At 53.0% G+C, this 132,053-nt stretch overlaps 18 protein-coding genes across 18 annotated transcripts; 9 read left to right on the top strand and 9 right to left on the bottom strand.

Moving 5' to 3' along the window:
• The first annotated feature begins 12,523 nt into the window (after window positions 1-12,523).
• On the top strand, window positions 12,524-14,134 carry LOC34620637 (polyadenylate-binding protein 4). The gene has a single exon (XM_022733880.2). The coding sequence runs from the start codon at window positions 12,524-12,526 to the stop codon at window positions 14,132-14,134; it is 1,611 nt and encodes a 536-aa protein (XP_022591648.2).
• Window positions 14,135-18,918: 4,784 nt separating this feature from the next.
• LOC34620639 (ubiquitin-conjugating enzyme E2 4) lies at window positions 18,919-20,147 on the top strand. The gene is made up of 5 exons (XM_022733882.1): window positions 18,919-18,942; window positions 19,133-19,236; window positions 19,435-19,504; window positions 19,691-19,838; window positions 20,050-20,147. Exons 1-5 carry the CDS (start codon window positions 18,919-18,921, stop codon window positions 20,145-20,147), a joined length of 444 nt encoding a protein of 147 aa, XP_022591650.1.
• Window positions 20,148-25,091: 4,944 nt separating this feature from the next.
• Window positions 25,092-27,415, top strand: LOC113146654. The gene is made up of 2 exons (XM_026334664.1): window positions 25,092-25,200; window positions 26,991-27,415. Exons 1-2 carry the CDS (start codon window positions 25,092-25,094, stop codon window positions 27,413-27,415), a joined length of 534 nt encoding a protein of 177 aa, XP_026190449.1.
• Window positions 27,416-40,292: 12,877 nt separating this feature from the next.
• On the top strand, window positions 40,293-46,648 carry LOC34621472 (eukaryotic translation initiation factor 2-alpha kinase 1; the record flags this gene model as incomplete). Its single annotated transcript, XM_026334663.1, has 10 exons — window positions 40,293-40,298; window positions 40,559-40,650; window positions 40,682-40,781; window positions 41,048-41,200; window positions 41,418-41,493; window positions 41,651-42,009; window positions 42,391-42,599; window positions 42,896-43,064; window positions 46,017-46,094; window positions 46,619-46,648. Coding segments are annotated over exons 1-10 (1,272 nt in total), but the record flags the coding sequence as incomplete, so codon positions are not given.
• A 1,826-nt stretch (window positions 46,649-48,474) lies between these two features.
• LOC34623949 lies at window positions 48,475-52,281 on the bottom strand. Its single transcript, XM_026334662.1, has 8 exons — window positions 52,180-52,281; window positions 51,350-51,956; window positions 51,095-51,197; window positions 50,590-51,061; window positions 50,059-50,371; window positions 49,126-49,825; window positions 48,757-48,993; window positions 48,475-48,571 (listed from the first exon to the last, which is right to left on the bottom strand). Exons 1-8 carry the CDS (start codon window positions 52,279-52,281, stop codon window positions 48,475-48,477), a joined length of 2,631 nt encoding a protein of 876 aa, XP_026190447.1.
• Window positions 52,282-52,634: 353 nt separating this feature from the next.
• On the top strand, window positions 52,635-54,870 carry LOC34623950. The gene is made up of 6 exons (XM_022737052.2): window positions 52,635-52,760; window positions 53,009-53,151; window positions 53,364-53,550; window positions 53,815-53,925; window positions 54,083-54,162; window positions 54,267-54,870. The coding sequence occupies exons 1-6, from the start codon at window positions 52,635-52,637 to the stop codon at window positions 54,868-54,870; spliced, it is 1,251 nt and encodes a 416-aa protein (XP_022589771.2).
• Window positions 54,871-55,626: 756 nt separating this feature from the next.
• On the top strand, window positions 55,627-56,794 carry LOC34623951. The gene is made up of 3 exons (XM_026334661.1): window positions 55,627-55,747; window positions 56,011-56,149; window positions 56,467-56,794. Exons 1-3 carry the CDS (start codon window positions 55,627-55,629, stop codon window positions 56,792-56,794), a joined length of 588 nt encoding a protein of 195 aa, XP_026190446.1.
• Window positions 56,795-65,210: 8,416 nt separating this feature from the next.
• On the top strand, window positions 65,211-67,538 carry LOC113146653 (NAD(P)H-hydrate epimerase-like). The gene is made up of 8 exons (XM_026334660.1): window positions 65,211-65,316; window positions 65,492-65,598; window positions 65,750-65,807; window positions 66,056-66,235; window positions 66,632-66,722; window positions 66,964-67,007; window positions 67,071-67,172; window positions 67,354-67,538. The coding sequence occupies exons 1-8, from the start codon at window positions 65,211-65,213 to the stop codon at window positions 67,536-67,538; spliced, it is 873 nt and encodes a 290-aa protein (XP_026190445.1).
• Window positions 67,539-68,421: 883 nt separating this feature from the next.
• Window positions 68,422-72,599, bottom strand: LOC34623878. The gene is made up of 6 exons (XM_026334658.1): window positions 72,466-72,599; window positions 72,153-72,260; window positions 69,622-70,537; window positions 69,401-69,496; window positions 68,799-69,089; window positions 68,422-68,481 (listed from the first exon to the last, which is right to left on the bottom strand). The coding sequence occupies exons 1-6, from the start codon at window positions 72,597-72,599 to the stop codon at window positions 68,422-68,424; spliced, it is 1,605 nt and encodes a 534-aa protein (XP_026190443.1).
• A 414-nt stretch (window positions 72,600-73,013) lies between these two features.
• LOC34623877 lies at window positions 73,014-80,120 on the top strand. Its single transcript, XM_026334657.1, has 7 exons — window positions 73,014-73,339; window positions 73,704-73,978; window positions 74,424-74,656; window positions 75,070-75,443; window positions 75,570-75,661; window positions 75,726-79,126; window positions 79,410-80,120. The coding sequence occupies exons 1-7, from the start codon at window positions 73,014-73,016 to the stop codon at window positions 80,118-80,120; spliced, it is 5,412 nt and encodes a 1,803-aa protein (XP_026190442.1).
• Window positions 80,121-82,558: 2,438 nt separating this feature from the next.
• LOC34623876 (acidic leucine-rich nuclear phosphoprotein 32-related protein) lies at window positions 82,559-83,633 on the top strand. The gene is made up of 3 exons (XM_026334642.1): window positions 82,559-83,009; window positions 83,062-83,247; window positions 83,491-83,633. The coding sequence occupies exons 1-3, from the start codon at window positions 82,559-82,561 to the stop codon at window positions 83,631-83,633; spliced, it is 780 nt and encodes a 259-aa protein (XP_026190427.1).
• Window positions 83,634-84,166: 533 nt separating this feature from the next.
• LOC34620743 (ADP-ribosylation factor-like protein 13B) lies at window positions 84,167-85,842 on the bottom strand. Its single transcript, XM_026334656.1, has 3 exons — window positions 84,830-85,842; window positions 84,393-84,423; window positions 84,167-84,340 (listed from the first exon to the last, which is right to left on the bottom strand). Exons 1-3 carry the CDS (start codon window positions 85,840-85,842, stop codon window positions 84,167-84,169), a joined length of 1,218 nt encoding a protein of 405 aa, XP_026190441.1.
• Window positions 85,843-88,778: 2,936 nt separating this feature from the next.
• Window positions 88,779-93,726, bottom strand: LOC34620741 (pantothenate synthetase; the record flags this gene model as incomplete). Its single annotated transcript, XM_026334655.1, has 5 exons — window positions 88,779-89,454; window positions 89,979-90,007; window positions 90,423-90,523; window positions 91,335-91,896; window positions 93,694-93,726. Coding segments are annotated over 5 exons (1,401 nt in total), but the record flags the coding sequence as incomplete, so codon positions are not given.
• Window positions 93,727-93,812: 86 nt separating this feature from the next.
• On the bottom strand, window positions 93,813-96,999 carry LOC34620740. The gene is made up of 6 exons (XM_026334654.1): window positions 96,680-96,999; window positions 96,241-96,539; window positions 95,519-95,964; window positions 94,543-95,369; window positions 94,095-94,422; window positions 93,813-93,863 (listed from the first exon to the last, which is right to left on the bottom strand). Exons 1-6 carry the CDS (start codon window positions 96,997-96,999, stop codon window positions 93,813-93,815), a joined length of 2,271 nt encoding a protein of 756 aa, XP_026190439.1.
• A 5,207-nt stretch (window positions 97,000-102,206) lies between these two features.
• Window positions 102,207-108,125, bottom strand: LOC34620739. Its single transcript, XM_026334653.1, has 12 exons — window positions 107,936-108,125; window positions 107,546-107,764; window positions 107,045-107,236; window positions 106,409-106,634; window positions 106,084-106,208; window positions 105,466-105,822; window positions 104,887-105,122; window positions 103,329-104,766; window positions 103,035-103,166; window positions 102,774-102,944; window positions 102,531-102,656; window positions 102,207-102,355 (listed from the first exon to the last, which is right to left on the bottom strand). The coding sequence occupies exons 1-12, from the start codon at window positions 108,123-108,125 to the stop codon at window positions 102,207-102,209; spliced, it is 3,561 nt and encodes a 1,186-aa protein (XP_026190438.1).
• A 1,760-nt stretch (window positions 108,126-109,885) lies between these two features.
• LOC34620738 lies at window positions 109,886-115,287 on the bottom strand. The gene is made up of 6 exons (XM_026334652.1): window positions 115,177-115,287; window positions 114,872-115,070; window positions 114,617-114,733; window positions 114,246-114,418; window positions 113,909-114,038; window positions 109,886-113,769 (listed from the first exon to the last, which is right to left on the bottom strand). The coding sequence occupies exons 1-6, from the start codon at window positions 115,285-115,287 to the stop codon at window positions 109,886-109,888; spliced, it is 4,614 nt and encodes a 1,537-aa protein (XP_026190437.1).
• Window positions 115,288-118,768: 3,481 nt separating this feature from the next.
• On the bottom strand, window positions 118,769-122,670 carry LOC34620737 (cingulin). The gene is made up of 9 exons (XM_026334651.1): window positions 122,428-122,670; window positions 122,023-122,208; window positions 121,786-121,893; window positions 121,196-121,315; window positions 120,665-121,039; window positions 120,035-120,242; window positions 119,551-119,666; window positions 119,255-119,401; window positions 118,769-118,885 (listed from the first exon to the last, which is right to left on the bottom strand). The coding sequence occupies exons 1-9, from the start codon at window positions 122,668-122,670 to the stop codon at window positions 118,769-118,771; spliced, it is 1,620 nt and encodes a 539-aa protein (XP_026190436.1).
• Window positions 122,671-125,712: 3,042 nt separating this feature from the next.
• Window positions 125,713-127,846, bottom strand: LOC34620736 (SF-assemblin). Its single transcript, XM_026334650.1, has 7 exons — window positions 127,762-127,846; window positions 127,508-127,638; window positions 127,144-127,216; window positions 126,758-126,846; window positions 126,294-126,499; window positions 125,938-126,055; window positions 125,713-125,793 (listed from the first exon to the last, which is right to left on the bottom strand). Exons 1-7 carry the CDS (start codon window positions 127,844-127,846, stop codon window positions 125,713-125,715), a joined length of 783 nt encoding a protein of 260 aa, XP_026190435.1.
• Window positions 127,847-132,053: the final 4,207 nt, after the last annotated feature.

Here is a 132,053-nt window from a genome sequence, read left to right as displayed (position 1 = left end):
TTCTAGTAACCCCCTTTCCGAAGTCAGTTGTTCTGTTCGACCCGCCGGCTGTCTCCGCATGGACTACAAGGACTCTGCAGTGCCCAAGAGAAGGGCCTCAAATATGGCCAGCCCTACCGCCGATGAAGGCAGAGTCTTCGCTCAGTGACACACCCCTGCAGACAACGGGAGAAAAAATCTGAGGGCTCCCTCTCCTCCTATCCATGGGCTCGTGCTGGTGTACGTGGCTTGTGTGCGTGCTTCTGTATGGTACTGATGATGCGACGCATGAGCAAAACAATGAAGTAAATCACAGAAAAAGGCAAAGATGTCGATGTGCCTGCCCTTTCGGAACTCGCTGCACATTGCCATGCTGCGGTCGTGCCTGCTCGCTCCGTCGGCTGCACTAGGGGGCCCCACGGAGAGGGCCTCCGTAGGTCTGCGTTCCTGGGCTCAGCTTTCGTTTAGTGTAGTTAACTTATGTATGAAACGGGTGCTAGTGTGCATAAGGCCTCAAAAGACGAGTAAACTCCCGATTTGAGTCAGTTCAACGACCACAGATCTTTTGGTAGGGCGCTGCCGCACACTATTGCTAAGATAACACGAGCACGTCGCTGTCTAGCCTAGCTCTAAGGGCTCTCGGCCTCTCTTCTGCAAATGTGACACCCCTGAAAACAAGTGGCTCGAGGAGATGTGCACGATATTGTAGACGCAATTTTTCTTTCTTGGTGCATTTCTCAATAGTTGCCTGAAACTTGGCGGTTTCCGGATGTGGCCTATTATCTTAGCTCGTATGATGACTGGGGGGAGCTAGAGTGAGGTGAAATTCTGATCCTTGCATAACGTGTTACACAATACCACGAAATGCCCACGGTGAGGCAGGGTACACGGGGCTAAGCTATACATGAACACTTTCTACTGGATTAGTTGTTATAGACAATGAATTAATGAAGAATTAGCTGATTGATTTGTACGTCCTCTATCCAGCGTACTACCAGCTCGATGTAAGAGAAGGCAGTGTTGTGTGTGTTGGCGCTAGGTGCTCCGTGCACCTTGCTAAGAGTGCTCGGAGTATTAAAAAACTGCAGCACTGCACACACTAGCTGTCCCTCTCCCTCATGTTGACTGTAAAGGGCATGTGGAAGATGATGCAAAAACTCCTTTGGGAAGCACTTGATAGTTTTCTTTGTAGTTTGTATGAAGTGAGGACTACAGTGTGTGTCACCCTGAGAAGACCATGTACAATGCATTATACAGGTCCTGCGAAGGAGTTCAATAAACATGGACTAGCACTGAAGGTACCACACCGTGCCTATTTTCTGCGTCCACTTGGCTAGGGAATAGTTTAAGGCAGATTGTTTGGCGCGTGTGTTGCCGAGCTGAAAAATATCATGTTTTGTAGGGGTGCCAATACGCTGCTTTAGCCAATGAACAATACATGAGACGATCTTCCAAGAGCCATTCTAAAGGTTCGGCACCTGTGTGCAGTGCTTCACAAAGGTGTCCAAATGGAAACTCAGCCAACAACAGAAAATCACAGCGGGAGCTTTGTTGCGCTGCACGCCGAGTCTTATCTTGTCATTTCCCGCCATACACAGCGTTGGGCAGACAGCGGTAACATTGCGGCAACTGGACATCTATTATGCTGCACAGCTCTTCGGTGGCAGCCTGAGGTGCACCGGCTCTGCTGATGCTGTTGCACGACAGTGTAAATCACACGGAGGTAGGTTCGTGCATACTTACAACAGCGCACTTAGCGTGCCGTTGCGTGCTGGTGGCCACCGTGAACGAGGTCCAGTTCCTGTAAAGCCTCACTGAGTGGCGTCGGCTAGCCACAGATTCGCCAAAACGGGGCCATATATGCTTCACCACTCCCTGTAGAACCCCTGAAGGGTTCTCACCTCACAGAAGCGCCATCATCCCGAACCCCTCTCAACACAATGACGGAATGATAATATCCTTTTTTTAGCTGTAGTCTGCTGCATTTTACCATCTCAAGATGGACTTCGAACACGTGTAGCAATAGCCATATCTGCATACGGCAATTCACCGACTTTAAAAGGCAGCTTCCTTAATAACACGCATCGTAAGTTGCAAGGATATTATAAAAAGACGGATTGCATATCTCATTCGTTTAGCAGGGCTTTTGCTCAGTGATGGTTATCGGCTTGCCTATAGACTTTGGAGAATCCATTGGCATTGGTGCTGCGGTTCCTTCAGCTAGTGGAGTAGCTCCTCCTGTCGCTCTCTTCTTTGCCATTCTCTGAAAGATTTCTGCGAGTACTACAAGGGGCTTAAAGCTTCCCGAGGCTATTTCCCGCTCGTCCTGTATGCAAGATACCTCGACACGGATAGTATTTTACATGCGTAAGTCTTAGTTGGTCATGCGTGGTATTTCATTCATAAAGACAGATCCGCGTCAATCAGAAAACGCGCGAGTATACACAGGGATATCTGTTCACACATTTCCTTCAACTTGTATTTTGATGCTTGTCTAGGCAAGTAAGTGTATACATGCCTGTAATTTACCTTAACCATTGCGCCACAGCTTCAGATAGCATATCACAGCTGCACTGTCGCCCGTGGCAGCATGTTTGCACGTACATATAGCTTTATGCAGCAATCTACATAAATGCCTCGCCATAAACCCTTCTACTTGTGCATCTTTACGAGAATAGTATTTTTCTGTTTACGCTGTCAGTCCTACCTGGATGCTTCTGGAGAGCGTCTGAGATGCTCTGTTCCGCAAAGTTGGGTGAATCTGCTCTGGATCTTCCGGCGAGAAGCCATTTCCCTCTAGAGCATTCGTGCGGGCCCTGTGGAGATCCCTCAATGACTGCTGCAGTGAGCCTTCCTCATAAGCTATAATCAATAGCTAAGCACAGAGAAACAGCAGAATAACGCCTCCACACGCACTTATGTATATATCCATCAATACCTACGTACATATCTACCGATGCATTATTGAGAGGGATAGCCACCTGTATGGCCATCTAATTGTTCTTACCCTAGTTTATGAAGACTTTTTCTACAGTTATGCTATGCCTAGAGGTGAGCATGTAGGTAGTAGCTTTTATTCATGCCCCAACCAAGCTGCTCCGCTGTAAAGGCGGTCTGTACCAGCGACGCGCTTTTTGCTTCAGCAACAGCTGAATAACTAGCAATTTACGTGCCATCATTTCATACTTTTGTGATAAATGAACCATACAGTGGTTACCCTAGCTCTAGAGCGCCACGTTTGGGTAAAGCTTCATGCACAAAACCAACCCCCTCCCATAACTCAGCACGTGCACTCTTTTTGCCATTATTACCTCGAGTAGAGCCTGAGGACAAGTCAGTCAGCAGGAAATCTGACAATTTAGTACTCAATGAATGCTCGGCCTCCCTACTGTATCATCCTATCAATAGATGGAAGGGTGCATGTGCCTATTCTGCCCCGAGTATGGTGTGGTTGATCCTGCCTGGTGCAGTGTGGGAAGGAGCGAGGCCTTCACGTATTCGATGGCCGGTGACTCTGTAGGAGGTGACTCTCTACTGCACAGTTCATTAGGGAGATCTGAAAATGTAGCCCCATTTTCCATCTCTTGGAAAAAAGGAATGCCCCATGCTGTGGTGCCATATGTGTATGCTGTCTTCTCGTCTTCTTTCACATCCTTCTTTTTCTGGGTTTCTAGTAAGCAGCCACTTCCTTCCTGTGGAGGAGGGCTTATGGTGTGGCCAATGTGGCTGGACACTACGAAAAGCAACCGCATGCAAATGTGCACCTGCACGAGGCCTTCCACTGGCATTCTCTGCCAGAGTTTCTAGCACTCTTTGCCAATTCTTGCGCACATGATCGTTTTATCACAATTGTCTGATGTGCTCTCTTTTTGCCTTTCTTGTTATTGACCCTTTGCTCCACTGCTCGGCATGCAACACTGTCTGTTCAGCCCTTCGAATATGTGCATGCCTGCGCCCGCCACTATTTAGCACTCCTACCTTTCCGGGTATTTGCATCTATCTTTCCGGGTTTTTGCATCAGGAGGTTAGTGTATAGCCCACGCTCACTTTGGGTGAGCATATTGTACTGAGACGGGACTTCAATATGTGGTGTCCAACACTCGTGTGCACTTGACCGACTTACTGATGTTCAAAATGCCGCTAGCTCTCCGGCTCCCTGCGCCTAGTCATGAATATCTCTTTACTCGTGGTAGCCTTAAAGCATGAATCAAGGGACTGCGAAATAGTTTTAGGCTGACCCTGTTGCGGTGGAGGGAATGAAATGGATAGACTCTTGTATTCGAAGAGCCTTTTAAAACACATGCACAATATTCATTTGGGCCTTACTCGACCTTGAGAATCCGATTAAACATAGTTTCTGGAAAGTTCGGTCTTACTTGCAGCAGTTCGAGGTTCAGGTTCCTCCATGGTGACCTTCCAACCCACATCGCATGCATGCGGTCACTTTGCAGCTCTCATTACTCCTCATAAACCCCACAGCCATCCTCGCCAGAGGCAATCGGAAAGCAGCTCCATTTAGCATTGGCAAATGAGTAGATTCTTATTGCCCGCAATAGAGAACGGGAGCAAGACGAATAGGCAATCGACCTCCAACAGTGCCTGGCACGCATGTTGCTACTCCCCTTGCTCATTAAAATTTTTTTGGTTCCACCTTAATTTAGGGTTTGCTGAGGTATACTAGTCTATTATATGGCACCTTTTGACACTGCATGCAGTCTTAAAATTATATTTTAGATCATAGAGTTATGACTTTCAATGGTACGGGTATCTCACCAGAACCTGTGGGACAGTGTGTAGAACACCTCTTAGGAGCTCCATGAAGTGACCTCAACCCGAGGACTAGTCAGCTACTTAAGGGGTTTTCTAGTCTGTTAACGAGAAGAACCTGTTTCCTCGCATACGCATAGGCCGTAGGGTCTTGGACATAGGCAACGACAGCAGATATGCATCTAGCTGAAGTTTCACACCAGCCCGAACAGTGTCACAAGCAAATAATCAACGTACAGCAATGTTCCATAGATCAGTGTTGAAATCAAGCAACCCTACCCCATAAAGAATGAAACGTACCTTGGGCCAAAGCAGGCTGTCGCCTACAAACATATAGTAATTACATGCAAGTGGGCCTAAAAGTAAGGGTGTGGGGGATGGTTTGATCCATTAAGAAAGCAATGTCTCAATGACACAGGAAATGCATAAGAACTAGAGCTGTGCTCGTGTTCCGGCAGGGGTAACAGTTTGAAGCAAAGACGATAAATGCACTTTTGTGTACACGAACTTACTGAAAAGCGTATTGCAAGATATGTAATGAGTGCTCTAGGAGACTAACTTTTTGAAGGGTAACCCTACTTTAGGACATTACTTTCGGCCCTACATGTGATGGTAAACGGCCGGTAACTTATTACCCTTTGGAAATGGAGATGGAACGGAGAATCCTTCGTGTAATGCTCCACATATGTAAGATCCCTGTAGAGGGACACTCAACTGCACACTCAGTACGAACTAAAAAGAATCTGTTAAATGTTTCTCAAAGAACTCTCGCCTTCCCTCCACGCGCCTCAGAGGCCCGAGGATGAAAGGAAAGGTACAGCTAGGGTGCGCACAGCCGCACCCCCTAGGCCGAGCATTTTGAAGTAGATCTACGTAGCACTGAGCCCGAACGCGCACAGCTCTGTATCATTTTGCATCGAGCCTACAGTACTCTGCAACAAATAAGATTTCAGAGCGGACAAACCAACTAATCAATTCTTCACTGGCTCTTATTGAAATATGAGTAGGGTGGTTAAAAGTGCATGGGTTTAGCGTAGCTCCCCACAGCGAGCCTCACCGCGGAAGTTTTGTGGTTTCGTGGAACACACTTATCAAGAGTCAAGTTGTCAGGTTTCCCTTCAGTGGTTCTCCGGTTTCTAGCCAGCCATCTAGTAATTCAATAACCTGCGTTTTACTTGGCGCTGTTAGATAGAAAAGAACTGTCGGCGATGGGAGTAAGCGGCAGCACAACGCCTCCTAGGGAGAGGCCTGCCTGGAGCTGAGGTGAATCCAGTATATCCACAGCTCGCCCAGAAGCATGATAACTTAGCGCATAAAATATCCATAGATCCGTCGATACGGCAGATTTGCAAAGTATGCAGGCCACAAGGCTATGCGAATGCTCGAAGCTTTCATAGCGGGTTGGAGATGTAGCTTGCTTTGTTACTCCAGAAGAACAAAGACGAATGTCCCTTACGGCATGTTAAGTGAAGGAAGAAGCAGTTTAAAAGTGTTTTATCATGAAAAAGTCCTTTGTGAATTCATATTACAACAGTTCAAGCCGCTAAACACGCCCTGACACATCGGTCTACGTCGAAATCAGCTAAACACCAAGCTTTGGGATAACTGGGAAAAACCCAAGAGGAGAGTTATATTGATAGCCTGATATGGCAAGAAATTAGTGAATCCAGCTCAGCCACATCTAGCCAACAAGCTGCTTTACAGTTATTGTTTTTCATGTTGACCCGAAATGCCACTTCGTCTGGTCGCAGGGTAAGCAGTAATCTAGTTATTAACAACCGCGGCCAGTAAGGCTTTCATAAATGGCGGAAGACTAGAGGTTCGAGAAGCAAGTAAGCCAAACGCCAGCGTTTTATCGCTTAAAAGGACGCGTAAATCTGGAGCAGAAAACTTTTACATTGGAGCTGTATCAACCATTTCTATCCGAAGTCTGAGGTCGAGCAGGATGAAAAGCCAGAGGAAGTCAAAGCCCCCAAGCATCCCCAGACAATCCCCCAACAACGCATTTGCTTTAACTATAGGTGATTGGACGATATAATACTGAACTGCAAGCACATGCAAAAAGACAGAGACTAAGAGGAACTGGACTATGCTTAGCGGAAACAGGCGACTTGGCCAGCGAAGAACGCACGTCAGGGTTACGGTAGCCCCCTCACACAGGCTGCAGCCCAGTGAAGGAGGCCACAGAGGATAGAGCAGCAGCTGAGGACCCACCACGGGTCAATGCTGCGCTGATGCATGCTCATATTGACAGCATGAAACTGATTGCGTTGGTTGACACTGAGTTCCGAAATGATCTGTTACCCGAGGAGCCTACATAGAAGTGCATATGGCCCCTTCACTCATTAGCGCAGCTCCTAAGATTCAGGCTTGCTGAGTGGCAGCAGAATGCAAGAATTGGCAATGCTACGGTAGGTGAATGTCGCTGCAGGGAAAGACTATGGTTGTATTAGTAAGGCTCCACGAGTTGTATGATGATCCCCAGCATCACGACGTAATGCTAGGTCTTTCATGGGTAACCCAATGAAAGGCGCCCATGCGCCACAGCTGCGCTGTACTGAGGTTAGTGCCTTAAGAAGCGCTAGGAAGAAGTAGCTTCTGGTATCCTCAAGAACGCTGGTCATTTATGGTAAGAGAGGCAGAGGCGGTGTCTCGACAAGGAGCGGCAGACTCTTCACGAAGACGGCCAGGCAGAGAATGGAGAGAAGGCAGTTTTGACCCTGCACTCCGTCTTGCAGTCTCCGCACCTAGCTCTCTTTATCGAAAAGTGAGACCGAGCTGTCAGCCTAAGAACAGCAGGAAGGAGCAACTACTGAGAAGGAACTCATTTATGTGCTAAAAATTGAATAACTGCGAACAGGCCGGCCACCTGCTTGTCGTCCAGCGCACCGCAATGAGCTAGTTTGAGTTTGGTTCTAAGCTGTCCCTCGAGATCAGAAGCTTTCCAAGCTTGAACAGGAGGCTGAGCAGCAGGCGAGTAGCTTTGTGAAAAAAAAGGCAACTGCAAGAAATGATCCCCGATTCGGGGCATAACTAGGTGTTCGTGCCGACAAAGAAGGCAACGTGGCGCATACAAGTTCACTTCAAGCCCCTAAAGGTCATTGTGAAGGAGTAATCCTCAGCCTCATGCAGCCTACATACTCGATGAACAGCATGGATCAGCAGTTTTATCGGAATGAGGCTTCACAGACGCCTGGTCACAAATCTCCATTCACAGTTACGACTGGCACAAGAATGCCCTCCACACGCGCCCTCGCAAACTCGAGTATACCTGTATGACGTGTGGACCTTTCAATGTTCCCGGTGAGCAGCATCGGCAAAGTAAGTAAGGATTTAAAAGGCTTGTCATCGGCTAAATACAAATACATAAACGATTACGCTTCAGCTGTTGCGGGACAAGCACTGCCACGTGAAGAGGCGCATGTGTTCATTTTCAAGAGATTTCTGAGATTCCGTGTGTGCACCTACAACAATGGAGCCAGATCCGGCAAAAATTGATGCAATCATTTTTCACCTTTACATACCTTAAGGAAATTGCGACGTTCTACCGGAATGCATCTTACTACCTAGATTTGACTCCTGGGTTTGCTCGAATTGTTGCACTTTGACTGACCTGCCTCAGAAAGCACGGTCTGTGACCTGGACAGAGGAGTCTGGTAAAGCAGCAAAGAGGGTCCTTGGGTGCATCCTAACTTTTCTGGTACTCGCACACCCAAATAATGTGTGCCATTGCTTCCCCCCAACCGATGATAGTAGTGTGGCGGACGACGTTACTTACTTACCAACAGGTCGCAGATCCTCCTGAACACCAGAACTCGCCTGTTATTTCCAAGGCTTTGCTGAAACAGAGCAGCGACATCCATTGCGGAAAAAGAAATTTAATGCCGGGCGACAGGGCGCGGAGTGGCGCCGGCATTATTATTATGGCATGTAGGTATTGTTCAGATCAACCACTAGTCTCTCCTGTACCTTGGACTGGTTTGGGCACCTCCCGTAGAGTGACTTAACACTACTGAATGTCAAGAGCATCAGCAGCATGGTCGCCGACGGTCTCTCTAGACACCCAACGGCTTACCTTTGTACAGTGCATACGGTCTTGTGTGTGATACCTCACAATTTTTATCAAGATAGCGTGAGTTTTCTGCTTTTGCACTCACGCATCCGCCAGTATTGCAAGAACCCAAAATGGCAAAAGGTAAAGCACTTTCATCTCGAAGAAGACCTGCGGCGCTTCGAACAATTCGGGGGCACAGTCATTAATATCTCGACTTTGTTCTGCAGTGCTGTTCAGCTCAAAGCAAACAATTATAACCTGGCTGGATCCACACTGCAGTGTAACGCCTCTTACGTTCCCTCTGGTATCTTGGAAAACGTTTCGCGGAAGTTAAGTATGACCTGTTATTCCCGCGTTGCCAGCAGCTGAGGTCGCGTAGCTAACCTAAATGCGGTTTTGGCAAAACGTACCGTATCCTCAACGGACTTGGACTGCTTTGATTGTGGATTCTATTGTTGGACTGCTGGAACTCAAGGGTCAGGAATACATGTAGGTCTCGGTCGACGGACTCTGCAAGCATGTCCGTACAACTCCTTGCTCCAGCTCTGTCTCGGATCAGGAAGTGCCTCAATCGTTCTCACGCGTGTCTGGAAGCTCCATGGACTGCCGAGGTGTGTCACTACGCGCATGAAAATCAAGTTTGCAGTGACTTCTGACGTGCCTTTAACGCTAACCTACACATCCACCGCAACATGACTACTTTGGATCACCCTTTGGCACATTAACAAACAGAGCTCACCACCAGCACTCTTCCGCAGTATATGCGACTTTACGTCTGTAAAGAGCCAATAGCTTTGGCTGATTTCTTTCTTGTGCTGATTGGAGCTACACTGATGAATCCTGTTTCAAATTAAGCTTCCAAATCAAGCCTGAACCTGGTGGTCCGGTGTAGGCTGACACCATTAATAAAGGAGGCATTCAGAAAGCAGCGAGCTAAAGCATGCGAATGTATGCACAAAACTTCACTGACACAAAAACGCAGAATTATGATGACCGAATTTATTATGAACCTTGGATTTGGTCCTGAAGGTTCGGCAAGCTTGAAGAATGCAGCAGAAGATGATTACTTGAAGACGTGTGTGGTGAAGCTGCTGGGACCACTTACGATACTCTCACAAATCAATAATCTTTTGTAATCAAATCCCCCAAAAGTTGGAGATGTCAATCAGTTATTAATATTGGCTTTCTGAATTGCTCGGCCGCTTTGTAGTGCAGGCAAGGGAAGTGTAGAGGCGGATGGCTTCGCAGAAAACCATAGAAATTCCAAATCCATGACCCTTTACAGCGGCGGACAAACTGAATGGGAGTTCCTCGTGAGAGAGGGCAGGGAACACCAGCTTTAGTAGCTGACGCAGGAGCAGTTGAGGGCTTTGCTACCTTCGGAAAAATTTCAGGCTCCAGTCCGTTAACAATGCTAGCCGCCACGGGCGCTATACCTCGCATTCCTTGTCATTGTGCTTTCCCGGCGCAGTCGCTGTGAGAAATAGCGAAATCCATTTATTGATACCATTTGAAACGTTGCCATTAACTCTTGATAACGAAATCTCCACAGTCAAATTCATGCTCAAGCACCCTCACGTATGTTGTGTCTTGATTCTTCTTTTTTTATACCTTTTGGGCCTTTGAAATCAGTAGTGCTGCATGCTATGGCTGTAGCGGCATACTGGCATTGCTTGAGGTGACGAAACACTGCTGAATTGGTGTCTGTCTGAATGCCGTTAAATGTTTTGCTCGTATTTTGTTTTATGATATCAGAAAGCTCAAACCTTTCAGCAGTTGGAGAGCAGCGGGCCATCGCGCCACCACACTTGTGTTTGTTTGGTCCCTCGTTCATTATCAGCTACTATCTTGGCGTTGCCTTAACTTTGACTGTCGGGGAATGCTTTGCTTTTTTTCTTTGCAGTGTTTTCGCGCTTCCGGCTGCCTCTGGAGTGGCGACAGTGTGGGAACTCTTCCGCTGTTGTGCATGCACTTGGCCTCGACGAAGAGGTACGAAAAAGGACACTGCGTGTCCTGGACTCTGTGAGGGAAGCTGTATCAGCCTAAACTACACTCAAACGCTTTCTGCTACGGCACTTCCTATTACATCAGTTATACTAAGTTGTAGTTGGCTAGTTGTTTGTCGGCTCGTATAATTTACTGAGTGCACAATGTTATCTCGATACTAGAAGACTCAGTTTGTGTGCGTATGCGCTGGCTCCGGTGTCCAACCAGCTGTGAGGGCTCCAAGTTTGCTGAGGGTGCATCTAGGCGTACCCTTGCTGTAGCTCTCCCCTCATATCTGGACCTCTGAGGGACATGTGCGAGGAAGGCGGGAACTCTTCTGAGAGCCGCTTAAGAGCTTTATAATAATTATGTTTTGGAGTCGGAAGTTAAGTCTGTCCCTGCGTAGACCCTAGATGAAACGCCAAAAGCAGTACGCCCGAACCAATCCGTATACGGACTAGAAAGCCGTTTCTCTCGCCTTCGAATGTGTATTGCGCCACCTATGAAATAATTTGTTGAAAATGACACATGGCTTTAGTGTCTACCTCAGAAGTCCTAGGCGTAGCTCTCGCATATCTGCCCTCTAAGCATGTATCTTCGAGTCTCCCGCAGCGACAGGTCCTGTAGAAGGGGTAGGACCTGCATCTAACTGCTTGCGTAGGGCTTTCTAAGCGTATTCAAGAGGAAAATTAGTCCTCTATCGCATAGTTCATCAATAGAATGGGAAGCAGGGGTTCCCAACCCAAAAGCGTCACAGTTACAACACACCCCGTGTACGACTGCGAGACGCCTGCAAGCTGTCGATCATGAGCCCACAGCATCGTGCTTTGGTTAATATTTGTGCTACTTTCGAGAAACCAATAGTGTGTCTTTTAAGGATATAGAGAAAACAGATCATTAGTGGGCATACAGATTCTAATCAGGGGGGGTGGTTGTGCACGGCTCACCCACTGCTGTACTTCAATTTGGTGTACTCCTGCTTGTGCTGCCGCTTGGTAGCCCAACATTATAGCTCGTTTAGAAGCTTTCGCATCATAATAGGAGCTTTAGAAGTAGAAATATTGAAATATTGATAATCTGTCGTGCAGATTTGTTGCAAAAGCATAAGGCACCCGCAGTGCGCGGTGACGCCCTCGATCATGGCACGCATCAGGCCTGAAAAGTCGCTACAGAAAGAGCTGGTAGTGCCCGTTCCTGGGCTTTTAGTTTCGGCGCCCTAATGTCTAGCGATTAAATGCCTACTTTTCTTTTCCTCTTCTGGCAGCAACTTGCAACCGTAGCCCAGGGCCAGCGCCCCTTGACCAATTGCTGCCGTGGTAGGTGGTCGACGACAGCAGCACAGCCCTGCGCTGCTGCAACCGCCTTCTGTCTGATTGGGCCGAGTTTTGTGCACTTTTGGCCAATCATCACAGTGGGCGAATGGGCCCATCTTTTCTTCAGCCCCGCTTGCTCCGGTGACCAGCAGAGGAAGGGCCCTGGCGGCCCTAGCAGCATCCCCACCCGAAGTGTCAGAGCGAGACCTAGTCTTCCCCTTTCGGGCGCTTTTTTGCACGAAGCACCCTTTTTTTGAAGTTTGAAACGAGGGCAGTTTTCGGGGGGTTGCTGCCTTCAAGAGTTCGTCTCCAGAACAACCCCTCCCCCCAACTGGTTTGGGCACGTGCAGGGAAGGCCACGCCCTCTGCGGCGACATATCGTATACTGCAGCTCCACCCTTTTATTGCTTTCCCCGCTGCCCCAATGGAGAAGTCGGAGCTGCCTCTATCATCTTTGTCTGGCTTTCCCTCATTGGGAGAGTCTAGTAAGGCCCCGCTTCACCCGCCGGTACCAGGGGGGGCCTGGGGTCTAAGGGCAGCAGCTGCAAAGATGGCCGAGGCCACAGAGGCGCACAAGCCCTCAGAGAGCCCAAAGCCATTAAAAGAGGAGGAACGGCAGAACCCCGTCGCAGGATCTGGAGGGGAGCCCGCAGGAAGTAGTGCCACGCAGCGGGCCGCTTCTCCTCGCAGCCCTAAAACTATTTCAACTTGTGCAGAGGCACCAGCGCATGACGCTAATGATGAAGGAACGGATGAAGAGAATCACGAATCTGCGAGCGGCTCTCATGGCGATGTTAGCGGAGAGGAAGATGCCTCTGGAGGTGCCCCGGAAGAGCCAGGAGGAGAGTGGGCTCAGCAAGGATCCCCCAATTGGAACAAGGTGGATTCGCCAGAGAGCAGTGAGGCATCTTTGCGGCATTTTCTTGCTCCGCTATCTCGTGAGCAGCTGCTAGACTTGCTTTCTTGGGCGGCTTTGCGGGACAGAGCGGTGTATCAGCACTGCGCGGATCGCGTGCATGCTTCCCCATCATCAAGGCGTCTGATGGTTCGCAACGTTCATTTTAATACCAGCGATGAGAGGTTTACTTCCTTCTTTGAGACATTTGGCTGCGTCGATGATGCTTTAATTGTGCGGGAAAGAGACGGGCACAGCCGAGGCTACGGGTTCGTGACCTTCGCCTTCCCAGAAGGCGTTAATCGCTGCTTCGTGGCATGCCCACTCACTCTGGATGGTCGCCAGTTGCATATAAAGCTGGCTGCAGACCTCTTCACGTCGAGGGAGCAGACGAAGCTCTTTGTCCGGAACCTGCATGATCAAACAACAGCCGAGACTTTGCGCGAAATCTTCAGCCCCTTTGGTACCCTTGAGGAATGCGTGGTCGTTCGGGACGCTGAAGGCCGCAGCAAGGGATACGGCTTCTTGAACTTCTCCACGCCAATGGAAGCCTTTAAGGCAGTGCAGATGAGCGAGAGAATCATTGATGGGCGGATGGTTTTCATCCACTTCGCTTCCTCCTCGGCTAAGGGAGGCTCCAAAGCGGGGGCGCATGCGGCCCGCAGCAACATACAGCCTACGCACAGCGGCAGCAAGCAGAACAGCATGCCCAGTCAGAGGCGGACGGCAGCTCCAGGCGGAGCAGCAGGAGGCTTTTCCCTGAGGGTCCCGCCTATGCACCCTGGCGCTGCATGCCACAACTGGGAATACGCAGAGGGGCCGCACGAGCCACGCCAGAGGCATCGAAAGACCGGAGCTGATCACCAGCGAGGGAGCTACATCAGCCCGCATCGCGTCCCCATCGGACGATGCATGGGGGGCTCAGCAGGCGACCCTCTTGTCTATCCTGATGGAGCTTTCGGTGACTTGTATGGCTTCTCGCTGCCCCCATTCCCCTTCCTCACGCCATCGCAAGCTCCAGACGTGAAGAGCCCGCTATCGGCAGCTTACGCACAATTCTACTCGTATCCGGTGGGGCCCTACTATCCCTTGGCCCCCGACGGTCAACCACCCTATGGGGCCCACACTGTCACGAAGTAGCGCAGCAGATCGCTGCAGAGGGCTCCCGCAAAGCGCCTTCAGCTCGTCTAGGGGCACAAGTAAACGGTGGATGGTGGGGCGTCGCTGGTGTATCACAGGTTGTGTGACCCGCTGTAAGTACACCCAGCTTGTAACTGCGCGAGGTTGGGGTTTGCGGGGCCACCACAGGTGGTGTGACCCGCTGTAAGTACACCCAGCTTGTAGCTGCACTTTCTGCCAAGGGGCAGGCACAGCAGCTTGCAGTGTTATTATTGAGCCATATTGGGGGCAGGGCGAAAGGGGGTGAGGAAGGCAGTAACCAGGTGTCTGCGTGCTTTCGTCAGAGGGCCTCGCAGGCCCGGGCTACTCTAGCGCTGATGTTTGAGTCTTACTCAGTTCACTTGCAAGGGAAGTCCAAAAATCTGCAAGAGCGGCCGGTTTTTCTAACCAGTGCCTGAAGCTTTTCGGGTTCCCCTGAAGCCACCTGCGGTTTACGGACGTAGGGCCCCCCTGCAGACGCTTGATGGCGGAAGCAAAGGGGAATAAGGGGGCTTCCCTGAACAAAAGCGACGTGATACTGTGATTCTAGTCTAGTCCCTGCCATTAGGGCGCAGCACCTTGTTTTTAGTGACTGTGCGAAGCTATCAGTGTAAAGCTCGGCGTTCCTTTTGTTGAGCGCCAAGCCATTTGGTACCGAATACCAGTTTTTGCATGGCACAGGGCGAATAGGCTTACTGCGAGTGTCTGCTGGGAGCTTGGCAGGACTTTAGGCGTTTGGAGTCTGTTTATTATTTTCGAATGGGGTTTGGAAAGCTAAGGCGCTAATGTAGGCGACTAGAGTGTAGCTGCTGGAGATTGAACACCGTTGAATTAGCTGCTAAGTGTCTATTTCGTAGTGGCCATGGCTTGCGGAAGGCTTGTGGGCCTCAGTTGGGGGATTGCGGGATGGAGCCCCTCGAACTCGCATGAATACCTCTGAGAGTTAGTTTATGGGAGTAACTGAGGAATTCCGTTTGTGAGGGGAGGTCAGATCCATTGGCATGACCCATCACAAATGAATTCAGGCAGGAATTCACAGGAAAAAGCGTACGTATTCTGACAGGGGCGTGAAAAGGACATTATGGGAAAGAGCTCGCTGCAGCTACTACCCGGTGCGCAACAGCGAAGGGAGTGCATACCTTGAATAAAATTTATGGCTCCCTAGCGACAATTTCCTCATGAAGCGTCTCCTATACTGATATACATGACTTTACTAAAGGAGGCAGGCACCGAATCTAAAGCGCCTACCAAGAATCCCCGCACGTGTACGCTATAAAGCTGTAGAAAAAGCTGGATTGTATATCTTGGCAATAGCGTCACCCCTCTTTCTTACTCGCATGATTTAACGGGTTCCAGCTCGAGAAGAGCGAGGAGCGGGGCTGCGATGTAAGCTCCTTCGCCTTTTTAGCAGTACGAACATTGCGATACGATTGCGCACTGCAGCACGGTACACTGGTACACAACGTTTAGCTGTGTAGCATGGAGCTGGCTTCTCGTTTTATGCAACGAATGCAGTGCATGAATAGCTGAACTGATCCACCAGCATGAAGCAAATTCTTCGATGAAACAAAATGATACAGTATAAAAACCTGATTGGCGCGTGGTCTCCTACAACAAATTTACTCTTTTTGCTGCGGACTGTTGGTTAGTCTTTTATCGTGCCCAAAGGAGCCATCTGATGAGTGTAGTCGGTAGCGGCACCAAGAATCAACTCCTTGTACTCCCATTCGATATGGCCACCATAATTCTCGCATGCTCCACCATCCAGAGTCATTTCGTGGCTCTACGATGGCCTAAAACCTCCGCGCTTGTTGCTACACTGCTCGAAGTAAAGCTCCTCCGTGATCTCAAAGAAGAAACCTGCGGCAGGAATTTCATGTTCGACGCTGAAGGAGCTGCCTTGTGGGTGCTAAAGATGGGTCTTACCTCTTTGCTTTGAGGCCGTGGTATTTGGAGTCTAGGAGTGAGAGAAAGCACAAGATGCAGCTAGCCGTATTCTTCGATTATTCATTCCAGTCGCCCGCATACAAAAAGCTTGGCGAACTAGTATTTCTTGCAGCACCCTACACAGAACAGCTATCCACAAGCAACACGACACGATGTGTAAAATTTCCAAACCCTTTGAAATCTCCGCAGGAAGACTCTTTTAGCCCCCCGCGCACCACAAATTCGACAGACAGTTGATGAAAGTTTTTCCACAATAGTTCCCACTCTCTCCCTGCCATCACCCCACAAAGCCCCTGCACGAAGAGAGAGGGACAGCTAGGGTGTGCGTTGTTGTACCCTCTGAACACTCTTATTCACAGTAGGCTGGTTGCATGCAGTTATTAGCGCGTAGGCACACAACATTGCTCCCTAGTGTAAAGAGCTGCCTATGCTCTACAAACAAGAAGATACACGAAGAGCCACACCCAGCAGTCGATTTCTTTAAAAAAAGCATTTCTTAATTAACATAATCAGTAACAGAAGGTGCCAAGTGAGGTGTAGTCTGCTATACGGCAAAGTAGGTAGGCCACCCAAAAAGCACTGAGCCCGAAAGAGTAGATCTTAATCAAGAAACAACTGTGCAAAGGGGGCAGATTAATGATAACTGCGGAGCATTCTGGCCCTTAAGAGCAAGGATCTACAGGTCCCTAGCCAAATACTTTGACTTCGGCCTTTAGGGTGTTGATTGGCTGCCCTCTGTCTTCTTTTCCTGGCAGTCTCTCTGTGTGCTGAAACGTGAACGTCAGCTGTCACTGCGACAAGGCTTTGAAGGGTGCGAAGTCTGAACTGACTGTGTAGTGTGCTGTACTACATATAGAAACTTTTCAACGTACTAGATCTTCCGTGATTAATATTAGTAAAGAATCGACTGTTTCGTGTGGCTCTTCGTATACACTGCTTGTAGAGTACAGTCTGTTCGTTACCGTGTGAATGAATATCGTTTTGCAGAGCATCATCAACTCTTCACCGTAGGATGCAATGCTAAGTGCGTTTACCCTAGATGCTAGTTGCAACTGGTTGTTCCTGCTCATGGTGTTTTGAGGGTGCAGCAGCGTGCGCTCTAGTTGTTTCTCTTCCCTCAACACTGGACCCTCGGCGCCAACGGCGCGGAGAGAGGAGGCCCCTTTCGAAGAAGAAGCAACAACTTTCTATTAAGTTTTATGTTTAATTTTGTGGCTAAAAGAATCCTTCTACGGAGATTTCTAGCTGAAGCGTTGTACACTTCCGCTATATAGTTCAGTATTCTTGAAAATAAGGCCTACTGCATGCTCCGGGAAATGGCTGCAGATTTTGGCCCTCGTCTCCAAATATTAGGGTCCCCGAGCTCTCTCTTTAGAGAGGGTTAATCACGTGCCACTACTCGTAACTCTCGTAAGCACCTGAGGAGCCCCCACTACAGCACGTTTGTGTAAAGGGCAACCCATACGGGATTATGCGAGCGGCTGCCACTAAGCTGCGCCGTCTGTTCGTACCTTCTACCTAGTCCTTCCGACAGCTGCGCTGCGTTCAATTCTGTATTGGCTAAGTGGAGACAGAGCAGTCGGATGGCGGTTAGCCAGGTACGGTAGGCATGCGCGTGGCGGGTGGGGGTCTAAGAGAAAAGTCCCCCAAACCGGGGGCCTGAGGCCCTTTTGAAGGCTGAAAAAAGAGCCCATTAGGCCACCCCTTGGGCTCCAATGCAGCAATAGGGCTAAGTGCTAACGTAAGCGCTGAAACTTAGGGCAGTCCCGGTTGCTGCAGCAGCGGCCCCGGTGCGGCAAGCAGGCATGACGCCGCTGCTGCGGCGCCTGAAGCCGCGCTGCTGGAGGTTCATCTCAAGGGTCTAGGTTATCGGCTTTGTGGTTTAGCCGCACGAAAGAAAACGCTCTCTTTGGGACTCGAAGGCTCGTTTATGTAGGTTAGGGGTGCTGGTGGCGCTTTGGGGTGTAGGGCGTATCGCGCGGAGAGCGGTTTGTGGTTGCCCCCCAACCGCCGCAGTTGGGGGCAGCAGCAGACTCATCGTGTATTACGCACTCCCTCGGATAATGCTCTTCTCTTCCATTTACGTCTTCACGGTGATCCGAGGCCTGGGGGACGGGGGCGGAGGGCGCTCTGCCACCCTTCGCTCCCTCGCCGTGGCCGCTGCTGCTGTTTGACTCCGTTGTGGTGCTGCTGTCCGTGCGCCGCCCCTGCCCCTTGCTCTTTTCTCCGATGTCTTTAGCAGAATTGCTTGAAGTTCGTGCTGGTGGGGAACTCCTGCCCCTTCCGTGCGTCGGACTTGACTGCCAGCAGCGACAGAGCCGTTGGGGCCTTCGCCGCAGATACTGAGTGCTTCTGTCAATCGTGTGTGCCTCTGACCCGTTTCCTGCATCTCTTGCCTCTCTGTGGACTACCAACGGCTCGTAAAGGCAGAGATTCGAGCCGTGATCATGCGCAGTGCTCCTGCCAGGTGCCGTGCGTGCGTTCTCTAGGGGCATGTGGCGCATAACGCCTCTTTTATGGGGAAACTCACGCATGACGAGGGGCTTCTCGCTCAGCAAGGGCCTTCTTGGGAATGCACAGCTGCGGTCCCGAGACACGTGGCGGGTGTGCTTGGCATTGCCTGCGCGTTTTGATGCAGGGGGAACAAGAGTTTGCGATCTGACGTAACGCGGGTGCTCTTCGTCAGTATTTTTTTGGCTGCTGGACTCTCTGGGCCGTGTACAGACACTGCAGCTGTATTGCCGCGGCCTCGGGCCCCTCCCTAGGGCTGCCGCCAGTCTTTCTCTTTAATCCCTACACAATTCTGCAAACCGGTGAAAATGGCGCTCAAGCGCATTAACAAGGTAAGAAGGTTAGTGGTGTCGAGTCTTGAGACTTCGACTTTCCAGCAGAAGGGTGCCGCGTTTTTCAAGCTGCTTCTGTTAATCGCCCTCAGTCCCGCGGCGGGGTAGGGGGGGGCGTGGCGGGGATTGGGGAATCTACGTCTTTCAAGCCTCTTATTTGGTGTTTTGAAGCATGCGCGTGTGCCTGTAGGAGCTCAATGATCTGAGCAAAGATCCCCCAACAAACTGCTCCGCTGGTCCAGTAGGTGATGATCTTTTCCACTGGCAAGCCACTATTATGGGTCCCGAAGACAGGTACGTCCAGCATATATTCCCTACCTACCCGTATTGTACCTCTCCCGGCGTGCTATTGCCCGTCATTTTCTTTTCAGAGAGTCGTTTCCTGCGGACAGGCCGTCTATTCCTCTGCGCATGCTGAAACATGAACGCAGCTGCCGGCGTTTCTCGAGACACTTCTGTGCGTGTGTGTTCCCCCTCTTCTCCGTGTCTCAGCCCGTACAGCGGGGGCGTCTTCTTTCTGAACATTCACTTCCCGTCAGATTACCCATTCAAGCCTCCAAAGGTATGGTTCTCGAAGTCTTGTGAAGACTTCCCCATGGATCATGTGCTTCTCCAGGGAGTTTGGGGTAGGGGTTGGGCTGTGATGGGCGCTTTCCCCGGCTTCTGAGTAACCTTGTGTGCCGGCATGTCTGTGTGGCAGCTGTCATTTTTTTGTTTCCCGAGATATGACCTGCGCCTTGCGATGTAGGTGAACTTTACAACGAAGATATACCACCCCAACATCAACGGCCAGGGTGCTATTTGCCTTGACATCTTAAAGGATCAGTGGTCTCCTGCCTTGACGATTAGCAAGGTCCTCCTCTCTATATCCTCCCTGCTAACGGATCCTAATCCAGGTATCTCTGTCTTTTGGGGGGCCTTTTCTCGACATCTCCGTGCTGCAGCGTTCGCCGCTTGAAGGCCCTTCTTTTAGTGTGTTTGGGCTGTTTTTGCACGGCGAAATGGAGTCCGCTTGTCTTGCCTTGTGTAGGCGAAGCAAGCGGCGGCAGTCGGGCTACCAGTTGCGTGGGTGATGACGTGTTGTTCTTTTTGTCTGTGTGTGTGCAGATGATCCTCTCGTTCCTGAGATTGCACATATATACAAAACGGATCGTCTTCGATACGATCAGCTGGCCCGTGAGTGGTCTCAGAAGTATGCGCAGTAGAGGGTGAAAAAGCCGCCACCCCTCCCGACCCGCTTACAGGGGCCCTCCTCGGTCGGAGGTTCGGCGCTGCCTAGGCAGGCGGGCACACCGAGCAGTGAACTCGCTTACGGCAGTAGTGCGCATGCTGGAAGGCTCTTGGGGTGTATATGGGCCCTGACCTGCACTGCTCAGGGGCCAAACCGAGGTTCTTCCTGTGTGCGTTCTGCGGGGTCGTCGGATCCCGACAAAGGCCGAGGGGAGAACTGAGATGGCATTCTGTTAGAGCACTTTATTGGAGCCCGTGGGGTCGGCGCCTCCCGTTCTCATTGGCTCCCAAGCACAATTAGTTTGGCTGTTGCGCGTAGAGGGGGAGGGAAGGACGCCCCCTAGGGCACGGGCAGCCTTATCCCGCGCGTGGCGGGCCTCTCGCTTGAGGGCGTCTTGGGGCTGTGCGAGCCGCTTTCCTTGGGGGGTTCATGGACGTGAAGAAACTGTAGACGGCGGTTTTGGGGTCAGCAACTAGGTTTAGAAGGGACTAGCCTTTTTCTCGGTTCGCGGTGTCGTGGCGGTTGGTTGGCCTGTACACCTGGGGGCGAGGCCCTCTGCTTGGCAGCGACGCTTGCTGCTGCTTCACGGGGCCCACGCGTCGTCTACACAGGGAGCTATAGATGTGCCAGCAGAGACGGGAGGAGGGCGCGGGAGGCGGCTGGGGAACGAGCGGAGGGTTGCGCACTCCGCGGAAGCTAAGCCTAGGGGGTAAAGGGAGGAGGTGCGGGGCGGGGAGAAAGGGCGACTAGGTGGGGAGGGAAGGCTAGCAGCAGGAGCCACACTGCATTTCAAGGCGTCTCCGCCGTTCGCCGTGTAGAAGCGAGGCGATCCGGAGGAGGGGATAGGGGCGTTCTTCCAAAAAAACGCTCAAGGGTGCTTATATAGTCTACGTATAAAGGGCGAGGTGCGTCTCAAAGAGGTCTTAGTGCTGCCCTTGTCCCTTCATATTTCAAGAGTCGCGAGCGATTCTTGAAATATGAAGCTATAGACGCACGAAGGCTGGCGGGGAGGCGGGATGGGGGAGGGGGGAAGGGGGCCTCATGATCATCAAGGCACAGGGTTGAGGGGTGGGGGGGGATTCAAGCCCCGGGCCCTAAGCCTGCTCGGTTCGAGTGGTTGCCACTGACCGCTACCAGCCTTCCGCTAACTGCATGCAGCTTCATCATGTCGCAGTACTTGCTGCTCCGACTGCTGCTGCTGCTACTCGGTTTGACTTGCTGTGGGAGGCCCCATTTGGTGAGCGTTTTAGGCCTTCTGTATTTGAGACTCGAGTAAGGAAGTGCCGTCACAAGAAAGCGCGGCAGACTCCAGCGGGGGCCTCCCCGGTACTTTTGCAGCCTGCAGCACACGGGCAGACATGTTTTTCGAAATCGAGCCATAGGTGCTGCAGTGCTAAGCCACCTGATTTATAGGCAGAGGCTGCCTGCACGCGCTCTCTAGCGAGCAGGTCTGCGGTCAAGGAGGTTTTTCTGGAGGGCTGACTTGTATGTCCAACTGGATTTACAGCGATCTAAAAGCGGACAGGAGAGCCGCATCGCTCTCCTCGTCCCTATCCCGGAATGTGCCTCCCGCTAAGACCTTAGATAACTGGAGCGCAGAAGCGTGAAACCCCATGAGTTGCAGGGCTCATAGAGAGTTTCCCAAAAACTGGCAAGGGCCTCCCAAACAGGTCCGAGCCGCCGCTGCGGGCACCGTCTTCCGTAAGCAGGGCGAACGCGGCAGCTACTCTACTTGCAGGCTTTATGCTTCTACAGAAGCGGTGGGCGCAGCAGTAACAGCGGCGGCAACAGCAACAGCAGCTGCTACTCCTGGTGGGAGCGTGCCGCTGTCCGGGTTGCACTTCTATGCCCGCTTTAGTGTCTGTACGGCCCTCTCTGCCGAATGCTCGCACCTTCTCCCGCAGCTGAAGCTACATTCGACAACAATGCGCACAGAGATGCGAAAGCCTTGAAGCGTCGACGCATGCACCTTGTCGCGCCTCCTGGGGCTTGGGCTGGCCGCTAGACGAGAGGTGCCGCTGGCTTTCTCCCAAAACCTTTCAGGCGTACTTAAAAAGTCTGAAATATACGGTTTGATCACGCTGAAACGAACAGGAAATGGGCACTTTGGCTTGCGCTTCCCCACACAGCGTGAAGCCTACGCCGCAAGCTTCCAACCCCTTTTGCCCTCGATCAACGCTTTTCGTCGGCGTGGTCTTATCAGAGACCCACGCATGGTGTTGAGGGCTTCCTGGAGGTGAGTTTGAGCGAACTTTTGGAGGGGTCGCGGCCAGCGTGTCTGTACAGCCCGCCGCTACCTGAGGAGGAAGATTGCCAGCCTGGGAGTGCACACGCGGCAGCCAGTGCAAGTTCCTCAGCGAGATCGCGTATGCATGCACCCCGCCGAGACTCTAGGGGCAGCCGGAGAAGAAGTGCAGCAGCAGCAGCAGCCAAAACACCTTCCGCACAAGACCTCGGACCGGCAGGGAGGATGGCTGCCTGCGGGGAGCCGCCGTTCTTCCGAATCACGACCACCCCGCAGCACTGATTCTCCGAGAGACACCGCAGCAAAGGGCCATGTGTCCTGCCCTAGTACATTCGCAGTCCCCTCCCCTTCGCGAGCTGCGTGCTGAGAGCACCAAAAGTGCCGGATGTCATTCCAGTCTCATGCTTCTGCATCCAATGCCACGCGATGCCTGCAGGCCGACACTGGGCCTTGCACTTGCAGGCTCGGAGGAGGCGCCCCCCGGAAGGCGATGCGTCACTCGTCCAGCAACGGCTGACCCCCCCTTGCCTCCCGTGGAAGGCCTCTGCTGGGATAAGATGCTGTCGTTCATTTCCCAAGTTGCCGCTAGACAAGGTTTGTCGCCGGTAGACGCAGCGCCAGCGGCGGGAGGCACATCTAGACTTCCAACGAACCAGGCTTCAGAGGGACTGCCGTTCCTCGAGCAACTGCCACTGGATCACTCGCAGCAGCCTCAGAACGCTCCCCAAAGAGCTTTCTCCAGATCTCCCGGTTTGTCGCAAGGGCGACGACCTCGAGCTCGAGTTGCAGCGAAGTCTGCATTCGCCTTGGCTGCAGAATCTCGGATGTGTGCAGGTGCTCCTGCTGGTGGGGAGGGTGCCCCTGCTGTTGGGGAGACTGCCGCTGCATCCCCTGCCAACACCCCGCAGTGCTCGCTGCCAGCTGCAGTAGGCGTGGGAAGCAGGAAGCGTCGCAGTGCGCAGGAGACACCGGCGCAGCAGCAGAAACAGCAGGAGAACCAGATATTCCTGCAAGGAGCTGGGCCTTGCCAGAATCCGCCCAAGAGGCGGAGAGGACGACTTCCCCAGAAGGAGGCACAGCAGCAGCCTCAGCAGCCTCAGCCTCAGCAGCAGCAGCAGCCTCAGCCTCAGCCTCAGCAGCAGCAGCAGCAGCGGCAGCAGACTATTCGGCCTTCTTCTTCTTCAGGGAGGAACTCGTTTCGTGTGAAGAGTTCTTCCCCGACACCCTGCGAGCCGCCTCCCGTGGTTCGCTCTGAGCTGCTGGTGTCTGAGGGTTTCTCTTTGGACGTCTCGAAGGCTTTTTCGCCCTTCTTGAGCACTGCTGCAGAGCCTCCAGGGCAGAATGCGCTAGTGGTGGCGTCTACCCACGCTGCCTCTGGATCCGACAGGGGGGCCCCTCTTTTGTGTGACGATTCGGAGCAGGACCAGCCTGCGGACGGCGAGATTCTGCAGGAGTTGGAAGATTCTCTGTGTTCGCTCTTTGAATCAGGCGAACCTCAAGAGGAAGCTCCCTCTGCGGGGGCCCCTCGGGGCGTATCGTCACCTCGGCGTCTCGAGGGGCCCCCCTGCAAACAAGAAGCAGGGGAAGGGGGAACTTTGCAGGAAGGCCTCGCAGAGAAGCATGCCCTTCTGCCCGAAACGCTGCCACAGGCTTCTTCCCCCGAACTGGTGGCTAAGGAAGGCTCCCGTTCCGCATTGGCTGCTTCACGGAAACTAGAGAAGGGTGGGGGATGCCAACGATCTTTGTGTAGCGAAGCTCTAAAGAAGGCCAGGGATGCTTGCAGCCGCCTGGGGGCCCCTACTGCTGTCCCTGCCGTTCCTTCAGAAGGGGCCCCGAAGGGCCCCTGTGCGTCCGCGCTCTCCAACAGCAGCAGCAGCAGCAGCAGCAGCGAAAGGAGCAGCACGTGCAGCAGTAGGAGCGCGTGCAAGGGCTGCGACGAGCTGCGGCAGCAAATGCTGCGCATGCAGCTGCACGGGTACGAAGAGTGGGGGGAGAAGAACAGCCGCCTCGTTGCTGCGTTGGACAGCAAGCAGCAGGCGCTGCAGCAGCAGGAGCAGCAGATGCACGGCTTGCAGCAGCAGATCGAGCAGCTGCAAGTCCAGCTGAAGCAGGCAGCGGAGGAGATTAGGCGCAGAGACAGCTTGCTGCTGCAGGCAAAGGAACAGAAACAGCTTCTAGAAGAGGCCCTGGAGCATGCAGCGGCAGCAGAAGCCGAGCAACAACAAGTGCTGCAGGCTACCCTGTTGCAACTTCAGCGGGAAAGAGAGGACGTGAAAAGGCTGCAGAGACTCGCCGCTGCAGATGCCAGATGCATCCGAGATTTGATGACGACACAGCAGCCACAGCAGCAAATGCCGCCTGCTAGCGCCTCTGGAGCTCCCGCGAGAAGCTTCAAAGCGCCTGTTGCGTTGGGATGTGCAGCGCCACCCCCCTCTCCGCAATACGGCGAACTCACCAACGGGAGCAACACCTCGCAGCACAGTTGCAACAAGGTGCAAGAAGCGTCAGCGGCAGCATCAGCGGACCCTACATCCCCTCCGTTGCCTGTGGAGAGCCTGGATGACGAGATTTTCGGGGCAGGCGAAGTGCCTGCAGAGCAGCAGCAGCATCAGCATCAACAAAAAGAACAAGAGCAACAGTTGCCTCCTAGTGCTGAAGCAGCCTGGCGATTGGATGCTGTCGTGGCTTCGGGCTGCGAAGCACCACCACCTTCGCCGCAGTACTGCAGAACTGGAAGCAGCAGCAGCAGCAGCAGCAGCAGCAGCAGCAGCAGCAGCAGCAGCAGCAGCAGTCGCAGTAGCGGCGGCAGCATCCCTCGAGCAAGAGCAGCAGCAGACTCCTCTTCCCCGCGTGCGTCTGGGGAGGGCCTTGACGTGCAGACTTGGGGGGTGGGGGAGGCGCGTGAAGAGCAGCAGCAGCAACGAGGGGTCCTTGTGGAAGAAGGAGGGCTGATGCAGCCTCCGCAGCAGCTGGCAGAAGACCAGTCGTTTTCACGGCTAGGGGAGAATCTTCGGTCAGAGACAAGCCTGCGGGATAAGCAGCAACAAGGTCAGCAGCAAGAGTCAAGCTTCGAGAACAAGTCCTCGTCGCCTCCAAGCCAGGATAGTCAGCAGCACCTTCAGGTGGCTGTTGTACAGCAGCCGGCGCATGCGCGGAAGCAGCAGCACCAGCACCTCGACAAGCAGCAAAGACTGCAACAAGAACAACAGGAGGAACAGATCAAAGCCGGAGCCCTTTTGCCACTGCAAGAGGGCCAGCAGCAGCACGCATTGCAGGGGGAGCAGCGTTTGATGCAAGAAGAGCCGATACAACAGCGACTCGAGGATGAACTGTTGCTTCCGTTGGAAAGGGAAAGGCAGCAGGAGGAAGAACAGCATCAACAGGAGCTTGAGGATGAACTGTTGCTCCCAATGGAACGGGAGAAGCAGCAGGAGGAAGAGCAGCATCAACAGGAGCTTGAGAACGAACTGTTGCTTCCAATGGAACGGGAGAAGCAGCGGGAGGAAGAGCAGATCCAACAGGAGCTTGAGAATGAACTGTTGCTTCCGTTGGAAAGGGAAAGGCAGCAGGAGGAAGAGCAGCATCAACAGGAGGTTGAGAATGAAGTGCTGCTTCCAATGGAACGGGAGAAGCAGCAGGAGGAAGAGCAGCATCAACAGGAGCTTGAGAATGAAGTGCTGCTTCCACTGGAAAGGAAAGAGCAGCATCAACAGGAGCTTGAGGATGAACTGTTGCTTCCGTTGGAAAGGGAAAAGCAGCAGGAGGAAGAGCAGCATCAACAGGAGCTTGAGGATGAGCTGTTGCTACCACTGGAACTGGAGAAGCAGCAGGAGGAAGAGCAGCGTCAACAGGAGGTTGAGAATGAAGTGCTGCTGCCACTGGAACTGAAAGAGCAGCAGGAGGAAGAGCAACATCAGCAGGAGGAAGAGGATGAATTGTTGCTGCCCCTGCACTTGAAGGATCAAACGGCAGAGGACGAGCGGCGGCAGGCGCAGGGTTTGGAGGATAGTACATTGCTGCAATCATCTAGTTTGCAGCAACATCACGAGGTGCCGTCGGCAGGTAACTCCTCGTTGGAGTCTCGACGGCCTCATCAGGGAGAGGATTGGCAAGTTCTCGAGGAGGAGTTTCTGCGGCCGCTGTCGCAGGGAGCACAAAAAGAGCAGCATGCGGCACAAAATACGCGAGAGAAGTGCCATTTGCAGCAGCCCTACAGGCAGCAGCAGCAGACCGTCGAAGCTGGAGGTGCAGGAGGGCCAAAGAGGAGGCGGCACGAAGCGGATTCCTTCCCACAAGCATCAGCTGTAACACTGCCAGTCGCTGCAGAAGCACCAGCTGCAGCAGTTGCAGCACCGGGAGCGACAAGTGTTGTTAGAGAAAAGCTCAAGCTGCTCGTCGAGCATTGCCTTACGGCAGCTTCATCATCGGTCCCGATATATTGTTGCTGTTACGCGTGGGCTGCCAAGAAAGCTGCATCGACGATCAACTGGCTGCTCGTGCAATCTCAGCAGCAGCAGCAGCAGCAGGTGCTGTCGCCGCAGCTGGACAGCTGCAGCGCCAGTGGTTCCTTTAATTTGTTGCTTCTGCTGTGGCAGCCCCTGCTGAAGCACGCAGCTTCTCTCCAAGCGGCGTACACTGCGCAGTGTCTAGAAACAGCCGTTAGGGCGGCCCCTTTGCTGCGACTGCGGCTGCTGTTGGCACATCTGCTCCAGCAGCTTCTTTCTGCGCAAAGTCGAATCGCTGCACGCATGCAGCAGCAGCAGCACCACCACCACCAACAAGAGCAGGCGCAGCAGCACGAGGAGCGGCGAGTCCTCTGCCTGTCGCTGGCCTTGGTGGAGGTGTGGCAGCGAGAGCAGCAACTGCAGCCGTCCTGCCCGTGTTGCAGAGGCGTCCAGGAGCACAGCTGGCTGTTAGCTTCCCTGCGGGGTGCCTTGCTGGGGCGGTTGCATCCTCTCGCGAATTCCAGGGTCAATGGGGGCCTCAATTTTTGTTGACAGCCGGAGTGGCAGGAGCAACAGTTGTATGCACTTCACTGACACCTCGAATCCCGCTTTCTGCAATGTTCGCAGGCGGTGGGAACGCATGTAAATGATTTCTAGTCATCTTTCTGTCGTGCCTTGTTGCTTGTGCCGGTGCTGGAGCAGCAACGCCGAGAGCAAGTGCCGCAGCGAGAGAGGCAGCAGGGCCTGATGCAAGTTGCAGCAGAACATGCTGCAGACAAGCTCCTCGTGCACTTCCAGAAAGCATGAAGTGCGTGGGCGGGTTAAAGCTCCTGCAATGTTTTTCCGTATAGCTCATCATCCCTTTCCCATCGCCAGCACAGCTAGCTCTAGCGGCTTGCTTCAACTGGGCCTGCACAGAAGGGAGATATTGAGCGCAGCTAGGCAGCGTGGCGGGCTTTACGGCTCCCAAGGCGGCTGGAGCACACCGCTTAGCTCTGCAATTTGCTTCGTAGCCCCCCTGCTGCACCTATTCACAGGGGGCCCTTTGTGTGAGGGGGCCGCACGGCCTTCCTCCTTATTTGTTACGTCAACGACAGCGGATCGCCGCTGCGCGGGGACTTTGCACAACGGTGCACCCCAATTTCTGTATGGTAGTTCAAGTGTTGAGAGTCTGAGGTGAGGCTGGTCTTGGTCCACATGATCGTGCTTAGAACAAGGGGAAAATAAAACGTCAACCCCGTGTAGAGGCGGCGCTTCCAGGGTGGACAAAAGCGCAAGACCCATCATGGCTTCGCATGCAGTGGCAGAAAGCAGCGCATGCACTTGACGCTGGCGAAATGTAGCTTGCCAGCTGCACAGTTCCGCGCATGACATGGCCAAACCCGCTGCCTTCGCAGCGGCGATCTGCCGCCGGAGAGGTACAAAGCTCAGGAGAGCCGAAGGTGTAGTCCACACAGACAGAAGCACTGCAGTCAAGAGGTCTAGAAAAAGGCGAGTCTCAGCAGCCCACGTACGGTGGTACCCACATACACCGCGGCGTCAGGACGCCGTGCGCGGAAAAGATGCTCTTTATAGGTCAAAGGAGCCAGTGTAGGCTTTGTCTCGTGAACACCAGTAGGTACTCTCTCTAGAAGGCTCACACTCTGTGTGCTCGTGCAACTGTAGACACGACCAACTACGCTTTTACACAGCCAAAAGAGACTTCAAATAGAGCATTTCTTGAAAGGAAAAGTCTGCGTTTTCGAACTATACGCATAACCACGCTCTTTTACAGCCAAAGATGACTTGAAATGAAGCGTGTCATGGAAGGAAAGAGTCTGCGGTTTTACGATGCACCATTCGAGCAAGCAGTTCTAAAAGATACACAAGCTTTCTGCGGTGCAAACAAAGCACCAGGCGGCTTAAATACGGCAGGCGCTGGGCTTGCCACACTGCTTAGGGGACCTCTTTCCTCTAGGATATCTAAAGTGCATGCACTGCCTGGCAGGGTGCAACCTGGTACACACACATGCATCCGTGAGATCTAGGCGACAAACAAGGCTTTTTCGGACCCTTGCGGCAATTACATGGATTTCCAAAAAACACTTTGTTGCATCACACCTTCGATCGACAGCGCATAGCTCGTTCGAAGAGGTCTGACACTGCCATTCGAATATGCATTCCGAACTCGCCGCTACCCATCGTTGGTCTGCGGTTCGCTCCCCGTATATCCCTCTCGTGATTTTTCTCAAAGTCGATGTCTGTACCTCCACTGGGTGCTTCAGTTAGTTAGCCTGGCCCTTCATGACATCTTCTCCCGAGGTGTCTTCAGCCAACGCGTCTAGAGGCTAACCGAGGTACCGTTTCCTCCAAGTTCGCCAGTACCTTCGACCACAGCTTAGTTAAATCGAAGCCTTCTGGCAGTTTCTCAGCTGGAATTACACCCTTGATCAGCAAAATCGTGAACACGACTAGGAGAAACAATGCCAAATTCTGGTGCGTTTTTGCCCACTCCCTGAGGCGCTGTCTTGCCGGTCCAATGGGTTGCTTTCCCTCTTGCTGCTCGTCCTTCGAAATAGACTGAACGGCTCCGGGAGGAAGATACTCAACCTCCATTTTCTGTCGAAGGTCTTCCTCCTTGTCTGAGAAGTCTTGCGGAGGAGGCAATGCATGTGCATCATCTCCCTGGGAAGCCAACAGACCGTCATCGTCCACAGCTCCAGTGAGAGGTTGCCCGTCTTCGCCTTCCTGTGGATGCGTGTGTGGATTGACGTCATCTGTAAGATTGCCAGTATCACTCGGTTCTACAGACCCTTCGCCAACTGGGATAGCCATGTCTGACGTTTGCGCAGTTGTGCCCGGCGGTGACACCACCGCTAGTAGGAGCACCAGGAGGCATCCCCAGTGAGGCTTCACTCTCAACATTGTGACACAAAGAGGGGCTCTCTTAATACGGAACACGAGGTCTACACAGTGGACTACGGCGAAAAAGAGGAGTACACGTACTGCCTAACAAACTATGGTCTGAGCCCTCCTGTGACGCCTACCCTCAAACCTGTATGCGCTCCTTTTTGTGAGGTTGCTAAAACGTGCTTTTCTCTGGTCCTTGAGCTTTAAAATTACATCCAAATACACCAATAGAAATGCATCACCATGCAGATCAGGTTGTCAGATCCTGGCCAATCAACGCCACGGTTTCCAGAAGAAACCGGTGTACTGATCAGCTGGAGGTCGAGGGAAGGACTACAGAAAAGAAACTGCGCACATACAAGCCTTAAAAATATAGACAATACAAAAGCAAGATGTGTGCTGACAGAATTGCACACTTCGAGAGGGACACAGGCAAGTTCCGGCGCCGGCCTGCGTGCAGCCCAGCAGCGCCCCGACAGATGAATAGCTTGTCGCGATCCCCTTTCACGCCTTTTTTTGAAAAAGTAAATATAGTGAAACTTCCTCAAAGTGTCACTAGTTATATATTTTTGCCTGTCTCTTGATATTGTTCTTAGCATATGTACCTCATTTTTTGGCCGGGAAGTAGCGCTCGTTCCCACCGCGCCTCCCACTGGACACGTGAACCGCTCCCCAAGTGGCATCGAAATCAACATTTTTTTCCAGAGCATCGCCTCAGAAATATTTCTAGATCCATGAACCTACAGAATGGCTTTTGTACGGCATTGGGCACCGCTACCCCAGGAATGGGCACATGGGGGAGGTCTTTTCTTGCGAGTGTCCCGTTGCCGCAAGACGCTTACACCAGCCTGTCAGCGAAGATTCGGGGGTAACCAATCCTAGAGTTGATTCATATAGGTTCTCCTATAAAATAGATCATGAGATCCGAGACCTATACTCCCCCGAGATAGCTCTGGGTGAAACCCTGAACTCATTGTCGCAAGCGTCTGCCGACTTGTATGCTGACTACACTGCGTATAATCACTTCTGAGTGCGCATGCTACCTGGGGCCAATCAAAGAAGTAGGACGGTTTGACCAGTCTGTATTTCGCGTTGGCACAGGTGCTATTAGCCTTTTCTACATGAGAAGGCCTTCTATCTAGCGTGAAGTGACGTAAAGTACGAAACTGGGGATCGACCAAGGCAACATAGCCCTTGCAACCGTGAAAGGACAAAGGGAGGATAGTGCTGAAAGATCTGGTCGCCTCAGGATGAGAAAGTTTTTATGTCTTATTCCCTTAAGAGGCAATGTGTGTAGCGAGCTAGGCTAGACATGGGCCCTTGCTACTACACTGGTTACAATTGACTAAGAATACTTGAGGCGCCAACTAACTCTTTTATCTCTTCGCAGTTTTAAGAGCACTACTAGACGTATATAAGATGACGCAATATATTGCGCCCCTGCGCTGGATACTATGTGCAGCTAGCTGTAAGTGCCCGAACTGCTTGGAGGGTGCAGCAGCGCCCATCGTAGCTGTCACTCTCGATTCACGTCAGAACTCTATGGGTCACCGCCAAGTAAAAGAGAATTCTTTCGAAAGAACGTTTTAAAATGTATAAGTAGGGTGCATTGAGTTTGGAGTCTGCTGAAAAGCGTTCGATTGAGCGGTACAACATGACACAAAACAGCAAATTCGTCAAGCAATCTGCATAATCAAATAGAATAGGGTGAAGCATGAGCGCAGCAGCCCTAGTAAACAGCCTGAACAAAGGGGCTGACCGATAAGAGGACTGCAGGTCTGGAGAAGGCCATACGCGCTAGAACTCCCCACAGTACCTTCCAACATCGAAGAACGTCGGAGTGCAAAATCCACAAGTTTTCTGCAAAGATAAAGACAAAATTGTAGTGCTGAAGGCTTCAATGAGTTGCAAGTGGGCGACTTTGCAGCTTCTCCTTTGAAACTGGCAAAAATTTCTGACACAACAGAGGAACAAACAGCAGTGCAAAACAGACAACAGTGCGAAAAGGTCGTGGCAAGCTGGAGGGAAATCTGTGTGGTACTCTGTCGTCTGTGAAGTGACCTACCACACTGATCGAGATACAAAGTAAACTGCGAGACTAGAGAGAGGAAGACTCCAGTGTATCCGTAGGCATGCGTCAAGCAAAGAGGACTATGAATTTCCTAATTCGGCTCCAGAAGCACATGATTTTGTCATACCGTAGGTTCACACTTGACACGCGCCTTGAGCAAAGTAGGGCGCGTAATTATGAGGGGTTTCGGAGGCCTCGCACCGCATTGCGCACAAAATTCACAGACTCGCAAAGGCTTTGTTGTTCCTTTTCTAACTGGTCGGATTCAGAGCGGGAGCGGCTGTACGGTCACTCTCCTTGTTCCAGGTCCAGCTAGCTCTTCACACCTAACGACGCAACCAGCCACGTGTTGCACAGGCAAATACATGGCTTCGCTTGCCTTTTTCAGGGAAATACCATCCCCCGCCACCTTCCCTTCGCCCTTCTTCGTCCAATTCCATTAGCCCCTGTCGACTTCGATGCGCTCGGTGCCTACACGAGTTTAGATGACTAGAATAGTCCAGTTGTCCACATTACTTTCCCTGCTCCTAGTGCAAAGCCAGCTCGAAGTCAGGAGTTACGGGAAACGTTTTTCCAATCGTGAGCTCAAAGCTGGCCTACAAGAATGGGAGAAAGCTTACGCCTTGGGGAGCTGAGGCCTATTAATTTGTTGTTTGCTGCTTGGCGTGTCGAGCCCCTAGAAAGCATTCTGTCTAGGGTTCCTTAGCCAAGTGTCGGCGGATGCCTAGGATGCCCCTTAGTTCCTACAGTAAGCTGCGGCTTACCCTAGGGGACCCCCTGGATGAAAGCGGCGGTACACCGTGTAACACGAATTCCGGAGGCCATCAGCCTAATGAAGCCGCTTTAGTACGGTTCGCCGCCCGCAACGACTGTTGCTGCTCTTTCTTCTGATCTTGCGCTTTCTGGTGTTGCGGAAACTGCTTAAAGGGTTTTTCAGGGGCGAAGCCGGTTTCTCCGCCAGGCTTTGTTTTAAGCAGAGCAGAGGTTCTTTGCTGTTGTGATGAACACATATGACAAACATACAAAGTTACGCGCTCTAATGGACAAGCCGTTTTTACTTAATGCATTTGGTAGGTAACGCGAGAGGCGGGGCCTTGTCCCGCATCACCATCGCTTACCCCAAGGTGCCCTTGGGGATGACGTCTAAGCCTCTAAAGGCGGTTTCAGCGTTCTTGGATATTCACATTCAGGGTTTGGGGTCTTAGGCCCTGCGTTTCGGGCTTTCGGTCTAGGAGACCATGTCTTGGATCCGCGTAAAACGTCCATAGACCTGGGGCTGGCAGATCTGTTTGCAGTTTCTCATCTGCTCTTGTGCTACGCGTGTTGCTATGGCTTAAATATGAGGTCTTGGGAAAACACATTTAAGAGGGTCTGCAGCTTCCTGGGAGCAGGGGCTCTGCTCTGCTTGCCCTGCACTCCCGAGTGAGCTGCTTCGCCTCGAGACCCCTTTCCCTTCCGTTTCGTTGCCTCTCCCCCCCTCGATCGCCTTGTTTTTTATGGCTACTCGGCTAAGGATTAAACATTTAGCCAGCTAGCGGCCCCTTTCTAAAGCCCTATCTTACCCGTTTCCCCCAATGCCCGACATGGCGTCGCCTGGGGGGCGCAGCTCCCAGCTGTGTTTCCCTCCTTCCTTGTCAGTCCCTATTTTGAGTGAATGCAGTCCTGAGTACTTCCTCTCCTCGATCGTTCCCCGGGGCCTTCCATGCGTAATTCGGGGGGCCGCCGTGGGCCCCTGTGTGTCTCTGTGGGGTGACCCTGGCTACCTGAAAAGCAAAATAGAGGACCGGCTTGTGACTGTTCATGTGGCCCCTCAGCCCGAGCGTCTAGACTTCAGAAAAAAGAATTTCAAATACCTCTCTATGCCGTTCCACGAGCTGCTAGAGAGGGTCCAACCAGGGCAAGCAGGGCAGGAACCTGCCCCTCTACTGCAGCAGGGAGAAGGCTATTACTTCAGAGATGCTGAGGCTGCCGACTCCGGAGGAAAAACTAGCTCCAGCAGCAGAAGGGCGGCGCGCGCCTGCTTCTTTAGCAGCTACCCAGAGCTCGCAAAAGACGTGGCCTTAGAGGATTGGTACTGCAAGGCAAGGTACTTTTCTTCTGTCCTGCGACTTAGCTCTGCCGGCCTCCGGCTCTTCATGCACTACGACGTGCCAGACAATATCTATCTGCAGGTCGTGGGACGAAAGCGGATACTTCTATGGGCTCCTGAGGAAGCGCTCAACCTGTACTTGCACGGGGACAAGAGCCTCATAGTAAACCCGGACGATGCAGATCCCTCTGTCTTTCCCCTTTTCGCTACGGCCAAAAGGCATGAGTGTTTGCTTTTTCCAGGGGATCTGTTGTATATCCCCGCTCTCTGGCTGCACAGCACCTTCAGTGTCGACTGCAGTGTAGCAGTCAACATATTTTGGACCCCCCTTGAGGCTACACTCTATGACCCTAAGGACTGGTACGGCAATAGAGATCCCCTGCCCGTGCAAAGGGCAAGGCAGGGTATCGAGAAAGCCATTCAGCAGCTGCAGCAGCTGCCAGAGAAATACAGGGACTTCTATGGAAGGCTCCTTGCCAGGCAGATTGAGAGCAAATGCCTTTGCAAACCTCTCTTCACCCATGCACAATCGACACGCACAGACACAGGAGCAGAAGGAGGGGCGGAGGCAGATGCAATTGAAGAAGAGGCACAGACACGACAGCCGAATGGGGCTGAGTAGGAGACGGGCCGTGAAGCAGCCAAGGAGGCTATGGCAAGTCCGGGACAGCTCTTACTTTGCATACGAGTTTCAGCTTCGGGCTTCCAACTGTATCATCGGTCCTTCAAAAATTCGAGTCTGTACACCGGGATATGTCCCTCACATAAACTCCCGTATCAATCCTGAAACACGGACTCTGTTCTTTCGGTGGCTGACAGCAGATTCAAATTTGTCAGGGGCATGAGTGCGAATTGAAGCTCTTTCTGGCTCTCAACTGTATCTCCGTGTTTTCCTCAATCCGCTTCGCTACACCGGTATATGCTTCTAACATGTGCGGACATCACTACGAGCATATGCCTATGCATGCATTGATGAACGTGCACACGCATATCTATTCTTCAGGTGATGCCCTACTGAGCATGTGTGCTCCTCGTGGTTGCGGCTTGCACTGCCTGAGCATCGTGCTAGAGGCTGACTGTGCAGGGTTCGACTCGAGAGATCTATTTCTAGGTTCTACAGAGCAGTGGTGGTTCTTCCTCTTTGCTAAGTGGGGTTACAGTCATGATAGGGCCCATGGCTGCCTTTAAGGCCCCCTGGCGACGTCGCCTGAGGAGCCCAAGAGACTTCTCTTCAGGGTAGCGGAGCGGTTCTGCACCAGTTGGACGGCCTTGAAGGGGTTCCATCGAAGGGCATCGCAGGCACAACTCCGCCTTTCCTTTCCTCTTGGTTGTGCAGTTACGTCGACCTGTGGCCTGTGAGGCTTTTTGTTACGCTTTATTTTAAGGTCTACGCAGGGAGACACTCCATTCAAAACTCGATGCAAACTTCAAATAAACGTACTCAGTATACCTTGGAGGAAATACCGCCATCCCCTACCCACGTCCTTCACAGTTCTGGGCATGAGGAGAGGGACAGTAAGGGTGCGTGTTGTTGCATTCTTCAAGCACTCTGAGCACCCAGAGCTAGTTGCACAGTGTGTTCGGTACACAACCCTGCGCCTCTCTGGATGAAGGTAACAGTACTCTACGGTAGATAACATGCGCACAGACAAGCCAAATGGTCAATTTTTTTTCAATTTTTGATTGAATACAACTGGTGTAACAGAACGCGTTGAAGTTTAGCTCAGCCCGAAACACTTTCCGAGCTGCTGTTCGTGCCTTTGTTGAATTATTGGTATATGACCGACGTAGGCAAATATTTGTGCATGTGAATGCGTGAGTCCTTTGCAATTCTTAGATTTGTTGCGTGCTTGCCAAGGGGAATTTTATCTGCATTTATGCATGTGAAGCGAGGTGCAAAAAATGCCAATCTACACCGATACGGAAACGCACAAATATGTACATATATATAAACAGACCAAACGCGTGCATAGCTGTATACGTGAACATATATAGGCAGCTAAGCCTGCTCGTACCGAAGCCTGCATGCACACATATTAAAGCATACACCTATGAGGAATGCCACAATATTGTGGGCGTAGCTTTACAGCTCTGCTGTAGAGGTGAGCATGACATCTCCAACAAGGCTCGTCTGCGCCATACTTGCTGTGGCGTAGGATTGAAAGCGGCCTATTTAAACAGCCAGAGGCTAAGCAGAGGGGTGGCTTCAGCATGAAGGTTATGGCTGTAGATACTGAAACCCCACGCCTTCTGGTTGAAGGGCTACGAAGTGGAGACGCCGAGGACGTTGCTTATGGCTATTGGAGAAGGTGCCGTGGGAGAACTAGGCTGATTGGGGAATAGTGTCTTCGCAAGACATGCACTTATGGGTTGTTGTAGGTGAAAACGAAAGAAGAAGGCTGTTTTGTGCGTACATGAAGTCGTAAAAAGCCTCATATGCCTTGCTTGCACACGTGCGGCAAGAAGACCCCCTTACTCTGGACCTAGAGTCTTTCCTCCTCGCATCTAGCGCGCGGTTGAAGCTAAGCTTTGCTGTATGGACTGGTTCATCTAGTGCGTGGTCTGCGTCCAACGTCCTGCGTAAAGTAATAGGTCCGGAGAGACTTGCTTTTCGATCTGCCCAAACGTATGCTCCTGGATGCATCCCTCTGACTGCGGACCTATATGCTCCCTTTCTAAAAGCGCCTCTTTGAATAAAATTCTGTTTCTGCGCCTCTGTTTTTTGAGGAGGAGCTGTAGGAAGTTCTTGCAGCCCAGATTAATTTCCTACAGTCCCACTTTTTCGCTCCGCACCTCGAAAGAGTCCTGGCTTCCCCTGTTCCCTTGGGGGCTGGTCTAATGGCATGGTTTTTGTGGCCTTAGGATTACACGTGAATGAGAGTGCTCGGCGCTAGACACAGCCATGTACTACAGCCTGCATTGTAGTGAGATGCGGCTGTGCTTGCTTCTTGAGTGTAGGTTAGGGAGATGCACGCATTCAGCACGTCTGGTTAGTGCGTCGGTGACAAGATGTTGCTCGCAGACTCTACTTGGTGCCGCAGGAGGTGAGTTTGCCCCTTGCCACTTCCTCGTTCCAGCAGCAGCACCTGGCCAAAGCGGCTCCCCTACCGGAGAATTCGGGGCTCCGGTACAGAGAAACAGGCACTGCAAAGCTCTTCCTGTATCTGCGAAATGACTGCTCCTTCCTCTATTGTACCCCTCGAGGATTTAGTCTAATACATAGCGTAAAGCTTTAATCAAAGCCTTCATAGGCAGAGACATAGATCTCCAGCTGACATACAAAACTAAATAGAGGCAAAAAATCCACTTGCACCAGAATTTTCCCCCTTCCCTGAACTCAGCCCCCGTGTTCCGGAGCGCGGGGAGAAGTTCAGCTAGAGTGCGCGTTCCTGATCCTAAAAGTACTTTGAGCATTCACGACTTGTTCCACATAGCATCTAGCGCATAAGCGTACACCATTGATTCTTATTCTATTAAACGACCGCAACTTTATACACGCTAAGGTATAGGTGCAGCCAAGCTACGTATTCATTTCCTTCTCATTTGGTATCAACGACAAGCGTGTGTTGACAGGTGCTCAAGTGCAGGGTAGCCTGCTACCCATCCAGGGCCCAAACCGCCAAAAGGCACGCTTCCCGCCTTTATGCGGCGACGAACCTGCACCAAGGGAAAACCTTCTTGCTGCATTCGCGCACTCTGCGAGTTCCGTATTTCGGCGTGGCTTCTAAGGCACGATTGAGCGTTCAGGGCGTGGAGCTCACGGTTAGGACACAGAGCCCTTAGCTCTGACTGCATGCTCACTTAGATCATCAAGCGATATGCAAGCGGAAAAAAGCATAATCCCCGTAGCGAACGCGTCAGGTCATGAACCCTGAGCATCTTCGTTGCTGGCCGAGTGCAGCAATTTTGGAGAGCGCTCTGGAGCGCTCTCTAAAATTGCGGAACCAGCACACAAAAGAGTAAGCGGCCAGAAGTCCAGAGATAGTGGCATTAAGTCATAGCATTTAGATCTATATGGGAGTATCGATAAACAAATACATGCGGATTTCTGTTTTCGTCATTGTGCAGCTGCATGCACAGAGAGCGGACTCTACTGACTCCTACGCCTTTAGCTGTTGACCCTAAATCCTAGATCCTAGACACTAAATTCTCGACCTAAGACTCTTATGGATTGCACAGGAACGGTTTTTAATGTGTATTTGCGAGCCCTTCCGCCACTCATGCTGTCCAGTTGGCCTATATCGTATTTTCTGAAGCCGAAGTTCCTCAGTGAGACCCCCCACCACTTTGTGTACTTACTCCTAACCACATGCCTCTTACTTCAGATCCTGAACGCGAATCTGATTTTTAAGCCTCAAACGCTCGACTGCGAGAGCTGCCACGGCCGTTAACAACGACTAGAAGACACCCACGGCGCTAGTAGCGCTGCAGCAGCGGACTCCACATGGTTTTAATGAGTCTTTCGTGCTCTGGCGCCTGCTAGCCCTGGACTTCCTTCGGGGGTCCTTCTGGCTAGCTGGCGCCTGGAACCAGCTAGCTGGCTGTTTACGAGGTCAGAATGCGAGAGGAAGGCAACTCGGGGGATGCCCACTTTGCGGACGCCTCTGGCGGCCCTTTGGGGGCACCCCTGGCCCTCCTAAAAAACATTCCCCTTATTCGGGAACTCGAGGGGATCGAATCAGAAACAAGCACGAGCCGTTGGCGTGTGTGTCTTACTGTTTCGGATCTGGGATTTCTTGCTGCCGCAGCAGCTGCCGCAGCAGCAGGAGCAGCAGCATCCGGAGAGGCGGGCTACAAAGCTCAGCTCGCTCTGCTCGAGAGCACCCTTGCGGAGCTCTCGGTTGGCTCTTTTGACTCTTGGCCTCCCTCCGGCAGCTCTGACGAGGACAGTCTCTTTCGAATGGGCAACAGCCAGAGCGGCAGCAGCACTTGCAAAAGCGCCACTACCACCAAGAAGAACGACAAGAGCCGCAAGCTTTGGCGTCGACCTTGCGTCGTCTTTATCCACATATTCAAGCGCCCTGCAGAAGACAACCATAGGGAGAGAGGAGAAGGCAGGGGGGCTGAAAAGGGGCAAGGAGGAGAGAGAAACCGCGGAGAAGAGCGACTGGTAGTAGAGATCGCTGCTTATTTGTCCCATGAGTGAGTTTCCCAGAATACAACCCGCTTCCTTCTCTCGCGCTGCTTGCATGCGTTGTTCATCAGAGGCTTTAAATGTCGTCTTTCTTCGTGCATCTTTCGCTGTCCGCCGGTAGTGTCTGCGCGGGAGCCTTCGCCACACGCGCCGTGTTAGCCCCCTTCTCCCCCTTTCTGCCCGTGTTTTCACGCTCTGATCGCCCCATTGCCTAGGCAACCTGCTACTCATAACCTCTGAACATCCCCTCTGAACGTCACCTCTGCATACGGAGAAATCTGTGTGTAGACGCTGCTGTGCCTACTGGTGGTATTCTTGTGATGCCCTCTCCAGGAGTGCCTCTACTGCTCAAAACAAAAAACACCGCCTTCCTCCTGTCTCTCTCTCTCTCTCTCTATCTTCCTCTATGTGTCTTTCTCTCTCTTTCTCCCCTTCCCCTTTCTTTCCTTCCCCTTTCTCTGCGTGGGTGCCCTGGTTCGTTAGAATTTTCTCGTGCTTGCTTGCTCTCCTTCTTCAGTTGGAGTCCACCCTCGTTTGCGCTTCTGTCGGCGCTGGGCATTCCACCAAAGGCAGTTCAGAGCCTCCTCACATCTGTCACTTTGGATTCACGCAACAAATGTGTTTGCGCTCGCGGTGCCTCAAGGCGCTTTACTGAGGGGGGCCCCGATGGAGCGCTTGTTCAGCAGGGGCCCCCCCCCGCTGAGACCCGCGCGAAGCCGCTCCCTCCGGAGGCCGCTCAGGGGCCCCCAGGCTTCTCGTGGCATCACCAGTATCACGCAGCGATTTCAGCGGCAACAGCAGCAGCTACTGCAGCGCATGCTGCATCGCCAGCAGCAAGGCCGACTGCCACTGAGGATTGCGGATGCTCGAGCTGCTGCTTCTTGTGCTGGCAGCTGGAAGGCGTCCGAGCTGCCATCCTAAGGGTCCGAGACCTCCTCGACAAAGCCAAACCGCCCAAGGGGGCCCCTAGGCCCCCCTCCCTTCTGAGGCATATTGGAGGAGGAGGAGCAACACCACAACCCGAAGCGCTAAGGGTTAGCCGTTACAGCTGCTGACGTTGGTGCTGTTGCAACTGCAACTGCTGATGTTGGTGCTGCTGTTGCAACTGCAACTGCTGATGTTGGTGCTGTTGCTGTTGCAACTGCTGATGTTGGTGCTGCTGTTGCAACTGCAACTGCTGATGTTGGTGCTGCTGTTGCAACTGCAACTGCTGATGTTGGTGCTGCTGTTGCAACTGCAACTGCTGATGTTGGTGCTGCTGTTGCTGTGGGTGTGAGCGCAGTCGCGAGGTGGAAGCATCGAAAAACGCTGGCAGCAGCAGCAGGCATCTGGGCGCTCTAAGAGCGCCACCCCTCACGGGCTGAATAGAGGAACCCACGCTGCTCGACGGCGGCCTTCTGAGCCCTCTTCCACTTCGAGCGCCGCCCTTGGTGGAAAGTCGTCTTTGCAGCCGCAGTCACAGCACATCCAAGAGCAGCAAGACACCCCGGGTGCGGATAAGAGGTCTTTCAGGCCTCACAAAAAGCAGGGGCTGCTGCTCGTTCAAAGGCAGGTACTACTCAAGCAGCCAGAGAAGCAGCAGCAGAAGCGCCGTCTCGCGCCAGGTGTCTTCACCTTTTCGAGCAGCTGCGGCAGGGCAGGAAGGGGTTCCCTTATTACTGTAGACGGCCGCAGCAAAAGCGAATTCGAGGAGCTGCACGTTATTGGATGCGGGGGCTTTGGCAGCGTGGTCAAGGTGAGCTCTAGATCGCCAAAGCCTGCCTTCAAAAGAAAGTGCCAGACGCCACGCGGTTACAGCCCAATGGCTGCAGGGTTCAAAGGAGGCCGTGTATTATCATACGCCTGTATAGAGAGCGCTGTGGTACATGTGCGCGCATGCTCGGTTTCCGTGTTGTGGCACGAAGTCGTCCTTGCATTATATAAACAAATATATGTATACATATGTGTATGTACATGTGCATATATTTTATTTATATTTACGTGTGTGGGTTCATGCTATAGGTCAGGATGAAGCAGGGGGGCGGCATATTCGCGCTAAAGAAGATATCTCTGTCTCTTGCAAAGACACCAGACGACGACGTTTCTGGGGCAGCTCTGTGCCTCCCTGCCAATGTAGCTGCCGAGGCAGCGACTCTAGCGGCTCTAACGCATCCGGTGAGAAAGCCCCTTGCCCCTCTTTCTGTGCGCATGCTTTCTAGCTTCGTCGCAGCTATCTTGCATCCCTCCCTCTGCTCCATCCAGTAGGAGCGCGCGATCGGCGTGGGCAGGGCACTGCCTCCTAGAAGAGAGACACTTCCTTGAGCCTCCGCCAAACGCTGTTTGAGCTGCATGCGCATTATTGTTAAACCCCACGCTGTGTGCTGCTTCGCAGCACATAGTCCGCTACTATGACGCCTGGCTTGAGACTGCCAAGGGTGACGCCGCCGCACGGCCTTCCCCCGACGGAGGTAAGACGCTGCTGCTCTTCCCTAGGCTTGGCGTGCTTGCCTCAAAGCCAACTTACCGGCGCGTGAGCCTTGCACGCAGTGGGGGGGAGAGAGGCTGCGGTCAGCTATAGGGCCCTTAGGGCCGTGCTGTGCGTTTGGGTGCTGCCCTTCCCTGCAGTGGCAGCCTATTTGTACATTTTGATGGAGTTTTGCCCGGGGAGAACTCTCAGAGAAGCCATCGACTCGGGGCTGCTCATTGGCAGGGTGCAGCAGCAGCAGCAGCGCCGTCAAGACACCGAGCAAGAACGGAAAGAAGAGCAGGATGAGGAGCAGCATCAGCAGGAGCGCCTCCGGCTTAGTGCCGAAGAGGCCTTATCCGACGCTTCTGTGGGGGACCTCCTCGTGTGGAAGTGGGCCTTAACAAAGCAGCTGGTCCAGGCTGTGGTGCATGTACACCACAATGGGGTCATTCACCGCGACCTCAAACCCTCGAATATTTTTCTCAAAGTGACAGACGGAGGCGGCCTGACCATCAAGGTAGAGTCTGCTCTCCACACTGCAGCTCTTAGACCGCCGACGAGACGCAGTCTTCTCGCGGGCTTTCTTCTTCAGGAGGGATTACATACCCCTCTCCTACCGAAGGACGGCATTTAGCCAGCTCCCCTCTAGTGCTTGCAGCCCCCTTTCGTTGAGTAGTCTTCTGCCTTGGGCATTAGAAAAGCCTAATCATATTTCTTCTTGCTCGCGCACCGATGGCCAGCGAGGAGGCGCCTCTCCCTTTCCGACTTCGTCTCACACAAAGCCTGGAGCCTCCAGGGTGTGTGTGTGTGTGTATGAGTGCTAGACAAGCAGCGCGCTCAGACAGCAAATGGTGTACTTTCCAGAACCTCTGCCTCCAGGTTTGCGCTGCCGCTGCAGGTAGGAGACTTTGGACTCACGCGTTCCGTGCGAGCGCTACAAAGTGCCCCGCAGGCGGGAGGCCTTCTGGGAACCCTCCCGGAGAGCCCCTCGGGGGGCCCCTTGGAGGGGCCCCCTCCGAGACTAGGGAACCCTCTCTTGCATTGCTCTTTGAGCAAAGGCGTGGGAACCGTCCACTACATGGCGCCGGAGCAAGCCAACAGCACCCAGTAATTCAGACGCCCCCAACCCTCACGCGCGCAAAGCCTGCCTTGACACAGATCGAACCCCTGTCTTGCACCCAGACACAGACAGACAGACGCACAGCCGCAGACAGACAGACACAGACAGACAAACACACACACACACACTCACACTCACACACACCTCGGAGCGTGCAAGGGTGTAGCCTGGCCTGGCGATGCCGATTGCGCGCGGCTCCCCCTTTCTGGGCGGGGGTGTTTATCACTAGCGCTTTAGTTCTCATTTTTGCTGGCAAATTCTTGGGGCCTGCTGGAATCCGCAGATACGGCCAAAGCGCCGACATATTTTCTCTGGGAGTCTGCCTCTTCGAAATATGGGCAGTGCCCTTCGCCACCAACATGGAACGTTCGCTGGTACTGGGGGCGCTCTCGGCGCAGAGCAACGCGTGGCTGCAACAGCAGCAGCTGCTGCTGCAGCAGGAGACGCAGCAGCTGCACGAACCAGCAGAAAAGGAACAGCTGAAGCACGAGATGCGGCAAAAACTGAAGCAGAAGAAGGCACAGGAAAAGCAGCAGCGTGCAGCGGCTCGAGCCGCCGCTGCAGGAGCAGGAGGAGCAGCAACACCAGGAGCAGCAGCATTGGAAGAGGATGACTTTGATCTGTTGGGGTTTGTCTGCCGATATGTTCCGCCGATTATTGGGCGTGTGCTGGCGCCTCTGCTGCAGCGCGATCCCAGCAAGCGCCCCTTGGCGAAGGATATCCTGTCTCTCGACTTCTTCTTATCCCCTCCTCCTAGAGAGACGATTCTTCCGTTTTATTGCGACGCCGCTAGGGGTGGGAGGGGCCCCCAAAGCCCTATAAAGCCTGAGGAAGAGCCGGCACTGATCTCTCCGTTCACTCCCGTAAGCTGGAATCTTCGCAGAGCGCCTTGCAGCGCCTGCGCCCTTTCCTGAAGACCCTCCTCGCATGCGTGTCTCTCTTGAGGCTCCTTTTGCGGTGGCGAGCGGTGCCTCACTTTGCAGGTTTTCCATCTGCTGCGGGAGTCGCCCTTCGGGCCAGAGGCAGTGCAGACGGTTGCACTGCTGTTGCGGCAGTCAGTCACCCCGCATCGTGCACTGGAATTCTTCTCTGCCAACGCCCAAAAACTGGCGATCGTAAGCTCGCAAGCGAGACGCAGCAGCCTATCGATGACGCAGCTTCTTCCACTCTCCAATTTAGAACAGTAATAAGGAGCAGCACTGGAGTAGTCATCCACGCCTCCCCACCAAGCCTCCCTTTGGGGGGGAGGGGTGCCTCGACGGCGATTGCAGAAGCCGCTGTTCGCTGCACCTGCAGACCCCCACAGAGCGGTCTCCGCACAGATTGTTTGCTGCGCTGCAGCCGGGGGGAGGCTTGACGGAGCAGCTGAGGCAGTGCCTGCTGGACTTGCTTTGCCAGCAGGCGCAACTGCTGCTGCAGCAGCGGGGAGCTCCCCTCAGAACGCTTCCTGCACTTCTGCCACTTGACCTGCAACTGCCCAAGGCTCTTGCGCATCTCCAGAGCTGCTTGAGGCTGCAGCAGCAGCTGCTCATCCTTCACAACCACCGAACGAGCACCGCTGGTCCGCAAACGCTAAACCCTCAGGATGCATCACGCCACGCATGCAAGGGCGCCTGCACGTGATGCTCTATCTCACTTCCATGCCTTTCTTTTTCCTTGCTACATCGAGTCGCTCAGTGACGCTGGACGCATGCTCGGAGGACTGCCCATACGAGATTCGCGTGTGTGTGATTTTGCGCATGTGGATGGTTGCTGTTCTTCAGGAGGCTCACTGGAGAACTCCCTCTCCCCTTCTGCTGCAGCCTCTCTGTCTCTGGCGCCCCTTCCTCGTTTGTCTCCTGCGTCTCTGGCCGCTCTCAAACAATCTGTGGGCATTTTTCGCCCGATGGAGTTCCCTTTGCTGCGTCCTGCTGCTGCTGCTGCTGCTGGTGGGCAGACACGAAGCAGCACTAGCAGCTCTAGCAGCTTTAGCAGCAGCAGCTCTAGCAGCAGCGTTTCTAGCAGCATCACTAGCTCTAGCAGCAGCGTTTCTAGCAGCAGCACTAGCTCTAGCAGCAGCACTAGCTCTAGCAGCAGCACTGGCTCTAGCTTCAGCAGCTCTAGCAGCAGCACTAGCTCTAGCAGCAGCACTAGCTCTAGCAGCAGCACTAGCACTAGCAGCACTAGCACTAGCACTAGCAGCAGCTCCAGCAGCAAGGGGGGAAAGACGACCCTGCAGAACGGCTTGCCAGAATTGTGTATCCCCTTCAATTGTCTCTCCTTCCACGCTGCACTGGCCATTAGTGACCTGCACGCGGCAGCAACTGCAGCAGCCGTAGCCGCTGCAGATGCAGCGACGGCAGCAGCTTGTTCAGCAAATCTGCCTCTCTCCCCTGTCTCAAGCGAGCCGGTGCCGTCGGTAACAGAGTCTGGACTTGCTTCTGCAGCAGTGGAAGCGGCAGCTGAAACGGCTGAGCCTCAGCAGCAGCTCCCGCAGACGCAGACACAGCGTCCGAGTACCAGTGGCAGCAGCGCCTCGTGTGCTTCTTCGACTCCTCCCCTCCTGCCTGCAGGTCCTTCAGTGGGGGCAGTGGCGGCAGCAGCAACAGCAGCAGCAACAAACATGAGGGAGCGAGGCATGTGTCTTCCTGGCTCCTTGTACCGCGTGCTAGGGGCAGCCGCTACTCCCATGTACTTGCCGTTCTCTCTGCTGCCTGCGGCAGCGGCTGCCGCAGCAGCGGCAGAGTCTCCTCACAGCAGGTTCCCAGTGCGCAAGGCCTTTTACATCGGGGATACTTATCGCTGCTCGCGTGTGCTCCCCTTGCTGCTGCAGCCCGAGCGGACTGCGTCGTGTTGCTATTACTTGCAGCTGCATCGCCACACCGTCGAGTCGTGGGGGGGTGCCCTGGAGCTGCCTCCTCCTGTTGTCGCTGCCTTCTTTGAGGCCGATGTGGTTGCTGCAGCAGCAGATATCCTTGCGCCTGCAGCTGCCGCAGCAGCAGCGGTAGCAGAGGAGTCTCACCAACACCTGGCACTCGTATGGACCTGTGCGTCGTTCTTACCGGTCATCCTGGAATTCGCTTTTGATGTAAGCCACCGAAAAGCTCTCCGCCTCACCCCTTCTCCCCCGCTCACTCCGCTCAGCTTCTCCTACCCCCGACAACCTCTTCGCCCGTCGGGGTTCCTACTCTTTTCCTGCACGCTGCGTTTCGACTGCAATCTCTGCGTGGGTGGATGTGCTTTCTCGAGAATGCTAGAGCTTACGGCCTCGATTGCCTGCTCAGGTGCCGCCAGAGTCTGTGCTGTCGTTCGACTGTTGGCTACGCGCAACAGCTGCCGGTGGACTCCTCACGGCAGAGCTTCTGCTGCAGCAGCTGCAGGCCGTTGATGCCCTCGGCTTTGGAGGCATCGACTTCGATTCGCCTTCCCTAGAGCCCCAGCAGCAGCAGCAGCAGCAACAACAGCAGCAGCAGCAGCAGCAACAGCAGCAGCCGCAGGACGAGGTGATGCGGGGTTTCCTGACGCAAGAGCCGTCTCCTGGCCTGAAGGAGAGAAGCGAAAGACTGTGGAAGCTTCTAACGCTGCCGTTGTGAGGCACTGGGAGCTCAATCGCTAAGCGGTCGTGCGCAAATGTGGGTAGAGCGCTCAGGATTCACAGTAAAAGGCCCTTCGTTTCTGCAGGGGATAAGACCGTGATTTGGGGTGTGTGTGTCGCAGCGATAATGCGGCGGAGTTTACGGCTCACGCGAGACCTCTGCTGCACCCCAGTGAGGAGACTGCAAGTCCTCGTCATTCGGTTCCTGCCGCGACTTCGCCGGAGGAGGATGGTGTGTCTGTCGAGCTGCCTCTGGTGCTTCATCGCAGCATTGAGGAGCAGCTGCAGCGTCTGCTGCTGTTGCAGCATTTGCTGCAGGAGCTCGAGGGTTTTCAGCAGCAGCAGCAACTCCAGTTCTCCTTGTTGCTGCCCTTGGACCGCAGCAGCTTCGATTCAGGCCTCTTCTTCTGCATTGTCGGTTCCTCGCTGCAGCAGCAGCAGCTACACAAGCAGCAGCAGCAGCAGCAGCAGCACAAGCAAGCGAAGCAACAGCAGCTGCCGCTGCAGCCTAAGCTTCGCGAGGTGTTTGCAATTGGAGGCAGGTGCAGTGCTTTCGAACGACAGGGGCAGGGCAGAGAAGCGGCTGACACTGCCGAGTTCTCCTTCTTCGTTGAGTTAGATCTCGACTGCCTCTGCTCGAGGCTTCTGTACATTCAGCAGCAGCAACCAGAATCCGCAAGCGCAGCGGCAGCAGCAGCTGCTGCTGCCGCTGCGCTTACGCCTGTATGGAGCGAGTCGAACTGCAGTAGCACCAACAACCCGAAGAACGGCAACAAGGCCGGTACGGGGAGCAGCAGCGGCAGCGGCAGCGGCAACGCCACGACGACCAGCAGCAGCAGCAGCGCAAGCAGCAGCTCCCACCGGAGCTGCTGCTGCAGCACAAACAATTGCAGCACCAGCAATAGCCTTCAGGATGCAGCAGCAGGGTGGACGTTGCCGCATGTGCTGCTTTGCTACCCCCCCCAGCAGCCGCAGTTGCTGCACGCGGCCTTCCACCTTAGAGCTCTCCTGCTCAAGCAAGGCCTTAAGGTACGAGCTAAATAAAGCGTCAAAAGTCTGCATGCGTGTGCGCCCTGTCTTTAGCGTGTGTAAGGCATGGGGATATTCCATTTATGGCCATGCATTCTTTCCCGCGAGCAGATCCTGCGCTTCAAATGTTCGCGTGCAGTGCGAAACTCGCCAAATGCCTCTCGGGGAGGCCAGGCGGCTCAGAAAGGCCCTTAAAAGGGGGGGAGGCGGCAGCCGGGGGGCCTCCAAGGGTTTGCAGTGGCTGGTGTCTCTCACTGCAGCAGCAGCAGCCACTGACACGGAGCCCTCTCGGGGAGTCTTCTTTCAAGTTGAGAGTCTCCATGTGGATCAGTGGACTCGCGTAAAACAGCCCCCCAAACCCTTTGAGCAGCCAATCCAATCCTCTTCCTCTCTATTTAGTGATCAAGGAGTAACTTGCGGCACCGGAGCATCACAGGATGCAGTCGTCACAAAGCCTTCAGGTTTGCAAATACTCTGTATGTGTATGTGTGTATATGCGTCTGTGTGTGTGCGTTTCTGTATGCATGTGCTCAGGAGTTCTCGACTAGGGAGGACGTCGCAGCCTTCCTGCTCTCAAAGCCCGCATCCAATTGACCACAGAATCTGCCTTGTGGAGAGGCTCACCCTTTACGGGGTAAGCAAGCTACTCAGGATACTTTTGCGCGCGCCTTTACCGGGGGGCCTCCTGCTCCAGGCCAGTGTGGCTTTCTGGGGGTGTCTCTGGGGACTTGTTAAAGCGTAGGCGTGTATTTGGATAGGAGACTCTTCTGAGACTCACGCGGCAATGTACGTACTTGAAACTAAAGGGCGGCACCCACTCGTAGAGGCCCCCTGCTCCACGAGAGGGAGGCCCTCTGCCTGGGGGGCCCCAAGTTGGGACCTTAAAGGGGACCGCTGTGGCATTTGGCGGTTTGCTGTATTTGCCTTTCAAGTAAAGTGCATACACACGCACACACAAACACTTCGATCCACTGAAGCTTTTTTTTGTTCAAAAAATTAGTCTTTTAAGTTCCACAGGAGGTCTTCAAGGCCTACATGTGTGTGCCCTCCCACCCCCGACTGGGTGCTCTCTACAAAAAACCTGTTTCTTAGAGATCGGCATCTCGATGCCGTGAAATATCTTGTTGAAAGATTTACGTGTAGAGGCTTTGGACGGTAGGGGGCTCTATCCTTCGAGACCTGCTGACTCGTGTTTGCAAGATACAGCAGGCATAAATCCTAAAGCATACACTGGTGTTCAGCGAGAGGTGTAACCGCGGCTACTTGCCAAGACAGAAGTTGTTTTGAATAACCTCGACGGCCTCCTCAGGCCGCCACTCTATGCCCGTGAGTTCCCCGAGCAGCCGCATGGCGAAACTGCAGGCACACGCGCGTTTAACCTGGTTACTACTGCGCACTGCGCGAACAAGGGGGGTGAGGGGGAGGGAAAGGGTCACTTTGGGGTTGTCGAGAGGCGGGAGCAGCAAGTGTGGACGGAGAAGCTCTAGCTAGCTATACGAAACCACCACGCTCAAGTAGGGCTGAGGGAGTTAGGCACCCACCTGAGATCTTGTATCTTTTCTTCCAATGCATCAATCCCAAAGAAGTGTTCCAGAACCTCCACCAACTCACTGAGTAGGGCGCGCTGCCTTTCTAGACAAAACAAAGCCTCATCGCCGCTGTCGCTAAGGCTGTTACTGATGATGGTGTTGTTGCGGCCGCTATCCCCAGTGGTGGCATTGTTGTTGCTGGTGCTGCTTCTGTGTATCCACTGCATCAGTCGCTGGATATTAAAGCCCGTAAGACACGAGACAGGTAATATCCTCGGGTGAAGCCGGCTGTCGTGAGAATTCCTTTCGGAGGGGCTACTCGTGCATTGATGAAACCCTTGACGGACCTCATCTGCCCTCGCGTCCAGAGCAGTTTTCCTTAGAGGCACCAGAAGAGGCAGCACCTCGGCAGGGAGCAGGCGCTCCAGACTCTCGTCCAGTTGTGCCAGCAAAGCCGGTGCTGCTCCCAGTTGCTCTCCCGCCTCTTGCTGCGAGGGGTGGGGTGTTGTTGCAGGGATGGACCTGTTGCAGCTTCCCCTGCTGTCGGTGCTGTTGTTCTTTTTGCCGTCCCCGCCGCCCCCACTAATTTGCAGCTCCTGGAGCAAGTCCATTTTATTCACGACAAGAAATACGCGAGGCTTCTTTGCGCCTTCTGGTCTGCTGCCTAGAATGTCTCTCAGAGCCTCCCCCAACTGCAGCAGCTGCTGCCGCAGGTGCATCAGCAGCGCGTCCTGATGCTGCTGCGACTGCTGCTGCGACTGCTGCTGCCGTCTAGGGGCTTCCAAAACTAGCAGAAGGAAGTCGCTGTCTCTCGCTGCGGCAACGGTGCGGCGCATCCCCTCGGCCTCAATAGTGCAGATCCTGTCATCAGCAGCACCACTAGGAGGCGACTTCGCATGCGCATGTGTAGCACGGCCAGCACGTCTCAGTCCTGCGCAGTCGGAGAGCACCAGGCGGACCGTTTCCCTTCCGCCTCGGCTGCAGCACAGCGTACTGCTGAGAACATCTCGTGTCGTCCCCGCAGCGCAAGAGACGATTGCGGCATCGGAGCCCACCAGCCGGTTGTACAGGCTGCTTTTGCCTGACAAACGCACAGAAGAAGGCGAGTTTCCTGCTTCAGGCGCTGTGACTCCCCCCTTCCCCTCACCCCACGCTTCAGGCGGCTTTGCGTGCGTTCTGCATGCTCCAAATAGGAGGCGTCGGGCTAGGTCTCTAAAGAAGGCGCTAGGCCACACAAGGCCAAAAAATCGGATCCCAGGTGCTTGCTTGCACGATAATATACCGCTAGGGGAGTTCAGAGCTTATTTCAAGTACCAGCATTGGGGGCCCCAAGAAGAAGCAGTCGATGCCCCTCTTCCACTTCTCGACGCGCCTCCAATTTGTGCAGTTCCTTGCGCAGCTCGCTCAGCACTTGAAACACGGCAGGCTCTGCTGCTGCGGCTGCTTCTGTAGCCGCAGCTGCCGCAGTTTGCTGCTGGTCATCTCCTATGGCCAAGGCGGCCTCGAGCGCCCCCAGAGCATCTACGAGCGACGCACGCCACGTTCTTAGACAACGCGCCCTCTCTCCTGCTGCATCTCTACCCCGAAGCCGTCGGAACGCGCTTTCCAGCTGCCGAGGACCCCGAGCCTGTACATACACGCACCATGCGAGCCATAACAGAACCCCTTGTAGGGGAAACTTCTCTCTACAAGAAAGCACTGCTCCAAAGTAGCAGGGTTGCTGGGTAGCAACAATGCGGGGGTTACGGCCGGTCGGGCTTAGAAAGGAAGGGGTGAAGTCGAGAGCATCAGAGTGTCTGCGCTCCCTACGGGAGCCTAGGCTGTACGGGGGAGCCTCGGCCTTACATTAAGCAAGGCCCCTAGAGCGTGCAGCTGATGCAGCGTCTTCTTTCCGTTTAAGAAAGACCGCAAAGCGAATTCTCCTGGATACGCCAACCGAAAAAAGGAGGCCCCGTGGGAACCTCCCAGACCCCCTGCTGTGCTCCTGCACACGCAGGTACCTGTGGATGCCGCAGCAGTTTTCGACGCTGCGCACTGCTGCTGTTGTTGCTGCTGCTGTTGTTGCTGCTGCAATTGTTGCTGCTGTTGCTGCTGCTGCTGCTGCAATTGTTGCTGCGCAAGGAATCTCCTCAAGAGAAGCTGGAAAAGCCGTTCTTCGCAACAGCACACCTCCGGCCGCGTTTGCAGCGTCTCTTGCTGCTGCAGGAGCAGTTCTTCTGATTCTAGGGGAAGGCGACTGTCGTCTGCCGATAGGAGGTCCTTGTAAAGATCTTTTAGTGAACAAAGCCCCTCGCTGGGGGCCCCGGGGCCCCCTGCCCTTGGTGCCTGGGGAATCGGGAGGGCAGGAGGCCCTCTAAGGCCCCCCGCGCGTCGCTGCGACTCAGCAAAGAAGTCGTAGAGAGCCTCGATCGTTCCCCGTCCGCCGTGTGAGTGAACCTCCGCCACATCTTCGCCTGAACACACAAGCCTGAAACGCTCAGTCTGAGCTGTCACAAGCCTTGAGGACTCCCCCTTTCAAACCACAGCGAGGAGGGCACTCTAATGCGCTCACGCCCAAGTCTGTGATCCGCCGCAAGTGCTGCGACAGTTAAGACTTCTGGATTACCAGTTGCTGACTTGGGGCCTCTGAAAAAGAGCAGAAGAGCCTCATCGAAGAGGACTCCCCCTCTGAAGAAGTCTGAGATAGCGGCAACTCGCACCTGCCCAGGCGGCGGAATAGACGGCAGCTGCAGCGAAGCACAGCAGCAATTGCTGCTCTTCCCACTGCCGTTGCCGCTGCTCGCAACGGCTGGAAAATGCACGGGGCATGGATCCCTGTACGCGCCGCAACGCATGCAATGTCTCATGTGCTGGAGCATCTCCTGCAGCTGCCGCGGACGAACCTGTAGCAGCTGCAGCATGAAGGCTGAAAGCGGTCCGCTGAGCCTCCAGACAGCGACAGCAGATGCTCCCTGAGCGGCAGCAGCAGCCGCAGAAGGGCAGTTTCCTCTGCTGCTTAACGCATAAATCGTCGAGTCATCTAGAGTCAAGGAAAGCCTGGGCTGCTGCTGCTGGGCAAGCACGCCACTGAAAGGCCCTTTGTTCACAGCCGCATCCACATCCGCGCAGGCAAACCCCTCCTCCGCTGTTGCTGGTGCACTGCCTGCGGCAGACGCTCGAGGGAACGTAAGACATAAAGAAGCTGCAGAAGGGGCCCCCAAAGCAGAGGAGGCCTTCCAGAGAAAGCGACATTGCAGCGAGGTGCGGACAGCACTTCGCCCCGGGGATTTTGCTTGGAATGCGATACATGGGAGTAAATTGTTGCTGCTGCTGGGAGTTTCAAAGCAGCGCCTGAAAAAACCCCCGCCTCTTTCGGAAGTATGGCTGCTCGGCGTGCCTGCCACCGTATGCTGCAGGCTGGTGTTGCTGCAGATAACAGGGGAGATGCAAAGGAGCAGGAGCAGGAGAAGGAGCGGCAGCAGCACCGTCACTAACAACCGCTCTAGCACCCGCAGGCGTTGTGTACCCCCCAGACATATGAACTTCCGCATCTGTCATGAGGGTGTGTGTGAATGCGTCTCATGGAGGTCAGCACTTGTTTTAAAGGAGTGAAGGAGCACAACTGACTGGGTATTGGAAGCGTTCCGCCCGCGTGCCGTTGCAGGCAGGTGCTGAACGTTCCATTGTCGAGATGTCTATGGTTGCACGGAAACAGATACCTTCGCTCTGCGCAGATTGTTGCGTGTTCAGCTCATGATGCCATTTCAGCTGTCGCGGGGATGGCAGTGCTGCCTACGCTGCCACTGCAGCAGATCTTGTAGGTGTGTCTTTTATGCATATGTCTGTGTAGCAGGGTAAGGGCCGCGTGTGTGAAGGCGAATCCCCTGCAAAAGCGTCTCTCGCTGTAGGCTATGTTCGAGAATATCTTTCAGAAGAAGGTAGCGCCTTGTAGAAGCACGCCAGCGGCTGCAGCCGCCGCATACAGTGCTGTGCACACCTCTCGATTGCCAGGGGGTCAAGATGCGCCTTCCCTAATGGTGCCCCGCGTCTGCTTCCATAAAAACCCGCTGTCATTATGCAATTTACTTAAAAGCACCCAGATAGCAGCGTTAAGCACAGCCCGAGGCGCCGGAGGACTCATCTACCCCCACAAAGGGGGCAGCAAGGGCAGCTGGCAGCTGCTCACACAGCCATGTACCCGTGCCCAGAGCGAGGCCGATTGCCTCCTGTTTATGCGAAGTTTGTTCTTGGCACTTTTCTCTATTTTTAAGACATAACCGCATAGCCCCAAGACTCGTTAACGGGGCAGATACGGTGGGGGTCGCCGCCTCCCCCAAGAGAAGCGGCTCACGGCGCTCACCAGGGCAGGGGAACCCTCCCTTTCGAGCCTTGCTTATATCTCTGCATTCTGCATACAGCAGCATTAGAGTGCTTTGGTAGAGTTTATTTTCTAAGTTTCTTCTCCCACTTGATTTGATTCATGCAGAGAGGAACACGGGGCAGGTGCTTCCAATCCCCTAGTTGAGGGATCAGTAAATAGACGCTTGCACCCCCATGGTTGTTTAGTCCTTAACTTCATCTATACTAATACCTGCATTGCATTAAATCGCCGCGGACGCTCCCCAGGGGTGCCTGTTCAGCAGCGCCATGGCTCACCTTCTGATCGCTCTCCTCGTGGCTCTGGTGCCTTTACTCGTCCCATTGCAGAGGCTAGACAAAACAAGCCTTGTTTCGTTTGCAGATGCTTCAGACAAGGGGCGCAGTGGTGGAGGAGGCGATGACACAGGATCAGGGGATGACACCCCGGAAGAGACCACTGAAGAAAAAGTGAGCCTTGAACCAACAGCAAAAGGCATTCGGCTTGAACGCATTTGTGAACCTCTTGAATAACTGGTGCTTTTTTTTAGTGGTTTCCTGATGATAATCTCCTTGCGAGGGCTTCCACACTTTACTTGAGGTAGGCGGGTTGCTGCGCCTTGCCACGCAGCAACAATGCCAAGGAAGCTGCAGGCTACGCGGGGGATGGCCATCGGGGCGTATGGTGAAAGTCTTGCTTGAATGATCTCCACTTTGTATTTCTACATGTATCAGGACGGAAAGAAGTCTGAGGGTGCAGATAAGGGCAAGACCGACGCAAAGAAACCCAACGCACTTATATCAGCTGCCTTCCCGCTGCTGTGGAATGCCGCAGCCAGCGCCGTGGTATGAATGCTCAGCAAGCTCTTCGCGAATGTTCCTTCTGATAGTACACGTCTAACTAGCAAAAGGAGGTGTATATTTATTGCATAAGGCTCTGTAGAGCTTTTCACAGAAGTCGTGAGTTTGTTACCACTTTGGTGCTGCTATTTTTCATTTGCAGGTAGCTTCCGAAGATCCAGCAGAACTGGAGGAATTCAACGCAGCGCTTTCCCGTATCTTTTCAAGACACATTCAATTTCCGTGCGTGTTTATGTTAATGCCAATAACGAGCTTGCGCACGAACGGTTGTGTGCTAATACTATGTCTCCATGCTTCCTCTTCGAGTTCTCTTGTTTCTGCTGCAGTCCAAAGTACAGTGGCTCGCTGGAGGTAATTAATGATGCGATAGCTGACGTATTGTTGAAGACCAACACAAAAATGTCCCTGAGTGACCTCCAGCGGCTTTTCTACAGCAGAGGTGGCCGTGGGACCTATATGCAACTGCCAGAATTACTGACAGAGCTGAGGCAAGCGGCCGACCACGTGTTTGAGGAGCAGCGACGCATCAAGACGTTAAACAGACTTCGAAGAAGAGGCGTCCCGATCAGCGTTGATGATTTGAAATTGCGTCCATTTGTGCAAGAAGAGTACTCCGGCCCAGTGACGACCAGTGATATCGAGAATATATCAGAAGCAGAAATTCAACAGAGGCAGGCTAGGGTTAACGGCTGGCTTCAGATGCTAGACATGACGCGATTTTTGCAGAGGCAGCAGCTCAGAATGAAAGGTCCCTTGAAAGCTGAACCCATCAACGACGATGACATCCAAGCGACCGAGGAAGATGTCCATGGTCTGAGCTTCACCGCAAATCTGAGCGACGCGTCGGATGGGGTGTCCAGCGGAAGACCTGGAAAGGACATGACGCTACACGACCACGACGAAGAGAGTGAAGCATTGACAAATGAGTAATATAATATGGATGATTAAGTGTTTGTGCGCAGATAAAAGTCCCGCAGAGGCTTTTACGAACTGACGTGTTCACTGCGGGGTAGCCTTTGTGAAATCGGCGGCTTAGCATTGAGCATTCAGTTTATTTGTTCTGCCATATATATTCGCACGTAGTTTAAAAATTAAGCAGTGTAAATGGCACCAGGAAGCGTGGCCCTTCCCCAGTTGTCCACCCTGAGCCTCTTTGTGATGGTGGGAGGGAGGTCACCTTGGGAAGCCAGTTGGCCGATTCCCCTTTCGTGGAAGACGTGGCCGGGGGTCTCCGTCAGCCCCTTTAATTTAATTCCATCTGGCCTGCAAATGTACCGTAGAGGTTCAATAAAAGCTACGCTCGCATTCTCAAGTTGAGTCATCAGGCCTCCAACTTTTTTCTAGGAGCTGGAGCGCAAGTAGCCAAAGCACCAGCGCCTCTCGAGACCCTGGTGACCTATGTGGTGCTCCATCTGCGTTCTTGAAGGCCCATCCAGACTGACTTGCTCAAACTTATTTTCGATATTTTGTGTTTAATTGTAGGTATTCCCTTGTAGTTTTGAGGGCACCACTAGTGCCTGCTTGTTAGTGAAGCCCCAGCATGTCCTGCATGGAAGGAGGCGTACAACAAGGACGTAGGGAGGTTCGCGAGCTGAAATGCCCAAATAATAGGCAGCCTTTCACCCTATAAAACACAATCGGAGCTGTTTTGTTCTATAACGCTCTCCGCTAGATGAAAGGGCGCAAATGTCGTACGCCGCAGCGAGCGTGAATTTACCAGTCCCACTTGTCGAACCGGTTATCAAGAGCGGCACCCAACGGTTAGACATTGGCTCCTGGCCCCCATCGAATTTCCCTGTCCCTTCAAGTTTGAACCCTTGAGTTGCGCCTCAGCAGAGCTGACGGGCTGTGCGCACAATTGAAGACCCGATCGCTCACTGCCCAAGCACACGTTCAGGCACAAAATGCCTTCAAAGCTTGGGAATTACCTGCTACCGGTCTCAATCCCCTAGTTCATTCTCTCTCTCTCTGTCTAAGCATGAACTGGTCTTGCTGGCTTGCCTAAAAATCACACCCTCCGAGCTTTCAATGCTGCTGCCGTGTGGGGCAGGCGGGACCTGTGTCTGACAGAAAATGCCGCATTGGACGGTAAGTGGCACCTCAGCAACAGCGCTTTTCTCGACCGCTATTTGGAGCTTCCGACGATCTCGCAAGTCCTACAGCAGCTGCCCACTCGTCAGCCCCCGATCTGTGTAGCCCCCGACATGGCGCGCTATCCCCTGCTGCTGCTCGAGGCTGACGGCTTTACGGGGGCCCTCAACAAGTGACCTTAGATGGCACTAGCTCCCCTTCATTAGTTGCGCCTTAGCTAAGCAGGCTTTCACAGCACATACTTTGGTGGAATAGAGGTTTCCAGAAAGTCAACGGTCTCCTCTTTCGGGGTCGCGCATGAGGTAGCTGCCTGCGATAACGATGGGATCTCCTATTTGCGTTCAAAGTCATTGTGTTGGTTGCTATTGACTCACGCACCCAAGCGTCAATATTTCCAACCCTGTGAGCGCGTCTCGTCTTTGCCTTTGCTCTTAGGGAGCGAAGCTCAATAAAGCGCTCGTCCCAGCTGCAGTGTTGCCGGCCGACGCCGTCACTCCAGGAGGAGCTAGGAGGAAGATCCCGCTTTCGTCCCGATTTGATTATACCCTCAGATCCTCAGAAACGCGTTTTGTGGCTCACAGAGTCTGCGCGGAGCTACGGAGCGACACACCAGTTGCCTAGTCACCTACCTATTGCTTACCACGCTGCGAATCGCATCTTCAGCAATTCGGGATATGCCGGCAAGCGGCAAAGAGCCGGCCTCTCTACACACCTCAACAAAAGCAGAGTTCACAAAAGCCTGGAGCAATTTGGCGGAATTTGAGGTCTTCAGTTAGTTTGCCAGCCACTGTTACAACCGTCATCGGCAGCCTGCGCCCTCCTGCCCATCTGCACCCAGCAGCTGGAAATGGGTGGCCTGATACACTGAAACTCCAGTAGCACTCATTTTGAACAGACATTACACGAAACATCACACCACTCAAACTACTAGCCAACAGTCTCATCACTTTTAGTAACAGCTTGCTAGGCATAAGTACCCTTCCAAGAGCCTCATCTGCTGAAACCTGCATAAACCCGTCAACAGAGCAATCTAGCCGCGACACCAGGGTGTGACACTGGAAACTCTCACTTTGGAGTCGCCGAAATTCGGCTGTCAAGGCCTTACCCAAAGAGCAACAGCGCTCTGCGAGAACAGCTGTGAGAGGCAGGAGGGAAGCAGCGAGTAAACACAGGATATGGTATGCATATCCTCGTCCCTCAGTTACTCCGACCAGGCAGGATTTCCTCTATGCTTTACTGACAGGTTTTACCTCAACTCAAATGTTTTGGGTGGTCCGCTAGGATGAGCTAGTGGCCGCAATTAACAAGGGCTCTGATGAGGTCTTTTTAACCACATAGGCCGGCTCTGGCAAGTGGGATCAGATGTGCCTTATTCGGCCTCACTAAAAGGTGCCTTTTGGGCTCATTGCTTTGAGCGGGCCGTCAAACGAGAATGGGCTTTAAGGTCTCCTAGAGCATTGGCTGAGCCGGTTCATCCGACCGGCTCTAACAATCTACGATGCGTTCCACTGTTCTGCGAGCAACACGCTCTACCGTGTGCTCGCTGGGGCCTTGAAAAGGCATAGACCGTGAGGCGGATCAGCAATCCGCATTGTGCTCGCATTCGGCTGCTCACCCTCAACCAACAACATGATCAGGCGGTGCATGAATGCTCTGTAAAATTTATTTATAAGGGGAGTGCTTATCAGCCATGTGCGAACGGCCAGGGGTGTTGCCAAGGTCTCGCACCCTCAAGAATCTACCCAATCAGGGCTTCCAAGGACTGGTGGTCATGCAGCTGTCCCTTCCGTGTAGCGATCCGCCGAAATAAAAGGTGCAGGAAACCCGCTCTACGTTCCTCGTTGGTAGCATGAAAAGTCCTCTTGAGGAGTGAGATGATGGGGTGGACGGAGAAGTAGCCATTACAGAGGTAGAGCTCATGCAGAAGAATCGAAAAGTCCTTTCGCTCAGCTTACGGCTCGTGGAGGGGCGAGAAGGAATGCTTGGGCAACAGGCAACTCATATTACCGTATGCATACGTGTTGACTGCAAAATAGCCGACATGCTCCCGGTCTCTCCCAATATACGGTCCTGTTTCCCAGCCTTTGTACCTCTTTAGAGTAATCGTTCTTTGTCCGTATGCAGTTACTTCCCAAAGTTCCTGCGACTAAGAGCCCTGTACGTAGCAGTGGATGGAAGCGCCCTGTGCACCCAAGCCACCGCTGGTTACCCTCGCCCGAACCACCTTTTGGAATGGAGGGGCCCTAAACTTGCGAAAGATGCACTTTAAGGGAGAGCAGTCTTGAACTTGATGATGCGCTCTTGCAAAATTTGCTGCAACACCGAATCCGTTAGTTGAGGGAGGCCCCCCCGACAATTAGCACTTTGGGGCAGCGAGGAGAGCCGAAGACGAAACCTCCCGTGCCAAAGGCTTCCTCAATGACAGCAAAAGACTCACTGGAGGTGCGCTGATTCCCTGCGCTTAAGCCTCCATCTCAGCGGCTAGGACCTCAAACAACCTTCGCAGTAGCCTCTCTGCTAAGAAGGCATCGTACCCTTTGTTGCCCCTGATTTGCCGTCTGTGGTAGCCTAGACTCTTGGAGCAGGAAAAGCCAAGAAAATAATATATATTGGTGCTTACGTACACTCTGCAGCTACTGCAGGTGCCGTGGCTAGCAGACCACCCGGTCTTTCTGCCGCGGGGACCACCACAACTGAGATTAGACCCTCATTTTTTCTATATGAAGAGAAAAATCCGGGGTCGCTCGATGGCTCTACTTCATGATGTATTCCAACAGTAGCGAAGGGCTGATCCTTGCGGCACATCATGAAGCCGCTGATACTGTCACTTCTGCTGGTGTTACCACTGCGAGGCTACGCTAAATGCAGAAGTCACACGGTGCAACAAAGCTGAATCAGCAACTGCGACCCTGAGAAGATAATCTAGGAAAAGCATGCAGTCGCAACATCCAAGAAGTTTTAAGGATGTACGGGGCTAGAAATGGGCTACAGGTCGTGTGGTATGGGGTGTATGGCTGGTTATTAGGCCCCTAAAAAGTAGTGAGCTCTAAACAAGAAGCAAGGGAGTTAAAGGCTTCTACGACCCGAGTACGCGAGCATGTAGATTGGGCGTTCATAAGCCTTTCATGTAGGGGCTGGGGCCTACGCTCAAGACACGATGTTTCGGAAGATAGGGTTGAAGGCTTTCTGATCGCCTGTCTGAGGGCCACTGCAAACTCTCCTGCTCCTGAGCGTCCCATAGAATGATGCAGCAACGCGTAAAACCTAAATGTTCTGCCGCGTCGCAGCAGCAGCAGTCCCTACAAACTGCATACTTGTGTTCAGGCTCGTGTCTGATGACGATCGTGATAGAAATACTGCTGGCAGCGAAGGCCAGATGCGAGCAGAAACAGCAAAAGTGTGTTTTCAGCCCTCAACATAGAAATATTACGTGTCGCACTGTAGCTATGCGGCTCGACTACCTCCGCTTCTGATACTGCACTATGGTTGCTGCCAGAAAGGGGTGAGGGAAGGCGGCTAGCTGCATGTTTTACCATCCCGGCTGGTCCGTAAGGCATCTCCCCTTGTGTCGCCTTAGAAGGGAGTAAAAGAATAGCGGAGCGTAGACACCTACGGCGTCAAGATCCTTAGCTTTCCTCCCACGATTCTGTGTTGGCACGATTCTGTGTTTTCTGCCATTGGCGACTCGGAATCCACCCCATCTCTTTTGTTACCCTCACCTGCTTTCACGACCCCCATAAAAAGGAGCACGCTGGCAGCGTGGGGCCCTTAATTACTGCTGATGTTGCTGCTCCTCAGGAAAGGTACAGACTCTGAGAGCTAGTAGAGTACGTAGAGGGAAAATAAAGCCTCGACACCTGCAAGATGAATCAGTGTGGGATGCCTTTTCTCCCTGTGTGCGCCATCTCTTCTGCGAGTTTGTGGCTGCACCAGACTTTTGGGGGCTTTGCCTAGCCAGTACTGTCCAAGAGTTTTAGCGTACAGGTTTCCCAACCCTCCAGCTGTTGTGCAGTACCCACTCCATGGGGGGTTGTGACAGTTCCGGGAACGATGTAGCTCCTGCTGGTGAAGCTGACACTTCCTGCGCTAGTGCTTCGGGAGTTGACCAAGGCCAGTAAACTGCGACCTGTGAGGTGTGCTGGACGGTTTACTGTGCTCTTTTGACTGCAACTTGTCACTTGCTCTTTCTGTGGTATATCTTTTGTGTGGAAGTTCGGGGCCGGGTTGCCAAGGTGTTTTATTTTGATATGTACAGGCTCTCTGGCCCCTAAACCCATCGCTAACTTGGCGTCCATCTATATACACATGCCTTTATGTCTTCGTCTGGTTTCGTAGCCCCGTTGTGGTCGTTTTGCATGTGTGTGACGCTTCTTTGCCCGGGCTTTTTTAACGGGGTAGCGTGTAGCGTCGACTGCGGGAAGAAAGGGTCGCCCGTGCCGCGGCCACCCCGTTTTGCTTGCTGGTTCCATGAGGGTATTATGCCATCGATTAGACTACTTCCATATAAAAAAGGATTAAGTGTGATGCAATAAGCTCCGAACAGCAGCGCAGGAGAGACTGGAAGGAGTGTCCCCCTCACTTGCCCCGGATGAACAAGCTGAGAGCGTTACTCCTGCTGGTGGGTACTGCAACGAGGGCATCCTTCCCACGGCAGCAAATGGAGTAACGGCAGTAGCAGCCCCGAAGGGGTGGTGGTGATCGCCAGGGCACTGAAAAGAACGTCACTTTTCTTGGGGACCTCTGCAAATCCGTTTGTGTTGTCATTTGAGCTGTTACTGATTTGATTACTATTGCTCTTTATTGCTTTTGCTGTTCGGATAGTACGTGGTGGTGTTACTTCCACAGAGAAACATTGCGTGCTTCAGCCTGCTTAGGGTCTTACCTATACGTGAGCCCATGACGGCTGTCACTGTCAAGAACACAGCCATACACAAGGACAAATTATCGTAAAGCCTCCACCCTAGAGTCATCGTCGAAACTGAAGACAAGGATAGGTGACATCTCTAGGTCTGTGATTTCCTGGAGGAAGCAACAAAAGAAAACGAACTAGAAGTATAGACTCTCTGTGGTATACGCGCACGGAAACATAAAACGCCGAAATGCACCAGCTGCAGCCGCTGCTATTGTTGCCGTTGTATCGCCATCTGGGGCCTGCAGCTAAAGCAAGTGAAGGTAACAAAGGAGATCCTGGGGTGGAATCCGAGTCGCCAATGGCAGAAAACACAGAATCGTGCCAACACAGAATCGTGGGAGGAAAGTTAAGGATCTTGACGCCGTAGGTGTCTACGCTCCGCTATTCTTTTACTCCCTTCTAAGGCGACACAAGGGGAGATGCCTTACGGACCAGCCGGGATGGTAAAACATGCAGCTAGCCGCCTTCCCTCACCCCTTTCTGGCAGCAACCATAGTGCAGTATCAGAAGCGGAGGTAGTCGAGCCGCATAGCTACAGTGCGACGCGTAATATTTCTATGTTGAGGGCTGGGAACACACTTTTGCTGTTTCTGCTCGCATCTGGCCTTCGCTGCCAGCAGTATTTCTATCACGATCGTCATCAGACACGAGCCTGAACACAAGTATGCAGTATGTAGGGACTGCTGCTGCTGCGAAGCGGCAGAACATTTAGGTTTTACGCGTTGCTGCATCATTCTACGGGACTCCCTTTTGTAGGTTGGGCAACAAATGTTTTCCATGCAATTTTTTCGTACAATGATATCCCTAACCCCTCTAGAATTCAGTAGTATAGTAACTAGGCGCTACTCCGAAAGGAAAAGCAGCTGTTGGACAAGGTCAGTCAGCTATGCCAAAGGCCACGAAAGGATAAAAGACAATTGACGGGCGGGCAGTACTGCCGTTGTTTGCGTTCGCCTGTGCTTCAGTCGATACCGTGCTATGGTGCTGTGTACAACGTGTCTCCTCTCTCAGCCAACATTCAGCCAGGCATCGCTAACAAAATAGAACCTTGAGAGCCCCTTCAGGAAACTAGTTCTTCATTCCCAGCCCTTCACAGTCGTCTTTAATTAGCCTACATTGTAGCCGCCGTGGCTGGCCGCGCGATACGGCATTTTTTGCTTGATCCGGCTTGCAAGACCTGAGTGCAGCACACAATGCAGAACCGTTGGGGAGTCCTGCTCATGTCAAGGGAGCACCATTTCGTTCCTGCACGAGCGATAATTGAGAGTATGAGACGCGATGAGACTGTACTCTTTGCGCTTGAATTGTTTGTCCTGTTGGTCGCCATGCGTTAACGTTAGTTTGATACGTTGCCGACGTGTGAATCCTTGGCGCGGCCCCGAAGCCATGGAGTGCCTTGATAGGAGCGCCAACAGCTTGCATGTGCCTCCTGCAGAAGGCAAAGCAACTCCGCTAAACTTTCTGTATTCTCGCAGTAGTGTTGCTGCAAGCGAATAAGCGGCAGCAACTGCTGCCAAACACGACTAGAAACGAGACAAGGCATTATTGTGTTTGGCTGCTCTGCTGCTCAGCAAACTCACGCTTTGGCACCTGCTACCTCTTTTGCTGCTCTTATCCTCTAGACGTAGCGGCTCTGCAAAATGAACTTGGGGACGTGATCAAGGATCCACAAACTTCAGATGCTCAGAGTAGCAACAAAGGACACCCTGTAGTCGTGCCAACAACAGGAAAGGAATCAACAGCACGCGCAACAGCCTTCAGACTACCATCAACGGAATAAAGGCCCAAAGAGAAAGCAGAGTAAAGACAAGGAAGCACTTTTAAAGCTGTTTGCTTTGCGCAACGAGCGCCAAGCCCACAAAAAGTGCCCCTCCTGTTGCTGGCTGTATGGTCTCCTGCTAGTTTATTGTGCTACCTTCCATGAGCCCTGTTAATGGATAAAGTGTGTGTATACGGCGGTAAGTGTGCACCTATTACTAAATCACGCTTTCTTTAAGTACGTGTGCAACGTTATTACAAAGAGAGTCACTGGTGAAGGCAGAAACAACGTGGGTAGCAGTGCGGCAATGCGTGTTGCTTTTCAAAGTTTGTGCCGGTGCACAAAGGCACAAAAAGGAATCATCATGAGATAAGATACCTGCAAAGTCTTTTAATTTCCTTGAAAGTTGCCCTTGCGGCTAAATGAGACGGGGCTAGTGACACCAAAATATCTAGTAGATGAAAGCCAGTATATGGATGTTCTCTAAGGGAGTTGGGTTGATAGGTGTAGAGGCGCTACCCCAAATAGAGGCTGCCACTTCTGTTAGGGTTTGACCTCAGGTCTCCTCTCTTGTCCTTTCTCGTTCTTACTTTCTGCCTTTTGGACAGTGCCTCAGGAATTTACACCCAAGAGGCTTTTCCAAGTGTAGCGGTCCACCGTACACTTAGGTACAGTCTACTACACTAGTTTGATTTGATTATGCATTAGTAAAGATTCGACTCTTTAGCGTACATTTTTGCAAAGTTGTCGCAGAGACATCCAGTTCAACAGGATAAGAATGCAGTTGCTTTAAGAGTGCCGCTAGCCAAGAATGCCCGTGTTTGAAGGGCGCAGCGATGTCCATGCATTCTACCTGCCGCACGCTTTCCTCTTCTGCTAGAACTACGCGGGGTGAAGACAGCAGGTCAAAGGGATGCATTGAAGGGCTCCACCCATCTAAGCTTGGTATTTGGTTTTGGGTTAAATGGAAATCCTTGGTAAGACCCCCCGTATAGTACAAGTCCTACTCTACGGAGGAAAGAGGACAGCTATCCTCCCTACCATTTTCCGTGTTCCTCTTTGCACACCGGCCTACATTCACTGACCTCAGTCTCGGGATCTTCAATAAAGTTTTTCTGGATATCACCGCCAGTCCATGTGTCTGTCTGTGCGTGTATCTACTTGTCCCTCTCCGCCTCCAAGGGTGCTCTCTAGCCGGTTGCATGCCCCGTTTATCCACTCCGCCGTACCCTCGGAACCACACAGTCGAGATCACTTCAGTTATACAGTCCCCCAAGCAAGCAGGCATCGAGGACAAATATTCTAGAGAAACCTTAGCCCTAAACTGTAAGATGAGGCGTACACAGCACTAAAAAGAATAGTTCTTAACTATAAATAAGTTTGCTCGAACATAGCTCCCAAAGACACTGGATGGCCCTGAAGTCCTCTGCCAGCTGTAGGACAGACCTGAGCAGCATCCAGCGACATGCGCTTCTCCCGCGGTCACACGCCTACCTATACTTCATTGCGTGCAAAGAAAAAGTGTATTTATTGCGATTTTCTCCACTTCTGGGTGTTCCCAATGCGTTGCAGCGTCAGACCCTTCAGGTGTGCGATTTTCGCCACGCGAGATCCAGGGCCCCCGCGAGGGCCCCCTTGGAAGGCCCGGAGGGCCCCCCAGATTTCTAACGGCGCATGTCTTTCTTTTTCCTTTATGTCTGAGGCCAACACACTCAAAATGAAGCCTGGGAGCTCTATATCAGTACGGCAAAGCATTCCCAAGCCAGACCGTGCACGATGCGCTGGCAAGAAGCGCTACACCCCAAACTGTGAGACCCTCAAGTGTGGTGTGTGCTGTGTGTCAAAGTATTTATCAGCCGAACAGGCCCATCAGCTCGACGACGAGCTGATGGGGCCTCAATACAGATATGGAATCGCACAGGTACAGTGCGGGAGGGACGGAAGGACTGCGGATGCCAGCAACACACACAGAGAAAAATCAAGCATGGGAAAATGGCTGAACCAGAGCATTGGCGAACTTCCTTCCGGCGTATAGCGTCTCTTACAGTGTGCTTCTTCCCACCTCTGTCTGTATTACTCGGCTTCCGCTTTAGAAGGCCCCTTTTTTTCAGCAAGCGCGAAGCGGCTTTTTGCGCAGTGTCTCTGTCTCTGTTCGTCATTTTCTGCAGTGCGTGTTGTCTGAATTACCCCTTTGCTCTCTTCTTTTATTTTTTTCTAGGCATGTTTCGCCCGTTGGTCGTCAAGAGGCCTTCCTGCTGTGACGCTCCTCTAGATCATCGATAGACTTTTGCTGCCTCCTTGCCTGTTTGTCTTCCTTCTAAATCCATTCTCAGAGAAGATGTCTCAGGCTGCTTGCCTCTCTGTCTCCACCTTGTTGCTCTCTCGCTCTCCGTCTTCCTTTTGGTCCGGCTTTCCGGGTACCTACTGCTATACGCCGCTTCGTGCTCCCTCTGGCGCTGATGCTGGCTACTCGGCATGTGGCTGTGTGCCGTCCTGGGAACTCAGTTGATGGAGCTTGCCGGCCTGAGCGTCGCCTGTGCCGTCTTCTCATGTTTCGCCGAAGTCACCAAACGCCAGCCGAACGCGGAGGCTCGCGTCCTCGTGATCATCGGCCCAGGAAAGTTTCAAGCGCTGAACTCGAACCTCGTCCCGTGTCGTTCCTCTCGCTTGGCAGGCTGTAACGCATTTCTTGACAGGCAGGAATTTATATGGGGCGACGAACACAGCCCCTCCCCAAGCAAGCACCCTCCCCCAAACATGAAGGCGCGATTTTTTCGCGCTTTATCTCGCAGGAAATAATGGGGGTGATGGCTTGGTGGCTGCCCGCCACCTCCGCCTCTTTGGAGTTCAGGCAGACGTGGTCTGCCCGGTGGAGCCAAAAAAAGAGCTCTACAAGGTAAGCTTTGTTCGTCATACCCTTGACGTTTTTAGCCCCTAAGCTAAAGGGTTGGGGATTCCTGGGGAGTGGTGTCTGGGGGCAGAGCGCGAGATTACGGTTGCGCGTGTGTTTCTTCCGATGGGGGTGTGGGAATCAAACTTCTCTGCAGGACTTGTTGCAGCAGGCAAAGGAACACGAAGCACAGGTCTTCCGGGAGTTGCCAGAGGGTGATAGTCCAATACAACTCCTTAATCCCACACTTTTAATCCGAAACCCTTTGTCGACAGAGGAGAGGCGAAAAAGCGCCCCAGCATCTGCATAGTGTATTCCACCATGTGCAATCGCGGAAAGACCACCGTGCACACACCCACGACACCTCTGCGTGTAGCGCTGCTTGCTGGACCATCCAGTTTTAAAGCCTACACTCTGCGTATCTATGCCTCGTGCGGGCTTCTTTTCGGGTTACCCTGCTCAGACGTCTCCGACTACCACCTCATAATCGATGCGATCTTTGGATTCGGGTTCAAGGGGGCCCCCAGGGCCCCCTACGCCGCCATCCTAGAAAGAATACAAGCAGAGCAGATCCCTGTATTTGCAGTGGACGTCCCGTCGGGTTGGGATGTTGACACAGGCAAGAGAGGAGAACTCAGGCTCTGCTCCGTTACACACAGGCCTTTCTGTATCTGTCTGCTCGACCCTCATTCTCCACAACGCATAGGCCTCTCACCCTCTGTCTGCTCATTCTGCACTGCTCGCTGCTCCATTCTAGACGCTAGCTGCATGACGCTGTCAAGCACTGATCGCTGTCTCTCGAAGCTCTTCTTTCTCAACCATGCGTGCCACCGCATCTATGTGTCTCCGTCCCTCTTGGCAGGAGTTTCTGGCTTGCCCCGTGTGGGGACGACGCTGGATGATGTCTGGCTTTCTTCCGTTCCCAGTGCTGCCTCTTCTTCCTCCTAATCGTACGCCTTTGTGTAGAAGCGACGGTTGCAATGTGATGTGTGCGTGGTGCGATTAGGAGCCTATGGCCCCCCCTCACATGCGCCCCTAGTCCCCGCAGCGCTCATTTCTCTGACAGCCCCTAAAAAGTTTGCGCAGAACTTCAAGGGGATCCATTTTCTTGGAGGCCGCTTCCTTCCACAGTCAGTTGACCACCTGCAGTGACACTCACTTTTTCCTCTAACTCCTGCCCGTTTGGCGAGTCCCTCTGAGGACCAAAATATCGCCCACTTACACTCCCTTTCCCCCACCCTTATATGTTCCTCGCTGCGGGTATGCCCCTGTCGTTCTGTTCCGCCTTCTGCTGCTCGTCTCTTCATGACGCCTCCAACCCAAAGATTCAAGGACTCTCGCGTGTCATATGTTTACCCGTGATCAACTTAGGTCCTTAAAGCAGAAATACGGCCTCGTCCTCCCGGATTACCAAGGTAAACCACGAACCCATTAGCCTATGCCATACCCTCAACATTATAACGTTTGAGTGCGTATAGCCAGCTTTGCATTTTTTCTTCAGGGACAGCCAGCATCGTCCGCCTGTCGGACTCCCCAAGCCCTCAACCCTAAAGGCGCAAACCCACCCCAGGATTCACAAAGTAGGTTGGCTTTGTATCTAATAAACACGGCCCCTCCAGAGAAGACGGCCTGTGCCAAGTATTCGCCACAAGATTACCCTGGTTATCCATATATAAGAGACCATCAATCACACTATATTCGTTTAGTGAGCCATTTGCAGCTTCACCATATAAACTCTTATAGTGTGGAAGCTACTGCAAGGCCTAGCAGAGCCCCTATGCCTGCCACTGCACACCCCTAACCTGCAAACCCCAAACGAAAAGCCGGTGGGCCTTAGGAAGTGCCTTGTCAGCCCAAGCGACATAAGGCGTGAAAGGCGTGCAGGGGTGGGCGCATTAAAAGCTGAGGGGGCCCTCCGTGGAGGCGGTGCAAAAAGAACAACATAGAACATGGCGCGATAGCTGGGAAGGCAGACAGGGGAGCGAAAGAGGCAGCATTGGGGAGGTTGGTGGGTCGATACGTAGGTAGCACAGTTGGATCAAGGGAGACGCTGATGACCAAAAAACCGGAAAATACTCGCCAGCGCTGAAGACCAAGCTGTCAAATCATTTGGATCTTAGGGTTGCGGGGAGAGATTTACAGATGGCGGCAGACAGCAGCTCCGTATGGGATACCGACAATCGCGAAAGCTTTCCAGGGTCCTGAAAAGAGGACACACTCTATATACGAGAAGCAGTGCGTCCCTTTCTCAGGGCTTCACCAAATCCTCTTTCCCTCCTGCACAGCTTCGAGGTGCCTGCCCTGCAGGCGCCTCGAGCGACACTCATCCACCACGAGCGAGCATGCACGCATTCCCGTTACCCATTAAAGAGCAGATTTAAGGCTTGGGACTCCGCAAAACATTGGAAGGAAGTCTCGACCCCACAGCGCCGACCCTATTACGAGTGCAACGCCCCACCCTATCTGTCTAGACACCCTAGGCCCCTCGGAACTCAAGCCTCAAGCTTCTTACGGAGACAGTTGGGGGGGCTTCAAAAGTAAGGCGCAGCGTCAGCGAGAAGGATCCGCGGCCCTGGTGGAAGAATCTGTCAGTCACTGCAGCGGATGAGGGCGGCAGGGGGCCCTCCATCTCCCTGACCAGCGACAGAAGAGCGAGTTCGTGCCGCCTGCAACAGCAGCACTCAGAGCAACAGCAATACGTGTGGAGGCGCACAGATATACAGACACGTGCACACACAGAGACAGGAGAAGAGCGGGAGAGATCCTGCTGATGCGGGAGACACGCGACATCTCAAGCAGCAGTTAGTGCCACCCATATGCCAGACAACACTATCTGCCTTGGCGAAAGGTGCCGCCGATGCCTCTACTGCCTTGTCTTAAGACTGAGGACTAGGGAGCGTATACGGCTTAAGGTCAAGGTCTGAGATTACCAGTGCCACTGTTGGTTGCCCTCGCTGGAGACGAGAATGTCTTTTTTGTCAATCCACAGACACAGGTCCTTAGACACCTGGGACCGGGCAAGGCAAGAGCACAATGGAGGCTGGCCGCATGCATCGTGCGCGTACAGCGAAATATACCCCACATCGAGAACAGGCGTCTCCCTTTCACCGTCCGACACGAACGTCCAAGTCGAGGCACCTAAAGAAATGCCTTCAGCAACCGAATGAGGGCAACACCTGCATACTACGCCTGAGAAGCACGCCTACCGGCTGAAGTCTTGAAAAAGGCCGCACTTTCTTTAGGATCCCGTCCGAAAACTGCTGTAGGAGCAGAGGGTGGCTCTCGACAAGGAGACGAATGTCGCCAATAGCGCAGCCACACATGCACACGCGGTCCAAGCCAAGACCCAACGCCCATACCACTGGCAGCTGAGAAACTTGCTGTGCTGCAGAAACTGATTTGTATCGGAAGGGCAACGGCATCGCTGCGGAGACGATTGAAGGGAGCAAGATGCCGCCTCCAAGAATCTCGAGATAGCGACTGTCATCCCCCAAAACCTGCAAAAGCACGCCAACCTCCAAGGCCTACCGTTGCGACAGCCCAAGGGCATGCAAAGTGGCATACGCCTTGCACACTTTTGCATGGGCACCCACAGACAGAGACAGATTGAGACATAAATAGAGATGGAGAGACATGTGCATACACACCCTCACGTGCAATCACAGATATGCACACACACACAGACATATACGTATACAATTCACACACATATATATATATTAATATATATATATATATAGACAGACACACACGCCCATGCCGCACCAACAACAGCAGCTGTAACAACTGCAGCGTAAGAAACTCCCACTTCGGCCTCTATGGAAGGATCCGTAAAGGGGAAAAAGTCCTTAAGGAGGCGGTACTGCCGCCCTGGCAACAAAAAGCCCAACAACTCGCCAACCACCTGTGCATTTGCAACGCAAAAAGCCATATACGGGGAACTTCAGCTTCTTCACACAATAACTATGCGACGCATGTAGAGAGGCCCCCGGCTCCTCGAAATGACGCGTGGCAATCCTCGATTTATACCTGTTTTAGGTCTTGAAGCGCATCTGCTCCTGGAGGTAACACCCTGAGGACGTCCATTTGGTGAAAGACTGGGAAATGCCAGCAATCAATGGCGTCGCGTCTGTATACCTCCCCGCTGATCACCAACGTCAAAGGGCCCCCAGGGGCTCCGACACCCTGTAAGCCTCCTTCCCTTAGGGCCTCCTTTGCGGGGGGCCCCTGAAAGCCGCGTTTGGGGGGCCCCCATTGTCGAAGGGCCCACTGAAGGCACGCGGGGATGTGAGCCGAGGTATGCGTGCGTAGACATAGGCGGCGGCCTTCGTTGGGGCCCCCTGTACTACTGACCCCTGTCGTGTAGAATGTTTGCTTTGAGGAACGGGCGGGATGGTCTTCTGGGATATTCAAAAGGCCAAAGTTGACGGCTGGCGAGAGCAGGGGAGACAGTGAATGCCAAAGTGCTACAGGCGACCCCCTTAGGTCTGTGTAGACTGCGTCAGGTCTCACGCAGCAGGGGTCGTCATTCAGCTCTGTTTGGTGTTGCTGCTTGAGCGCCGTATCGGTGTGCACCTCCTGGCTATATCCCTCGAGATTTTTCGAGCCAAACTCTTCCTTGCCACTCGCCCCCCCCTCAGAGCCCCTGTGGCTTCTGAAGGGCCCCTTCAGGGGGCCCCCGACGAGGTACTCAAGGACCCGTCTGTGCGCGATGGCGACGGGGTGCGACTCCTCCTTGAGGTGCAGGTTTCGCTGGTAATACTCCCGCAAGTGGGAAGGCAAGGCCTCATGCCCTGATGCTGCTGATGCAGAAGAGACCGGTGCCGCTGCTGCCACAAGCAAGGGGTTGGCGTGCAGCCTTGGGGAGGCACATTGGGGGCTCCTGCTGCTGTTGGTGTTGCGTTCGCTTCTTGTGGTAGCGCTGGTGCCAGTTCTTGCAGGGTACCTGCAGTCCAGCAAAGGCCCGAGAAGGTAGGCGGGTGGCGCAGCTGCAGCTGCAGTGCAGGCACATCCACGCTGCTGCAGCAACAGCACAGACCCTAAGGCCTGCTGCGGGTACAGCAGCAATTGCAGCTGCAACAGCAGCGCCAGGCAAAATCTGCCACCAATGCACATCTCCCTGCTGCATGGAGCCTTAAGGAAGCTTCATTGTCTGAGTCCTGAATAAACTCTAGCCCTCCTGCTCCCTGGACCCTACGCCTACACCCTCAATGTGCAGCACAGGCAGCATGGTCGAGTGTGGACGTTCCTACTGTTGCCGACTCACGACACACCAATGAACTGCAGAAAGACTCAATGAGCTGCCTGTGGACTCCTTTCATTCTAAGAACTTTCTGCTAGCGACTCGAGTGAGGGGTCCCTGGCTAGGGGGCCTCACGGGGGCCCCCATCTCGCCTGTGGGGGGGTGAGGGCCACTAACAGCGCAAAATACACAAATTATGAGTGGTATTCTGAATACATGTTTAATTTGCTGATTCGTCTTTCCCAGGTAGCGCATTGACTCCTTCGATCTAGCGTTTCTGCCGCGCCGTCCAAGCCGGACGGAATACGGCCAAAGCCTTCTCGCTGTCTGCAGCCAAACACTGACCCCTGGCCCCTTGTAAATATATTCAAATGCAGCTTGATGTGCCATGTTGGGCAGTCAGAGTGGGAACGCGGCCAGTAGTGGTGCGGGAGGCCTTTCCAGCGAACAGTGGTTCTTCGTTGTTAGGGTATAGGCGGGAACTCCTTCTTTAGAAAAAGGTGCAATAAGAGAGCCTCCATTCGTTTGGGCCGCCTTGAAACGAATAAGACTCCGAGTTCGTACGTTGTAGAACGCACAGCGAGGCACAATAGGGCAGTTTTCACCACTGGTTAGTGTTCCTTCCGCAGCCTGGGGGCCCTCAGGGCTCACCGCTTCGCTAAAGGAAGAGTTGTTGCAATATATGTCCTTCGTGCTCCAAGTTCTTCCTTAGTGTCCGTGTTTATGCCTTTACTGGGGTCCTTAGCAGCCCGCAAAGCTCCTCCTTGGCTGCGCCGACAATACTGGTTGGTCAGGGAGATAGTTGGAACAAAGAAGCAGTAGAAGGTCCGTCTCCGTCCTCTAGCACTAGCTAAAATTATTCCTGCGCCTCGTGCTGTCGGGTTGGCTTTTACACGTCAAGTGGTAGTTGGGCGCGTATGTGAAGGTTTGCTGCTACTCCGAGTTGCAGGAGCGAGTACCGCCAGTCTTTTAAGGCGCGTCTTACAAGGAGATTACGCATCACTCATGAGAATTGTAGCCCCTATATTTGGCAGGAAAGCGCCTCAAGAGACTCGCGGTCTCTGTGTGGTGGCTGATGCCAGTACTGACTCCTTCCCCAACAACGTCGGGGGGGTTTCGCGCAGCGACAAGCACACTCTTGGAGAGCCTGCTCGAGCGAAACACTGCGTCTCAGTTTACGAAACGTGTCTCTAGCAGCTACACTATGGGCTTTCGCGCGTCATAGCAGAGCGAACGGGGCGTGCACGGTAGGCTGTGGGACGCGTCGTCCTCCCCGCAAGCAAGCCTGCAAACCAACTCCGCTTGCACGCGACTCTACTTTTTGGGGTCTAAGGGGAGAACGCTAAGCGAGCAGAAGGGCGCTGCACTAGTAGGGTGTCTATACGCTTCGCGCAGTCCTCGCCGGTGCCAGAATTCCCGCGCCACCCTGCAGCCACGCGAACAAAAAAGCCCACATTCTCAGAATTACCGCCCCGACAACCCCCCATCCCCTCCCCTCCCTTCTCACGGGCTGGAGGAGCCAAGTATCAGGAGGCGCTAAACAAACACCGATGAGGTTTGAGCACTCTATAGGCTGGCATAGGGCCCGCTTGTGTAGAAGACGGCTCTTTGGGGTTAAGGGCTTGACCAACTCGAACATGATTTTGTGTCTGCGGATGGCGTCCTCAATGCGCCACGCGTAGCCGCCGCCAATGACGCAACACACAGCAGCGGTCTGGAAGTCCTCTTGCGCCCCTTGTCGTTGTTGCTGCAGCAGCAAGTTCATGGTTTGGTTGTGTTTGCATATAGCCTCGAAGAAATACTCGTCTCTGCGCCGCAGGCCCTCGTCTGAGAGCCTCAGAAGGCCTAAGCGGTCTTCTGCATGCGGATCAACGCCCCCTACGTAAATCACGAGGTGCGGACGCTGGGCGATCAAGCAGAAGGGCAGTACCTGCAGCGGGGAGCAGAAGACACAAGAGAAGCGGGCATTGCAGGAAGACTCTGCGCGCACGTAGGAAGCGCAGCGGCTGTGCGACTCCGCAGCCTTTGACTTACCTTGCTGAGGGCCTGGAGGTACTCATCATCCCCGCATCCTTCTGGTAGCGTCACATCCACTGACGACCTATACAGCGCCAGACACACAGCAGCACAGAGCTCGAGCAGCCGCTCCTTTCGTCCCTCCTGTGCAAAAGAGAGACTGATGCCGCTGCACCACACCAAGCAGAGACGCAGCGGGAGAACTCCACCCGCGTCTGCGCAGCAGAGAGGGGCAAACCTCAAGCTAGAGGCAGCGAGCAAGGACCGAGGCAACCTTTTCAACGGACGTTTGCTTCACAGGCGGATAGTTCGCTCCGCAGTGTACAGACAGCGTCTGCACGTCCCTGCGGCCCCTAAAGATTTCCGCAGTGCCATCTCCTTGGTGCACATCCAGGTCCACTATCAGCACTCGCCTGCAGCGGCGACACGCCAAACAAAAAGCACAGCCGCTCTCCAAGCGGGAGGGGAGGAGGAGGGGGGCATGGGAAGGTACCCCCTCACACGGTGCACCTGGAGCAGCCCCTCTGAGCAAAGAGCAGCCGAAAGCGTGCAGCCTTACTTGGCTCGGTGTTGCTGCACCGCTGCCTCCGCAGCAGCAGCGACATCGTTCAGCAGGCAGAAGCCGCCGGGACGGTTTCTGCCTGCATGATGCATCCCTCCACCGATGCAGAGGCAGAGCCCTAGCTCGACTGCCAAAGCCGCCCCCAAGCACGTGTTGGCTACCTGCACTCCCAAAATACAACAGCAAACAGAAAGTGCGCACGACAGGGGCCACTCTAGTTGGCGTGGCGCCTTCCAGACGTGCTGCGCACCCCCTTCAACGCGCTCTCTATCTCTGCAGCAGGCCATAGAGGGCGGGGAAGGGGAGGGGTGGTGATGGCGATGGTGGCGGTGGGTGTTTGCAGCAGCAAGACCCCATCGTCAAGGCCGATGCTGAGCATCCAGAATCCCGACCCTCCCTACCGACCTCTGCGAGCATCTTCAGTCGGATGGGCATCGACAGCGGTATTCCCAAGGCTTTTTCGAAATCCTCCCGCGTCTCCACAGGGAGGGGCCCCCCCCCAGCCGCGGCAAGGAGCGAATCCCCATGTACAAGCCGTGCAGCCTCCAGGCTCGAGGGCAGAGAGAGTGGTGGACACACCAGAGAGTAGCCTGACCCCAAAGGCGTAGCAAAGTCGTCGGGAGGAGAAACTGCACGGGCAGTCTCCGAGGCTGCTGCTTCCCTCGTGCCTGGTCCTGGTGCCTCTCCCGCTGATCTGCAGTTCGACGAGGACCCCCTTGCAGGCTGCTCGCCGATGGGAGCGAGAGCGCTGCTGCCGCCGCCAGCAGCAGCCGCTGCAGTTGCAGCCGCTGCCGCTGCAGAGACGCCGGGAGAGGGCCCCGCAGCAGGCGCTTCCGCGGCAAGACTCGACAGCAAAAGGCTGAGCTTTTGCGGCTGCAGTTTTGCGCTCGTGGCAAAGGACGGAGGCACCTGGGCAGGCCCCCACGTCAGCAGACTTCCCAGACGCTTCCTGCTGAAGCAGCTCCACGACGCCTCCAGAAAGCCTGGCAGAATCCCCTCGCTGCCCCCTAGTGCCTGTAGGGCCCCACGACGGGGTTGTTTCCGGGGTTGCAAGAAGAGGACGGGGGGCCTCGCAGGATACTGCCTTTGCTGCTGCTCGCAGAAGACGTACTGGTGCAGCAGGGCGGCACCCCTCTCAGAATCTGCCGGGTAGCGCAGCACCCACAGGAGAGGGTCCTGCGGGGAAGGGGCCCTCTCCACGGGGGTCACTTCGGCGGGAGGCCCCGTCCTTGACGGCCCCTCCAGTGAGAGGGCCTCAGGGGCCCCTCCGGGAGGGCCCTCGCCGCTTCTTCCGCCTCCACGTGATGAAGAAGGCGGGGGGGGGTCGCACCGCTCTGAGCAGGCCCCATCACTGGAAGCCGCCTCGGCGGCACCTAGCGCTCGGGAGAGCGCCTCTGCCTCCCAGGAACCTGGGGGGAGCAGGAGACACACATCCTGACCCTTGAGGGCCCCTTTGAGCTGCTCCTCGAGCCACTGCCGTCCATCCTCATCGCTCTGAGACGTTCCAGGGGGCCCTTTCTCAGAGCCCCCAAACGCGTCCTTAGGCTGGCGAAGAGAACAATGGACGGGCACCCTTGGTGCGTTGAGGAGCCTGGAGCTGGGGGCAGTCCTTGCCGGAATAAAAGCAGCCGGCTGCCTCGGGGCTAATCTGTAGTAGGGGCCCACCCCTGGAGGCCCCCCAAAACCTTGTACGTGGGAACGCGCCGAGGAGAAGGCTGCCGCTGCTTCTGGGGAGGCTCGAACTGCAGAGACGCCCGAGAGCAACAGCAGCAGCACGGGAAGAGCAAAGCGAAAATGCCTTTCAGCCAGCGGACCCTCCATGGACCGCGCGGCGTCGGCACGTCGAAAGGGCCCCCGCCCCAGCAGAGGGCCCCGCGCCGGCACTGTGTGGACACTCCAAGCCCTCCGCTTTCACGGGAAACGGATTGCTCAGCATGAAATGCAAAACCCCTTGCTAAAAAGCGGGGAAAATCCAGTTCTTCGAAGGGGGCCTCATGTGATTCCCCGGAGTGGGGCCGGAGGCGGGGCCCAGCGATACCCCCCTCCCTGCGAAGGCCTCTTGGGCCCCTCAGGATCTGGAGGGAGTATCCTCGGGCTCGTTAACCAGTTCCCTGCAGTCTTCTTATTTGCATGCTAAGTGTGTAGGCCCCTGTTTAGCGACTCCGAAGGGGCTTACACAGCGGCTGGGACCGCACAGCATCCGCAGAGCTCGCAGTACCCCTTCGCGGCGCGAGTGGACAGGAGCTGCAGCGCGAAGCCGCGGCGGTGTTTGCGGAAGATGCAACTGCTCCTTTTGATTCGCCTCCCTCCCAGCCTACTCTGCAGCCCCTAGTGTCCACAGGGCTTGTGCCTTGCGGTCGTGTCTGATGGTTTCCTCTGGCGTGAGCCTCGCCTCCCTCCCCCAGGGGGCCCCCCTGGAGGGGAGTCGCGTGCAGCGCGACTCCCTACGGAAGCTCGAAGAGGGAGCTTCTCGGCTGGATCTGATGCTGCAGCAGCCACAAGACTTGCAGGCCTTCCCGTGTGTTCCTAGGGCCAGGCTGCACCCGTGGGTGCAGCGCGTGCAGCTACGCGACAGGCAGCAGCAGCAGCGCCAGCAACTGCTGCTGCAGCAGCAACAAGGCCGAGGCGCTGAGACACTTTTCGCCGACGCTTACATGAGCAGCAACGGCAGGACGGGTGGTGTCGAGGGGGCAGCACCAGCAGGCAGGGATGCCCTCAGCCTCCTTTGGACAGAGGAGGAGGCGGGGACCAGTGCAGGAGACTTAGAAGGCGGCTCTGAATCGGTGCATGGCGGTTCAGCTCCATCGAACTCGCCAGCGGCGGGAGTGGCAGCAGGCACAGCAGCAGCAAGTCCACCGCACGCGTCGGCGCCCCGGGTGTATCCCGAGTTGATGCGCGGGTACAGTAGCTTTGCAATCAGCGAAAGGGGGGCTTTGCTGGCTGCTGCTGCGGGAAGAGATATCCAGATATTCTCGCTAGACACCCTTGCGCTGTATGCGTACGTTCAGCTGCAGCAAGACTGCAGCGGCTGCTGCAGCGGCAAGCGGGGCCAGCCGCGAGAGGACGCGGCAGCGAGAAGAGCAGGTGCAGCATCAGGCTCAATTGTTGCTGCTAGCAGTGCAGCGGCTGCTGTATGTACACTTGGGGGTTCAGACGGACGCTCAGAAGCGTCTCGACAGCAGGCGCGGCCGCTGCTGCTGCTCGCAGTGCAGCAGCTGCAGTTCGTCGCTTCGGATTGCGCGCTCATGGCCCTTACCGGCTGCTGCCGGCTCTTTGTGTTCTCCCTGCTTCAGCAGCAGCCAGCGCTGCTGCTGCACCTGGATCTCCACCAGGTGTACATACAGGCCATCCCTGCCCTGGGCCTGCAGCAGGAGCAGCAGCAGCAGCATCGGCAGCACCGGCAGCAGTTGCAGTTGTTGCTGAGGCGCAACAAAGCTCGAGACGAGGACTGCGTCACTGAGGACGAGGGCGCTCAAGATCAGCAGAGGCTGCACCTGGAGACTGGAGAAGAGGAAGACGAGCAGCAGCGCAAGACGGCGGGGAGTGGTGCGGGAAGTTTTGCGCCTCCTCCCGAGGGAGGCGAAGCGGCCGATCGAGGTGTTTCTCGGGGCAGCAGCAGCAGCAGCAGCGGCAAGATTGGAAGCAGGCGACAGGGAAAGAACGGAAATTTGTCTCCGGAGACAGCGGGAGTGGCAGAGAACGAGCGCGTGAAGGTTTTCTGCTTGCAGGTCGTGTCTCTAACGCTGCCTGCGGCTGTCTCTTTGACTGAGAGAAGAGCAGACGATGCTTGGAGGCTCGCTGTTGCTGCGGGTGCAGCCGCAGCAGATGCGATGGCCGCTGCTGCCGCTGGTACCTCTGCTCCATCTGGCAGGGCGTGTAACAACACTCATGCATGCGCGTCATCAGCAGCAGATTCGGCGGCTGCTGACGCATCGTTGGCAGCAGCGGCCGACCTAGAGAGGCTCTCTGGAGTGGGTCGAATGTCTCTGATTGTCTCTTTCGCCGCGGATCCTCGGGGCGATGGAGAAAGCTGTATTTACACCGCCCCGCTGCTGCTGCAGTTTGTGTTGCGGCCGCAGCAGCTGCTCTTGCAATATCTGCAGCAGCAGCTGCTGCGGAACCACCTCCAGCACCAGCAGCGCCCTGTGCTGCACGATCCCGCTCTCCCCGCAGCCTTTGCTCTGTCGTCTCTCTCCCTGCTGCCTCCGTCCTGCTGCTGCTGCAGCGCAGACACCCTGTGGTGCTGCTGCGGCGAGCTGTTGCCGCCACGCAGGAGCCACAGCAGCAGCTGCGCCGGCAGCGACAGGTGGTCCGTGTCAGGCCGCAGCAGCAACTTTCCCTTTTGCAGCTTCTTCCGCCGCCCGCTGAGCCAGCTGAGACTGCAGCTCCTCTCTATCCAGCAGCCTTGTCGCCACTACTACCAGCAGGAAAAGGTCGAGGAACTTGTGGCAGTGTGCTCGCCAACCGGCATGCTGTGGCTCCTGCGGCTAGGCCAGCACGAGGCGCCGCAGCTGCCTGCAGAGATCGTAGCATTCGCACAGTTTGGTGTGGCAGCAGGGCCGCTGGAGGTGAAGGCACGGCCAGATGGAGGCATGCTGTTGCTCAGATCACTTGACAGGATCATTGCCGTCCGCATCTCCCCCACAGGAGCAGCACGCACTACTTCCGAATCCTCATCGACAGAAAGCGAGACAGCAAGCAGAAACCAGGGAGACGAAGAAGCAGCAGCAGCAGCACACGCAGAAGACACTAGCACGACCGAAATTCAAAACGGGGCAGCAACGCCTGCAACGGAAACTGCTCAAGACGCTTGTCAACAAACGAAAGAAACCGAAGCCACTGCAGGAGCAGAAGCGGTTAGCTCACTGGGAAGCTCAGAGAGCGCCAGTGACACGCACGAGGCGAGGAAGAGGCCTCGGCAGGATGGTGCGGGTAGGGAGCCGCTGCAGGACGCAGGCAGCGGACAGTCACAGTTTCAAGAGGGTGAGCAGCAGATTGAGGCTTCTCGGGAAGACGGCGAGGGCGGCAGAAAGCGCAGATCCTGTCCGCGAGATGCCTGCGACCTTCCGGTATTGTCGGAAGCAGTTGTATCGCTGGAAGAAGCACCAGACGGCTCAGAAAGTGCAGCCGAGAAGGATAGCGGGGAGGCAACGGAGGAGAGTTGCGAAGCAGAAGAAGCCTCTTATCCGCTGCAGCTCACGTTGCAATTTGTCCAGCAAGACCGCGTGCAGCGGGAAAAGTATACCGCTTGCTGCTTCAGCAGCAGTAGCAGCACAGAGCAGCCGTCTGTTGCGGCAGTTTCGGCGGACCGTGGCAGCACGACTGGGCTGTATATGATAGACGTGGCTGCACCTAACGCGATTGACGCCATCGTCCTTTCTCTGGAAACTAGCAAACTGCAGCCTTTCAAGCAGATGCAGTGGGGGCCTCGTAGCAGCTGTGGCCTCCCCGCAGGTGTCTACACGGCTGCGTTTGCTGCATTCGCTGCTGGGAGCGGCGACGTGACCAGCAGCAGCACGAGCAGCAGTACGTTGGTGGCCCTCGAGAAGAGACAGGGGCTCTTGCTGCTTTTGCAGCCGAAGAGGCGCAGAGTGTGGGACCTGATGCATCCCGACTTCGAGCGCATAGAGAAGAATGTGGAGGTCGTGGAAAGCGCCACGGAGTTTGACGCCGTGCAACCGCTGGAGGAAAGAGAAAACACCCCGTTGTACAAGGTAGCCTTGCGGTCTTTGAAGGCCTTCACTGCTGTCGCAGCATAACTCGTGGTGCCTTCGCTTTAGGCGCTCCGGAGGAGCTTTGGGAGGCTTTTTTGGGGCTAATGTGTCCATGCCAGCCCTGCCTGCTTCCTTCGTCGGCGTTTCTGTGGGGTTCCGTATTATGCGCTTTTAGGTGGCACGCCTAGAGTGCGTAGCACCGAATAACGTGCAGCCTTGCACAGGCAACTGCCGTTGCTGCTTTTTCTCAATAGAGGCAGGGGTTGTGTGTTTCTTTGTGCAGGCCCTACGACGCTTCATCTCGCACACGGAACCGCTCACCGGCCTCCCGCCGTGCAGCCCAGCTTTCGCGCTGCCCCCCGTGCGAGGCCCCTCAGCAGCAGAATGTACAGCATCAGCAGAACAGCCGCTGCTTTGGTCTTGCTTCGAGCCCTTGTCAGCTGCGGCTGCAGCATACGCCGCAGCAGCAACGCTCACAGACGAAGACGGAGAGACACAGCTGCTTGACCTGTCCGAGGCCTTTGCTGCAACCCTCCAGAATCAGACAGCAGCCGCAGGCACAGCAGCAGCAAGGGCAGCACAGGCAGCTATTTGCCCTCCTGTTTCGTTTTGGGTTCGACACCCCCTCTGTAAGGATCTAAAGAGGCTCAACAAGTTGCGCTCGGATCCAGCTGCAGCTGCAGCAGCCACAGCTGCTGCAGAGAAGCTGCAGGAGCAACTACCCCAGTATAGTGCTTTTTCTGTACGCGTTGAATGGCTGACGCCTACAGGGGGGAACACTAACGGCACTGATCATGCGGAAGCCTTCCAGGAGAGCATGGCTGTGGACGGAAGCCACCCCACTGGCCTCGCTAGAGAACAGCCAAGAGCATCGACCCAAGGGTCGCTGAGGGAGCAATATCAACAAATGATTCGTAACAGCAGGGCGAGGTATGCAGCGCGAATGGCTGAGAGGGGCACTTCCCAGCCTCTTCCGCAGCTGCTACAACAGTAGTTGTAGCTGCTGCAGGGGCAGCCACCGCAACTCGGGCAGTAGCTTCTGCTCCAAAAGCGGGTGCTTCAGCTTACTAGGGGCGACTCGAAACTATGAGAGCACCTTCGCCTCTTGCCTCGGACCCCTTTTGCACTGGTGTAAAATTTGCAGCTGTGAAGGCAGCAGCGCATGCAGTGGCTGTTTTTCCTTCTGCACTCATCCCTGCTACCACAGCACGAGGTACAGCATCAAAAGCGCCGGAGCGTTTCTCGAACTCCGTTCACACTTTGGTAAAGACCGCATTTTGTGATCTATAAGAAAATTGCTTTGGCTCCTTTTGTTAGGTGGTCAACTTCAAAGTGTTTCGAATCTGTTGTTGTATGCAAAACAAAGCTGTAGAGGTCCCCAAAGAGCCTCCACAGGGAGAAGCCACAAACAGGCAGAGCCACAACTGGGCTGCGCTCAGGCAATAGGATTTCTCAGCGAGTGAATACGTTCTGTTGGAGGAGTTCTATTATTTTGCTGCATGTACATTTTGTTCGATCAAAAGTGCGCTACTCACTGGAAAACTTCTTGTGGTCTTTTTGGAGACTCTTAAACGACTTCATGTTCTCCTTGGCTTGCCTGCACATGGCGTTCCGTGAGGTTTCAGGAGTTTAATTGTGGCCGGGCCGTATTGCAGGGCTGTGCCCTTTTGCACAGTTATGCTTGCAAATCTTCAAAAAGAGGCTCACTGATTAAGGTCATGAACGATACGGATCTGTCCTTTTCGCTGTCACAAAGAGAGGCAGGTGGAGTGATGAGGAAAGCGGAAACGAGAGGCAACCGCATAGAGTACCTCGGCCCTTCGCTTTACTTCTTCGTGTGTTCCAGCCCATACAAACACAGTCGCATTAGTTTGTATAATAATGGACAAAAAGGTATTGGAATACCTTCCAAGGGGTCCTGAACGCAGCAGTGTATACCTTTTGATTAAATGAAAACAAGCAGAAACCTACCGTCATGAGTCGGGCTTCGGCGGCAATGTTTATGACAGTATACGGCGGTGGATTGGTCTCTGAAAAGCCTGGAATTTTCGATGTAGACTAATTCCGGTTTTCACGCAATGTGTTCTGGTTCGTCGTTTAACAGTTTCGTGTGGTCGGCGATACCTGGGAGAACCTGAAAGCTGGGGGCCGATCCGCACAAACTGCTGGAATCTTGAGAAAGTTGAATGAAATAGGAAGCGCGAAAATGAAAAAGTAATACATTTTCATTTTGTTTGACAAGAGATTTTAAACTCTGATGGCTAATTCTGCTCTCACCACAGTGAGTGCAATTCCGGTGTATGGGCAACCTCGTATTTGAACCGACATTGATTTGGGATATAAAAATGATTTATTCTCTTGTTATTACTCCCATATGTTGCGTCTGACTATGCAGACCTCATGTAGGCTCTGTTTCACAAAGAGCCTCACTGGCCGTTTGCATGTGTGCAATGACCTTTTGACAGCTCGTATTACTATGTTTGGAGGTGGAGCATTACAGATCTCTAGCCCCCTTCACGGATGTATCAAAGCACAACGATTTTTCCTACGATATAATCCGCCTCAACCATTTTGCACGATTTTGAGCAAGGGGGGGTTTGCAGGCAGTTAGACGACCATAACCCAATTGAACTGCATCCAGTAGCTAACAGACGCCTATATCCGACATACATCTCTCTTGTTTACTCCAGATATCCCGGCCTTACGTGTTCTATGGGCTAGTCATGCCTGCTCGTGAGGGGCTGCTCTGCCGAGTCCCCCACAGCGACCTCCTGCTCCTGGTGCTTCTGTGTGCCTGACGTATCTGCTACCCACGCTCTAAGGATGAGCAGATACATATTCAGGCGCCAACAGTGTCCTTTAATCTTGCATACATTTGATCTATCACCATTCTGAATGCACTTGTCTGTCTCGCAAACAACGGCCCATCGGTCGTGTCTAGAAGGAGCAGCACGGAAACGGTGTCTACCAGCCATACCGTTGCATCCTGTCTAGCAACAGTTATGCGCCTCCATAGATTTGTGTACAGAGTCCTTTCTCAATAGTGGATTTTATTTCACTTAGTGTTGCCATATTGCCCATAGAAGCGAGGCAGGACAATTAGCTGCTACCCAAGCAGCAGCCTTCGCCCACCGACCCCACCCGTGCAGCCCCCACGGCAGGCTGTGCCTCTCGTGAGCCGTCCTATGTCTCCGAAATCTTTCTTCTCTATGTACCCATAGTTCGAGACGATATAGTTTTCTTATTCTTGCTTGTTGTTGGGTATCACGAACAACCGGACTCCTCGCCGGCTCTCCCCGTGGCATCCCGGCAACAGGGTTTAGGGTCTCTCACAGTTCACTGTGGTCGTGTTCCCGAGCTTTCGCATACCATTCACTTGTTTTCCACTTGCCTTCCCCCTTTAAGGATTCTAGGGTCTACACTCGACAGAGAATGGAGGCAGCCATAGCCGAGCGCGTGGAGCAGTTCCTGGCCGCGGTAGCCGCAGAGGACGGGGGGCCCCCGGCGGGGGCCCCCAATGGAACCAGTGGAGTGGATGTTTACCAGGAGCTCACAGAGCTTATTCTGGACGGCCGCAGCATCCGCGGAATCACCCCGGAGGATGCAGCAGCCCTCAAAAAGTTCCACAATTTGACTAAGCTCACTCTCAACCAAACCGGCTTGGCTTCCCTCGCCAACCTCCCGTGCATGTCCAGCGTTCGAACCTTGGAAGCCACGGATAACCACATCTCGTCGTGCCTCAAGCTCTTAGTGGATGCGTTTCCAAACCTTAGAAAGCTGCAACTGGGCGGAAATCATATCAAAACCTTTGAAGACCTCGAGCCGTTGGTGGGGTCCATCGCAGGCAGTCCCAAGAGCAGCCACAGATTTCCTGCCTTTTCTAGACGGTTGGGTTGCAGGTGTTTGGCTTTAAGACGCATTTTTTGGGTATGCGTGTAATTTACAGGCGCGCCTCTCACAGCTGGAGCAGTTGGGCCTGGATCTGAACCCGGTTGCTTCGTTGGCTAATTACAGGGAAAAGGTTTTCTCTATTGTGCCTTCTCTGGTAGTTCTGGACTCACGGGACAGACAGGGGGAGGAGCGGGAGGCAGCAGATTCTGACTCCGAGGAGGAGGAAGATGGTAAGGCAGGGTTCACTGGATGTGCGTTTCTGTCAGGTGTCTGTTCTGCACCTGTACTAAGCATCCATGTTTGTGTTTGCGCGACCTTGAGTTGTTAGCCTTCGATCTGTCTGCCCCCACACCACTTGCACTTGCCACAAAGCGGGCCGAATGGGGCCTGGATGCCACCAGGGTTGCCCTTGACGCTCCGTGCGTCGTACGGCTCATCGCAAGCGCGGCTTTTTGTGTTGGGCTGACATGCAGACGAAGGTGAAGAGGTGGACACCACACTCAAAGATTTCTATGAGGCCGAGATGCCTGAGCAGGATGCAGAAGACGCAGAGGATTTTGAGCCCCCCTGCGACGCAGAGGATGATGAAGATATCGATGAAGAGGACGAAGGTTAGGCTCGAACGGCGTCCTCCCCCCTTCCCCGCCGCCCCCCTCCCCCCCTCCCCCCATGGTGCCTCTCCTCCGAAAGGCGGCGCTATTTTGTTCGGGAGGCCTCATTTTGAACTTCACGCCTTTGAACCTGTCGGCCGCGTGCTCAGCAGGTCCTCAAATTCGGGGCATGCAAGAGGCCGTTCTTGCACGTTCCCCCGTCGCGTGTGTGTGTTGAACATGCAGATGACGAGGAGCTGGATGGCGCCGAGGGCGAGGGAGAGGAAACAGAGGAGGCGCAAGAGGTCGGAGAGCCGGGTAAACGAACAGCGTCTTCGGAAGCGAGCGCTAGGCCGTCCAAGGTTTCGCGGCCGAACTGAGGCTCAGGACTAGTCAGTGGCGAAGCGCTCGTGTTAGGCGCCTACGTCTGCCTGCCCCTTCCGACGGAAAGGGCGCACAGACCTATATAGTATAGAACAGTCAGTGACTCCCTTCCTCGCCTCCTCCCGCGTGGCGTCGCGCAGCAGCGGCCCTGCGGGAAGGAGGGAGAGGAGCCCGCTTATCCGCGTTTTTGCTGAGAATCGAGTCTTTCATTTCGACTGAAGGAAAATAGCCGTGGTGTGACCCCTGCACGCCTCCGTGCTGCGGCGAACCACTGCGCACTCACCCCCCATCCACTCCCGCCCTTAGTCGCCTGCCCACTGCCCCTCTTAAACGCCGGTACACGAGCATCCTTTGCAACAAGGAAACAAAAAAAACACGCTGCAACAGCAACTGCCCGGGACTGCGCCCCGCTCGCTATTCGAACGGGAGCGGCTCAGCCGCCAGACAGTATGCGGGCAGCAGTGCTGGGAGCTTCGCAGAGAAAAAGAAACTGCCGCATCGAGAGGTACTACACGGGGCCCAGAGGCGAGGGGCGTGAGGGCAGAAGGCTCACAGGAGCGCAACGTGCTCTGCTCCGGCGCCACATAGGAGAGCGTCGGGGAGGCAGAAGGGCCGTTGAGAAACGCTCTGCACGACCTACGTTCTGTGCAAGGCGGCGAGGGATTGTCGCTGTAGCAGTCTGTGGAATTCCCCCGAGTCGTCTGGCTCGTACAAAACCTTCCAGCTGACGCCTCGCACATTCGTCGGGCTCCTGCTGAGAATGCCTCGTGGCAAGGCCGCTGTTGCGAGGTCCTCTTCGGGAGTGTTCCTCATCAATCCGCTCATGGTGGCGAGCGACTGATTGCTGCTGCTGCTCGTGGCTCCAGGCTGCTGTTGAACCGTCGCTTCTGCGGGGATCTTTTCATTTTGAATCTTCGCACGTAGCTGGGGGTCGTTCGTTGGTGGTGACTGCTCGAGAGGCTGCTTCCGCCGCTGCCGCTGCGAAGAGTCTTCCAGGGGATCGTGCTCGGGAGTTTCCTCCGGCTGCTCATCAGGTGGGCGCAAGTCCGTGGAGGCTGCGATCGGCACCGAGGGGGGCAGCTGTCTGGCAGCCGCTGCTGCTGCTGCTGCAGCTGCTGCTGCTTCTGCTTCTGCTGCTGCTGTTGCGAGGGCAGTGGCAACTATGTCCGCCTGACGGTGCTCGTGCTGCGTCCCCGCTGCTGCAGCTGCGTGCCGCAGCACTGTCTCCAGTCCCGTGAGGCTGCGCGCGTCGAAGCCAACACACCCCGCAAGGTGTTTTCTGATCAGCTGCTCCAGGGGTTGCTGCTGTTGCTTCGCTTCCTGCCGCTGCTCCAACAGCAGCAGCACCAAGCGCTGCAGCAACGCTTCAGGCTGCGCCGCCCCCGGCTCGTCCTGTTTGCTGCAGACGACCAGCACGGGCACGCGCGCTGGCAGGCTTCGCTTGAGCTCCTGCTTCGAAGCAGCAGCACCGACATCGGCAAGCACTCCGGCAAGAGCAGCGGCAGCCTCGGGGAGCTTGCAAGGGTCTGCGCTGTCTACCACAAAGAGGCAGAGGTCGGCGTCCCTTACGTACGCGCTCCACAGACAGCGGAAGGGCTGGCTGCCTCCTAGGTCCCACAGCAACAGCTGCAGATGGTGCTGCTGCACCTTGTACAACGCAAACCCCTTCGTGGGTTGCACGGCAGGCAGCACTCTCCCGTTGCTGTCACTGCCGCCCCTCTGGCCCTTGCGGCTCGAACTTAGTTGCAAGGCGAGGGTCGTCTTGCCACTCCTCTCAAGGCCCAGAAGCAGCACGCGCACCTCCTGCGGCTGCGTTATCCAGCGCAGCAGGCCTGATGCCAGAGAAAACATGAGCACGGTGAAGTACCAACAGCAGCGCCCAAAAGGAACCAGACAAGGAGGGCCTTTCCTGCATCATCAGCCACCCACGGGCTTAGCACAGTGACGCCTAGCGCATCTACACGATAATTGCAGCAGATCCGCGAAAGTACACTGCTGCGGAGACCGTTGCTCGCGCTGCAGCTTCTTCCAATCTTTTTGTGGCAATTCCTGGTGCCGCGGTCCACACATGCAGTCCCCTTTGTCTTTGCTTTACTTGAAGGCCCCTATTCACCTACACCATCTTAAAATGTGCAGAGAAGGACCACAGCGCCGAAATCCCCTAGTCGAACGCAGTCAAACTTCGGCGCCGGGCGGCACCATCGGCATCAGGGAAGACAGCGTTAGTTGCGAAGGGCCAGCAGGGTTCTACGACTATTGGTCAATAAATTGGTGTTTAGCGCAGCAGCACCTTCCATAGAGACGCGGGATGGCATGCCACTTTGCAGCCAAGTTCGAACTCCACAGGGCCCCCCTGGCTGCCACTGCTGCTGCCGCTGCTGGTTTTGCAGCTGCTCTGCTGGCGTTACTGCCATCGCGTCGAAACTCATAGATACAATTTCTAGAAGTTTGGTGTTTTGGCGCCACTACTTTGGCGTTGCCCGTTCTGTTGAAGACTGAAACCTACCCGTAGTGCACCGGCAGCACTCAGGGGCGAAGGGTAAAGATCCCAAGTATTGCTGCTAGGATCAGCAGGCAGCACCTTCTTCAATAAGCAACCCATCTGAATTACAGCTGGTGGCAGGGCAGCGTCAGGAGGCAGCGGCGGCAACGGCAGCAGCAGCACAATGGCGAAGTCCATGTTGGACATGTCGCTGGGTATGATTTGCAAGTCGGCAGGTGTCTACGGCACTGAGGCGGCGGCTCCTGCTGACGCTACTGCCGCATGGCAGCCAGCCTCTGTGCCTCCGTTGCCGTTTGCGGGTGTTGCTGAGTGCCGTGCCTAACCCCTGGGGTGTCGCAAAGTTTGGCGTGTTTCACGGTGTATGTGTGAGTGTGTATGCGTATGTGTTTCTCAGACGACATTGTCGAGGCGCAGCGCAGGGAAGGGAGAGCAGAAAGGGGAGAGGGCCCCATCCGGCGGGGAGGATACATGGTGGGGCCAGTGCTGCTATTCCTGCTGCTCAGGGTGCACCAGGCGGCATTGCACTACCCCTTTCAGTGATGCTGCAGCAGATCGGCGCGGTCACTCTCCGGCCTGAAGACTCCATTCCTGCCTCCTGAGAAAGCGATGCGAACGCGGCTCTGGGAAGCGTCTGCATGCGTGTGTGCCAGTGTTGCTGTGAGTGCTGGCTCTGCTGCAGCGAGGGGAAGGCGCTTACAGGGGTGGTCGTGGCGGCGCTAGCGGCGGCTACGGTTCGTACAGAGGTGGCCGGGGAGGCTACGGAGGCCCCTCTCCCCGCGGTCGTGGGGGGGTGGGCCCCTACGCTGGCCCTTATGGAGGGGCCCCCTCCCGTGCGTCTCCGCGCAGCGCCGTGGTACGCATAAGTGGCTTGGATTACTCCGTGCTGGAGTCTGAGCTGCGGGAGCTGTTCGAGAGCGTGGGGGGCCTCAACAAGGTCTGGATCGACTTCGACCGGACAGACAGGAGCCTTGTAAGTCTCGGAGTGGCGAAGGCTTCGAGAGGCTGCATACATTTGGGGGCATGCGGAAGCCGGGTGGCGGAGAGCGGCCTCAGTCTCTGCGCAGGCTGCTGCTTGTCTTTTGCGCTGCCGCTTCACTGCGAGGCCCCTGCCTGTCGGCTCCCTCTAGCTTCTCTGCGTAGCGGCGCTAGCGTCGCTGCGGCTGCCGCTGCTTGTGCATGCAGGGAACCGGAGGCTGCGTGTTCAAGAGTGTCTCCGATGCCCGCCGGGCTGTAGAGGCCTTCGACGGCCGCCGCATCGAAGGCAAAGCCTTGCATCTCGAGCTTCAAGGGCCCAGGGGAGTCCAAGGCGACTCCGACGGCTTCAGAGGCGGCTTTCGAAGGGGGCCAGAGAGGAGAGGGGGCCCTGCAGAGGGGCGCCAAGAGAGGAGGTTCAGAGAACCCAGATTCGTGGAACCGTGGTGATCGTACAACCACCGGGCCGTTCCTTTGGGGCCTCAAGGGGCCGACCACGGCCTTTTTGTCTCTTTTCAACGCACAATTTTCTCGAGCATGCATTCGGTAGGGGCCCCTACGCCGTGAGGGGCTTCCACGCGGCGGCATTAGGGCCCTTCAAAGCGCCGAGGCCCCCTGTTCGCGCGCTAAGACGGACGACAACTGCCCGAAGCGCGTCGCCGCTCCGCAGTCTACGGGCCCTCTAAGGGAGAGCGAGCGCCACTGCGCGAGGCGCAGCAGACCCCGGGGTGCCACACCTTTTCTTCGTTGCAGCAGCAGCGTCGAGATTTTCTGCTGTAGCTGCTCGACTTGCGAGCCAAATGCGGGCATGCACAGCTATCAAGGGCGCGTTAAATGCGCGAGACTTGAACAGCGGGGGCCTCAGCTTTTGGAGGGGGCACGGGGAGGGAGGCGCAGCCACAGGGTTTCGCAGCAGCAGCAGCAGCAGCAGCCGTTGCTCCTGCAGCTGTGAAACACAGAGGAGCGTCGTGTGTTTCTTCGCCCGGGGCGTCTGTGCAGTGCTGGCCCTCGTGTCCGTACCTCTTTTGCCCCCGTATCGGTTGAGGCTAGGGGCCCTGCATAGGGTCTCCAAGAGTAAGCCGTAATAATCTTAAGCGTCTTGGCAGCCTTACGGGTTTATTTAAGGGCTGGCTGCCAGACAAGCGACACCCGACGCAGAACCCGCCTCTAAAGCCCGCGCGAGCTGGTATACTAGAAGCTCCCTTTTCGTACCCACCCCCGTAGGAGGGCTACTAGACACGGAACACAAGCCATTCCACTCGCAAGAGTTCGAGGGCCTCAACGATCTCGAGAGTCGCGCACTCGGGGTGCCCTATGGGCGGAGGAGGCGCTGAACAAGACGGTGCAGGTCCACGCAGACCGATACATCCCCAGGCTTCCCCTCTGTAGGGGACTCTGGAGCCTCGGCAAGGCCTAGACTCTCTACCACCTTAATGGCGAGGCGGGGGACGACGCACGTGACGAGTTGCTGCTGTTGCGGGCACTGCTGGTGCAAGGCCAGCATGCAGACACCGAAGAAGGCCTCACCCAGGCCACTGCGTCTGCGACTGGGAGCGACAAAGAGCCTCTGGATCTCAATGAGGCGCTCGGAGGCACTTGTTGATTTTCCAGGGCCCCTCGTGAAAGCAAGGTAGGCAATGAGGGTGCTTGCGTTCGGTTCCTTGTGGTCTCTGAGAAGAAAGTACTCCGTCTGCGGAGCGTCGTCAGTCCTACGTTTCTTTTCACTCCAAGCACCCCAGGGCCACAACACCCGCTGCTCCTCCCCCGAAAGGCGCTGAACAGCGGCGTCTGACAGCTCTAGGGCTTCCAGCTCCCCAAGAATCTTCTCCTCTCCTGGAGCTCCCCGTGCCGGATCCATGTGGAACAGCCGAAGGGACAGGGAGCGCAGCAGCAGCACACAGGGAGCCGCGTGCGGTGGGAGAAGGGCGACGGAAGGGCCTGCGACTGCCTCTGGGGAGTTGAGGAGGGGAGGCAGTAGGTCTCCGTGCCTAGGCCAGAAGCAGTAGCAACAAACCTACTAGAACACCTCCGTGAATTGCTGACAAGAACGCTTAGCTGCAGCTACACTCGAGCAACCAGACCCAGTCAACTTGAGTGCCGCAGTGCACGCTCAAGCAGCATGTGCTTAGCCGAACCCGCACGGCCACCCCTACTGAAATCTGAATCCGTATGCAAGCGGGCATGTGGCCGCATATCCGGCGGCTTCGCTACAATAGGACACCAGCCACACCCCTACGCTGCCCCTTTCACAAACACAAGCACGCTGTTTAACCTCCCTCTGCGTGTGCGAGGAGAGACCCCAATCCCCCCACATCTTCGCTTACTTGTGTGTGTCCGAAAGGATGAAGTTATCAACAATGGTACAGTCTGGGGAAACCTTTATGGCCACAGCAACGCAGATTTGCTCGTTGCACGGCAGCTGGAGGGGGCCGCTCGGCGAGTCGCTTGTTTCCACCAGGGGGTCTCCGTCGGCCTGTCGGTTAAAGGCAACATAGTACAGAGGGACGCCCACACGCGCTGCAGCTGCCGTTGCTGCTGCTTCTAGAGCTGCAACCTCCCGAACCCCCTTTTCGTAGAGGGTCTCAACCTGCACAAACAAGTCAGGGGCCGGCAGCAGCCTGCACCTCTCTCTCCCAGGGAGATTCTTTTTAATTCAAAGACCAGCTAGGAGACGGCATGGAGCTTCCGCGACACTAAGGGGTTCCCTACGAATGGGGACCTACGTCCTCCTCCAGAGCCTAGAAAACACCCCTGGAATAGATACGCAATGCAATTTGGGGATGTCTGATCCGTTGCCACTGTGGCGCCTTACTTCCTTAAGAACCAAGGATGCATCATGTGCAAGTTGCATTTGCTCTTTGTTGAGTCTATTGTTTCTAGATGAAAGAGGCAGGCCAGAGGGGAGGCGCGCGATGGGACACAGCAGCACGCGGGTGTCTAGGCAGCTGCATCGCACAAGGGCCCTAACGCAGACAGTCTGCAGGAAGTCCTTCTGACCGAAGAAGACATGCGTAGGCCGCACCAGAGCAAACAATTTCTGCACGATTTGACCAACACCTACAGACACAGAGCAGTAGCGTCACACATACACATGTTCTCCGTTTCGAAATATCGTGCCGGTGTCAGCCGGTTTAAGTCCACCACTACAAAGGCAGCTGGACAGACCAGAAGAGACACCCCAGGAACTCTCGAGAAGTCGGAGGAGAGCAAAGAGGCTGAAAAAACCACGGAGGGGCACAGTGATGGAGGCACTACTGTAATTCTCCAGGGACCGATACAGAGGAGGCCCTATTGACGGCAGCGAAGGGTCATACACCGCGCGAGAGCGAGAACAGCAGGCGGGCGCAGGCCTATGCAGCTTCCAGTGCAGTTAAGGTAAATGACACGCACGCGGTCAAGGTCAGCAGGGGAGGAGGCAACACACACAGAGGCAGGGAACAGGCCCAGGGATACAGACAGTTACAGACGCATAAACTGAGATAGAGTGCGGCCGGAGTAGGAAGAATCAGGCGAACCCTATAAGCAGAGGACCCTTCTATTCTCATGTTAGACTCGCGAGGCTTGCGGACATAAGAGGCACAGCCTACTGCCAATTATTCGCACAAGGGTGGGGGCCTCCCCTACCGCCACTCTTCAGCGAGCCGCCGCCCTCCCCGCAAGATCTTTAACAGGAACCGAGCTATCAGCCTACATGCAAAATTCGGTTTAGGCGGGCTTTCCATCTCTGCAGGCCACTATGCAAGGTACCTACGACTGCTCATGCTCTGTAGAGGCTTTTTCAATTCTTGCTCCAGATATGTGTTGTGCTTGCGTACATGGCAAGTGCAGCCCTGTGGCCGAAGTGTCTGTACAGTTCAGCCATCCTTACCCTTAAAGAATCCCGGTCTCCGGCTGCCCTCCCCAGGACAGCATTCAATGTTGCGAAAGTTGATCTCGAGATCCGCAAACGATGCCTCTGCACTTTGTGTCCCTACTGGGGTTCCCTGAGCTCCCGTGTCATCTCGGGCTTCTCGCTGCGCAAGATTCGGATACATCTCCCGCACGTCTGGGAGGAAAAGGACTTGCGTTTCCGTCTTGGTGCGAAGGAGCTGAATGTCGCTCTGCAGATCCCCTGGATACGAGTCGAAGTCGTTCTGGCTCTGAAACTGCGTTGGGTTCAAGAATATCGATACCCACACCTCATCACACTGGCGGCTCGCCGCCCTGATGAGGGAAAGGTGACCCTCATGGAGGCCCCCCAACGTCGGCACAAAGCCGATCCGCCTGCGGGGCCCCACATGTGAGCCACCGGCTGTGGCCTCTTGCCGCTGCAGCAGCTGCTGCTCTTCCGTCGCACCCAGAATCGGGCAAGAGGGGGGAAAGCCCTCACGCAGCGGCGGACGCCTGCTGCGGTGAACTGCCACCTCAGAAGAAGTCCGAAGAATAAGCATCTCCCGCGGAAGACTCGCGGAAGGGAGGACGACCATCGGAGAACTCGCAGACACCATTATTGCGAGCCGGAGTGTCGATTAAGGCGATAATTAATACACCGGGATTTGAGCTCTTTCTTGGGATATTTGGTTTAGACCCGATATGCTGCGGAGGAGAAGTGGGTATCGACGAGTTTAACACGCAATCGGTTACGAACTCCTCCTTGCAACCAAACTCCTACGACGCAGCGACGTGTATTCACCTTCGCGGATGCGATTAATGAGGAACTACAAGGACCATGTTATTCTTGCCACTTGGCGCATTGGCTCTACAAGACACGACGAAAAAGGAGCAGTCCGCACAGCGCTGCCGGCGTTTAGACCCGAGTCCCGGTAGACAAAATGAGATCTTCCAAGTTGGGCACACGCGCAAAACAGTCATAGCAAATCTAAAAAGTAGGCATAGAGCATTCATTGGAAGGTCGGCCCTCTGATTTCGCGCTCTTGAATAATAACGAGGATGGAGACGCCCGCCGCTGTGTGCTGGCCCGCTGAGCAAGGGGGCATGCAAACTCGCCTGATGGGCGACACTCTGTGCCGGCAAAAATGGAACCAATTGTGGATTTTATAGGCTTCAGAGCTCAATCTCTCCTACTCACATGCATTGGCATTCTGGAGAACAGGAGCTACCCACACAATGTGCCTCCCCGAAGCTGCGCCTTAGCCGAAGGCCCTAAAACACCCGCCAGAGACTGCTCACAACAAGTTTGTGGCTCGGAATGGAGAAAGGGGGGCACAAAAGAGGGCTTTTTGTGGGATGTGTTGCCCCCTTATCCTGCGAGGGGGAGCAATAGTACTTAGCGGAGGCACAAAAACCAGCCAAAACGGGGAATGTACAGAGCCAGATAAGGAGGCGGACGAAGATGAACACACTGATGCACAGGGAGGCTTATGGGTCAAGCCTACAACTGAGTTGGCACATACTCTGTAGTTTGCTGGATAACGGGGAGCTCAGCAGCGCTCGAGCCTTCGGGGCAGAAAATAGTGGTTCGCTGTCCGAGCGCCAAAACGACTTCTACTGTAGCCTAACATACCCTGCCGCCATAAAGTATGAAAGACTTGGGGTACAGTCCCAGTTGACACGCTTCTCTGGGGGATATGAGTGTCGTCAAAGGCAACCGGTACAGAAGCTTGGAGGGCACTTATTCGTGCTCAAGGATTCAAAAATCTCTTAGTCTCTAGTACGTGAACCTGGAAATTTTTTTTTAGTGAGCTTGGGGTTTGATATGCTACTTAACATAGTCCCCCCAAGTTCCACGCCGTTTTCCATTCCCCATCTGGGCGAAGTCTCGTATGCCGAATCCCTGAAGCGTTCTGCAGTACATAGGTGCCAACTTGAGTCCGGCTCTCGAAGCAGGGAGCCTCGCGGAGATTCCAGGAGGGCATGCACTACAATAGCTCCTGAAGGCCTTGAAATCCTCCCAACGGGGCCCTCTTGTGGAACTACCTTTCGTTGCCTAAAATACTGTTGTACACGGTCGCATTGATATGCTGAAGGCCCCAAGAGAACTTACAGAGGTTCCAAGAGCTATTCAAGGGCTGCTACAGCAACGGAAAATGCACCAGCTACGTCTGTGGCTTGTGCCGCTAGTGCTCTCGCTGTCCCTCATCTACAGCTTAAGGCTCTTGCAGCTGTTGGACTTGTTGCCATAAGTTGATATCCGTTTACAAAACAGCTTTCGGAGAGAACTCTTCGACATAGCAAGACTTCGCGTGCAGTGAGATCAGTACACCATGCCAGCTAGGGAATCCTCGCACCTCAGTTTGCCGCGGCGAGGTTCCGCATGGCGAGATTTAGCATAACTATTGTGATTGGTCAAGGGCCCCTAACGAGGATACCGCCGCTCCTCTTATTGGGATTCGCCACTGTTCTTATATCACGCCTTTCTCGCTGCCCTAGGTACATCTGCTGCATCGATGCTTTGCAGCTCTCTCCACGGCCCTTCGGGATGGGCCTTTTTCTCATAGAGGTTGATTTCCCCCCCGTTTCAACGGTTCTGAGGCGCCCGCACGCGAAGTGTCAGCTACTCAGATCCTCAGCTGCTACGGCTGCGGAAACGCGTATTTCCTGGCTGGAGATTCGTGCAACATCTTGAAAGGGTAGTACTGCTGTGGCTGCGGCGGCCGACGTGGCGATGCTGGGGGAAGCGAGTGGCCACCAAATGGCATGAGGAAGAAAATGAGGTTTCGCCGCCTTTAGCCGATGCATTCGTCTGTGCTGGATAGTTTACCTCATGTTGCATGGTCCATTCTGATTCAAAATGCCCCTCTGAGGCGCGCGATACCACAGGACCATTCTTAATTGGGATATCCAGGAGGGCTGCCGGCTGCTCTCCCACTGGTTTTGGAGTGGATTCAGGTAGCTCCTGAAATGTAGACGATGCCAGCTGTACGTTCCAGACGACCTGCTGGGCAGCCATCTGGCTAGCTAGCTCTTCCAGCCTTTTGTCTATTGCTAGTAGCTCTTCCAGAGCCTCTTCAGAGTGCCTGTACGCCTTATCATTTGCACAGCCAACATAGAATAAGTCACAGACCCCATGACCCACCACTAAAAACACAGTTCAACGCTGAAATCCTATATTTAGCTTCGTGTGAAAGTTTGTTTACGGGATTTCAACCCACACGAAGGCAGTTGAGGGGTCGCCTGCGAGTGTGGGTGCAGCAGTGGCCTCCATTGAGTGGCACCCATTTGAATAGCATTGTTTTGGTCCAGCCTCTACCCTTTCATCTTCAGCGTGAGTGGTGCTGCAAAGCGCTGCTGTGTCTTCTTGCGCTGTTGTTATAGCACCTTCTGAGGAGTATGCCGGTTGCGGGGCGTTGCATGCTAGGGCACTTCGGCCACAATTGTATCTTTTAAAGCCAGAGTCTCTACGATGCTTTCTACGCCTAGTAACAACCCGCCAGAACCCTATTTCTGCTGGTGTTGTTGCTGCTTGTGAGGATGCAGGTGTTCCTGCATCGGTTTTAGAAGCTGTCTGCCCACGTATCGTCGAAACTACTGACGTGGGTACGCCTTCTCTTACTGCTGCTGCTGGTGCCACAGGTCCCGCTACTGACGCACGCAGGAGCCTGGTTCCCCGCTCACGCACTACGTGCCCTTGGTCGCAACAGTCGGAGGCTTGCGTTGCCCCAACAGACGCAGCACTAGCAGCTGTTGCTGCTTGCTGCAACCGCCGCCGCAGGTTTCTTGGAGCCTTTGAGAGCCTGAAGGTCCCCGCTGCACGCTGCAGGCGTCGCACCGGCTGCAGCCGCTGTAAGGGAGAGCCGCCACGTGGCACTCGCGTTTCAAGACCTGAATCCACATATGGCGAGCTCAGGTCGGGGGACACTGACCCTACAATGCACCCTTGTGAAGGAAGGGAAGACTCATGAGGAACGGATGAGGAGATAGGAGCTCTGCCAATCGGTAGGGAACAAGAGGCATGAAGCCTATGCTCTCGCTTGAGATACGGTTAATGGAGGCGGCGCTGCGGCTTCTGCTGTTATGAAGCCCCCTTCGCACTATCAGAAGCACCATATGGAGGCAATGGTGCAGGAATAGTGGTTGTCGTGTCAATCTGGCTCTCACTCTCATCCCGGCTACCTTCTGTACAGCTGTCTCTGCAGCAGCGAAAACATCAAGAATCATGAAGTCCACCCAGCTGTTGTCACGACCTAAGAAGAGGTCGGCCCTTGAGGCTACACAGCCATTCTCTCTGTGCCCCCTATTATATCTGCTCAGCGTCCCTGCGCCGCGTGCCGCGGTGATCTGTGCAACTTCGGTCTTTGCAGCAGCTAGCTGAATGTGGTTGTACCTCAGTTGAGTCCTCACAGCGAGAACTGCTGCTTCAACCTCTTCCAGCCTCCTTTCAGCGGCTTCGAGCTGTTTGTCTAAAGCTTCGACCTTATCCCAACCACGCAGCACCTGGTTCAGCACCGCAAGCTCGCGCCTCAGATCTTCCCTCTGAAGCACACTCTCCATCTGCATTAGATCACGCTGCTCTCGCAGTAGCAACTCTCGCACCACACGATTTGCATCGTGCTCTGCTGCTGCAGCAAAGCCAATGCATCACAACTGAGCAGTGGAGCTTCATTAGTGAGTTATAACCTTCAGTATATCACCAGCGCAGTCGATTCAGAGGCAACAACTCCAACAACGCGGGTTCAACTCCGCAAAGTTATTAGGAGCGGCCCGCAAGTTATAGCCCTGACTGCCTTAGCCAAGGGAGCAAGAAGAGAAGCCGCACCAACAGCGCAAGCAGTAAAAGAAGCATTAGCGCCTCAGGGCACTGTACCAAGCCCGCAAGCAGCAGCATACGGTCATACATGTTTCCTCGTCTGCTTGAGCGGCTACGCTGTATGCTTGGCTCCAGTCGAGGTTAAAGATCAGGGACCTTTTGATGGCCTCTATTGTACCCGCCTTTTCCGGCTCGCCCTGTGACGAGTGCTCCTGGTACGCGCCCTCGCACGGGTCAACCGAGGCTTGGCCGGAGGAAAGGATGGCACCTGGTAAATCTGCCGAATAGTCCGCAAGGAAACGCGGTATGGACTGAGCATTCTCGAGATTTGGCGCAGCTGTCAAACCGAATACGTTTTCTTCATGTGAATTCCCGCCAACTGCACTTCTGTAGCAGCAGCAGGCGTAACAGCAGGAGTATCGACAGCATCAGCAGCTGCAGTACACTAATTTTTCCTCACTTTCGTCTCCTCAGTGCTTTGAGACAGACTCTTTGATTCGAGATGTTCGGACATCGTGCGGTCTTACAGGTCCAGCTGCTGTTTTGCAGCGCAAGGCTTTGGTGTAACGAAGACCTTAAGCTGTGCCTGGGGTACACCTGGCGGCAGCGCCGTGTCCTGAGACCTCGTGGTTTTACCCACGACGCCGAGTTGAAGCTCCGTTACCGCTGAAATGGAATGTTCAGGCTGCAGTTCCCTGCTACTGATGCTGTTCCCATCGCTGATGCTGCTACGGGGACTCTCGCACTGCCCTCTAGCCCTTTGAAGATCTAGGCGCAACTGTACTTGTGGTTTGCTTCCCACCCCTGCACTCTCCCCCTCTTCTTCTTTTGCCTCCTTAGCGTCCATTTGGCTAGAATCACTGCCTCCTTTCGAGGCTAAGCACTGGGTACGATCAAGAGGATCGCTCTAGCTACTGCCAAGGGTCTTCCCTGCAGGGCGTACCTTGAGTGATGGGCATAGGGAGCAGAAGCCGCGGTGCAAGTTGATCATCTTATTTTTTTTTCCATGACCTCTAGTGAATAGACGGCAGAACGGGGGCAGCACAACGTCGCATAGAGCACCCTACCGCCAGGGCATAGGTATAGCGGTTCTGCTCCCTGAGTAGTATCCCCTAGAGTAAAAGAAATCATAGAGGTTGTGCCGGATACGTCTCTATGGCAGTCTTACTGCCTAGAAGTCTCGCACTCAAAGGAGTCCTGAGCACTGAATTCCAAGGCAAAGAACTTACCGCTCATGGCTAACAGGCTGAAACTGTTGGTCCGCAGCTACTTCCGTATAGTTCACTGCAGCTGAAATGCTATGGGAAGCTTAGGGATCAAAGGCCCGAAGGGCTTGTAGTAGTTCGGAGGTCAGCCCACAAATCCATCGGCCCTATTAGGCCTATCTGCCTGCCTTTCACATATGTCAGGTCACTCAAAGGCTGTCGACGACAAAAACGCAGAATATAGCCCAAACGCTAAGGTACAATACCGGAGGACCACGCCATAAGACTGCCATGCCGGGTAAGGAGGTCTCTGTTGTTGGGGCTTCGAGGGAAAAGTCTTGGGACATTTTTGCTGCTGTAGAGTGTTCAAGGTAACTGTAATGCACCAAAGCAGCAATCGAGCGTGAAATAGTTTTTTGGTTCCCCATAAAATTGCAATGGATCCCTAAACTAAGGCAAGAATTCAGGAGTCTCCTTATACACACTGCTGGTAAAGAGGCGTCAAGGGACAGACGGGTCACCTGAAATTGGTGTAAGGGACTCCAGTGGGTATTTAGGCGTCGTTCGTACGGAGCTAAGCGAAGTCTGTCGAAAAGACACAACTATACGCTATATATATATACATACATGTTGAGTTAAAAAAAACGCACAGTCGACACCCTAGGCATCAAACAATGTTATTCGAATACGGGGAACTTCGTAGCCAGTGGCTCCAACAGAGAATGAGGAACAGTTAACGGACTTAATAGGCCTAAACATGCTCCCAACAAAACAAGTGGCACTGAATTGGTTGTTACTCGTGTACACTGCAGACCTTAACATACAGCTACTATCAGAGACTAATGCCTTTTTTGTCGATGGAACAGCACCCATAGCCCCTTTCCCATTCATGTGTCCTTGCGCACACTCAGTAAGAAAAGCCATTTATTTCATTTCTTGCTGTATTCTGTCCGTTCGTGAACTGTATGACTGAATAAAGCTGGGAGACTCCGTCCTCTGCTCCCTGTAACGTCCGCCATCCCCTTTCTCCTTCTGGCCGAACCTATCTCCATCGAAGGGTAAAGAGCTTTAGTCAACTTCGATGAGCATAGCGGAACGGTTTGGTTTAGCGCTTAGTACAGTTAAGGAGTGACACGAGACGGGACAGCTCCAAACCTGCAACTAAGAAACCCACAGCTCCCCGCATTCCGTTGGACTAGAACGTAAACTCCAGCACACCCGGACTTCCGGCTGAATCCTAAGAATCTACACGCAATTCATGCACCCAATTGACCTCGTGTACATACTTTGCTGAGGTTTGCAGGGCGTGGAGGGTGCTTGTTGACACAGTCGAAGGTCCGTATAAAGGACTGGTACAGGAGAGCCCATAGGGAGTTATCGCCTCCACAGGCCTTCCGCATGGATTCAGTGTGCTGCACCGAGATACGCTTTATGCACAGAGGTTTCATGAGAGAGGAATATATCAGCAAAGGAAGAGTGAAGTTGGTCATACTTTGATCCAGACCAGAGGTCTCTTTGATCCACCAAGCCTCTACATATCTGCATTGGCCCCGGGAGGTTGTGGCCCATGAGCAAGCATAACAAAAGTGCTGCAGCGGAGGTTCACTGTACACCAAAACTTATCGCTTTTTCTGGTAGTCCAGAATCACCTTATCGACCTGCGTAATCATCAGCTGCTGGCTGTCTTCGGATGCTTTGCTGTTATATCCTCGGCCCCCCCCAAAATGGCCAAGCCTTCCCCAAGAAAGGCGTCGCTCTGCCCTCGCTGGAGCTTGTGGTTAGGAATTGCTGAGCAGTTGTTATGCTTACTCAACAAGAAGCAGCAGCTAGAGTGTTCGGCAAAACAGCACAGGCTTCCCAACTTGCGGCTGTACACTTCATTTTATCAGAGGCACAGCCCTTGAGGGATAGCAAGCCGTTGCTAGCACGCTGCTGTGTGGTATTACTTGTATAAGGACGCAGTCCAAGAATGCATATGTGAACAAGAACCATCAGTCCTTCAAAGAGATTTCCACAGGACAATCCAGCCAACGGAGCAACCCATGTGGGTCTTCCCTGGAGTCAATCGACTAGAATATTCCAGCAAATCAAGCCAAGTTTATCATTGCGGTTCCTTACTTCTTAAGTTCCCAAATCTAGTAGCAGCTACTGGTAATTGACTAGGAAGGTCCACTGAGGCTGCTTTGGTTGCCTCGTTGTCAGCTCATGGGCAGTCTGTGGCACTACCATGCTTTCTACATGAATGCTATTTGCAGCTCTTTGTTATTATTCCTCACAGTATGTTCATTTGCATAACTCCTTGTCGCAAAAGTCAAATCTGAAGTTTTTTAGCAGCTACGCCTAACAAATGCACTCTGTTGGCTACTCTGCGACGTTTGAGGGGCCTAGGGCTTTTATGGCCTCAACCGCTATCTGTGTGTGTACTCAGTGTCAAAGCAAATGCTATTTTTCAGCTGAGGAAGCCATTTGTTTTGGTGTAGGGGTCTTTACGAGAATGCCCTAGTTGTTGGGAGGTCCAACATAGCTGCTTGGTGTGAGCAGCTTGCTGCTACACTCGCGCAGGCTGACTATGGGCCACCGGTACTTGCAAAGCAGCGGTGCATGTCACGTTACAGCCACTGCTGCTGCCGCCAAGATATCAATCATACGGGGATGAAGGGCGGCGTGTTCCGACATTCCCATCCTACTTTGTCGTAAAGCGCAGCAAGGAGGAGTGCCCCTGAAGAGCCCCTTGCTGCTTCATACAGGCTTGGTTTAGAAACAGATACATCAGGCCTCGTACCAGCTGTGCCTCAGCGAGTGCAGCAGGCACATCGCAGATGACAGCTGACCATTATGATAGAATCCAGTACTGGTACATGCATTGTGTGATTTGCACACCTGCACGTGGCACTGTTGCTGCAGGGACTATTGCAGCAGTTGGGGTCTCTTTAGTTGTGTTTCGTTTCATATGTGTGTAGGCGTGAAGCATCTGACTTCCGCTAAGAAGATTCACACCTGTGTGCATGTACCTTATATGCTGGTAGTGTAAATGGTATGCCTTTATGTGGCGCTATATTCTGGTCAACCGCATTCATTCTGCTACCCAGGTTGCTCTAGTCAATCTTGTCAGGCGTGTTTCTGGCCCATTGTAGGCCTCAGCGACGCAGGATGCCATTTTCGTATCTATCACTTTAGCCCGTGAGATGCGCTCTGCGTCCGTAGTATCAAAGGCTCTACAGTGACCTTTTCCAGTCGATGGTGCAGGGACTCAAGCAAGTGGCCTAAGATATTCTCGCGTTTGCTGACACCCATCTCAGGCTTTGTTGGCATTTTGCCATACTAGCTGGCGGAGCTCTTGTTGCCCCTGCGATGACAAGCATTCCCCTAGCTGTGATCACTTTGGTGCGCTTTCCTCACAACCTAGCAGCTGCTTGCCTTTTGCTGTGCCGATATCACTCAAACTAGAGCATCTGTGTCATATGCACCTATTGTTGTCCTTCGTTCTGCCAACCTTTACTACCTGCTGCTGCTGCAGCTCACTATGCTGGTTCTTATTCTGCATCGTCAGCGAACCAGCGATTTATTTCACACTCGTTTCTTTGCTTCCATGACCGCATGCCTTCTAGCCATACTTCCTTGTTGCTGCTCCTGCTGCATCGAACCTACTACGTATGCGAGGGCGTCGTAGACGTCTGCTATTCCTATAGGCGAACATTTCTCTTGATGCTGCGCCCATACTACAAAGCTACATGTCTGCTGTGTGATGATCCACTGAGAGTGGAAGCCCGCCCTGGGCAATTTCGCTCTAGGAGTATTTTGTGCAGAGTCAAATGACATAACTCCATGGCTCGCGCACGCCCCAAAAGTTGAACTTTTTGGTTCATACGCTGCCCGTCAGCTGTATGACACTGACTACCTTGCCTTCGATGGGATCGGAGCTGTCTGGATGGGCCGTTGGAGCAAGTAAGGTGGCATTCACGTCTACCAGTGAGTGCTCCTCCTCCAGACCCCAAATTATTTGACTCATGGAGGTGTGCACACGCTTTCTGACGGCCTACAGCTCTCTTTGGGCTGCCTAGCATGCGGCAGGTCGACTTATCCCAGAAAAGTAAGCTACTCTAGTAGCGTGGAAGTCACTTGCCTCGACAAGCCGCACAGCGCCTCTGAGGTTTGTCCTCCATGCCGACACCCCGTTGCCGCGATAGTGAAAACGGCCCTTCCCCGTCCCATTTCTCCATTGTTCGTGGTGCCAGATCCCCGAGTAGCTATTCATTTATACGATAATACACCCTCCACATAACACTTCTCGCCAATTCTTTAGACTATTGGGACTCTTGCTGCTCCTTCTCCGTCACTTTCTCTTAGCACTGCTTCTGGAGAGTAGCCGTGAGATTCAAATGGAGAATGGTAGCTCCCTGTGCTCACTCTACCGTGCCGTCCTCCCTGGACCTACGCCTCGGGGGCAAAACAACTATTTTTAAAGGTGAAGTACTTGCGGCGTTTCCCTTCGCATAATTTATTTCTGATGCCATAAAGCCAGCCAGCTATAGGTTCCCATAGGGACGCCTTTGAGGGTTCCCTAAAGAGATTTAAACACTCGGAACTCAGCAGAGGGGCAGATTCAAGAGAAAAAAGGTTTATTTGCACTCAATGATTGAAGTCGTTGCTGCCGAAGGCGCCAATTTCACCATTTACCCATCGTGGAACGTGAACGTTGCACACACTAGTTGCAGGCTTACCTTGGTGTTATCAATTTATTATTCGTATGCAGGCGGCTACGGGCCACTGTGTGCTCTTATGCCCAGATGCATAGCAATAGGCACTGAGCTGGAAACCTGAAAATGCCTCTATTTGCTCGTTATCACACTCATTTGGGTTCACTAACTATCACAGATGCCAAGTGTCCTTTAAGCGCAAGCTGAATCAATGCCACCTGGCGTGGTGACGCGTCTGGAGCCTCCCCGCATACGTCCCTTCCCCGTCGCTGTCGGCTAGGGTGGGCTCCCTTTTCGATAGCTCGGGAAAAGGCGTGTACGGCCGGGAACAGAGTCTCCAATACCGAAAAATCTGAATTCAAGCTTTTCCCGGTTGCCGTTTGTGAAGTGGGGAGCACGGAAGCCCCGCTCTGCTTGCAAGAAGCTGCTCATAGGCACCTCATCGTGTTGATGGAGTACCGGGTAAGCCAAGCTACCTAATGCCTCTCCAATGGTCATCTCCTGGTGCCCATTCATTGTTTTGCCTCTTGGTGCTGCTTTATTGGCACGATGGAGAAAGACTGAGCCTCTTTTCGCCCTGGGAACACACAATAAAGAGAAAACTACAAGGCACATTGGACGATATAAATGATACATATTATCAAAATACCCTAGAAGAACCATCAACTCGGACACACATGACAGCTTCCGATGCGCCAGACCCAAGAGCATTTTCAGGCCTCTGGAGTATAAAGATTTTCCTTGAAAGCTTATTGAGTTTTTGTTTGCTGTTTCTAGTAGCTCTCCACCCTCCGGTCGTTCACACCCGACGTCTTCTCCCTCGAAACCAAATATCCCCGTCCCCAACTTTGCCTGGTATTGTCGAGCACTACCTCCATAATGATTTTGTTCTTACTTGGTGGCGTCAGTAGGGGACTTCATTCCATTGCCTTAGCGTCCAGGAGAGCCAGTGCGACGTATACGAGAATGGGATACCCTACTGAAGAACTTAGGATTGATGTCATCGAATAGGGATAGCCGCCAACGGAAAGAAACCCTAGGCACCCAGCAGCGGGGAAAATCCAATGTACGGAGGGGCAACAAGGGTTCCAAAGCATCTGGGAAAAGCGCCCCTGTAGTTCGCAGAACAGAGAAACACATCTTATGGTAGTAAGAGGCAGGTATAGTGGAGAGCTTTTACGACAAAATTTGACGCAGATGGTCGCTACAATGAATTCCACGACCTGGTTGCCTTGCTGGGGTTTAGCTTGCAGATAAGCGGAGAGCTGGCTTACCCCACAATATGATGCCTAAAACAACTACAATCCACACAAGCAAGACAGATGCCGTTAAACCCCTTGGGCCTTCGATGCTTCCGATAATCTTTGGAAGGCTGCCATTCAAATGTTCCATAAAGTCCAACAACAACCAGGGAGTTGCCACAAACTTCAAGAGCCAGCCCCATATCATTGGGATCGGCTTTGTGGGGCACCCAGAGAGTGCCATATTAAGGTTGGCCCGAAGGATTTCCACGTTTCCGATAAGCGTCCAGTAAAGGTTGCTCTTGAGAAGTCGTAGGAACAACTGCAGCACAGACCCCGCTCGGCGTATGCGGCGGTTCCCGTGTCGCACGCATCTCGAATCACTCATGCTCTCTCTTTCCGCTGTGTTGTGGGCCTGTTTGTATAGCTTCTGCTTGAATGGAAGGGTGGAGGCGATGAATCGGGGCCTCCAAGAAAGTCGCTCTACCCGTAAGCTCCTACTGCGTAAGAAATGCTCTTCCCTTGAGTTACATGCAGAATTTACAACGCGGGGAAGCATGGGGAGAATCCGGGGGTGTGACAAGCTTCTGGCCCCAGAACGGTGAAGCCCTTTCCAGGAACGCCGACTCCCTTGGCTGCCCCTCTTCGGCCTCTGGGGGCCCTTTCCTTCAGCAAGGATGTCACGGAGATTAACTGCCGTCTGCAGTGTGACAATTAGAATAGCAATGCTCATGAACACCACTGGTAAAACAAGCAACAGTAATAGTGAGTCGGAGTAGTCGATCGGAAAAATGATTCGGAATAGTGGCACTAGCATCACTGCAATCAATCCACAACCAAGCACAAGTAGCGGCAACAGTCCAACCCGCTGTACCTGTTCCCTAAATCCAAACAGCCAAGCGACATGTACACATTTGGCACTCCCTAAAAGCAACCGAAGAAGAATATCTGCATTCAACAGCAAAATGTAATGCATGGACGCCCTAAAGCGGGGGCCGTCTTTTGTGTCCATGGGTAGGCTGAAAGATATGAGTATGGCCGATAGAATGGCAGGCGGTCCATATGCTATACAGGCTAGCAATGGCTTGCTTATTCGGCGACGACCGGATCCATCCGCTGACTCTCCAACCTTTTTGTGGTCATCCATATCGGGACCCCCCCACCAAGAAAGTAGTGTATCGGCAGCAGCGTCAGGTTTGGCATCAAAAAGGGGTTCCAGTGCTGCGAAGGCCCTATCCTCATCTTCATAATCATACTTCTCTCCAGCAGTCCGCTTGAGAATGCGGGAAAGGGGGGAGGATCTCCGTGTTCCTGCCTCACTGCTCGATCCCCGTCCATCCGTGCATCCAGATCGCCGGTCTCTTGTGCTTCTGCATGCGCCGGTCTTTTGGAAACCAGTCTGTTCCTTCTCTTGGCCAAACAGATCAGTGGTTATCACGGGGCATGCAGAGGATAAACCGCGCAATCCACTCTGCTCCTCTGAATGGCGATGGTCCTGTTTTTCTCGACAACTGCTGCTGCATGCGGCCTTCGCTGCCGGAAGCAGCGGAGGCAGTGAGAGGCTCTGTTGTCTCTTCAGCCTATTGACGACCACTGGGGAGGCCTTTAGCCAACGCATCTCATGAAGCGCAGACCATAAGACCATTGTGAGACACCAGCACGACGAAATGCGCTGCGTCAAGATTGCAGCAAAGGAAAGTAACCCAAGAAGCCACGATGCAGGCCACATGCGCGCAATCACGTACCACATAACCGGAAACACAGCACTTCCTGGCCCTCCAGAAGTGATCCAGTCTGGAGATTTAGGCATAAACATCTCTCTGAATGCTGCACGCACACACTCACACTGATTGTATACGTTTCAGCGATCCTTGCATACTGTAAATAGAAATTTCCCCAGTCAATGCAGCCCTGGTGGCTTTGCCTCCGTTCAAGAAAATTGCACCAATAAATCCAGGGTAACCCCTTTCTGGAATCAATGGATGCGGAAAAGACGGGGTGAAGAGAGTACTGCTTAGTGCAGTGCTGTTGGTGGTGCGCAAAAAGCCACGTTACACTCGAAATGTACAATACCAGAGCTATACGATTGCGTAGGGTTAGTTACTAGAAAGCAGAACTGCTAATACACAGGGCGTTCCTTAAGAAAAATCACCCCATCAACGGAGCTCACCTTGGGGATCCGGAGAGAGTCCTTCAGCGAAGAAGAGCAGGTACAGCGACATATATGCCACCAACCATTTGGCAAAAAAGCACAAGAAGCTGATAATTATAGGATTGTGAGATTGTTTGTCGTAGGAAGCAACAGTTAGGACCGCTGCATCCCCAGGCATGTACACAAGCAATGGTAGCATAATAACTACATAATAAACGTCCTCAAAGGGAAGCGTTTTGTTCGGCAGCATGAAAATATCAAGCAAAGAGTGTTTTTGTCCCTCCGCTGACACCTCCAATACCACCAGGGCAGGCAACAAGATAAATATACAAGGAAAAGCACACGCCCCAACGGCTCCCAAAGTCCGCGGCGCCTGAGAAACCAGCACATACCCGCGGCGGCCTCCTAGCTCGACCCCAAAGCCCCCTACTAGTGACCGAAGAGAAGTCCAACACATAGCGGTACACGGCTGACTCAGGCAGAGCCACCCCACAGTCTATTCGCATGTGAGACCCTACAAGCGAGGACCCCTTAAAGGCACCAGAATGGTATTAGCCACTGGAGCACATTGAAAGGCACTAACCTGTGTCAGAGCGTAAGTAAGAATAAGCCAAATGGCAAGGCAGCAAATGATGTTGCACGCTTTGGTTGTTGTGTCCGTCGATGTAAGAAAGTTTGGCCAAGAGGCACTGATGTACGCCTCTAGCGCAGGGTGGCAGACATTTTCAGCCCCCATTATGCAGCGAGAGTCCGCAATACACCTGCACCGATGCAACAGACAACTCGGACATTCCTTCCAGACCAAACCCACATGCCTCTATACGGAGAAAAAGATTTTCCACGCTTCTTAGTGGTGCGATATCCAGGGCTACAAGGATCATGAAAAAAGAATCTGGTAACACCTGGGGTTCAGGCCAGATCTTTAACAGCCTTAGCGCCGAAAAACCAGGTCACAACCTACTCGGCAGTTGACAGAGCTACACAGGCGCGCTTTAGGGAGTCGTTGTTGTGCAGCCACTTGGAGAGGGACGCAACTGAAGTAAAGAAGAAGTGGACTACAAGAGAAGACACATAGGTCTGTGCAATTGCAAACAAAGCACTGCAGCCTGCAATGGCCAAACCGAGCCCTCGAAGGCGCTTGTCGAGGCCGTTCAGGGCTGTGATTACAGAGCCCTGTGTGGACTGACCTGAATGCGACACCGGCCAGCAACCACAATGAAAAAGCATGTAGCAACACATCAAGACAGATCGAAAATAATGCTTAGCAAACAATGTACACGTTGATATACACCCACATACTCAGGCTCAGGGAAAATGCTGATTTTCGCCTTATTCCTGGCTTGTATGCTCATAAAAAGCGCGAATTCAACTAAGCTTTCATCAGCGCTGCATCGAATCTAGGCCAAATGCTGTTGATTTCAGAATGTGCATCCATCACATGCACAACGGACAGATACGCCTCCATTTACGACGGCTGAACTCGCTGTAATAAATTGCTTTGCCGAGCGCTGAGCCCCCGAGTTCTGGCAAAATGGTGGTAGGTAGAGTAGCATCAACAATGAAGCACGAGGAAAGCGGCAAGCAGGCGGTGTCTCACCAAGAGCAACATCTGTGATCATGATGGGCAAGGAGCAAATGCAGCTTAAGAGAGAAGCCCACACTAAAAACTTCATGCCCCCCATCTGAAGGGCCTTAAGGGGAATCTCTTCCAGATTGCTCTGCCGCTGCGTGACGCAAATAAAGAGCAAGACACTAAGGAATAGCCCCCCGATACGCAACCTGCCGGTCACTGCAGCATCGCACGCAGCACAGCGCCCATCGAGGCATAAGCCCATTAGCGAGGGCCACACGGTGCAAGCACCAACGCAAGGGTAAAGCGTGCTTATCCGGACCACCAGATGCTGTGAACGAGCTAAATGTTAACAGTTTGACATGCGGTGCGCAGCGAATGATGCGTCCCTAGCATCCCGGTAAGTTTTCCCTTGGTAGTATGCCCTCATCTGCGGGTACAGAGGTGAGAGACGATTGGAAAAGTTGAATACATCTTGCAGGTTTGAACAAACGTTCATCCGTTTCAAATGGTTAAGCCCAGACGAACCTGCATCTCTATGTTCACGTTTCTTGTCGACCTCAGACTGTGCGTTGGCCTTCATACTGTCGTAAAAGTTTGTGTGAGGGAACCAGCGAGTGGCCTCGTGTAGCATTTTCAGCTGCATGTTGGCCGAAGCCCCGTTAGCTGAGCCACAGCTCGTATCCGTAGCCCAGCCGAAAGCATCCACCTCATCGCTGCTGTCCCACGCGGGGTGATCAGTGTCGTCTTGTAGTAAAGACACGGGGGAGAAGCCACGCGCATTTGCTTGGGGGTCCTGCAATTCTCGGGGAGCGCGTGGACTCCGCAGGGAGCGTATACGCCTGCGGCATTGCCTCTGCGCAAGCCGAGGCCAGGAACTCCGCGGTGTGTCCACACAGTGCTCAGTCAGCGTCATACAGTCCGAGGGAGACCGTGGTGGTCCGCAGGAAAGGGGGGAATTGTTTGGCGGAGGATCCCTGTTGCCCCCTAGCTCAGTCACCTGATATTCCAACGTTTCTTCATGTTGTGTATGGAGCGGAGAAACCTCTCGTGGTGAGGGATGTCGCCCGCAACCCCCACGGTGTGTAGCGGTCTCCCACACCGCCATAAGCGCGAGAAGCGAGGGCCTGCCCGTTGCGGCGCCAAGCGGCGCCTGAATGTGCACTAAATATAGGCCACAAAGGATCGAGGGGGTCCTGCAGCTGAGCCTGCTCTCCTCAACAATCAGGGGGCCCCGGCCGTGGGGCAGACGGAACCCATAGGCTGCGCAGGCAGCGAATGAGGGAGATGAGGAACTTTGTTGCTTGCTATTTGCACTCGGGCGTCAAAATGCCCCGAATCATCACGTGTAAACGCTAGAATTGCCGGATTTGGCTTGCATTCGCAGTGTCTGACATGGGGATACTGTGGGCCTCATCAGTGGTGCCGATGAAGGCCCTGCCTACATGGCTTGGCTATGTTGGGGGAGTAGACGCTCACAGGACTCTGTGGATTCAGGATTAAGTTTGTTGGTCGCCACAAATACCTTATGTTCAAGTTCTTCATGCTTCTGCATTGAAGGGTAAACCACTTGAAAGAGTAGGCATGAACCCCTGACGCAAGGCTTTCACGTAGTGGCCCTCATTGCTGTCCCACAGTGGACAAGTTGGGCCAATTTAGTGTAGCGTCGCTCTAGTGCGCCCAATGTCCTCATCATTTTCCGTTTCACAGCAAACACAAGCACTGTTTGGTCCAGCAGGATCATCCATGATTGCCTGCCCATTACCGCACCTGGTAGTGTCGATAGGGAGGGGCCGTGGCAGGTGGATATTCTAGATGCGAAACTGCTAAGGTAAGTCTCGGACAAAGTCCTTCAAAGCCACTTGGGCTGCCATGGACGCCATAAGCCCCCTGTGCAGCTTCTCCCCAGGGTTTCATAGCTGGAACCGTGGGTGCTGCGGGACAATACAGATACTTTCCAGTGGTAATGGGCATGATAAAGCGCCCGTAGACGTTCTAGCTATTGCTTGAGTGCATGCAACTTCCTAAATGCCAACTAGCACGCATTAATGATTCCAGAGTATCCCAGCATATGGCTCTTGCAACTAGTGTTAAACAGTGCTGCAGCGGTCGAAAGAAATGGCTTTGAGAACAGCCCCGAGTGTCACACTGACACATGTAATTAGGCAGCTTTATATCAGACAGGAATCCTGAAAAGCTTTGACACGTTTCCACTGTGGTTTAAAGGTGGGGAGCTAAATAGTTACCTACAGGGTTCGCTAGCCATAGTGAGCCCCTGCTCCCGCATGGCTGTTACGCCATCAAAGTGAGTCATGTAATAAGGCCAATAAATAAAAATAGAGTTTTATCGTGGTATATCCCATGGCATCCTTTTGCTTGCGCACACCGTGGCTTCTCACTTGTTATAAGCCGTAACGCATCTGGTTGGGGAAACTTCCGCGGCTAGGCCAGGAAGAAGAAGTGCGTATACCACCAGAAGTAGAGAATACTACAAAATATTTCGCTGATGCTGGTACCATGCTGGGCATACGGCTGTGACTGGTGACTGGGGCCACTCACTCTAAACCCGCAAATGCTTATTTGCTTCGTTGTGCTTGCAGGATCATCTGCCTTCGGAACTCATGGGCTTCCTCCATGAGGCGACTTTGAAGCTTCATGTGCTGCCCAGCAGCAGAAAGATCTCTGGGTGGAATAGGCGGCTTGCTGAGCGCTGAGAAGCAGAGGACAGCACTAACTCGAGGTGTATACCGGTTCTTATTTTGGTTGTAGGTCTAGATGCGATAGAGCTGCTGGCGAAAAGTTCGCATAACTTTGGCTGGGCTTAGGGACAGTTGTAAAGGAGGCTTATTGTAGCATTGTGACAGCCAGTTAGCGTTCTTGGTAATGTGGCTCCTTTCGTTTCTTCAGTACTAGAAAGCACCTGTTAAGGGTGCACTCACTGTGAGGCTTCTGTCGACGTGTTCTCTCCAGGGTAGCGTGCTGGCGCTTCAACGCACAGTGGCCGCGATCTGCAGTTGGTGGACAAATATTGTTCTCTTCGAGTTGCCTTGCAATAGGACAGGGAAGCACTGGTACGGCAGTGCAAACAGGAGGGCTGCAGGAATGAGAGTCGTGGGCAGCTGGGAATGGATGGATCGTCTGCGGCTTGCTGCCTTTTGATTGGAAAGAAATCGAGCTAGGATTGCACGAGGCTTCTAAGGGTAGTTGAGGGATGGACGGCGAGAACAGGGGACTGCCGGTCAAGCTCGATACTTCCGCAGATAACGGCTTTGGTGACCCAGCAACCACGGAGGTGGTCGCTTCCGCAGAGGTTACTGAATCTCCAACACAGAGCACCTCTTGCGTATAGAGCTTCCTATTTCGGTTCTGGGTGCGTTGCATTTCTACTTCTCGAGGCGTTGCCGAGTGGCTTACGAAGCGCTGCTGCGCGTTTACATTTGCAGACTGTTGACTACTCCTGTGTCCTCCAGCGGACCCCAAACGGTTCTTATCATCACCATAAGCATCGGTATGGGGTTTATAGCAGCATTGATGACTGTGACGTGATTCACAGCTGGAACTCTTAGCTCCATGATGGGCCTCTGCTTCCTCCAGTAGAGCGACAAACTCCACATCGCTGTCAGGGCTTCCACGTACGGGACCCTTATGATCGTGATGGGTTTTACCTACCAAACGGGGTACTGTTGTCATTCTATTCATATCTGCACATGATTCAGCCTTTGTGTGCGGTGGCGGCGTAGCTTTATTCGCATTTTGGTGCAACCTACTACCCGTGGACCTCTTTCCTGGTGTGGCGTTGGGTAGCCCTATGGAAATACCATGGGCATCTACGGTTGTTTCCATCTGCTTTTCGTCATCTTCAGAGTTGCTTCCATGCTTGCAAGTAATGCTTGCCTTTGTCTGTGCCCCTAACACTTTATAATAGTCAGTTTTGTTGGTCCTTGCCCTTGACGCGAGTTCTGGGCGCAATGAAGAAACACTGGCAAATCCAGATACTGAGGCAAAGTGCATTGGTGCTGGTGGCGAGTCCCCTTGTACCTTTCCTTTCATTGCAGCTGCTCTGTCCTGTTCCTGTTCAAGGCAGCTATGCAGCCCAGAGATGGGTCGCCTTGCCGACCTTTGCTGCAGCGAGGCACCTTTTTGTGTGTTGTGCTCCATGGTGGCGTTTCTTCGCTGTCTTTTGGTCATGCGCTCACGGTAAAGTCGCCAATGCCTTTGAATAATACGTACGGCAATATTTACTACAGAAAATGATGGCAGGGATTCTGAAAAATCAAAATCTGAGTGGTAGTCTTCTCTCACAGGGATTTTCTCGCTCTTAACTTCATCGGTGGAGCTCGGTTTGCTCCGAGAAGACCCTTTGTTTGGAGAGCCGTGTAATCTAGGATTTCGGAGGTCTCTACAATATTCCACAGTACTTGGGAGATATTGTGGAGTTACACATCGTGAGTCTTCACTAACACTCAGCTGCATGGACCCGGAACTCGAACGGCTGCCTGGCCTGAGCAAGTGCTTTCGTGATTGCGGGCTGCAAATTCCTGCAGGAAGATGACCGCTAGCCGACAAGCGCGGAGTGTTGAGTGAGCAGTGTGAGCTTGGCATGGGGCTAATGCAGGCATAAAAAGAAGAGCTTCTGCCGTTCTCGCTTATGTGCCCGTGCTCGTCTTTTGGGGTCACACGGCCTTGTAGTGTTTGCACTCCACGGCGAGGCATGAATGGCTCTAACGCACGGTGTCGACCTTCCTGGCAGGTAAGATTATTTTCCTGTAGCGAATGATCACACGCAGTGAAATGGGTGGCATTACATTTTTCCCCCTTCCTTCTTTCCGCCCCGGGTAGCTGATGCGTTGAGGAATGACCCACATTAGCAAGTAAACTTGAGGTAACACAAGACTTTCGCTGAACAGACGTCTCCATGAGGCTGCAGGCATCTATTTTGTGGTGTTCCTTGGTACGCTCCTTGACTCCCGACTGCGAGTTGTAGCACGACGTTGTGATATGCTTTTCCGGTACCTTGGTGCATTTCCCATGGCGCGTCTGCAGCTCTTGTATATTCAGTCTGTCAGAGGCTCTCTGGGTAGGTTGCAGCCGTTCAATTGTTATGATCCCTCGTTCGCTTGTTCCATTGTGAGATGCTGTGTTGGATGGGTGTAATGGTTCCACCAGGGTACTACAGACGCTCGGGTACACAGAGCAAGGTGACGGTAGTTTTCCAGAAGTATTCTTGTTGGCGCTAGCACAAAGATCAGCAGACGGTGCTGCCGCTGAAATCGAATTCCAGAGCTCTTCATTGTGGCTGGAGAGAACTGGTTCTAATGACAATGACCTGTCATTGCCCGTGATGCAACTAGATCCAAGGGCTTCGCCAAGGGCTGGCGTGTCAGTGCTGGAATGGGGTCCTGCAGGCGGACCGGGAAACTGTTCCATTTGTCTTTTGACAGGTGACGCTGCTTCAGTGTCACTGTACTTGGCAGGCAGCGGAGCAGTAAGTGCTTCGTTGGTGCAAGACACAACATCATGCTCCACAGACCCTTCCTGCTTCGCATGGTGTCCTAGTCCACCACCTGGTTCTGCAACAGTGGAATCGCACGTTTTGCAATTTCTGTCGATGGCTACCGCCTGGCCTTGGTGCGTGAGCACTTGCTGCAGAGGCATAATCTGATCCTGGTACATGGATTGTTGTTCTTGAAGGCTCCACTGAATATTATTGTATACCTCATCGTGGTGCAACTGTCTCCAGAGAGGTATGCTGCTGATTGAGCCGTTGTCGGCCAAGGTGGAGGTAGCGAAGCCAAGTATGGTGCATTTATCCTTCTGGGCTTGCAATGTTGAACCGTACTTGCATCGTCCGAGACTACATTTTACCACATCGTCTTGAACTGCACTCCGCAGAGAGTCGTTGCCTTTGTTGCACAACGAAGTGCGAGCATTATTTGAGCCTCCCTTCTGCCATTGCTGAGGCTCAGAACCCAAGAGTGATTTCTTCGACATCTGAGATGGTGACATTTCACGATGTGAACACTCAATTCGGGAGCATCCTCCTTGAGCAGAGCAGTGCTGGGCTTTATGCTGTGGCTTAGGCTTCTCCACTGTGAAGCAGTCCGCAAAATCGTTCATCTGATCAGTATGGAAGCTCTCAACACGATCCATGTTAAAAGTTGGGAGTGTTACACCCGTGTTGTCTTCTGCGGTCCCACCACCTTCACTCTCACCCTCGGGCCCAGATGAGTCTAGCCACGCTTTTGTCTGCATTTGCTCAAGCCCCCGTTCGGCTTCTTCTCGAAGGTCAATGATACCTTCCGCAAAGGCGTGATCTGTGTTCAGACGTTTGTTCAAGCCCTCTTTTTTTGCCAGGAAATCAGGCGGTTTTTGTGCGGCTGTAGGACTCGATGACTCAGAGCAACTCTCTTGTTCGTGCATGTCTGCCTGTGCCGATTGTCTTCGAGATTGATCTGAACACAAGCACAAATTATCTCCCACCCACCTGTGTGACAGAACCTTCCTGAGCATTAAAAGTCCAGCATTTTGACAAAGGATACGGCCCGATAAAGGCACCTGTGCCATTTTCCATAATTCGAAGGCCGGGCTCTGGCAAGCAAATTTTAAGTTAATTTTTAGAGACTTGCATTCGTTTATTGAGCATAAATCATCGCTTTCGGCCCTCTCATCGTCAACAGCTTGCGTAGAACAAAGCGGCTCAGACCCCTGTGGACCGCAGGTACCCATTGATCGGTTCGCTACTTGTTCTCCACCTTAAAAAAAAAGGCCCTACGCAAATCTGTTTCCTTCACTACTAGCACAGTGCTCAAACAAGAGCAGTTACCGGCTCATTCGTGCTCCGGTTATTGTCAGCCCCAAGTGAACACTTGAGGGATTCATCTTGAAGCAGGCTTTCCATGGGTGGCAATTGGGAGTCTCTGCTCTCTTCCAAACCCTTGGTGGCACGAGTGCATACGAGCTCCATCAGAAGGTTTTTTTCATCCTTTTCCTTTTCCATGTGTTCACAAGCCGCGGCAAGGGCCTAGACACAAAGCATGTACAGCGTGAGCCTATCCGTGTTTTTGGATTGGCATGTTTTTCATATATGCCAAAGCACTTCTGCTTTGCTTTCCTATATCATATATACCTAGAGTTAGAACGACAGCATGATACACTAGCTTTAAGCTGGTTGAAGCATGCAGGTGGGCTTTTCTGCAACTAAAATTTCCCAAAGGATTTATGTCCTTACAACTGCAGTACGAGCCGCCTTGGCCTCAAATTGCGCCTTAGATCTACGGATGACTACAAGACGTTGTGCAAGCTTCAAAATCTCTTTCTGTTGCTTATTACTTTGTTGCTGGACCTCCATATGCTGCTGCCGCAGCTCCCCTAGCTCAGCCTGTAGTACTCGTATTTGTCGATCTAAGAAAATGTACAAGGCGGAAGACCAATAAAACATTCCATCTATGCGCCCTCGCTACGATTCAAGGCTTGGTCTCCTGTACACCTTAAAGCAGTAGATTGGAGTTTCATTGCTGTTTCAAGTTACATGTCTGAAATCATTCTGACCTTGCATAGGAGTTGGACAGCTCCGTCGCATGCTGTGGCATCCTGCCTTACCTTTGGCTCGTACTGCCAACCGCATCCTCGTGTATTCCATCGCACATGCTTCATCTTCGCGCTCGATATTTCTTCCGTTGTCCTGCAAAAGATCCTCACTTCCTGAATGCCTGTTGCCTGCGACATCTTATAGACGAACATTCTGCTTTGTTCAGCAGACCCCGGCTGAAGCTGCTTAGAGCACGTAGGATGTTTTCCCCGTTTCAGTGCGAAGCACCGGAAAAATAGCAGCGATCACAGTGCGTCAAACTTTACCTTTAGAGGAAGAAAGGCTGAGTCTTTTCCTCGGAGACTTCTTCGTCCTGACCGTCTGTAGCTCTTCCCGCAGCTGATGCACTAGCTGTCGCGCTTCCTGCAATTGACTCTGTAACTCGCGCCTTTCTTTTTCCGCTGTACATCTCGCCTCTTTCTCTGCAGCTTTCAGCTCGATGTTGGCGGCCTTCAGGGCCTCAAGCTGCACAGAACGTATAGAATTGGACAATGCTTTTGGAGCACGGTGTTCCAGGGTAACCCTGGGCGTATGCTGATTAAGTGCCAGCACGGCACAGCACCAGGGATACCTTCTCAATCTTTTGAAAGGCTTTCTCTGCTGCTTGCACAAGCTGTTCGTTACGACCACGATATGCTGTACGCAACCGCAGAGTCAAAAAGCAGGCCACGACGTCAGGCATGCCAAATATGATTTTGGACAGATGTATGGATGGGCTCGACAGCCCTACAGGTCCCTTATCCAGCAAGTGGCGATATGATTAAGGTTTAAGAGGCTGCAAATAACAAAAACCAGCCCAATACCTGCAGCAAGACGGACAACCTGCATGTGCTTCGCCTCCAACGTCCGGAGTCTCTGTTTCAATGTTTCATTGGCCTGTAGGTAGATACGCAATAGTTGCAATAAGAAGCTGCATCTGTTTGGAGCAAGTATAATGCTACATGGAATCATTATGTGAATGGTCTATGTTTCCTGTGAAGGACGCCGTTCGGGCATGGCTTGCAACTGCACACTACAGGAAACAAGTACTCCTTGCAGTGGACACTGAGGCAGACCTGGAAGGATATGCAGCATTGCTGAAAGTAAGCAGCGAAACCAAGTGGAAAAGGTTGTATCACTCACATGGAAATGTATGTTCCTCCCGCTGTCCATTATGCGGCCCTCTGCCTGCAGACTTCGATGCTTGATTTGCCTGTACTGAATTCCCAGCTTTCCCTCTTTCCGTTGTGGCTCTACAGTTACTTTCTCGAGTTTGCGACGGCCCATACTCTCATCGGCTGCGCTGCTTATGAAGTGTGTGCTCCGTCCAACAGTACCCGTCATCCCTTGCATCTGTAAACACGAGATGCTAGCACCTGCTGCATATTTTGATCCCCGTACCCTGCCAGGAGGCGGCCGCAGCCGTGCTGGTACATGCATCATGATTTTTTCAATGCAAACTCCTTTAATCAAAATTCTGTTGAATTCAAGACCACTACACCCCAGGAGAGACTAAGCGGCAACGCGCTAGGCGCTGTAGGGTATTGCAAACGCTGCCTGTCATACCCGTACATGGAGGCTAAGACTTCCGCTCTGGCTTCGTACCTCAGTAGACATTTTCTGATGGGTTAAAGGCGAAGCCATAACTGTCCCAGGTCACTCAAGTGTGTAGCAATCCATGCTCACCCACATCGCTGAGTTTTGTACTAATTGCTTCTTGCGTCCTTTAGCTCAAGAAATTTCTGCTATTTAATGTACGACCGAACTTGGTTTTATGTTGATACGCCAATGAACCCAGTAACGCACTACTGATGGCCAGTTGGTGAGCAGCAATGCCAATGCTATGTCCTGTAAGTCTGCCTCTACATGGTGCATTGGCATGCGGCAGTCCTGTTCACCCCCTTAAAGACTCCTGGTAGCACATCAGTTCGTATAAAGTGGTTACCGGAGAGGTTAAACAATGAATTTTTCATAAAGGAATAGGCTTTTCGACTAGAAAATGAGTCAAACAGCTTGTTAACAGTGGAATGAGAGCGTCATGTATAGGTATTCTCTTCAGTCGCTTTCACACTGCGCACAATGAGGAAGCGACAGAGTCCCAGTGCTTTAAACCCAGTGACCAACTCAATATTCGTACCTTACGAAGAGTGAAGGTTCCGTCTGAGACCCTTGAGCTGGCCCTTAACAACACCAGTCCACTTGGGGGAAACCGGGCTCACCGTACTTGAGCCGACCATACGAATAGAGCACTCTGCTATAAGGGATGAAAACGAAATATCGGAAGTATTAGATTGGCACCAAAGTCAACAAAAGCGTGATTCTGATTTGAATGAAATCATTGCTGCCCTTTGGGCCTAAGATGGGGTGCATTCTTTTTAAGAATTTCTGAATGTCCACGTCATGGAGAATCAAACGGCAGGAGCGCGATAGGTTAAGCCAGTTGTATAGTGTGCTTGACGAGACTGCTGCGCAATATCTGCGTCGGAAGCATGGAGTCCCCAGTAGCAGCTCCAGAACGGACACGAGAACGGCAGCCCCGCCATTTGCTGACTTTGGTGCCCGCTCTTGTCTAAAAAGTCCCCGCAATGGGTAAAGATGTTCACAACAATCTCATATAATTAACTAATCACATGTTTCACTGACAGGAATGTGTAGTGCCCCCCAGTCGCCAACAAGACTAGCAAATTTCTTTTACTCACGGGGCCCCTGTAACGTGCGCAGCGCGTTAAGGTACCTCGTCTTTATGCGTTGTATATCTTTGAAGCTTGGTAACTGGGTTGCTTTCAAGTATTTAGAGGTAGCACAAAGCCTTCAGCCCTGGAAATGCTTCAAGAGACAATAGTAGCATAGCAGAACTCAACAGTACCAGCGGGCCTTGACCAGGACTGCAAACAGCGTTCTTGTCAGCACTAGGATGGCATCACGCTTCATACTCGTTGACAGAGTGTACCAAGATAGACCTCCAGAACATAATCGTGGATTAGGGCCATAATATATTGGGATCTCTTGGGTTTCGCGAACGCTGCAGCGGACAGAACCAGTGCCCGACTAGTAGGCCAACAGTTTTACATCACTGAAGGTTCACTGTAACTCCCAGATTTGTTCTAAAGGGTGTGCTCAGTCTCTAGGGAAACATCTAGCTCTTTACGATTTGGAAGTAGAATGTGTTTTGAACTACTATGCCAACGAGAGAAACGGAAATCCTGACCTGTGCGGAGGACCCCTGAACATTGCCACTTCTGGTGCTGCTTGCTGAATTACAAGTACAGCTAAGTGCAGCCCGGGAACTCATGTCATGTTGTGTTTACTTTCTGGTAGGATACTATCTCTAAAGGAAATGGGGTAAGCAATTTTTGGCAACAACTCTTGGGAACCCCCGTTTTCGCAATGTGGCAAGTTCATGGAAACAAATGCCAACATATGGGCAAAACACAAGCAACGTGACGGCTTTTAAAACAGCTTCCCCTAAACTGGAACCATACTTACACATGCTAGCTAGTGAAACGGTTACTTTGCCCTCGACCCTGTGCTGAGCTTTGCGAGCATCGAAGAAGGGCTGGAAGGGAAGCTTTGATCCGAGCTGACGCAGCCCATGGGCCTTTCCGCCCTTCTTGGCACCAAATGTCAGATTTAGTGGGAACGTGTCGACTGCAATATGGAAGGGTGTCCAGGAGGAAGTCATCCCCCCCGGGCTATCTGCTTTGGGTCAGTTCCTATGCGTGCATGTTGGGAATCTTATCACACGAAGCAAAATTTGGAGATGGTTGGCTGCTAAAGTACGGCTAACAAATAATTTCATCAAAAACACTTATTACTGCACAGTGAGTGATGTTGCTACGGCCTTTTTCCACAAGTCCATCCCCTCTCGCCACCGCCTCATTATTGAACGTTCTGCTCGCATATCGTATCCACAGCAAATCCTGAATATACACCTCATTAAATTTGAATTCTAGTATAATTAGGCTTCTTTCCACGCTGTTGGACAAGGGCAACGGACCAGCTGCAAGCAATTCGTCCAGGAGATGCTTATACTCCGCCCTTTCGGCAACCTTTTTTCGGATTCTGCATGCGGAGGCAAAGAAGGAAAATTTACGTGCCTATTCGACAAGAGCCAGGCCACATTCCTTTACTAAATCTCTAAGATGCCTGGCCGACGTGAATTACACCCTGCCGCACATGAAAGCCTACTTCGCTAAGCGCATTGCGAAGTCTTTTTCCAGGCTTGACACTCTCTGTTGCACTTGTTCCTCAATACTCCTTGCCCATGCCTCTTCAGCCTCAGCCCTCTCCACTGATTCTCTCTGTGTGGACACGGCAATTCAAGACAAATACTAGTGCGTATCTTTTTAGTGCTCTACTGTATGAGCGATATGGCAATATGCTTCGCTTGGCCACATTTTTTGGAACAGAGCAGGAGATAAGAATTAATCGAGATCGATTTACCCTTGCCTGGGATTTGCACGCAGCTAATTCAGCATCCTTTTCCTTGAAACTTTCTTCCAGATCCTTGTGTCTAGCCTGTAACGACTGTGCGACGGTTAGACACGGCACAAATCAACACTTGCTCCATGACATTGTGCAGCTCGCAACGGTGTAGAATTATTTACTGCGGTACACCTTTGCAAGCTTGTCATAGTCCAACCCTAAATAAAGCTTTGAACATAGTTTACGTGGAGCAGTTGCGTGCAGTTGGCGAGCTCTTGCTGCTGTCGGTGCATCTCGATGCCTTGTTTTTGTCGCTTGCCAACTTCAAGCTCATGGTGCTTTTGCACCAGCTCTAATTTCGCCTCAAGACCAGCATACTTCTCGGCCCAGTCCTAAAAGCGCAGCTCATGAATACGGTCAAGCATATTTGACATACAATGATAATAAACCTAGCATCTAACAGCCATGATGGAAATAGGGAACTCATGGCGGGCACACTCCTACTAAGGGAGCAGAGGAAAGTAGATGCGGCGCTCGTTACATTGGTAGGAGAAGAGCACACCTTCTCTTTAGCAGCGCCATCTGCTACTATTTTTGCATGATGATTCTGCAAACAGGTCTCACAGTCGTAGTTGCTCTGGCTTTCGCAAGGTCTGTCTTTGGTTTGACGAAGGTCGGGCTAGTTCAAACACGATTGTTTCTCTGGTGATCTTCAAGATGACGCCGGTAGCAAAAAGCCACGAAAAGGCATATAGAACAACTCAAAGTCCAACCCATCGTTGAGATTGGCGCTCTTTAGTGCAGCATTCAACCCATGGTCTGCGCTGGCTCACTCTTGCCTCCTTTAGCCGAGCGCTGAGCTGTGCGTAAAACCAATCAGTGGCAGCACAGTTACATAGTTAGCACATGTGTTGCAGCTTTGGTACCCTATTGTCCGTGCTCGAGAAATATCTTATATACTTGACAGTAGGATGCGCCGATGATTTTTATTTGTCGGAGCTGCCAAAAAATCCATGCGAGCTTGCTGCTGACCTCTTCATTCCGGACTCTAGTCAAGTGCAGTGCTCTCGTAGCTTCCAACAACTGTGTCCGCAACTGTTTTTTCTTGATGAGTGCAAGGTCTTGCTGTTGCTGCGCTTCCTGTAACTCTAGCTTGATGCGGCCAAGCATCTGACTTTCACTTGACTCTTTTTGCTTCAGTTCTTGCTTGAGAGACCCCAACATTGTCTCTAGCTGCATGCAGTTCAGGCATCTTTTCACCGTGGATGTTTAGGGAGCATAAATTAAAGGGTACTTTGATCTTCACAATTTTAAATTCGTTTCCACACGGCGTGCTTCTCGAGCTATGTCCAGAAGAGCCGCAAAGTAAGTGTACAGGCATAGTCCAACTACATCGAGGGCAGAGTGTAGCGTCTCCTCTCTTGCCTCTTCGTTCACACTTTGTGTCCTGAGAAGGGCAGTTTCCTGGCTTTTGGAATGCTGTTCCAACGTCGCAATGGTTGCCTCAAATTCTGCTCTTTGTAGCTGTTGGGATTCCTGCAGCAACTCAATAGCGCGAGGCCTACCTTTTAGTGTTCAGGGTCCACTCATTTCTATTCATCTTGATGCACACGTGCTCAGCGATGAATAGCCCCCAGTCACAGCCCAGATCTCACGTGTGCCGATTCCGCGTGACGCATTAGTTCTTGCATTTGACTGGATAGTGCCTTTATCTCCTCACGAGAGCGGCGCAGTGCCTCAATGCGGTGGGATTCAGCCTCTTTGAGGATCTGAAGTTCCGCGGCGAGCCGGTTGCTGCAGTCTTTCGACGCATCCAGCTCTATTCTAAGTTTTTGTTTCTCGGCAAATGATTCCGCAACTTCGTCGAGATGCTTTTTGGCAGAATCTTCAAGCTCCTTAGTTAGCTTGGTATTTTCAACCTCAAGGTGCTGAATCTCTTCCTTTCGCCTCTCTGTATCTGTTTCGAGCTGTTTTGCTTTGTCAAGCGCAAAGTGCAGTTGCTCAGTTTTCTGCGTATCCCGCTCTTTTGCCTGAGTCATTGTAATCTTTGCTGACGGAACTTTTAACAAGTTAAATAAGTGTGGCATGTGGTTGTCTCCCGGACACCAGCATCTATTTCTAATATACAGTTGAATCATAGCGCTGCACCTTTCCCTGTGAAGCTACTAATGTAACCTATGCCTTACGTAGCTAAGTTCCGCGGTAAGCATAACCACCTCATTAGACTGCTTTTCTAGCTCTTGCCTCAAAGTCTTCTCATTTGACAATGCTGACTTCAACTGTAGCAGCGCCTGTGAGTGCCTCTCCTGCGTGCCAGTCACAGACGAGATCTAGTGTAGAGCTTGACAAGTAGTCGTAGGCTAAATAACAATGTTAAAGGCTACTGGAGGAAATGGTTTGCCCTAGCTTGATTCCTCCTCAACGCAATGGTACTAAGTTACTCGTCTAATCCGTTGGATAGTAGCATATCCGGCAAATACACCTTGCCTACAAAACCAATGGCTGCATCATAGTGCGGCCAGCCTAACAGAAAGCCTTAATGACACACTAGTTTTACACGGACGTCTTTGATGCGATCTTCGCATTCTAATCGAGCGTGAATCCGGGCGCACTCCTCCTCGAGCGCAAGAAGCCTTTTTCTTTCGTCTTCTAGCTTGAGAACACGAAGAAGCACAGCTGGTTGTGTGGCGCTTGGCAAGCTAAGAAAAATGCCACAAATGTCAGGTCATGCTCTAATGCTCTCTGCTGACTGCCGGACTGCTTTCAGGACACCAACCCAGCAATTCCTATCAGCGATATCTTGGTAGGACTTCAGTGTCTCTCTGGCACTTTGTAGTTCACTTTGTAGCTTGGCATTCTGATTCCTTACAGTATCAACCTCTCGCTGAAGGCAAAAGGGCAGGGGTCGCCGTAAGGTCTTAATGCTTGAAGTCTTCAGTGCAGAGCTACCTTAAGTAACTCCTAAGCACCGGAGCCCGCTTATAACTGTGTGCTAACAGTGTCAATGCTGAACCTCAATAAGTAGTGCGTGCTTCCTGCTGTGTAAGAGCGCCTTAACTTCTTCCTGCAGTTGTAGAATCTGCTCTTGATCAACAGCGTGCTGTTGCTTGCAGCGGTCTAGTGAGTCAGCTGCCTCTACAAAGTTCTTTTGTACTGAATGCAATCTACTTAGGTCTTGTTGCAGTGCGGCAATATGTGCCTGCATCCATGAGAAAGTCACCAACAAGTCCTAGTCCTTACGACGATCCTGCCCTTTTCCGGGCTTTTTAGCATGATATTAGCAACTGCAAGTGTTAACTGTGAGCCTTCTAGACAGCAAGTGATTCCGGCCTGCAATGGTTAGGGAAGATGCAATGATTGCAATCGACTTTTATGATCCATGCATCCCAAAGCCGGTACAGCAGTGGCGTTTCTGTACCATTGCTTGAGTGTATTCCTGCCTCAGGTGACTGTTTTCCTTCAACAGGTCAATACGATCACTCGATGCAAGTCCTGCTTCTGCTTTCGCTATCGACAGCTGTTTTTTGGCTGCTGCAAGCTCTAGTGTAGCTGAATCTGATGAAGCCCTGACCGCATCGTACTGCTCAGAGAGCCTTGCTACTTCAGCTGTTTGTCGCATGTATTGCTTACGAACTGCTGAAAGCTCCTGAGCTGTAAGCATTTATTCGCAAATATGCACTGGAGGGCCACATGAGGCCCTGCTGCGTAAATATACTTCTAGTGATAAAGCATGAAGTAATGCACTAAACAGCACGTACCTTGGTCTGTGATGTCGCGAGACAGCGTCCTATTCGTCTCACGCAAGGCGGCCAGCTGGTGGTGTAAAGATTCAATTCGAATGAGTGAGCGCGCACTATCTTTATTAACATACTCAATCCGGGGGTGGACACCCTTTTGGTGGCTAAGCTGTCCACAACACACATTGGCATCTTCCGTACAGGAGTTGTAAGAAGCAGCCTGGCAATTATACCTGGCAGAGATATAGATCAACGAAAGTATGAGCCACATTTTGTAGGCTAACCAGGGCTTCCGGGTCAGCTCCTTCTAGAGAATGGGAATGATGAGCCTGATCGCTGCAGATTGCATTTTGTGACGAATTTTCCTTTTTACACTCATCTAAAAGCTCAATTTCCCAGCGGGGAAATCTAAGATGGCCAGAGCAGCTTCTATAAGTGTGGGGTCGGGAGGAAATATTTCTGGGAGTCCGGCATTCTCCAGCCGGATGAGCACAGTAATGCGGTAGAGTACCGCAAACATCTGAATAGGCTGGCATCTTGGTGGGGAAGTACTCATAGATATTGTTTCAACGATCCCTCAAGGTCCACCCATGTTCCATTTCCGTATTCGGGGCACGTCGCGCTTCCGAGTTCCTTCAACGATAATGAGTTTGGCTTTTGGAAGACAATAACGACGCTGATGATGAGTTTTTCCTCGTTACTCGAATCCGTCTCGATCGCGCTTGCTTAACCCCCAAGCACTTCTGTTCTTCAAAGCCGTGGTCACTCAAGTTCACACAGTTGGGCCCTAATATCCTAGCAAAGCAAGCCGAGGGCGTGTGGTGACGCAAAAATGTAGGCATAAAGCTGCAACATGAGTGCCAGGTAGGATTTTTTTAAAGCAAAGGGACTATGCTTCCATATGGTGCGTCGCCGTCCAAAGTTTGCTTCGTTGGTGTGCTCCACTATGCGCAAGTACAACAAGCAAGCAAAGTGTAATGCATACGCGTTAGACCTTTAAATTACTTGTGACGGGGAATGACGCCGAAAGCGTCTCTATTTTCACACACCCAGCTAATATCTATCTCTGATCTTACAGCGCGCCTCCGGGCTGTGTCGACCTCCTGGCTATTAACCTAAAAATTTGCCACACCTTGGCCTGCCCCGTGCTGGCAAGGGCTGTATATTGATCATCATTCAGCAAATATCTAGGTAAAGAGACTGGCATGTATATCTTTTTTGCCGATAACATAACAAAATATGGTGCAAAAAGGCTTTGGATAAGTCAGTTAGCTCTCAGGGAAAAAGCACTCCTTATTTCGCGCAGTAAAGTAGAACAGAAGGCTTTCAAAGTATTTGCCGACGCCAGGGAAACTGCATACCGAATGCTTTGTTGCGGAGTGCAACAGTTGTCACCCAGGACCCTTAGAAGTATCGGATGTTCTTCATGGTATCATCTGACCCATTCGCTAGTTTTTGAGGCGGCTCAGTATATTCTTTAGAACAGTATAGGTACATAATGCATATCTGCGTACCACTGGTGAAGAACGTGATGGATCACAAGTCAAAACATGTATATTTGTCAACGAAATCAGACGCAGGCACTGTTTGCGTTAGGCGCCCAAATGCTTAATGGAATACGTCCCCAAGAAGCAACGCACGGACAACGGCACGGCAGATGTGTCCACCCGTTTTATGAGGGTGACCCACAACTTGCACACCTAAGAGAAAGTCAGCCTCATCTGAGGAATCACCATACCCAGAAGCGTTTAGCAGCTGAATAATAACGCTATAGTTTACTTGGATAATTTTAGAGGACACAATGGCTGTTAATAGTTTGTCCGCGGAAGGTAGTTAGGAGATGCACATGCTCACCCTTTACAGGCGCATGCAGCCCAGAAACTTCGTATTGCGCTCTCTCCAGCTTCCACAAATGAAAACTTGCTCGGCCTCAAATTTCTGGCCAAATGCCTTCAGGGAAATGCTATGGATAATTATAATGTTGTGAAGAAGTGCACACAATTAGTGAACGAAGCCGGTTGATGCCACGGAGCGCAGCTTCCCCCTGCTCCAAATTTATCGGGCTCGCTAGTCCACATCTAATGTACCACTTGCACGTTGAGTTGCTTACAATATTTTGAGCACTTGGTATGTCGAGATTAAGGCGGTTCATAAGCTGCAATATCTTCCTCCGTTATATTCCTTACTTTGTCCGTGTAGACAACTGGTCACAGCGATCAGAACAGAAAGAAAGGGCTCTTAGATGCACTGATGTATATATTTAGTACCTACTTATATTTCACTGCATTTAAGGACCTCGAATTCCTCGTTGATGCGTGTCGGGTAAATTTAGGACGGGTTTTATGAAATGCGCAACGAACAATTGCACTTCTTTCTGCGAAGCCCCCTGCGTGGAGGTCTCCTGTGGACACGTGGTTTTTGGTACAAGTGTTCCATGTCCCCGGTACAATGTCATGCAGAGCGACTGATTTATCTGGGTAAAGAGCGCTCGGCCATTATCGGGAACCTTTATGAGTGTGCCACTGATTGCTGTATGGCTTTGTATCAGTGAAAAAACCTTAAATTTTCGAACGGCCATAACGCGTAGTGGACATTGGGGTATGGTGCAAAAGTTTGGTGACATGGGTTTCTTGTGCACCCACGGATGGTATGGCAAAGCTGTGGATGCAATTTATGCGGAAGGTGGTCGAAGGTGATGGAAAATCTACTCCCGCTGCACAATGACTAAAATAGTTTAGACCGAGCTGCAGGTCTATTCAGTCAACAGTTGTGGCGTCCAGCTATTCGGTATGCAACTGCATACCTGTGTCGCTACATGGCGGTTAGCTTTATTGCTTGTTTGTACCCCTCGTCTTACTCCCCCTCACCCTCTCTGGACACAAACAGTCTGCGGGTTGCTCCTGTAACGAAGAGCGCACACTTAACTAGACACGAAGCAGGAAAAAATATCAAAATAAGTAGGTGCTCTACAAAACAGAACTGATGGTATGTAAGCCACTAACGTTTTGGAGCCCCCGTTGTAGAGCGGTTGTATACTCGTTTATTGCCTGCAAAGGGAAAAGCAAGTGTTTGCACGTGTTCGAATATGTGCATCACCATTATCTACAAATAGCCTGTCAGTGTGAAAACACTGAATGCAAGCCTAATGCAACGAGCAACGAAAAGACAAACTTGCAATGTTGGGATCGTACTTGTAGTATTTCGTCATCCGCTTCCTCCCTGGCACGCATTGCAGCTGTCAGGCCCTCACGCAATTCCCCTAACTCTTCTTTCACGAATGTGTGGAATTGTTCTCTAGGCTGGTCTCCTCTGTAATTGGGAAAAGGCGTGCACAAGAGTACCATTCCAAGCGTGAGCTCATGCAAAGTATCATACTTTAGACCATGTAAGTCAGCACTTGCCTTGCTATGGTGGTAAAGCAGCCATCTTACGCATGCATCAAAAAGCACAAATCTGAACCAAGTGCATATGCTTAAAGTAGTCTCGAGCAACAACCTCGCGTCTTTATCTGCAAGAGCGCTCCAGCTCTGCCATCTGGAAGCTTCACCTGAGTAACAAGCCGACGTCCCTTCTGACAGCTGCAACTTGCTGGTGGCGTGCTGCTATTTCACTCTCAACTTTCGAGTCTAAGCTCTTTAAAAGCTCCTCCAGCTTATTTCCTGCTGCGTCTTCCCTTTCATTCCTGGAGAGTACCTCTGCCTCAAACGCTGCCCGAGTTGCTCTACAGCGCGCCATTAGCTCAGCAGATTGCCTCTAAAGTAAACAATAGAGCAGAGACCAAAGAGAGCTGCTTGCATGAAGTATCCTGCTCAGCCTACAGGTTGAACATTGAAGGGAAAAATAAGACAGCCTATCGAAAGAAGCCATGTGCATTGGCGAAGCCACGTTTCGAACAACTACATTTCTGCAAAGTCGATCATGGCGCCTCGTTTATAGCTGTGTAAAGCACACTGCACTTCCGTTATGCTCCCTGGATCTAGAGTTTGGTGTTCATAGGAGTTTGCATCGGACTAAAAGTTTTGATGCGTGCTCTCCTTTGAGGCAATTGACCCCCTGTTCCAGTTCCTCGCAGCGCGTTATAAGATGATCAAGAGCGCCCTGCGGACGCAGGTATCACAGTTCCCGCCGCGATGCATCGTATTGGTGAGCACAGTGCTTTGAAGCGACACATGAGTCGAAGCACTTCTACGAGAGGATCTTTTCGGAGGCAACATAGAGGGCCCCTATGCAGGTGATGCAGTCCCTTTGTTGACTAGGGCCATTGTGGTGTTCCTTCCTCATGAAAGCTCAGTGAGATTGTAAACCCACAGTCAAATGCGCTATGTGTTTCCCTATTTTTGCTTGCAGCCTCTCTAGCATCTCTGTAGCAATTTTCTTAGCCAAAGACTCTAGCATCTTCCTGGCTTCTCCTCTTTTCCTCATTTCTACTGCTATTCCGTCCTCAATCGCTTGCAGGGCATGATGTAGTTGCTGCCAAGAAGAAACATACGCATTTTAATCTGTGCGAACTCAAGCATTCCTCGAGCTATATCTTCTCATGCATCATCGTATGTGCAGTGTTTGACTTATTTGACTACTATTTGTGTGGGGTGTTGAGTATTCCCCATACTCGAGTAACCATGTTTGCCCCACCGCAGATTCTCAAGTCGGCACCTTTGCGTAAGCGTTATCTGGCTGTGTGCATGCGCGTCCAAATGTGACTTTGCGCCTTCTAAGCGGGCATATACGCGCACGATTTCCGCATACAGAACACGTGCGCACCTTATATCTTTCCTCTTCAAGCAGACGCCTCCTTCTTGTGTCCTCGGCTATCGATGACTTGAACCCCGCAAACCGTTGCGCCAGGCTTGCCAATTGTAGCCGCAGCTTCTCAGAGTAAGTTTCTGGAGATCCTGCGACGAGTGGTACGTGACATTTAGCAAGCTCTGTTTGGCTCGAATAGCGATGAACCGGCGCTAGGATGTCCGACCCAAGAGTACGTAGAGCAAAATGCAGCTTCTAATTTGAAGTGGCACTGCAACTCTTGGTGTTGCATACAAGTTTTCGAACTATGTCGATCAAGGCTCTATCGGAAGATGATCCCGTGTTGCTTATGTGCATCGTTGAACCAAACCACCCAATTCAAAGAGCATCGAGTTTGGCCATTGTTTTCTCCAGAGAGCAAACCATAGCTGGAAAAGCACCAGGATTCATGCGTTGCTTTGTTTACTATGATTCCCTTTCCCATTTTATTTCGAATTTGAGAAGTAGAGCGCACCTCACCTCCGCAGTCACGCTCAATGGCCTGACAGCAATGGAGGACACCCGGGGTGTTGTATGTGTCTATGCACGTAGAAGAGGCCGTCATGAATTGCCCTGAGCCGTGCTGGACCATATACCTTCTTGCCTGACGCGTGTATGGACCCTCAACGGGGGGCGAAGACGGTGCACGGCGCCACGTCATGGAGCCTCGCATAAGGCAACAGTGTGAAGTATAACCTTTACTTTGAGCTAGTAATGCAGACTAATTATACCTCCCGTCTGAGCCAAAGTGGGAGCCAAGCGGTTGGCAAAATTCAAGGTCACAAGGATGCCTGTGGGCAGATAGTCCCCTACACTGATACACGCGAGTCCATGCATTAGACTTCTCTTCGCCTAGAGCCTGGTAACGGGCATCAGCTACGTTATATCTCAGGTTGTATAATGAGGTGAAGCAAGAGAGGAATAAACATGCACAGGCTCGTGCTACTGAGCAAACCACTAGAACCGGCTTGTTCGCAGTACCGACAGCAATGAAAACAAAGGTCTCTATGCACGTTCGCAAACATCCACTAATTGGCCTTTAAGCTGACAATTACTGGTTTATGGGCAATTCTCGGACGCTATTTCAGCCAACTGCGTTCGATGCAGCACGCGCCCCATCTGAACACAAGGTTTCGCGGGATGCACGCTACTGGGGCTCTGGAGCCACTGGCCAAGCGCAGTGCTATTACACAAGAGCTTTCACCTCACTTCTATAAGGATAATTAAATGCATTTATATGCTTGTGGAGGTCTTTTCGCCTTTTGCCCCTCAAAATAATGGTGGCGAGCTTTTGGCTATAATTATCGCGGTTGTGCGAACGAAGGTGTGTGGTGTGCATACCAAGTGCAAAGACTGTTCAGCCACAGTAACCTAAGTCTGTTGATATGGGTTAGCTTTACCAACTAGAAACATGATAAACGATAGGTTTTGAAAGTCGTGAACTACGAGTGACGCAGTGAAATTGCCACCAAAGTTGAAGTAAAGTGCAATATTCACTGCTGGACAAAAGCGCCCTACACAGGTTGGCGTTCAGGTAATAAGTCCTTAACGTAGGTCTTCATTGCTCATAAATTGAGCTAGCATAGGTGCTGGGCGTGGCAGGTGGGAATGATCGTGGTCCTCGTTATAACGGACTGTCTACGCAATTATCAGCAAAGTAGGACAGGGAGCTCGAGTTGAGCGCCAAAAAAATTAGGGAAACTTTGAATTATAATTCCGTGTCTAAAAACTAATGTGTGTAATAGTGTCAGGAAATACTTTCCGGACCCTTGCCATGACGATCAACAGGTCTCTGTGTGGAGACACTTAACTCCCTACTCCATAGAAAATACTTTTAAGGAAGGTATTGAGTGTTCTTCCATAAGATCTCCCTCGCTTGCTTATCGTTGCCACTAAGGGTTCTGGCCTGAGTGTGAGAGAAGACCTGAGGTGCATGTTGCTGCGCACTTAAAGTCGTCAAAGCATTCATAGTTAGTGTGTTTTAGCAGCAGTAAAATACTACTACCAACCGGTTTATTCGCCGTTAAACGCATGCTCTAAATGCATACACCTAAAGAAATAGGGTTCCTGTGGGACCACAGCCTGCCAGTCCCTAAGGCCGCAACAAATCAGTGCGTATGCATAATCGTTTGTGTTGTAAGCTAAACCGGTTCTGCATGGCTAGAGAGATTGTAAGGAACGATACTATTCCAAGCTCCGTGCCAGCTGTGCTCCATTCCGTGATATTGATTATGGGCTGGAATGAATAATGAGTAAGCAGCAAAACGTTTTCTGCTGGCAACCTGTGGCTAAAACGGCACTGGTGATCGATGGGCCAGGGGGGGAGACGCGGGCCGGCGGGGCTGACCAGTCTATATGTGTTGATTTCGCATAGATTCGGCTATTCCCTTGAAGCACTAAACTGTGACGAGGTAAAACAAGTATTGTTCTTGGTGTGGGGGCTGGTTTGCAGGCGTCACGTAGTCTGCCTAGCTAGCGTGAACCCGTGGATATGGAGACTATTCTCAAGGGCATCTTCATCAATTGTTCTTACAGACTTTCGAACAGAGCACACTGATTCCTTATTTGAACCTACTTTGCATGGAATTCTAGGAAGGCGGAGGAGAAAGCTTGTTAGTTTTTCGTATTTCCACGTGCGCTCAGTCGCTAGCAATCTCTTTACTCAATCGTAGTAAGGAGGCTCGAGAAAGGCCCAAAACTCATTTGGAAGCGCCATATAAACAATGAGCTGCTGGTTGGGGCTTGTGCCTGTGGAGAAAGCGGCAAGTTTGCTGATGATCTAGCTGGTGTAGAGCTGCGGCGGCTTTTGCAAGTGTAGTCGAGCCACGTAGGGCATTTCGCTGATCTACAAGGCCCCTATTTGTGCCTTCTCGTGAGAAGGTCAAGCACACTCATCCAGCACTCTGCAATTCTCGTCTGTAGCAGCACTAAACGCAACAAAAAGGAGATTCAAGCACTGATAAATCCATGGCTTGCAGTTATGGCCATGATTGTAGTGCTTAATTCACTACACCAAAAAACAACAGTTCGCGTACAAAGGAGCTATCATGCAGGAGATGAGGACTCCTCCAAAGTGAGTGAGCACTTGCGTTGGGTGCGCCAGCAACCTCCACATGTGGTTACTACTGGGCGTTTGCATGTAGGCAATAGAGATATAGCCTTCATCGTTTGTATGGCACCACATTAAGCGGAATAAAGTTTCAGGCACTGAAACAGCACAAACGTTTGCAGAGGGTTCGACGATATCATCCATTTTTTCAACAAGCCACCAGAGGACACTCTAGCAGCACAACCAACGGCTTCTGGACAAGCTCACTGTCTAAACCTGAGGTCACTCACCAATTGATTGCAGCTACTGGCTGCAGGCTAGATCGACACCCCTGCAGATGACAGGCAGTCTGTTTTCGAGGAATGATGCACTTAGTCTCACGAAGGTCGTGGGATGGCAAGAAGTGTAGCGCTCTATCAGCAGTGATATCCGAACTCGATACACACCTAATAGAAATTTTGAAACTATTTCCAGACAATGCTCCCTCCGTTTTCTGGCCATGCCCTTCAAAGTGTCTGATATGAGGAGAGGCGGACAGCTGATACGTCTAGCTGCACCCTCCAAGCAATCCAAGATTTCACTGCCAGTTGCACACAGCATCTAGCGCATGCTCATACAACACTGCATCTTCTTGTGTCGAACTAGAAGCACTTTGATATTTGAAGGTACATAAGAACAGACCACCCAAACAGTTAATTATTTCTAAATCTTCCTTCAGTATAGCTAGTTTAGAAGAATGTCTTATAGTGTAGCTTCTTCCGCATCGCATTCCCCCGCTCACTTCTACAGGCACTTTCTTGTGTTCTGTACTTGCTCATCGAGACCAACTGCATGTACGACAACGATATACTTCCTGCTGCATTGCTATGCGCCACGCAGGCAGGAACGCGAGTGCCGTGCAAAAAGGGGGCGAACGTGTTCATCGACAACAACAGTAAAATACAAGAAAGAAAGACACTCACACTAGCCAGCAACGAAGGATTAATCAGGTCAGCACAAGCGCGGCGGCGCGGTGCCTCGCTATTGTCGGAGCGCTTACATGCGTGAGCCTTCTTCCGCTGAAGAAGGCAAGTAAAATGTGTAGCCATAATTAAAAGGCATACACTAGTTTAGCAGTGCCTGCACGTCTCACAAACCATTGTCTACATGCAACTACAGTCGGTGCATGCAGGATTGTCGACTTGAAAGTTCCGAAGAGACACAAAGAAGAATGTAGGAACAACAAGCTTAAAAATGCCTGCGCATAAACCTGAGTATGCCGAACAACATAATAATAGCCGGGAACTATTCAAGCAATATTCAACCACAAAGTCAGATTTTCCAGGCATCAAGAATATACTGGGGATGGAAAACTTCAATCGAATGCCGGGAATGTCGTCCATGGCAACTAATGTTGTGAACGAAGCTGAGCCGCAAATTATCCCGCCGCAAATCAATCCCCCAACTTCTCCGTTAACTCCTTGGGATTGATGTGCT

This window comes from Cyclospora cayetanensis, unplaced genomic scaffold (genome assembly GCF_002999335.1).
Source record: "Cyclospora cayetanensis isolate NF1_C8 unplaced genomic scaffold, CcayRef3 CcayRef3_contig_47, whole genome shotgun sequence".
NCBI classification, from domain to species: Eukaryota; Apicomplexa; class Conoidasida; order Eucoccidiorida; family Eimeriidae; genus Cyclospora; species Cyclospora cayetanensis.
This window is presented reverse-complemented; position numbering and strand designations above follow the sequence as displayed.

What these genes read in the sequence shown, in the direction of transcription:
- LOC34620637 (XM_022733880.2), top strand. Translation starts at nt 12,524, where the DNA reads ATGGAGAAGTCGGAGCTGCCTCTATCATCTTTGTCTGGCTTTCCCTCA.
- LOC34620639 (XM_022733882.1), top strand. Translation starts at nt 18,919, where the DNA reads ATGGCGCTCAAGCGCATTAACAAG. An exon ending in CGCTCAAGCGCATTAACAAG is followed by an intron (nt 18,943 to 19,132) that starts GTAAGAAGGTTA and finishes GTGTGCCTGTAG; the next exon opens with GAGCTCAATGATCTGAGCAA. An exon ending in GCTAACGGATCCTAATCCAG is followed by an intron (nt 19,839 to 20,049) that starts GTATCTCTGTCT and finishes GTGTGTGTGCAG; the next exon opens with ATGATCCTCTCGTTCCTGAG.
- LOC113146654 (XM_026334664.1), top strand. Translation starts at nt 25,092, where the DNA reads ATGCTGTCGTGGCTTCGGGCTGCGAAGCACCACCACCTTCGCCGCAGT. An exon ending in AGCAGCAGCAGCAGCAGCAG is followed by an intron (nt 25,201 to 26,990) that starts CAGCAGCAGTCG and finishes GTGGTTCCTTTA; the next exon opens with ATTTGTTGCTTCTGCTGTGG.
- LOC34623949 (XM_026334662.1), bottom strand. Translation starts at nt 52,281, where the DNA reads ATGACAGATGCGGAAGTTCATATGTCTGGGGGGTACACAACGCCTGCG. An exon ending in CGCGCGGGGGGCCTTAGAGG is followed by an intron (nt 51,062 to 51,094) that starts GCCTCCTGCCCT and finishes CCAGGCACCAAG; the next exon opens with GGCAGGGGGCCCCGGGGCCC. An exon ending in CTGCCTCTTCTGGTGCCTCT is followed by an intron (nt 48,994 to 49,125) that starts AAGGAAAACTGC and finishes CTCGTGTCTTAC; the next exon opens with GGGCTTTAATATCCAGCGAC.
- LOC34623950 (XM_022737052.2), top strand. Translation starts at nt 52,635, where the DNA reads ATGTTCGAGAATATCTTTCAGAAGAAGGTAGCGCCTTGTAGAAGCACG. An exon ending in CTGCATACAGCAGCATTAGA is followed by an intron (nt 53,152 to 53,363) that starts GTGCTTTGGTAG and finishes GTGCCTGTTCAG; the next exon opens with CAGCGCCATGGCTCACCTTC. An exon ending in ATGCCGCAGCCAGCGCCGTG is followed by an intron (nt 53,926 to 54,082) that starts GTATGAATGCTC and finishes TTTCATTTGCAG; the next exon opens with GTAGCTTCCGAAGATCCAGC.
- LOC34623951 (XM_026334661.1), top strand. Translation starts at nt 55,627, where the DNA reads ATGTCGTACGCCGCAGCGAGCGTGAATTTACCAGTCCCACTTGTCGAA. An exon ending in GAATTTCCCTGTCCCTTCAA is followed by an intron (nt 55,748 to 56,010) that starts GTTTGAACCCTT and finishes TGTGTCTGACAG; the next exon opens with AAAATGCCGCATTGGACGGT. An exon ending in TGTGTAGCCCCCGACATGGC is followed by an intron (nt 56,150 to 56,466) that starts GCGCTATCCCCT and finishes CTTTGCTCTTAG; the next exon opens with GGAGCGAAGCTCAATAAAGC.
- LOC113146653 (XM_026334660.1), top strand. Translation starts at nt 65,211, where the DNA reads ATGGAGCTTGCCGGCCTGAGCGTCGCCTGTGCCGTCTTCTCATGTTTC. An exon ending in GAGAGGAGAACTCAGGCTCT is followed by an intron (nt 66,236 to 66,631) that starts GCTCCGTTACAC and finishes ATGCGCCCCTAG; the next exon opens with TCCCCGCAGCGCTCATTTCT. An exon ending in CCCACCCCAGGATTCACAAA is followed by an intron (nt 67,173 to 67,353) that starts GTAGGTTGGCTT and finishes AGCTACTGCAAG; the next exon opens with GCCTAGCAGAGCCCCTATGC.
- LOC34623878 (XM_026334658.1), bottom strand. Translation starts at nt 72,599, where the DNA reads ATGAACTTGCTGCTGCAGCAACAACGACAAGGGGCGCAAGAGGACTTC. An exon ending in CTCCCCTTAGACCCCAAAAA is followed by an intron (nt 70,538 to 72,152) that starts GTAGAGTCGCGT and finishes GCTGGACTGCAG; the next exon opens with GTACCCTGCAAGAACTGGCA. An exon ending in CGCTTCAAGACCTAAAACAG is followed by an intron (nt 69,497 to 69,621) that starts GTATAAATCGAG and finishes GCAAATGCACAG; the next exon opens with GTGGTTGGCGAGTTGTTGGG.
- LOC34623877 (XM_026334657.1), top strand. Translation starts at nt 73,014, where the DNA reads ATGCCGCTGCACCACACCAAGCAGAGACGCAGCGGGAGAACTCCACCC. An exon ending in CAGGCTCGAGGGCAGAGAGA is followed by an intron (nt 73,979 to 74,423) that starts GTGGTGGACACA and finishes GCTGCCCCCTAG; the next exon opens with TGCCTGTAGGGCCCCACGAC. An exon ending in CGTCCTTGACGGCCCCTCCA is followed by an intron (nt 74,657 to 75,069) that starts GTGAGAGGGCCT and finishes AATCTGTAGTAG; the next exon opens with GGGCCCACCCCTGGAGGCCC.
- LOC34623876 (XM_026334642.1), top strand. Translation starts at nt 82,559, where the DNA reads ATGGAGGCAGCCATAGCCGAGCGCGTGGAGCAGTTCCTGGCCGCGGTA. An exon ending in CAGATTTCCTGCCTTTTCTA is followed by an intron (nt 83,010 to 83,061) that starts GACGGTTGGGTT and finishes TTGGGTATGCGT; the next exon opens with GTAATTTACAGGCGCGCCTC. An exon ending in CTCCGAGGAGGAGGAAGATG is followed by an intron (nt 83,248 to 83,490) that starts GTAAGGCAGGGT and finishes GCTGACATGCAG; the next exon opens with ACGAAGGTGAAGAGGTGGAC.
- LOC34620743 (XM_026334656.1), bottom strand. Translation starts at nt 85,842, where the DNA reads ATGTTTTCTCTGGCATCAGGCCTGCTGCGCTGGATAACGCAGCCGCAG. An exon ending in ACGAGCAGCAGCAGCAATCA is followed by an intron (nt 84,424 to 84,829) that starts GTCGCTCGCCAC and finishes CTGGCGGCTGAG; the next exon opens with CCGCTCCCGTTCGAATAGCG. An exon ending in CGAATAGCGAGCGGGGCGCA is followed by an intron (nt 84,341 to 84,392) that starts GTCCCGGGCAGT and finishes CTTGTTGCAAAG; the next exon opens with GATGCTCGTGTACCGGCGTT.
- LOC34620740 (XM_026334654.1), bottom strand. Translation starts at nt 96,999, where the DNA reads ATGGACGCTAAGGAGGCAAAAGAAGAAGAGGGGGAGAGTGCAGGGGTG. An exon ending in GCAAAACAGCAGCTGGACCT is followed by an intron (nt 96,540 to 96,679) that starts GTAAGACCGCAC and finishes CTGCTGCTACAG; the next exon opens with AAGTGCAGTTGGCGGGAATT. An exon ending in TTTCTTCCTCATGCCATTTG is followed by an intron (nt 93,864 to 94,094) that starts GTGGCCACTCGC and finishes CCGTGGAGAGAG; the next exon opens with CTGCAAAGCATCGATGCAGC.
- LOC34620739 (XM_026334653.1), bottom strand. Translation starts at nt 108,125, where the DNA reads ATGGCGGTGTGGGAGACCGCTACACACCGTGGGGGTTGCGGGCGACAT. An exon ending in ACGTGAACATAGAGATGCAG is followed by an intron (nt 107,237 to 107,545) that starts GTTCGTCTGGGC and finishes GCGATGCTGCAG; the next exon opens with TGACCGGCAGGTTGCGTATC. An exon ending in CATCAATCCTAAGTTCTTCA is followed by an intron (nt 102,945 to 103,034) that starts GTAGGGTATCCC and finishes CCACCAAGTAAG; the next exon opens with AACAAAATCATTATGGAGGT.
- LOC34620738 (XM_026334652.1), bottom strand. Translation starts at nt 115,287, where the DNA reads ATGCCTGACGTCGTGGCCTGCTTTTTGACTCTGCGGTTGCGTACAGCA. An exon ending in GTTGGCAGTACGAGCCAAAG is followed by an intron (nt 114,419 to 114,616) that starts GTAAGGCAGGAT and finishes ACATTTTCTTAG; the next exon opens with ATCGACAAATACGAGTACTA. An exon ending in AGGCGGCTCGTACTGCAGTT is followed by an intron (nt 114,039 to 114,245) that starts GTAAGGACATAA and finishes CTTTGTGTCTAG; the next exon opens with GCCCTTGCCGCGGCTTGTGA.
- LOC34620737 (XM_026334651.1), bottom strand. Translation starts at nt 122,670, where the DNA reads ATGCTTACAGCTCAGGAGCTTTCAGCAGTTCGTAAGCAATACATGCGA. An exon ending in GTCACGCGGAATCGGCACAC is followed by an intron (nt 120,243 to 120,664) that starts GTGAGATCTGGG and finishes AACTGCATGCAG; the next exon opens with CTAGAGACAATGTTGGGGTC. An exon ending in TGTGCTCTTCTCCTACCAAT is followed by an intron (nt 119,402 to 119,550) that starts GTAACGAGCGCC and finishes CTGCGCTTTTAG; the next exon opens with GACTGGGCCGAGAAGTATGC.
- LOC34620736 (XM_026334650.1), bottom strand. Translation starts at nt 127,846, where the DNA reads ATGCACATAAGCAACACGGGATCATCTTCCGATAGAGCCTTGATCGAC. An exon ending in TTGAAGAGGAAAGATATAAG is followed by an intron (nt 127,217 to 127,507) that starts GTGCGCACGTGT and finishes TCTTCTTGGCAG; the next exon opens with CAACTACATCATGCCCTGCA. An exon ending in GACGTCGGCTTGTTACTCAG is followed by an intron (nt 126,056 to 126,293) that starts GTGAAGCTTCCA and finishes TCCCAATTACAG; the next exon opens with AGGAGACCAGCCTAGAGAAC.